The sequence below is a fragment of the Tachypleus tridentatus genome, chromosome 13, assembly GCF_004210375.1.
Source record: "Tachypleus tridentatus isolate NWPU-2018 chromosome 13, ASM421037v1, whole genome shotgun sequence".
In the NCBI taxonomy this organism is placed as follows: domain Eukaryota; kingdom Metazoa; phylum Arthropoda; class Merostomata; order Xiphosura; family Limulidae; genus Tachypleus; species Tachypleus tridentatus.
The window spans coordinates 144847515-144991693 of NC_134837.1; the positions used below are offsets into that span (position 1 = coordinate 144847515).

A 144179-nucleotide genomic window follows, 5' to 3' on the forward strand; every position below is an offset into this window, starting at 1 on the left:
ATAATTCGAGCACGCTAGACACTTGGCCACGCCCAGTCTAATAATACCATGCCAGCATTAGACACATTTACCAAACACTATATATTAACGATTTGATGATGCGGCGTATATAAAGATTTCGTACTTTAAAGACTTTCCTAAAATAACTAATTAATTAATATCTAATATTTATGTATTATAATGGTATATTATAATGTAAAGTCAGGATGCCTTAAATTAAGTACAATTTCTATATAGCGTTTGTTTTGCTTCAGAAAACCATATAAATATATTTTAAGGTTTCATGAATATCGATAAGGTAATAACTTTAAAATATGTTTTCTGCATGTATGAGAGAGCTTCAAATGAGTTGTACGAAATTGTACACTATTTTACTAACTTTATTATTCGTGCAATTTTGTTTACAAAGTAAAAAAATGTTTGTCCTTTCTTAAGGAAATTGCAATAGGTTTTACTACAGGGTATATTTCTGTGGCAGACCCAGCTATTTTAAGTATATCCGAGGACTGCGTTAAGAAAACTAAATGTATATATCTAAGAAAGTGGATTGTCTGGTGTATAGCATAGCATGTGTGAATTTGTCTTCTCGCTGGCTCGTAGAGAGAAAAGCAGTAATCACCGAGTTGAATTAAGTGTATCTGCTATATTTTTTGGGATCCCAAAGTTTGATACTGGTTTCGTAGTTTGAAAACACACACAACTGTCACCGTATTTTATGACTCATCAAGAGAGCCTTTTAGCCTCAAGCTGCAACCACTCCTGATGCACGGGTTGTCTTTGAGGCGTGACGTCATCTTGAAATATTGCTGCACCACTTTTCCTTTGCTTTAGTTTGTCTAACCGATGCCATTTCTATTATCTCACCCATCAAATAAATAACCTTTGAGATACACAGAGACTTTGTATCAGGCGCCGCAACCATTAACTGATTAACCCGTACGTATTTTACCTATGATATAGTACAGAAAAACGAGTTACCGAGATCTCTCAAATAAAAACGCTGCTGATTAATTTCACATATGATCATAGACAGAGAGAAATTAATTTTTATCTACTGTTTTATAGAAGAAACACGTATATATCAATTATAGAAAGTGGTATCTCACTAACATAAAGGTGAAAATTATTCTACAGATTGTGTATCAGTGTATCGGTATTTAAAGTTGTGGTTTCTTTGCAATTTTTCACAAATATACATTTTTATGTAATATTGTTTTCTATGTATGTGTATTCAGCTTCAAGCAAATACCGTTAGTCGTACTGTATTATAGTGAATAGCTATCTTATTTTATTAGCTTCTCACGTGTACAATTTGGATTCAAAGCTTGCATCTCTACCACTATATTATTGACACTCTACACTCTACCAGTATATTATTGACACTTTTGTTTCTTGGCTAACATCCCATGTGTACCAGTATATAATATAAGTATATTAAATTAAAATATATAGATACATATATATCCTAAATAATTAAATATATAAATTATGCTCTTAGAAATAAAAGTAGATATTTAATCTATAGAGTACTTCACAAGTGGCACCTTCAGGGTGTAAAAACTTACCTGCCAGTCCTTACTCTTTAACCTTTTAGAGCATATATTAGAATTATTAGTGTAGAAATTGGAATTAGAATATATTACCAAGAGAGAAGCCATTCTACATTAAAAGGTCACATGTTTGTTTTAACCTTTACCCGTCGGCAGTAAATCAAGTGATAAATTACTTTCACTAAGTTTAGGCCTTAATTTACATTGCTCTCGAATAGAAAGAATCTTAAATGATTACGAGTTTGTTACCATATCATAGTCTCGGATAGCGTGATATTTTACATCAAACTTATTCATAAGAAAGATATTTTCATGCTCCTGTACACGTGTTTTGAACCATCTGGTGGCAGACCGAATACACCTGGAACTGCATCTAGTGTATTAAAATTCGTAAACAATATTAGATGTTATTTAAAGATGACATGAAAATAAATTTTAAATCTACATTTAGATGTAAAAATCACTCTCTACCAGTGGTTAAGCTTCACGAAAGAGCTTGCATTATTGTTTCTTAGCTTACATCCCATATCTACCAGTATATTATTGAAACTGTTATTTCTTGACTAACATACCATGTCTACCAGTATATTTTTGACGCTGTTTCTTGGCTAACGTTCTATATGTACCAGTATATTATTAACATTGTTATTTCTTGACTAACATCCTATATGTACTAGTATATTATTGACACTTTTGTTTCTTGGCTAACATCTCGTGTCTACCAGTATATTACTGACACTTTTGTTTCTTGGCTAACATCCCGTGTCTGCCAGTATATTATTGACACTTTTGTTCCTTGGCTAACATCCCGTGTCTACCAGTATATTATTGACACTTTTGTTTCTTGGCTAACATCCCGTGTCTACCAGTATATTATTGACACTTTTGTTTCTTAGCTAACATCCCGTGTCTACCAGTATATTATTGACACTTTTGTTTCTTGGCTAACATCCCATGTGTACCAGTATATTATTGACACTTTTGTTTCTTGGCTAACATCCCATGTGTACCAGTATATTATTGACACTTTTATTTCTTGGCTAACATTCCATGTGTACCAGTATATTATTGACACTTTTGTTTCTTGGCTAACATCCCGTGTCTACCAGTATATTATTGACACTTTTGTTTCTTAGCTAACATCCCGTGTCTACCAGTATATTATTGACACTTTTGTTTCTTGGCTAACATCCCATGTGTACCAGTATATTATTGACACTTTTGTTTCTTGGCTAACATCCGTGTCTACCAGTATATTATTGACACTTTTGTTTCTTGGCTAACATTCCGTGTCTACCAGTATATTATTGACACTTTTGTTTCTTGGCTAACATCCCGTGTCTACCAGTATATTATTGACACTTTTGTTTCTTGGCTAACATCCCGTGTCTACCAGTATATTATTGATACTTTTGTTTCTTAGCTAACATCCCGTGTATACCAGTATATTATTGACACTTTTGTTTCTTGGCTAACATCCCATGTGTACCAGTATATTATTGACACTTTTGTTTCTTGGCTAACATCCCATGTGTACCAGTATATTATTGACACTTTTGTTTCTTGGCTAACATCCCGTGTCTGCCAGTATATTATTGACACTTTTGTTCCTTGGCTAACATCCCGTGTCTACCAGTATATTATTGACACTTTTGTTTCTTGGCTAACATCCCGTGTCTACCAGTATATTATTGACACTTTTGTTTCTTAGCTAACATCCCGTGTCTACCAGTATATTATTGACACTTTTGTTTCTTGGCTAACATCCCATGTGTACCAGTATATTATTGACACTTTTGTTTCTTGGCTAACATCCCATGTGTACCAGTATATTATTGACACTTTTATTTCTTGGCTAACATTCCATGTGTACCAGTATATTATTGACACTTTTGTTTCTTGGCTAACATCCCGTGTCTACCAGTATATTATTGACACTTTTGTTTCTTAGCTAACATCCCGTGTCTACCAGTATATTATTGACACTTTTGTTTCTTGGCTAACATCCCATGTGTACCAGTATATTATTGACACTTTTGTTTCTTGGCTAACATCCCGTGTCTACCAGTATATTATTGACACTTTTGTTTCTTGGCTAACATTCCGTGTCTACCAGTATATTATTGACACTTTTGTTTCTTGGCTAACATCCCGTGTCTACCAGTATATTATTGACACTTTTGTTTCTTGGCTAACATCCCGTGTCTACCAGTATATTATTGATACTTTTGTTTCTTAGCTAACATCCCGTGTCTACCAGTATATTATTGACACTTTTGTTTCTTGGCTAACATCCCATGTGTACCAGTATATTATTGACACTTTTGTTTCTTGGCTAACATCCCATGTGTACCAGTATATTATTGACACTTTTGTTTCTTGGCTAACATCCTGTGTCTACCAGTATATTATTGACACTTTTGTTTCTTGGCTAACATCCTGTGTCTACCAGTATATTATTGACACTTTTGTTTCTTGGCTAACATCCCGTGTCTACCAGTATATTATTGACACTTTTGTTTCTTGGCTAACATTCCATGTGTACCAGTATATTATTGACACTTTTGTTTCTTGGCTAACATCCCATGTGTACCAGTATATTATTAACACTTTTGTTTCTTGGCTAACATCCCGTGTCTACCAGTATATTATTGACACTTTTGTTTCTTGGCTAACATCCCATGTGTACCAGTATATTATTGACACTTTTGTTTCTTGGCTAACATCCCGTGTCTACCAGTATATTATTGACACTTTTGTTTCTTGGCTAACATCCCATGTGTACCAGTATATTATTAACACTTTTGTTTCTTGGCTAACATCCCGTGTCTACCAGTATATTATTGACACTTTTGTTTCTTGGCTAACATCCAATGTGTACCAGTATATTATTGACACTTTTGTTTCTTGGCTAACATCCCGTGTCTACCAGTATATTATTGACACTTTTGTTTCTTGGCTAACATCCCATGTGTACCAGTATATTATTGATACTTTTGTTTCTTGGCTAACATCCCGTGTCTACCAGTATATTATTGACACTTTTGTTTCTTGGCTAACATCCCATGTGTACCAGTATATTATTAACACTTTTGTTTCTTGGCTAACATCCCGTGTCTACCAGTATATTATTAACACTTTTGTTTCTTGGCTAACATCCCGTGTCTACCAGTATATTATTGACACATTTGTTTTTTTGGCATGTTTTTCATAAATTGTTTGGTGCCTTCAACTTACTTTTTCCGTGTGATATTGTTAACCGGTGTTCATGGGAACACCATTTTTCTTTAGAAATGTTTATGGTGTTAAATAGGACGTTACAGGATTCAGATAATACTCGTACATGTTTTTATAACCAAGAAGGTAGTGTTTATTTTTTTCTTTCTAAAGTACAAATTTACTTTTGAAAATTTCCACACATTTCTATTTGCTATAATTTTTTTCTCATAGCGTCATCTCAACATCATTTAGTTTCGTTACCCTTAACCAGAGGGCGGCTATCCTCTGTTATTCTAGGATATTCATTTATGATTTTTTTATAATTGCTTGTGACATGTAGTAAGGTTTGGATTTGGGATAAGTTGTTCTTGTTACCTTCACATGTATCTTACCTACTACTTTATTTTAACAACTCTCTTAATAAAGTTATTCTTCAAATATGAAAATTGTAATTTAAAGAAGAGGTATAATTTATTTCTTGTTGATTCGTCGTGAGCTTAATAATGAATGTAATATTTTATGGTTTACTAAAATTGAGTGTTTAACGATCACATGTTTTTTAGATATATTTTAATTTTTATCTCGTTAATTAATTCACTCGTTTCGTAAGTTACCATTATTCTTAAAAGACTGAATACTCACGGACTTGTTCAAATTAGTTATTTATAGCTGTTTCATATTTTACATACTAGTTTTACGTTATATCGATTTTCACTTTCAAAACACTTCTGGAACAAAAGGAGCTCTTTAAGAAACATATATTCATGACACAAAGATTTTGGTATTCGAAGTTTTATTTCGCTGTATACGCTTCTTTATATAAATGGGTTTGTTTTTCGTTTTAAAAAACTGATAAATAAATTAAATTAAAAGAAGCCTTCTCGCAGGTTGTATTTAATGGTTTATTTAGTGTAAGTTTTCAACGCTAGTGCTGGAAACTTCATTAGGCGCAATTTAGTAAGTGTAGGCTTAACTAGAATGTTGTCAGTCTAGACCAAGTTTAAAAGTTTGCATTAAATAAATTCTTAAACAGCTTAACAAAAAGTTTGTGCCTTTTATTTTATTTATAATCTCACTTCGTTACCAGTTGTAAAACATAATATGAAATATATCTTTCTACAATTTCCGGGACGGATCTAGGAATTTAAAAAGGAGGGGGGATCCAGATGCCACTAGCTTGCTTTACAGGCTTATCAGAAATCAGTAAGTTTTTCCCATTATTTCTACTATAATTTGAATTTAAACGTTATCATGAGGTACGAAAATTCTCCACTGTTTGCTCTGTTGCATGCAAAACGGGTACAACAAATGTGATACTTATATTCAACAAAAAGTTGAGAATTGCATATATGTGTAAAATGCACAAGAAATGCGTATGATCTTGCTCAAATATTCGTTGTCATCCATTTTTCTCAAGACAACATGTTGTTAGGACCTGCTGAGTCTTGCATCTGAAAAACAACGCTCAGACCTATATCACATGACTAAAAATATCCCAAGAAAATATGCACTATTAGCTGAAGTTTAGTAATTATAAATATTGATCACAAAAACAATGTTTTGTTTTAAATTCTTATTTGGTATTACTGATAATTTACACACCTCTCAATAGGGTCATCTACTTGAATAAACAGGAGTGATATATAAGCTGATCATACAGTATAGAACCACAGAACATCCCTCGGTCATGTTTCTGAACGAATTTTTGACAGATCTATATCAATATTGAAGTTTTAGTGACGAGTTTACTGTCATGTATCTATTTTAATATTAATGTTTCAAGTTAAATTTGTATTTAGAAATGTACGTCTAATTAGTTGATTGTTACGAATTGAGCACAAAGCTATGCAACGGGCTATCTGTATTTTGCCCACCATGGGTAAAAAGTGTACATAATTTATACTGTTAATTAAATCTGTATTGCAAAATTCCAGCCTATTCACTAAGTTATAGAATATGCTCGCGTGTAAGAATCAACAACGTACGTAAACACAAGTGTATCATCTATATTGTTGTGTAAGCTGAAATTTCTAGAAACGCTACTCATACCTCTAAATATAACCAACGCGACGCTCCAAGGGACAGTGCGTGGAACAGTATTTGTAATAACCGAACGGCCCGGCATGGCCAAGCTTGTTAAGGCGTGCGACTCGTAATCCGAGGGTCGCGGGTTCGCATCCCCGTCGCGCCAAACATGCTCGCTCTTTCAGCCGTGGCGGCGTTATAATGTGACGGTCAATCCCACTATTCGTTGGTAAAAGAGTAGCCCAAGAGATGGCGGTGGGTGGTGAGGACTAGCTGCCTTCTCTCTAGTCTTACACTGCTAAATTAGGGACGGCTAGCGCAGATAGCCCTCGAGTAGCTTTGCGCGAAATTCAAAAAACCAAACCAAACCAATAACTGTTATTATATATGTTTGTATCAAAAAATAAAACTGTGTATCAATCTTATGCCAAGTATCATAATCTGGATACATGTCAACATTTAATTAACTTCTAAATCTAATTACAATTTAACTCAGTTTAAGGCTATTCGAAATTGTAATACATAACACGGTGCATCAACATCAAGCTAGTGAGTTACTCCTCTGATATTGTAACTCACATGTTTGCTTTTCCGAGTCCACTAAAGGATATTTTTCCTTCACAGCTTCCAATTCGTTGAGTGTCTCTTATTCTAAACAGGGTTGCGATATTAGGAAATTGATCCTCATTTGTCAGTTTAAGACAGATAAGCAGACTTGTTGGCAACTGGTCAGCATTCTGACTCTGAAGATAGTGTTATACATGTTCATACTTGCGTTCTATGACTGAAGATAATCAAAGTTATCTATAGAAGTGACAATAGCTGGAATATGTTTTTAAACGAGACTCTAAACACTAGCGTTTCGTGTAGTAGATTATTATTCTTCAGGAAACGCTCGAGTGTTTTGAGTCTCATTTGAAAATATTACAATTTTTGTTGGCAATCCTGTATGATAACATCATAACCATAGCTAGTAAAGATATTTTAGTCACTATAAACAGCAGTGACACAAACTAGTGTTTTTTAAAATTCTTAACGTAATTTAACTACCTCTAAGCCATCTCAAAAGTATTCACATACAAAATAGACAATATGTTAAGTGTTACATGGGAAAGAAGAAAATTCTTTGTCTTTGCCTACACAATATATTTGATTAATAAAACCTGCTCTTGGAAAGCACGATGAACGACTTATTGGAGTCCCTGAGTCCTTAACATGACCATGACCAATCTTCTATCTGATCAATATTATTCCCTTAGACTGCTTCCTTCTGTACATCTCCGGGAATGAGGAGGTATCAAACATTCAACCCATGATGAGATCCATATATGAGTACAGTTCTTGAATGGTATGAATGCCTTTCGCCTCATATTGCCTTACGTAGTCCTTTAAAGCTAGAATATACGCCTTGAGTCGGAGTTCTTCTTATCCAAAACTGTCTCCAGCTTTCTTTATCTTTTTGGCGAAAGGTCAAAGAACAAAACGTTTCGTTCAGTAGACCGACTTTGTTACGGATAGTAGCAGCCTTGTAATGTTGAGATTTAATACGTGACTGTAACAATGCGTGTATAATACTGGTGGAACAATGCTTTTGATTCTGCCTGAGCCCCTGCCTTTTCCAATGACATGACGCTTGTTCTACAGTATCCCAGAAAACAGAAAACAAGAAGAGAAATCAAATAAATGTTCACTGGTTTGTTTATCTAGATTCTAGAACGTGCAAATGGTGAGACCGTAATGTATGTTATAAATTATTTTCAATTTATTATTTTTATTTATTTGTAGACATTGTTTAATATATAAAGATCAGAACTACACGATCTAAGCAAAGAAAATGGAGAAACTATGATATAATTCAGGGAATTTTGGATCTGTTACTGATGGACGTCGTGTATGTAATAAATCAAAGTATTACTTCATTAAAGTTTTATTAAAAATTCTTAAAATATTCAATAGATGTCAGCCTAAACTGCGTCTATTAGTTGAATAATTTGTTGTTTCTCCAGCGCAAAGCTGCACAACGGACTATTAGTATACTGCCCACTACGAAGAAATTGAACCCCGATTTTAGCACTAAGTCTATGAACTTACATCTGCTTCACCGGGCGATAGCTGTTTAGGAAGATAAAATATATATTTTTTCTCTATGTGTGGCAATAAAACAATCTGAATTATTGTTCTTTATTATGATTTTCAGTAGTGAGTCTCATTAAATTAAGCTAAATTAATTAGTTATGTTAATTTACTGCTTTAACTGCTATCAAACGTAATATTATATCTTATTACTAAGTTAATCGGTTTATTAGACAAGCTATTAAAGCCGTTATGTTGCTATTATGACTTTCATTAACAGGCATTTGTTTCATAAAAAAAAACTTTTATACATTAGGCTAAACATAGACCACTAAGAAAGAAGGAGAAACTATGAACGAACGCTTGAGAAACTTAAGTTGGTTCATAAATCAACATTTAATGGTTTTCTATGAGAATGTTGCAAGAAATCACAAGGACGTAAATGATTTCACTGAAGGCGAAGGCAAAATAAATCGAACTTGCATGTTAATATCCTTGAACATGAAACATAAAATGAGAAGCGTAAACTTTGCAGCCTCCTGCAAGTTGAGAGCGTTGCTTAATGAATACAGCTGGAGCCACTAATGAAGAGCTATCAGAGTGTTTCAGAACTCCAACCGACTAATTAATTTTTATGTAATTCTGTCACGACAATGTTTCTAAGTAGACATTAATTGTAAGAAGCTATCTCGCATGAGTAGAAAGAAAACACTAAAGTTTTGATGTATAGCAGTCTACAGTTAAAAATGGTAAGTGCTATTGTTCTGTAAAATTGATTCTCTGGACCTACTGCATTATTTAATATATATCGTAACGTATCAAGGAGAGTTTTATTTTTATCAGTTACAAATGAATTATTTAGTTACTTAAATTACGTGTCGGATTGATAACCTACATCGAATACAAAATATATTTGTTTGTGGCGTCACGTTTTTCAGGCAACGGAAATAAAATGCTTCGTTATATGAATAACACGAATTATCAGAAATGACATTTATAATTGGAATAATGTAATTGAATCATAATTTGGTTGAAGCTCAGCTACATGATCATTTGGAGATGACATTATTTTCAGGTTGAAACGTTTGTACTGAAGTTCTGTCTGGCTCAAATAAAGTAACTTTCCATTAAGAACTGACCCGCATGGCTAGTTGGTTAAGGCAATCGACTTGTAATCCGAGGGTGGCGGGTTCAAACCCGACCCCCATCAAACCCAACATGTACGTCCATTCAGCAGTGGGTGCGTTACAGTGTCACGGTCAATCCCACTATTCGTTGGTAAAAGAGTAGCCCAAGAGTTGGCGGTGGGTGGTGATGACTAGCTGTCTTTCCTCTAGCCTTACACTGCTATATTAGGGACGGCTAACGCAGATAACTCTTGCGTAGCTTTGCGCGGAATTCAGAACAAATCAAACCATCAAGAACTTTCATGTAAAAGTATTAGTTTAATACATGAACAGTTTTACGCATCAGTGCAATGATGGCCTATTAACGTTTATAAAAGAAAAAAAAGACTAATATATAAAGGTTTTGAAAGTAAATTGAGTAAGTTGATTCCTGTTTTCTCATTTATATATCATGCGTTTATTCTTAATATTTATTGATGTTCCTAAATGGTCTAGTGAAGAACATCTCATTAAAGCAAGTTTTATCTGAACAACATAAAAGCGACTCTACTTTTCTCTGTAACTTCTTCAAAGTGATTTGGTTTGAATTTCGCGCAAAGCAACTCCAGGGCTATCTGCGCTAGCCGTCCCTAATTTCGCAGTGTAAGACTAGAGAGAGTAGTGGAATTGACCGTACCATTATAACGCCCACACGGCTGAAAGGGGGAGCATGTTTGATGTGACGGGGACTCGAACCCGCGACCCTGAGGTTACGAGTCGAGCGCCCTAATTATCTGGTCATACCGAGCCACTTCAAAAGGTTCCAGGTTACCGTTTTCCAGGGTTTCATACAGTTCTTAATAGCTTACTGCTATTTTATTGTTACATATTATAATTTATTTCGGTGTGATTTTCTTATAGCAAATCCACAGCGGGCTATGTGCTGAGCCCACCGATGGGAATCGAACCCCTGATTTTGGCGTTGTAAATCTGTAGACTTACCACTGTACTAGCGTGGGACATCCATTTCGGACAAGTCTCCGATTTATTATGTTACATATTACCATATAAAATACTCGGAGGCTTAATTTTGTGTTATTTGGCACCAAGATTGATACACATAATTTTCTTTTTTTAACACGAATATATTTTAGTATGCAACCAAAAATCAATAACATTTATATTAACAGTTATTACTAATAATTATTACAAATGATGGTTTTTTTACAAGAGTTTCATAAAATACATTGATTCTTATATCCGGTCTATAACTGAATATTTTGTCGACGATCCAGGTCCACGCCTAGCGAATTAATTCTGACTAGATATTGTCATACCTTGCTTACGCTAGCTAGCTTGGTTGGCGTCACACTACTGTCTTTTCCCAGAGATGATATTTAATATCCTCGTAGCAGTACTAACGTCCCAAATAATTCACTGAAGTTGAATGGTTTGTAATGCTTGAAATCTCTAACGTTCCTGGTTCAATTCTGTAGTTTTTCGATTAATAGGCGTTAATCACAATTATAGCTTCCTAGGCCTATAGAACACAGTCCTAGGACTGTAGCTGTCCAATACTATTCTTCTCTTCCGTCTCTCGGCTAGCCGCTTGTTATAGGAATCATGCGAATTTGTAGAAATTTCGACATTGTTCTAGCGTGCTTTCGTCAATCAAGTATTGTTGATTTTTACATTCAAGAACATTCTACAAATTTCGAGAACAGACAGGACTAGCGCAATACAGTAAAGAATATACGTCACACGAAAAAATAATATAAAAATTACATAAACAAGCGCAGGTACTAACAATAAACGCATAAGGGTAAATCTTATAACAACTAGTAATCAGAATATGCAAAAAATTGTTTTAATGATAATCTTCATTTCATCCATGGAGTCCTTTTTTTTTCATTTATGTAACGAATGACGAGTCTTTATCATGATAGAGTTTCATTAATAAGTAACACTGACAATGTAAAAACCTGAACTTCCTCCAAGAAGGTTTACTTTCAGTTTTGATTAAAGTGGCACTAGGAGGAGATTTTAACTGTTCGGTCCGGCATGACCAGATGGTTAAGGCACTCGACTCGTAATCCGAGGATCGTGGGTTCGAATCCCCGTCACACCAAACATGCTCATCCTTTCAGCCGTGGGGCGTTATAAGGTGACGGTCAATCCCACTATTCGTTGGTAAAAGAGTAGTTCAAGAGTTGGCGGTGAGTTGTGATGACTAGCTGCCTTTCCTCTAGTCTTGTACTGTTAAATTAGGAATGGGTAGTGCAGATAGCTCTCGTGTAGCGATGCGCAAAGATCAAAACAAACACTCTTAGCTGTTATTTGAAGCAACTCTGTTTATGTGTAATTACCAAGGTAACTTAGTTTGAGATCAATCTTAAAGTTCATCAATAGAAATATTGATCTTCGAATAACAAATGAATACAAAAATGTTAACAGTTTTTTTATAATATTGTTAGAGAAAATAGTACAAAACAATAATTCGGTCGCAGTAACACTTAACTTTCACTCCTTTTCAAACAAATAATATCCATGGGGATTGTTACCTTTAGTCGATCTAATTGGTGCCATGTAAGAATAACTTTTCTAATATTCCTGTACCTATTTTTTATTCCATTTTTCGAGTTGAATTCGTTAGAGAACGATTCGTGTCTATAAATGTTGTATTAGAACATTTATTGTTGGTAGTCTGTTGAAAGCAGCTTACTACACAACATATTTACATGAATTACACTTGAGAATATGTTAGTACTAACGGCCTGTGACTTGTTGTGTTGACGGCTTTGCTGTGCTAAGTTTTGATAAATAATATTAAAAAAAAATACTTTGTAAACGAATCATGTTTCACGAGAGAATTCTTAATCGAATAGTATATGAAGTTTTGATATTTAAGTAAGATAAATTATATTAACACTTTGAATACGAATTTAGCGCCGTAACTCTCACGCCCCCTCTCTGTGGATAGAACAGATGGTAATGGTATATCATATATTTGATCAACAGTCTATTAAATCAGTAGCATAGAAAAATAATATAACCGAGGTTATCTGAAATGAACTAAGTCCAATAATTCAAATGAAGGATTTTCGTATAAAGTATTTGATTCTTTCATGAATAGTTTTATACAGTTTGAAAATATTAAATTACCTTTCATTACATCAGTTATTCAATGTATTTTATTCCATACAAGATCGTTTCGCATATTATCATTTAAAACCAGTTGTTGCAGCCAGGTATCTTAACTTTCGTTGTTTTGACAGCCGGATATATTAACATAATACATTATTGGTTACGCTGGTGTCTTATGGCACATTCTGATTAAAGAGAAAGGGCAGTACGTGAGATTCAGCAAATAAATCTTAGCAACCAGAACATATACGCAGGTAATTTTCTGCTTCACAGATTTTACAGCTTTTGCTCTTCCCATCACTAGAGTGAAATGAAGTATTTAGGCTTAGCTACGTTTGAATATATATAGTTTGTTTGGCAAGAGATCCATATTTTCAATAATCAACAGAAAAAACAAAATGTAACGGTAAGACACTAAAATATTCGAGAATACCTAAAAATAATGATTAAATGTATCAAAGATGTGAATCAAAACGTGGACTTGAGAATTTTAAAAGTTATAGAAAAGTTGGCTTCACTTATTACCCCTTTTTGAAACTAATTTCTTCTGGGGGCACGTTTTGTTTACATTACTTTATATTTACAGGCTACCTTTTTTACTTCTGATATTTGTTGTCTGAAGGTGCTCTGTACGTGTACTTTACTATATATACACACACACAGTGTGAATACTTTGTTCATCTTCCTTAGTTTATAGATTCATAATACCTTCCTCGTATTCATTGTCCAGGCATAGTTGAGAATGAAGGTGGATGGCTGTCATCAGGGCTTGCAACCCGGGCGTAAAAACTTTGCAAAATAAATATGGAGAAGAACCACGTGTTATGCCTTAGCGGGTTTGAGGGAACACATGGGGTGAAGGAGAGGATTGCAATAAGAAACATGGAAGGTGAGAGATTGCTATAAATATTAAAGAGTAAGGATTTGTTCCTGATAAACAGAATCCACGTAGGTTGGAAGAAATAGACGGAAGTAGCCACAGTAGTTATCTGCGACAATAGGTTACCAAGGGCATTGGTAACAAAAATTAATAAAACCGTGATTACATCGATGCCGAGATCTGGACTCTGAAGGAGACTTGCTGATAAGAACAGAAATGATGATGCTGAGATGGCTGTTTGGGAGCGTCGCTGAAAGAGAAAAGAATGAACAGGGAAATTTAGAAGATGGTGGAAGTCTGTAAAACAGACAAGAGGAACAAGGCTGAGGTAGGCGACGTCAGGAGAAGAATAACAAGCAATTAGGAGAGCACTAAATCTTCCTCTAACCAGCAAGAGAAGAAAGACAAGAAAGGTCAGTGAAGGATTGAAAGAAATTGTAAAATTGTAGAAGACTTAGCAATGAATAAAGACGATTGAAGGAGGACAACATATGTGAAGGAAATACCTAGTATGTTTTGAATACTTGATACACTGAATATACCTAGTATTTTTTCAGTAGATTACATACTGTAAATACCTTGTATGTCTGAATACTTTATATAATGGGAATATCTAACATCTTATAATTACTTTATATATTGGGATATCTTTAGAGATGGGCATAGCACAGAGAGACCCTTGTGTAGTTTTGTGTTTAACTTCAAACAAATACATGTATTGGCAATACCTACAATGTTTTAATATATAATGGGAATACCCAACATGTTTTAATTACTTGATATGCTGGAAATACCTGGTATGTTTTCAATACTTCATATATTAGGATAACTAACGTGTTTTTTGTACGATTAAAATATTGTAAGAATGTTTTATTTTTTTCTTCATTGGGATTTTCCAACGAGCATAAATATCACGAGGCCGCAGGTGCGTTATAAGAGTGAAAATAAAATTCTTCTATTCGATCGAACGAGAGAGTTGTTGGTTAATGTTGCCTTTCTTTTAGTTTAGTATATGAAATAAGTGTAAATAGCCTTTGAGTAGTTTTGCGTGTAAGTCTGAAAAAAAAGCAAAAAGAAACACGAACATTGCGTTTTTGTTCTATTTTGTAACACATAATCTGTTATTTACAGAAAAATAAACAAAACGGAAACCTCTATAAAAAGAAGTGTACTCTTTATTATTTTTTGGAATGTAGAACTGTAAAAGGTAATATATCTAAACACAAGTCACTGTCGTAGCCTTGGTAACAGCTGAAACATACAGACAATAGTTTAAGCACAGCCTCATCGAGAAGGAAACTATCCAGGCCTTTCTTGACTTGTGTTAAAACACAACTCATAGATACAATTTTCCATGTTAGGCATTTGTGAGGAAAACAAAAAAACACGATATGATAAGAATGATATAATGACTTAGTTTTAATATTTCGTGTGATGTTTCTCTATCTCTCTCTTTTTTGTATATCACACGTTTATGTTTAAGATATTCTTTCGTATTAAGCCTTACGTTATTCTACTATTTGTCTGTCGAAAAGAATTTCTGGATAGCTGTGTGTGTTTTGCAACAACATGGAAAGGTAGTCACAGTTGAACCATTCAATCATGCTTGAGCAAACTTTTTACGATTTGCCATAAGTCGACAATTATTAGCACTGTTATGGGCGAGGAAATGTTTTAACGCTTGCTTTCAAAGTTGGTTGAGATAAACAGCAATTAAATGGGCTTTATTCGTATCTAAACGTTTCAGATTGTTGTGTCAAAATCGTAGCAACATGAAGAACACACAAAAATAACATAAAACGTTCTGTTTGCAGTCAGGCAATAACGTGTTCTTTACGAGAAAGCGTAAAAGTTTATTACTTTAAACAGTCTAACATTTGAGCAAAGTATGAAACCAATGCATATACAACGATTTTTTTTACTTGTTTTTCTATACACAACTTGTGCTTGTCCGGTTTACTTGATATAGCACTTCAACACTGTGTATTACTAAACTCCACAATATAATACACATTTAATTATTTTTATCTCATCATGTTGCCTTGAAGTTTTACTTCAAAAATTAACAGGAAAACAAGTCCTTTTGAAATTTTAGAAAAGATTACAAATGCTTTAGACGTTTACGGGTTATTTTTACATGGTATATTTACAAAACTATAGTATCGATTCTTCTACTTTTACCCACACAACTACAAACACCGTGTTGTCTTCATAAAATAACTTGTCTTTCTGCACCTTACTTCACTTAAAAATTTCTCAGGAGAGAAAACTTTTTTTCACATTTTTTTTTTAATAATTAGCGTAAAAAGAATTTTTCACGAAACTGTAAAGAATGTCCAGTATTCCCTTACACACTTATAGAAATTTCTAGGGTAAGTCCAATGTTTACTACATATCTTTAGAAATTTCTAGGGTAAGTCCAGTATTTCGTAACAAATCTTTAGAAACAAGTTACAATTATAACACTTCGAGTTCAAAAGTGACATCCACAACTCTAGACTTCAAGTTCCTTGCTGGATGTGCAGTGTGTCATTAAGCAATTAAAATCACATTACGCACAGTTTATGGGCAATATAATGCATTACTTATGCTTTATGTTGTCTTATTGTATATTACTCTAACACTTGACAGAACGAATTGTAGTTTTCAAATAACTTCCACAGTCTCAAAAAAATGTTGGGATCCGAAAAAAAAAAATCTTATCACTGAAAAATAAGTATTATAGGATTATTCTTAAAAATATTAGAAGGGCAAAATGTCCAATCGCACCACAAGTAGATCACTGACATTGAATGCGTGAGATTAGGCTTAGCAATGTGAACAAGGTTTGATAACAAGTTGCTATCTAGCGGTTTACTTATAAACGAAAAGCTATCGTATGATAATTGTTCTATTATCGATTATTTACGTTATCGTTAAGCCTGAATGACGAAATACCATGAATACCATTCACCAGGCAGAAAGCCAATGAAACTTTACATGGTTTACACGGCCTTAATGGCTGAATTAGCTCGCACTTTTCCTTTTCGAGTGGTTCCCGTACCCGCCGATCCACTTTTCAATATCTTGAGACAGTCCTGCTCACATAAGACGTTGCCGTTGACCATGTTATACCGGTCACCAGGGTTCAACTGATTATGACACTTGACACAAGCAAAACATTTCAGGTGGTAGACATTTCCTTGTGTCCTCATGACGAACTCATTGGCTGGAATAATTTGACCACAGGCACTGCAAGCTCCACTGCTTCCAAACATTCTAGAACAAATACAGACACATAGGATTAATACGCAGTTTTCAAGTATGTGTTACTTATTATGTAGGAGATAATATATTTTTCTTTTAAACTATTACAAACCCGTGTTCATTTGCCACCTTTACTCACAAAGGTATTACCTTATTTCAAACACATTATTCTATTACCTGTAATACAGTTAAAGACAAACTCTGACTTGAAGTAAGATGCTAAATAAAAAAAGGAAATATAATAACATAACTCTGCAATGGATATTTTCAAACCCTATCACGTAACCTATGATGTACGTTTTTAAACCAAGTAGTCGCAGATGCTAATCAACTACATTTGATAACACTGCACAACAATATTTTTTTAAAAAGTTTTGCTTCCTGAAAAGTTTTTGCTGATTGTGACAGGTACCTGGTGGGTATGCACAAATATAGTTTTGGTTTTGCTTCATCACGTAGGAACTCTGAGAAATAGACAATTAACTGTTTACCGGCAATAACGTATTTAATTGCGTTTATGTTTCTAATACGCTATTAAGTTCAACATAATTAAAAGTGTTTTGCTCCTGATTTTCGTTTGTATTCAATGTCCGGTGCATCACGTTGCAGTGTCCAACAGTAGTCAGCAAGCATTCCCTTTGCCCTGACATCGTTTTTCCATTGTAACAATGTCCTGGTGAAACTGAAGATTTCGATGAAACGGTACGTGATGGGCAAATTTGGATGTGATTTTCGTGATCAGCAGCCAAAAATCTATAAGGAACACCCAACAGTGTTCAAGAAGCAAAAACTTTGTTGTGCAGTGTAATTAGTATATTAACCTTAAATTGAACAATAATGAAATATAAATGTGTTTTACTGGTTTTTTACTAATAATGTTTTAGACAAATTACTTAAGTGTTCTAATATATTCACTGAAGCTGTTAAATAATTAACAGTACTCTTTGTTTATTATCTATATTGTTTACTATCTGCGCTAGCTGTCTCTGATTTAGGAGTGTAAGATTAGAGGGAAGGCAGCTAGTCATCACCACCCATCGCCAACTCTTGGGCTACTCTTTTACCAACGAATAGTGGAATCGACTGTTACATTGTAACGCCCCAGGGCTGAAAGTGCGAGTATGTTTGGTGTTACAGGGATTAGAACTCGCGACCCACAGATTACGAGTCGATTGCCTTAACCACCTTAACCATGGCGGACTTTGACAGTACCGAGTTAAGCGCGTTTAGAATCCTCAACACCATTTTATTTAGGCACATCCGTCAGCCAATTAAATTCCTTGTCACTATAACTTAATTCTTAGTTTTATTGTAACAAAGCTTGGATGCTGTATTAAAATACGTAATCTATCCAAGACACTGCCGTATTCCATACTAACGTCCACCGTGCTAAAACAGTCGTCGCACCCACCAAGGAAGAGAGGATTTAATAGAGAAGTACGACCAAACGCGTTTGATAAGTGAAGATAATGATTTCCGTTTTTAATATGTATATAAAAATCACTCACACATATATACATTAACTTGTTATAACTGAAAAATCAAGCCGAAATAAAAATAAATTAAACAAACAACGCTGCACTAATTGAAAAAATCCCAGGGTACAAACTGTAATGTGGAATTATAAAATGTACCCTAGGTTTAGAAGGTGATTGCGGAATAGGACCCACATTGCGGTGGGGATACATCGTCTATCAGTCTTAATCTCCGTTATAAGCATTATAACTTCTCAATTATTCAGATATTGTAAAATGTGTAATAAATTACAAAATTTAATCAGTAATGTTGAAACAATGATAAAAATTAATAGTTAATAGAATTAATAAAAAACTTTAAATAAAATTAGTAAACTATTCTGTAACAAATACAAGAATGTATTAAATAAATATAAAGATATAAAAATTAGAGAAATTAAAATTTCTAATAACAATTTTTGGTTATGAATAAGGTCATTTAACAACTTGGCACTACTTTATACGGATGTACACCTTGCTGCACATAAAGGTCTGTTTAGAGCATGGTAGTCACAGTAGACGTAATAAATGGCCCCGCATGGCCAGGTGGTTAAGGCACTTGACAGGTAATCCGAGGGTCGCGGGTTCGAATCCCCTTCACACAATACATGTTCGTCCTTTCAGCCGTGAGGACGTGATAATGTGACGGTCAATCCCACAATTCGTTTATAAAAGAGTAGACCTAGTGTTGGCGGTGAGTGGTGATGACTAGCTGCTTTCTCTCTAGCTTACAATGTTAAATTAGGGACAGCTATCTCTGATAGCCCTCGTGTAGCTATGTGCGAAAATAAAAAAAAACAAAGAAACTTAGGAAATGGGTGTTGGTTGGGAGCTATACTAGTTTGTTTAGATAACTGGATGGAACGTTTCATACAAGTATAATTCGTATTCTGTGGTATCAAGTAGTTCTTTTCTACCATATTGGAGGCTGGAATGCTAACTTCAAGAGGCAGGTTTTCAACTTAACTCAGCTCCAAGTGGTAGCACCTTATTTTCTTATTCTTATTTAGATTAATTTTTCTTCTTTACTTGGAGAGCAGTCATCTTCCACAACTGTGTGCAGGCAGTGAAGGGTGATATAGATGTGGAATGTTGTGGGCTTGAGCACCCTCATTTCGCTCTCATAGTTTTTATATGTATTGCTGCTCTTATTTCTTATACGAGACTGGTGAATGCAGGTTAAGACTGATAGACAGTGCATTCCCACCGCAATGTGGGTGCTACTTCCTCAGTCACCTCCAAAACCTAGGGTAGATTTTATAATCCTACCTTGTACTTTGTACTCTGGGATATATTCAATTAGTGCAGCGTTTCTTGTTTATTTTTGTTTCGGCTTGTTTTCTAAGTTATAACAAACTAATATAATTAGTTAGATGTTTGGATATTATGTTTTTAACGTAGTCTTTCCTCGTGATTTTGTTTACTTAACATTTTCAAAATGTATTAATTTTCATTAATATATATATATATATTTATTTAAATTTCAAACTTCTAAGGTATGCGAAGCTAATGCAATTATTTTGGAGTAGTAAAGTTCATCCAATTACTTCACATATTTACTTGAAGTTGCATGAACATGTTTTACGTGTAAGTGGTAATTTTTTTACAGAAATTGTTGATTTTGGGATGGGTAACATCGGACTTTTAGTTTGATTATTGTAAGTTTTATACACTGTAACCTCTATACCTAGTACCGGCTAACTGATGTGAAGTACTACCCAAGGAAAATGTATAGGCTATAGATTTATATATATATATACACACACACATTATATATAGTTCTATCACTTATATGTTTGTAATAAGTGATTAATATCACTTCATTCCTGCATCAAAACACTGTTGGGTCAAACGAAATCCTAGCTTCTCCTTTTCTAGTTTTTCTTTCATCTAACTGAAGTAATTTACATTTAGAAAAGAAGAAGGCATTTCACAACGACTATAACTGGTCCTCTTCATGTAAACATGTTCGCCCATCTGACTTAAATAACTTGGAACAAAATAACAACAAAACACACTCAAAAACTACTTCATGTAGAAGAGGTTACAGAGAGCAGATAATATCAACAGTGTCAGTCGCAGTGTTTATTATGTCAACTGTTTAGCTTTCTCTATGTTTGTTTATATTTTGTAACTTGAATAAACCTTGTTTCAGATCGTGTAAATAGTGCACGATAGTGTCCATTTATTATATTAATATCCACTTACGATATTACTGAGAAGTGAAACATCCTTGTCTTACTTAAGGGTTATTGTCGTTTCGTTGTTCTCCAAGTTCCATACAGGGTTATATAAGCCCACCGCAGATATCGAAACCCGATTTTCAACCGACTTACCGTTAAGCCATCTAGAGACAACTTGAAAAACATATGTACAAAGATGAATGATATTACAGTTATACTCACTTATAATTTTTTTTCAAAACAATCCGCGTTTCGTTTGAATTTCCTAAGTGAATTCAATGGATGCCCATATTTTGGCATTCATTCTACGTGTATATTTGTTATACGTATAATAAGTGTTTGTTTGTTAAGAATTTCGCGCAAAACTACACGAGGGCTATCTGCGCTAGCTGTCTGATTTAGAAGTGTAAGATTAGAGGGTAGGCAGCTTGTCATGACTACCCATACGCTAATTCTGGGGCTACTCTTTTACCAACGAACAGTGGGATTGACCGTATATTATAACGCCCCCACGGCTGAAAGGGCGAGCATGTTTGGTGCGACGGGGATTCGAACCCGCGACCCTCGGATTATGAGGGTCCCAGCGCCCTAATCACCTTGGCCATGGCAGGCCACTTATAATAACTGAAGAATCACATGTGGTTGTTATAAAGAGAACGATTATATTTCTTTTTTTTTTTTACAGTAAGACTGTGTAATGTGTAACTGGTTGCTCTAGGATTAACCTTGTATATGACTACTACGAAGACAGACAATTCTATATTTTGTTGCCCTATCCACACACAAGGTTTTGATAACGATGTCGACTTAATAGATATTCTTTATGAAGAATCTGAGATATTCAGAGGACTGCGGCTTACTCTCTTTCTTTCAGTTATTCTAGGATCGCATTTATCTCGCAGCAAGATGTCCTAACCAAATTGAAAACAAATTTGCCGCTGATGGTAACGAGAACGTACGTTCTGCATGGAAATGCGGGCATCACGTAGCGCTCAGTGACGAACGTGCGAAATTCATAGAACAAACTCAAAAGAATCAGACATCGTTCTCATGAGATTTGCCTAGAGAAGATGAACACGTTTAAACTTACAATGTACACGCCTATCAATTGTGATCTATATGCTACGTGTATATAGTTGGCCGTGGAAGCAAATGGTCCCTTGCCGAAATTCTGCTAGCTTATCGCGGCTTGCAGCGTGCTGAGACTTGGTACGAATCTGTTTTCATAAACGTCAATTACGCAATACAGCAGGAAGGTCGGACTGGGATCGAATACACGCCACACGCTGCTGAACCAATTGAAATAACGGCTTCACAACAGTCTCCTCTCGCTTCAAAAGTGCGGGTTCAGTCAATTCAATTTCTGCAGTTGATGCGAGAGAGAAGTGGATTATTTGCCAAGGAGTGCTTACTAGCTTACTAAGTTAGTGCAACATTGACCGGAGTTACTTATCGGATCCAGAAACATAGAGGATTCTGGTAAAAGAAGATACTAGCCAGATACTTGATCCTTAATACAGATTTCCAAACTCGAAAAGACAAGTCTTGCTTCTCTGTATTTCATTGTGTCAAAAGACTCGATATTTTTTGTAATGCTGGTGAAGCAAAAGGTGGGAAGCAGTTATATTCTAAGTTGTACATTATTTAATGTGGTATGAAAGCATGTATAAATGTTACAACTACCCCATGGTTTCTTTTCATAGAAGTTAGTTAATACCCACTGTAAACTTGACATTCAAGTACACGAACATAAGTTGTTTGTTTGTTTATTTTTGAATTTCGCGCAAAGCTACACGAGTTCTAATTCGGCAGTGTAAGACTACAGGAAAGGCAGCTAGTCACCACCACCTACCACCAACTCTTGGGCTACTCTTTTACCAACGAATAGTAAGATTGACTGTCACATTATAACGCCACCACAGCTGAAAGGGCGAGCATGTTTGGTGTGACGGGGATTCGGGATTGTGAGTCCAGCGCCATAGCCACCTGCCCATGTCTGGCTGACATAAATTTTGTTTGTTTCTAGCCAGAATCACCGATCCTTTCCGTTAACCTCCCGGTTCTGGGATATGCTTACTTGGTTGACGTGTAGAATAAATAGAATGAGAGACAGATACCTTGAGATTCCAAAGACCAAGCAAGCCTGCGAACCCCACCTCACAGAAAGACACACAAACACGCATGGCCTATTATGTAACTTTCTGCTAAGAACAACATATATACTTTATAAATGAAGAAAAATGCGCGATCGCACGTATGTAACGCAATACGGAGTTTTAAACATTGTTGAAACTTTCCCTCAGAATCAGACGTTTGTTCTTAATGCTAACAGACGTAAATAACTGTAGTGTGTGCTATAGTCGTTACCATACGCAACCTCTTGTTGATTTTACTTCTGGATCTTAAATGAACTGTTTATGCCAGTGTTTCTATACACAAAAACTAACGTGCTAGTTAACTATAAAATGTTCTACTCTCTTATTTTAACACTCCTACGAAAAGTGGGGCCTAATAGGCCCCAGAGCAACTTGAAAGGTTATTAATATTAGGCTAATAATTTTGTATTTAAATGAAATTGCCATTTAAATCCATTAATGAATGGATTAACGAGATTCCCACTGTCCCTATCTACTATCTAGCGAAACCACAGCCAGGGGAACGGGCTTGGAGAAATCAGGACTAGAAACGTCTTTTCGTAGGAGTGTTAAAAACCTAGGTTTAGTGATTTTTTAATTGGTTTCTATTCATTGAAGCATTGAAAAATAATTAAGCCTAATATAGAACAATATCGTGTAGTCTAAAGCTGTATCCCAATACCCTCGAAACAGCAACAATAGCAACATCTAAAATTTAAGAGATTCTGCATAAACTGAAAGCCTGATGTAAAAAATAAATAAAGGTGAACTTCTATTAACCCACAGAAAACACACGTAGTCTACCTTTCTAGGTCCGGATCATCTGAACCAAAACTTTACACCTATGTTATTGTTTTCCCAGTCGCCAGATCTAACTATGAACTTGGAAAAAAAACTAGAAATAATAAAATGAAACATAGAAGAGCGTTATTGGTTTGTTTCTGATATTCGCACTAGGCTATACAAGGGCTGTCTGCAGTTACTGTCGGTAAATTTGATTTTTAGCTACTGTAATTGACTAGTGATATTTTACCATCGTTTTTCCAATGCAGCCGTGGCGTGAAAATGCGAGTAGCATTTTCTATTTTGCAACAACGGGACGAGAACTTTGAATCATAGAGTTTATAATATGGCACGCAAAGAACTAACTATGCCACAACCAGTCTGTAAGAGAGTTCATTATGTACGATGTTTCACTAGCAGATTACAAAAGAGGAATTACGCTATGAACATTGATTAAAGTCTGTTAAACATTTGCCACCGATGCTACCTGTAACTCGTTCTTCTATTACCAATACCTAAATATATATCAAATCACTTAATTCATAAACATAAGAGTTCCCCAAGATAGGCTTCTTGGATCTTTAATTAATAATTTCAGAAAATATATAAAGTAACTTTATTTAAAGACCTAAATTACATACTTTATTATCGATGCTATTTATGTTTATTATCTCTCTTAAATAGCTGTCATCCATTTTTATAAATATCGTAAGTAATATGAGGGTTACAATGGAAAACCTTTACATGACCCTTATGTTTTGACGGGACTTTCATGTCGAATGATCATAATGTTAATAAAGACATCTGCTTATTTTCTTTCCGCATGTTTCATCCATGAATTTCAGCTGAAAAAGGCAGTTCAATTAGATTCGTTACTAGTTAAGCCTAGGTTCATTGAACTTCTTAAGTATCAACAGTATGGATGGATTTCAGCCAGAAAGAAGCCCAATTTATTTACTTAAGGAAGTTTGAAGAGGTTAACTGCTGATCTGACCAACTTTGTAATTTGTTCCACAGCTTCAACCTAATTGATCAGACTTGTGCTAGAAGTAACGTGGTGAATAATCAAAACCAAGCATCTGGAACGACAGATCTAGACTCTTAAATAGAGATAGAAACAAAACACTGTAACAACTAAAATGAGATGTCTAAAAAACAGTGACTAGAACGTACTGGTTAAAAAATCAAGATATCAGAGAACTGGGAGCAGCCCTCATTCACCATCAGATCTATGTACAACAGATGAGATGGTTTAGACGTTTAACGAAAGCACTCTTCCAATAATAACATCACAGACGTAAAATTTTACGATCAATGAGGTGATGGTTTAGACATCTAATGAGACAGCCAGCGGAAACACCACACACAGATAGTACAGCCATCAAGATCAACGAAAGAAACTAAACAATCGAATTGGTGTCATTAAAGACATCAACAGACCAATCAACTGTACCGAGCCACTAAGCGACCAAGAAAAAGTATTCACAGATGTATAAAAAAAAAGCATCACAAAAACAAAGAATATTCCATATTCGCAGGCCTTATTGACTTGATTCGTCTTCTACTGTTTATCACCTACACCTTTTGTTACGTGTCTATTCATTTTGCTTTGCCAATAGAAACATGTGCTCATTAGCCTTAAAACGTGCTTTCGCTTTAGTACATCCTGGATATGAGGCTGTTATTTTCAAAGCGAAGAGCACATACAACAAGAGCTTAAAGTACTTAGAATAGAAATATATGACTGATTTAGTTTACAATCCAATTCTAGCAATGTACCTTAAATGTGAGTTTATACAATTTCAAACACATTAAAAAAAACAGCTAGTTATTCCACAAGTTGGGCAGTAACAACGATGCAACACAAAATACCATAAAACATAATGTTTGTTTTTTTTAATTTCGCATAAAGCTATACGAGCGCTATCTGCGCTAGCCGTCCCTAATTTAGTAGTGTAAGACTAGAGGAAAGGCAACTAGTCATCACCAACCACCGCCAACTCTTGGGCTACTCTTTTGTTAACAAATAGTGGATTGACTGTCACATTATAACATCCTCATGGCTGAAAAGGCGAGTATGTTTGGTGTGACGGGGATTCGAAACCGCAACCCTCAAATTACGAGTCGAGTGCCTTAACTACCTGGCCATGCCGAGCCCATAATATGTTACACATATGATTTAACTGAAATGAAACGTGGTGAGTGTGGTTCATAGTACATTTTATTAGCTTACAATTAAAATTTAATTGTAAATAAGTGGTGAGTATTTGAAGTATGTGTGTGTGTATTATTTTCTTATATCAAAGCCACATCAGGCTATCTTTTGTGTCCACGAAAGGGAAACGAACCCATCCGAAGACTTACTGCTGTCTCAGCGGGGGACGACAGTATTTAGAATTCACAAAACATTGTAATAAAAGATGTTTATTTTGGGGGGAAGCGAAGTTGGAGAGGTAAATATAATTATTTTCGAGAACTTTGATATTTAGAAAATTTTTTTTTATTATATACATGCTGTATTATTTTAAGTTTGTGTGGAATTAACCACAAAGCTACACAATGGGTTATCTATGCTCTGCCCACCACGAGTATCGAAACCCGGTTTTTAGCGGTGTGGTCCGCAGACATACTGCTGTGCCACCGGGGTGCTGCTGTATTATAATGGACGTTGTTAAGATATACCGGAATCCTAGACGATTCGTTGAACGAAGGGTACAAGAACATATAAAAACACTCCGAAAATATAATTTTTTTGCATGTTTTTCAATATGTAGAGGTTATAGACCTTAACCTCTAACTTGGTGAACGCGGAATCCCTTTCATAACACCAAGAACAGGCAAAACATCCCGTGTACTGTGATCTCGCCGTTCCAGTGATATTAAGGAACGTTCTGATTCTTCAGTTTCATTGACCTTAAAGAATGCTTTAATTCTTTAGTTTCAGTGCCATTAAGAGGTGCTTTGATTGTTCGGTTTCAATGACCTTAGGGAACGTTTTGATTCTTCAGTATAAAATCTAAACATCGCAGTGTAATGATTTTGTTCTTGTTGTTAAGCGTAAAACTATGCTTTTTAACTAGTACAAGGATATAACTTTTGAATTTAAACATTATAATGGGACAGTCCCAATCGATGGGACAGTGAACAGATAGTTCTTAAATCAAATAATTATTACATTTTTGTGTTGGTAAGAAGTATTCAACAGAGGTCGCCAAACTTGTTTCTCGCCTACAAGCACCAAAGTTTGTGTTTTCCTTATAGCAAAGCCAAAACGGGCTATCTGCTGAGCCCACTGAGGGGCATCGAACCTCTAATTCTACCGTTGTTAATCCGTAGACTTACCGCTGTACCAGCGGAGGACTAGCACTAAAGAGCAGCTAAGAATATAAGAAAATAATGCCTTACATTCTAATAAGCAAATCTTCATCGAGCGACATCAGAGCGAGTTTCAGTTGTTTCAACAAGACACGGAGAGTCAGGAACAAGCACGCAACTCTCCGATGAGACTATTTTAGTAAATGTGTGTGTGTGTTTTATTATAATAAAGCCACATTGAGCTATCTGCCCAGTCCACCGAGGGGAATCGAACCCCTGATTTTAGCGTTTTAAATCCGTAGATTTACGGCTGTACCAGCGGAGGACTTTTAGTAAATCGTCATAACATAATAATAATATGTATACAACTAAAACTGGGGATTTCAACCAGTGGGATAGCACTATATACAAAGGTGGAGCAAATGAGCATATCAGGGACTTTAAGGCTTGGATAAAACTGTCAGTACTTTTCAACATTTGATCAAACGGAAGATGGTCAGTTGGGAACACCCGCCACAACAAGGTCGTTTAGCTCTTTCAACAGAACAACTGGACTTACTGCCACTTTTATAAAACAGCTCACAGCTTAAAAAGGTCAGATTCAATGACATGGCAATTCAAGCTCTGCGCCTTTCGCTCCACAGCCCGACACACTAACTGATAGGCCACGTCCAACCAAATGTTAAAAAAATGAATTACGTAAAAAAAAATTAAAATCATGCTGCTTGTAATACATTTTAATGCGATGTTCCTTTGAGTTGGTAATTCATGTTTTCTCTACGACTTAACTGAAGTCTGTACGCTTTTCATTTACTTGCTTCATAAAAAACAAAACAAATTGTCTTCTGAGTTTTATGTTAAGAGAGTAGAACAAGGTGAGAACATAAAAACGTAATGAGTTTTAATCACTGAAACAACGTTGCCACAAGTTTCTAGATAAACATGCTTATTACACAAACACATATATTTATACTTAGGTATACATTATAACATCTGCTTCGATGTCTATCATACCAAAAGAGCTTACATGTTAATAATGTACATACACTTCAGTGGGTGAACCAGCTGTCAGACTGAACGTATTTTCCCTATCAGTCCTTTTCCCTAGGAATTATGACGCCCATCGTAATTAATATTTGATGCCTGCTAACATTCACGGAATAAGAATTTCCTTTTTAATTACTTGTGCTCTGCTTCTACCCCGTATTTTTCATAAATGACTCATTTTATTAGCTTTCAATTTGTTTTACGCACTAAGCAAGAACGTGGGTTCACATATATAGCCCCGGGCTTGCCGCCTTATGAAATACTTCAACTCTCTTTTCTTCTTCTGTTGTTTTTTTTAACACTTTCCACAGCTGTCGGTTTATACGCTTGAAGTCCATGTTTAATTTAGAATTGTTGTAAGTCATTGAAGTGTACAAGCGAAGCACATTGTTGGAACATTTAAAGAAATAACAAAACTGTTACGTGTAACATAAACTGTTTCCTCTCAAACTGTATCTTAGCAGTTACCAAGCAAATTGGGCGACTAATCGCATTGTTAAACTGGATTTAAAATTTTCTTTTTCAACAGCCTGGCTTGGCGTTCCACTTTGTCTTTTACAAAAGTTACACATATCGTACAATTTGATGAACCTCATGTTTGAATATAATGCTTGGGACTCAAAAGAAGCTAAAATACTGCAGTAGATATCGAGCATCAAAATTTAAATACGTTCACTGTTGGTATCAATCATATCTTTTGATCTACCATCAAGTGCATCTCACACGAGGGGAAGGACGAATAAAAATGTTTTCAATTACAGCGATTAAAGCTGCATTTCAAAACACAAAAGATGTGCTACATTACTCTAGATAATTTGTGTGTTTAGAATGCATTAAACTCCAACTACAAGAAGAGGGGAATTACACAAAATTTTCAGTCGGAAATAAAACAAGTTCGTCAACACAAATAATGTGGAAAGTAGATAATCATGGTAAACAGGAGCTTCCTTTCCTGTATGGTTGAGAAACATTCAACCAGAACAAGATATGACGATCAAAGACCTATCTTCACTTGATTCTGTATAAATAACAATTTCTCAGAACCTTACATCACCGAACTGGTCTCATTAACACAAAGGAGAGGCCCGGCATGGCCAGGTGGTAAAGGAACTCGACTCGTAATCCGAGAGTCACGGGTTCGAGTCCCCGTCACACCAAACATGCTCGCCCTTTCAGCCGTGGGGACGTTATAAGGTGACAGTCAATTCCATTATTCATTGGTAAAAGAGTAGCTCAAGAGTTTAGTGGGTGGTGATGACTAGCTGCCTTCCCTCTAGTCTTACACTGCTAAATTACGGACGGATAGCGCAGATAGCCCTCGAGTAGCTTTGCGCGAAATTAAAACAAACCAAACCACAAAGGAGAAACTGGTGTCCTCAATAAATTTATCTTCATTCACACATGTACAACCCGCCTGAGGCAAATGGTAGTTTAATGTTCATTTGTTTTATTTTAATTGTTTGTTGGTGTTTCACGAATTCATTGGGTCAACATTTGGTTCACAGTTTAATGTTAAGTTGTAAGGCATAGTCTGCCCTAGTACAATGAGGTCAAAATCAACTTTTCAGTACCTCTGTGTTATTTATCTTAAATCAGATTCAACGTTTTCAACATAGTTGTATTATATCTATTATCACAATTGTATATATAGTACATAGTAAGTGTACAGAAATAGTTTCGGAACTAAAACTAATTAGTACCCTAAAACTATGAGCAGAATTCAGTAGTACGTCCTTACACGATTTTTTGCAAATGCACTTAACATATTACCCCAGAATTACCAATAGGGTTCGGTCCGGACTCCATTTGTATTTTAAATAATTTTTTTCTCAATTATTTAGGCACGAACTCGTTTGTGGGTCCAAATCCGTTGGTTACAATTTACAAGATATCTAACAATGTACGAGAACCACAAAAAATTTGAAGAACAGTTAATTCATTAATATTTCAGTTAGTTCCACTAACTGCAGAGAAAAATCAACTCTTTCGACCAACTGTTTTTGGTAAGCTTTTTTTTTTTTTTTTTTTTTTATAAAAATAGAGCGTTATAAAAGTCAAAAACACTGAGTTAGTTGTTTATGATACACTAGCTGATTACCCGTGATGCCAGTGAATTAGATCCGCGTGTGACGTATTCATGATGTGAAATCTGCACCCTAAGAATGGAGACAAATATAGTTCTCCGTAACAAGAAACAGAAGAGAAACTGGAAATTCGTGACCCCAATTGCCAATCAACATTCACACAGGACAAAACTTTCACGAAGCTGGGGGTTGCACATCGCGTAATAAAAAAGTTTTTTCCAGTATCATATAAGCAAAAGTTCGATTATAGTATGATTATTAAGTCAGTGGTTTCCAAACTCTAAGTCTGAGGCTCTCTTGATTTGAATAAAAACATTGAAGCTTCTAGAACCGATAACTTTGGCATTGTGATTGAAAAACAGTCTTAGTAAAAAACAATAGGATCTCCTTTCGAAATACTGTATAATTTAACAAATTCAACATAACCGTTCTCGGCTTATTGTTTATTTAGAATTAAAATTAATTCAGTATCTTTGTTTAAGACCCGTTTGTTTGCGTCACGACCCACAGTTTGAGAAAAAATTCCATTAGACGACCCTCACTGGTATTGAACAAGTAAAGAATCAATGCCAGTAACGTGACTGTTAAAACTTACCTTCTGGGTCTCACTTCAAAGAGTGGTTGTTACTCTGATATAATGTTGTTGTTTTTTTTCAGTTTTCAGTTCTTGATAGTTACTAGAGCAAAACCTTGATTAATAAATAAAAACGTTGAAAGGAAGAAATATCTAACAAATAGCTTTCAGTTTTAATAGTAGTAGGTAGAAAGTTACAACAGTGGTTTTCAACTGTTGGTCTGCATGGATGTTTAAAAATATAGCTGCTAGTATATTGTTTTATAATGTAATATAAAAGTCATCTAAAAAGTCAAAATTGCGAGAAGAGGCCCTGCGAGATTTTTGAATAGTAATTATCTCGTCCCGAGTTGAAAACAAGCTCAGAACCACTGACTTATAACGCTGTGTTTCTCGATTTCAAAATTCAATTGTCTTGCTTTCTTTGCACATTCTGAAAATCCTGCATCATCTGACCTCACATAGCAATGTTCGCACTACACATATGAAAACGGAAATGTTATTTTCTTCGCTGATGTAAGAGCTAGAAAACAGTTGGAGGTCGTCCGTCATTATCATTACAGCTGAAAAACTTGCTGTAAACCAGGTAACTTATACATCAGCAATACTACAATCAACCATTAAACCTAATTTTCAAAAGGTGACTGATTCTGCACAAAAACGGTTCGTTAGCATTAATTATGAAGAGAATAACAGAAGGCGTATTGTTACAAAAAGCAGAGGTGTATAACTTCTCTGGGTGTATTATTGTAGTTTTATTTATTGCTGTTGTAACTGTCACTTTAATGTATTTGTTTTGTTCATATCAAAACTATTAGGGCTCTTTGAGTCTATCTCAAATTTTAAAATGCCGGCCAGAAGAAAGGTCAGCAACACCTAGCAACAACTCTTGGTTTATTCTTCACCAATGAATAGTGGGATTGACCATAACTTTATAACGCTTCCCCAGTTGGAAAAGCGAAAATGCTGGCTGAGGGATTTCAATTCCTTGAACGAGTCAAGAGCTCAAGTCACAAGTGCTATAGACAAATTTTAGTTTTCTAACTAAATGAACATCGCATGCAGAAACGTTCTAGCACATGTGTGTTTGTAGCTACATGTGCTATAACGTAAACTTAAGAGATAGCCAAAGTAAACGTCATAACAATTTTCATATTCTAGAGAACGACCAGTATATGCTGACGCATCTTGTAACAGTCATTTTGTCTTTGTTTTGTTCATTTCATTTTGAATTTTAAAATGCCGACCAGAAGAAAGACACCAACTCTTGATTTATTATTTACCAACGAATTGTGGGATTGACCGTCAATTTATAACGTCTGCACGGCTGAAAGGGCGAGCATGTTTGGTGTGACGGGGATTCAAACCCGAGACCCTCAGATTGCGAGTCGAACGCCATAACCACTTGGCCATGCCGGGCCTGGATAAGGTGGAAGGCTAATTGTATTTAGAGTTTTCATGAATAACCACATAACGACGACCTGAGCATAGCTGTCTGTAATTTTGATCTTACAGACTAGAAGAAAAATAGTTACATAGCATCACCCGCCCTCAACTCTCGGGATATTCCTATCTGACCGTCACCCGGTGACACAGCGGTATTTCTACGAACTTACAAATCGTTAGAAATCGAGTTTCGACACCAGTGGTGGAAAAAGTACAGATAGTCCACTGTGCTTAATTATAAATGAAAAACAAACCTATCTGACCGAATTAGTCTTCACTTTTATGGCCCATTCACAGCACCGTAGTACAGAAATGGGACGTGAACAATGAGCTCACGTGTTTACAATCTGGTCACACCAACTAAGAAGACATGCACGCAAAATCAAATTGTGTTTTTTTCACACTTTTTGTTTGGCTGCGGTTGGTTTGTGTTTATTTGAACTTCTCAATTATCGTAACTCAGTCCAAGTGACAAAAGTTCTTCAAAGCCCTATAAATTTAGTACAAAGTTAAAACGAGTACGTGTAAAAACAATGTATTTTATAAATGTAAAAAAGTGCAGATGCCCCCACCGTTTGAATATCCCATCAGAGATATTTGATTTAGACAAACTGGTGGTGGTTTGGGGGAGTAGATTTATTTTACGAGGTTGTAGTTGATGTGCGAGAAAGTGAGAGACTGATAAGAGGTCTAGAGGTCGTGCCCGGAAGACGAGTGAAGAGGCAAGCCAGCTAGAGTCCGACGAGAAGAACATCAACAAAGACAAGACATTTCTAGAAAATGAGCCCGAACTGGGCTGTATTAACACCCGTACATGTGCCCAGATGAAGTGCAGACTTATGTTGAGATGTTAATACTTGAAAGATGCTAGCAAAAACAACAGACGTATATGGTAAGACATATAAGTTACTATTTGTTAGTAATAGTGCACGCAGTTGTCTTCGTGTGTGGAATTATATGTCGAAATATATTTTCTCCAGGTGTATGTATGTGTGTAAATCTGAATGTTGTTCGACATACTGTGGAGGTGTGTGCTGTAAAAGACAGTATACTAGACTAGACATACAATTTTGGAGTTTTTGTAATTTAGTGGACTAGAATTCCTTCATGCTATAACTGATCATAGAACTGTAGTCCATTATCAGTCCAATAAAAGTTTCGTAAACATGAAGTATAGCTTGCGACTTGCAACCAAGTATAGGATATCTTACGTTTTTTGAGACGAGCTACTCTTGCTTGAAGATTTCTGTAAATTTCTTTGTGTGTGAATGCCCTATGACTTTGTGGCAAAGTACCATGGCTAGGAACTTGACTGAGAGAGACAGAGTGACATGGAGTGGTATATTTTTAATTTTGCATTCTTAATTTTTTGAATTTTTAGTTGAGGCCTCTATGGAATATTATCACTTGAGTCTTGTTTGAGTTTAGGTTGATTCTCCATTTGTTGCACCGGGTTGCCAATTCTACTAGTTAACTTGTGAAGTTTGGAAGCTGCCTGTATAGGATCAATGGAAGTGCTCTACGTAACAATGTCGTTCGCGTGTGTGAGTAGTGCAACAGGTTGCAAGACATCGTTAACAAAGAATGCGTACAAAAGAGGAACGAGGACTGAACCTTGCGGAACACCGACGTTGATGGCTATTGTAACTTAGAATTTGTTAAAACCATTTAAGGTTGTTTCTCTTAACCTCAGTAAGTGATCTGAGGTTTGTCTGTTCTTTCTACCAGCATTCTGAATCTGAGAGAGGGTGTTGTTTGATGCTAATAACCAGAGTAATCCCGTTGTTACGATTTTTTAAAATTAGTTTTGATATCATACTATAATGGTACTCTTGCTTATATGAAATTGGTATGGAAGCTCATTAGGTCCATGCAGAAATACACACAAATTTTCAATTTTACATGTTGCTGTTTCTATGAGTGATTTTGCGGGTTTTTTCTTACAACTATTCCCCTATTGATGGATCTTCACCAAATTTGGCATGAAGGTTTGTGGGTTCACGAGGAGATACATGCAAATTTACGGTTTCACATTATGTGGTTTGCTGTTTTTAAGGGCTTTTTGGTTGGCTTGTTTTTTGTTTTGTTTTTTTTAAATTACATATAAAGGAAACAACTTTTCATATCCTAAGATAACCAGTCATTAATCACGAATTTACATAACTTCCGTGCAGGCTACAGATACCTCAGCTAGAACAGTTAAAGAGACTAACTGGGCGAAAGTCATTAAGGAACTTGGATTTTTTGTCCTTTCTCAGAGATTAGGGTGATAATTGCAGATTTATATGCTTTAACGAGGTCACCTGAGATTAGCGATAGGTTGTAAATATATTTTTAATGTTCTAAGAGTTCAGGGAAGGCAGCCCGGCATGGACAGGTGGTTAAGACACTCGACTCGTAATCCGAGGGTCGCGAGTTCGAATCCCCGACACACTAAACATGCTCGCCCTTTCAGCCGTGGGAGCGTTATAATGGGACGGTCGATCCCACTATTTGTTGGTAAAAGAGTAGCCCAAGCATTGGTGGTGGGTGATGATGACTAGCTATCTTCTCTCTAGTCCTACACTGCTAAATTAGGGACGGCTAGCACAGATAGCCCTCGTGTAGCTTTGTGCGAAATCCAAAAACCAACAAACAAACAATCAGGGAAGACACGTTTTAGTATAACACTGAGGATTTTGTCTTAAACCTGGTACGCACTTATTTCCATTTTCTAAGGTGTATTTTAATTTCTTTTGTGGTAATAGGTGTATAAATGTCGTTCGGGGATGGTCGTATGGAAACGTAAGAAAAACATTATGATTGTTTGGGACGATACTGTTGATTTTACTGTAGGAGATTTGGTCAAATTTGTCGTCGTTAGGGGTCATGAAGGTTTCCTAAAAATATCCAGAAAAACTGTGCTTTTTGTGCGTCCGTGGAATCAAAAATATTTTCATAACTGAATGAACCAAAGCCGTTGCTTTCTTTCATATGTTTTTGAATGTTTTCCAGGAAACAGATAGATTAGTTTTACGCTCGAGTAATATCTTGTAAAATGTTCCGTTTTTCGTATCATTGTTGTCTGGTGATTTTTTCCATGTTGTTTTTTGTTTTATCGATTAGAGTTTTAAGAGGTAATTCCTTGGTTGCTATGAATTGTGTAAGGAGTCTGCATCTAATTAGAATTACGTTATTTATTTCGAGAGTTAACGCCCAGTAATTGAGTGATAGAGTACGTGTTTTTGTTGGTACAATGTTGTGAGTCGGTTTGGTTGAGACTGATGTCAAGTAAATTTGGCGCCGGCATGATCAGTCAGGTGGTTAGGGTGCTCGACGCGTAATCTAAGGGTCGCTGGTTCGAATTCCCCGTCACACCAAGCATGCTCGCCATTTCAGCCTTAGGGGCGTTATAATGTGAGGGTCATCCCTACTATTCGTTGATAATAGAGTAGCCCAAGAGTTGATGGTGGATGGTGATGACTAACTCCCTTCCCTCTAGTCTTACATTGCTAAATTACGGATGGCTAGCGCAGACAGCCCTTGAGTAGCTCTGCGCTAAATTAAAAAAAACAAATAAAATCTATCTGACATTTTTTTTCTAAATAGAGCAGTGTGCTATTTTATATATTGTTGTGTGATATAGCCATCTTCACTTTGTCCATACTTACATCACTAAAATCCGAGATTTGATCCCCAGTAGTGGACAGAGTGCAGGTAGTCTACTGCATATCTTTGTACACAGCAACAACAGAATTGCAGAGATGCCAACTATTTCAAATGACTGAGCGTAATGATTGTATACAAAGCCCTTTATCATTTGCGGCTACTAGGCCTGACCAATGTCTCTAAGCTGTTTATTATTATATTATTATTATAACTGTTATTATTTATTACTGCTATAGATTGCTCATTTATCACTGTGTTTTGTGTATGTAATAAATAAATTTAAAAATATTCTTTTGAAATTCTTTTTCATATTCTGAATTCTTACTCATAAATGTCGTTATCTGCATCGTTTTTGTCTTCGCCTCAGCCTTTTGTTGGTGAGATGCCAATTTTGTATGTCTGGAACAATCGTTTACCCGCCATGCGCCACAGAAAAATCGATGTGACAAACTGTACAAAACGCATTAGTCACTGACTTTTGATGCAATGACCGGATAATTTGCACTATACTCTTTCCTAAGTTTTTGATTCACAGTTTTAGATTTGCCAGAAACAAGACAATCTGGTGAACGAGGCCTCTTTTTTGTCCATCTTGTGAACGAGGCCTCTTTTTTTCCATCTTGTGAACGAGGCCTCTTTTTTTTCCATCTTGTGAACGATCGCATTGGTGTTTCTATGATATTTTGTCAGAGCAAATAAAATGATGAGTACATGTGGTGGTTCCCTGAGACGAGCTTTAAACACATTCGAGTGAACGATGCTATAAGCTCTTGAGTGCAATGTTTATCAGAGTGCCTTATTCTAATCATGTGTCTTCATTGAAAACAGCTTGTAGGATCTATGATAATAATAAGTTAAGTTAAAATAAATACAGAAAGTCAACATAAACATATATAAATAATATGCTAAAGTGATAAGAGGTTAAACACATTTCTTACTGAATTAAATATACAGTTTACAACATATATACCCCCCCCACATATACACACATGTATTCAGAAGTCAATTGATTGGCAGATCAGAAACGTATCAAAAGATAATTGTTAATGGTACGTTTTCTTGTGTATGATAAACGAGCTTCAAGAATGAAAAATAAGCTTCATGTAAAATTAAACATTTCTTCAATGACTTTATGTAGATTTCTTGCATGGGCGTGGCCCAGTGGTTATCTTGATGGTTTGTGAATCCAATAGTTCACATTCTGAGTCTCGTTGCTGTAATAAAATAGCGTTTCGAACAGTTTAGGGACATAGGTGCGTTACAAAAGTAACAGCTTAACCCCATTATTCAATTACAATACCCGAGGACCCCATAATTTGTGTATAATTGAGTCACTTATGAAACATGCCTAAATTTCAAAACTAACAAGTGTGCACTATAAATACTTATGCCTAATATGTAAAGGTTCATTTTGATCATTATTCGTTAAGTGTTTATAAATTTAGTCAAATTCTTCTGTTTCATTTACGTAATAATATTCTTTATCCCGTTTCATAGTTTCACATTTTTTTTTCAAAAATATATAATCAATTGGCAATCCTTTAATTGTACACCAAACGTCACGTAGACTGGTTAACAGGTCCAATATTTATTAAACACTATTGCTAAGAAACAGTATGGATATCAAAGTATGGTGTTCAAATTATTAAAAAAAAAAACGAAAGAAAAAGTCATTGTGTATCCTGAAAGTTATTCCCTAAATGCTCGCCCTTTCAGTCGTGGGGGCGTTATAATGTGACGGCCAATCCCACTATTCTTTGGTAAAAGAGTAGCCCAAGTGTTGGCGGTGGGTGGTGATGACTAGCTGCCTTCCCTCTAGTATTACACTGCTAAATTAGGGACGGCTAGTGTAGATAGCCTTTGAGTAGTTTTGCGCGAAATTCAAAACAAACCAAACCTAAAAGCTGACTCTTCCCACTCTACCCATCTAGTAATTGCCCCTTTCCCTCATGTTTAACGAGTATAACATTCAACTCATCACATTTATCATTTTCCTGAACTGGTTATTTATTTTAAGCTCACAGAACAGTACTTTTCAACGTGCTTCTACGCCTACGTAATTATTATGTAACTAAAAATACAGATTCTTATAGAAAAACATTTTCAAACGTCGTGATAACCAATTGTCTCTATATCCTTCAGAGAAAGACCCTAGCCCGTAAAAGACCCTTAAGTGACAGCCATACCATTCTTACCGCAACCAAACAAACTACCTTATCTCCTAGACGGGTCCTTTGAGTTATGGCCAGCTGTTGTTATAACTACCAGAAGAAAGACATTATTCCTATCAGTTCCTTGAACTACATCCAAGAGTTATTACAGCACAACAACCAGTCGAATTACCTTAAATCTAGAAGTCCTTTGAGTTATAGCCAGCTGTTTGTTACAACTACCAGAAGAATAATGTTATTTCTACCAGTCCCTTGAACTAGTTCCAACAGTTATTACAGCACAGCAACCAGTCACATTTCCTTATATCTAGAAGCATCTTGAGTGACATCCAGTGGTTTCTACGTCCACTAGACAAGAGACTTTATCTCCACGAGTCCTTTGATTAATGGCCATACCGTTTTTTGTTTTGTTTTTACAGAAACCAGACGAATTATCTTATAATATCTACAAGTCCCTTGAGTCATATCCAATGGTTCTTATAGCAACTAGACTATCGACCTTCTCTCTACGAGTATCTTGAGCAATAGCCAATGGGTCTTACAGCAACTAGATGAAGGACCTTATCTCTACGTGTCCCTTGAGTGATAGCCATACAACTCTTATAAAAACTAAACGAATGACCGTCTCTACCAATCTCTTGATACATAAATCATGTATATAGTCCTTAAACAGATATCAGTAAAAATTCTGTAAACATAGAGTTTTGAATTATGTGGCCAGTTGTGCTTCAAGGAGACGCTACCTATTAACGACAATATGTATTACAAATGAAACTGTTCAGGCACTCCAGTTCTGTAACATCTCAAACTAGTGTCACTAATGTGGTACGTAGCTTGTTTGTTTTTTATAATTCTTTACCTAAAATTCTATTGGACATGCTGCAGTGAGTCGTCTAGTGTGTGGTTCAGTAGAGAACTGTTCTCGAAATACATACCTTATGAAGTCATAAGTACATTTTGAAATTGACAAAGTCTCCAACTGAAACACTGAAATGTCCTTTCTTTACTTTCTAAAGAGGAATGTGGAACCTCAATCTTTACCTCCGGACCTCTGTTAGAAAACTCACGCACCATAGAGTGTGCGCACAACAAGTTGACAACCACGGGAATAGAGTACGTGATATCCTAAAAGCTTTTACTGCAGTAAAAGTAACTTCACTGAAAAGTAAGTCGATGGTGCTGTTTCACACGTTGCTAGCAAAACTGTTGAAATAACATAATGTTTTGAGCAGTGAGCCATGAATTTCAATATCTGCTTACTTTATAAGACATAATAAATTTGTTTTTAGCTATTGTGTAAAGCATGCACTATTTTAGTTTAATGATGCACAAAGAGTACTGATCTCAAATACTGTGAGATCAGAACAGAAACTTCTTTTAGGAAGGGGAAAACACTGGTATTTTTACTTATGAATGAAAAATTAAAATAATTAACAAAGCACTGAAAAATTTAATATCTCAGTACTTCCAAAATTAACTTCAAACGTGGACACACCCACACCCACATATATTACGATCTAACAAAACTTAATTCCTGCAACAAATGCAGTACAAGTGCGATATAATGCAGTATTTAATTATCTTACTTGTTGCCATATTTGCCAGGTGGATTTGCTTAATCTTTCAAACATGCGATAAAAAGATAATTAGATATTCAACACTACATAACAACCTAATTATCAAAAAGTTGGCATGACCATTTATATTTCTTCGTGTTTTTTGTCGTTCTTTTAATGTTTCGCCTAAAAATACACAAACCTAAATCCAACTCATGTCTAGACGATCCGAGATGCGGTACTGAACTTCATTTTCAATGATGCCAGTGGATGAGAATGGTGACAAGGTGTCTATCAAGGTTAGCTCCCCACATGGTACCCTTTATACATCAGGGTAGAACAATTAGGGTAAAGTGTCTTGCTCAAAGACAGGTCTCGAACAATTTTCTAGCTCGCACTCTTCCAACTAAGCAGTAACAACTGGGCCTCGCTGTCCCCTATTTCCCCATAGCCGTTCTGCTTTTATGTTACAATGGGAAGTAAACTAGGGATGTGCGAATTAACAGTTCAGGCACGATAACCACTAGGATACACCTGACCTTGACATGTACCTAACTTTTATTCTTCACACACGAAGTAGGTCGGCTTGGTTTGTTTGTTTTGAATTTCGCGCAAAGCTACACGAGAGCTATCTGCGCTAGCCGTCCCTAATTTAGCAGTGTAAGACTAGAGGGAAGGAAGCTAGTCATCACCACCCACCGCTAACTCTTGGGCTACTCTTTTACCAATGAATAGTGGGATTGGTCGTCACATTTTATCGCTCCCACGGCTGAAAGGGCGAGCATGTTTGATGTGAAGGGGATTTGAACCCGCAACCCTCGGATTACGAGTCGAGTGCCTTAACCACCTAGCTATGCCAGGCCCAAGAAGGTCGGTCTATAGTTCATTTGTCAATTAGTTTACTACATTCGAGTGGTCTTAAATGTTGATAACAGACCAGAGGTTTTAATCGTATCGTTTACTTTTGCTCAGTTTTGTGTGATAGTTTCACACAGCAAGAAAGTAAAATATAGTTTGTTAAAATTACTACCAACTACAGGCTTGCTTTCCGTGGTTTCAAATTACTCAAAATGTTACTCTACACCTATCTCAACGACTACGCGTAAACTACAACCAGCTCTGGCCCCTCCCCCTCAATTTCTATGATACCCTTTGGCATGCTGGTGAAAGCTCTTGTAGATTATAATCGTATTTCTTATGATAAGGTAAAATTTTTTCTGAAAGAACCACAAAACTTACGCACGACACTGTGAGTATTTTCTTTCTAGGAGGGACAGAAAATCTACTTTATTAGGAATATTTTCATACAGTGTATTAAAGTGACAGAAGAACTAGTGCTGTTCGTTTGCAGCAACATGATCTTTCTTAAAATGGTGGGTAGTCCATCAGCATTAACAGTCAGTATGTATCGAGACTATTTTACTCGTATGGGCTTTTCATACAAAAAGGTATAAGCGACAACAGATAAAAGCAAATAAAGTATTCTGATTAACCTTAAAACTACCGACTTTTTAAACACTTTTTTTCTCTGAATTACTTACGCACCAAATTACTTGTCGGCCCTCGACGGTTACAAGGTTTCCGGTAACATACGTATTACACAAAATATTTAAACATAAAACATCATCAACATTGCAATTAGTCCTACTAATTCGTGATTGAATACCTTTTATATTGTCTGTTGTTGTTTTTTAATAATAATTTCTGCGAGAGTCCATAAAATAAAATTACTTAATATTCTACAACATATAATAGCCAGCAGCTAGTGTAGCAATGAAGAGTATAAGGGTGAAGTTCATACCTCTAGTTTTTGATATTTTAATTCTTATTTACGTAAAAGACAAGGCCTTAGTTGAGAAAATAGTACAAAGAGACCTGGAAGTTGAAGCCATTGTAACCATGGTGTTCTCGAATATATATTTTCTCGAAAGTGTTTTGCATTAATTACTATGTGTTCTACCACCTCTCATCACCACAGACTTCCGACTCTAGCTTTTCTACTAGGCCTATCGGGGGTTCTGCCGTTGACCTATGGTTAGCTCTTTTTTGTTGTTATTTCTTTTAAAGGGAGGTCAATAGACCTACGTCTGCACCCGTAGCAAATCGTATATCGCGGTTAAAGAAATACTTAAAACTCTTCAGTTAGACCTACTGGACGGCCTAGTTTGCACATAATTTATTAATTAGAGCAAGGTGTGTGTGTGTGTGGGGAGGAATTACCTACTAGTGGCACTAATACTTCTGCGGTCCAAACTACTGGTATTAAGCCTGAATCGCTACCCACAGGAGCAGAGTATGTCCAATGACGTGTAACTTTAGGCTTAAGATATTCTTCCCATTTCATATGAAAGTTAATTCAACCATATGACAACAACAATGCAGTTTCAGATGATTATTATGTTCACAGACGACTTAAGCACCTGCACACTTTTCTGAGAATTTTGAGAATTTCTGTATTTTGCTGAAGCTTCGATTTTCTTTTCAGAACACAAATTTTATGTAGTCGCTTCCACCGATATTTTGATTTGGTATTTTCAATTTAATCGTTGTAAGATATATGTATTCAACATACTTAATTTGAAAATGAAAATATTTGAAAAAATTCTCTGCAATACTAAAGCCTCGTCGAATGGAAATTTAACATGATGCAGACAAGTGAGGTGAAGTCTTTAGTTTATGGAAAAACTCGGAACGGTGTATGCGTCTATCTCTAAAGCGAACTTCATTGGTAAGTATGTGGACTCCACTTGTAGAGGACGATATAAAAACGATGACTTGAGACTTAATAACTTGTGAAGAAGGATGATCATCATAGTTGAAACAAAACCTAGTGATGTTTTGTTTATTTCATAAGTTGTTGGAATGAAAAAAAAATGAGAAATTATTTTTCAGTAAAAAGCTATTTAATGGTGATTCAGTCCTAACTTCATAAATAAACGTACAGCGATCGTATAATAAAATATGCATGTACATCATAAACACAAACGGACTCTATGGTATAGAGGTGTCAAATTTCCCAGCAGAAACTCTTCAAAATGTTATGAATCAAGAGCGACGTCATCACCGAGCAGAAAAGTGCATTCCCTCGAGTTCGTGGAATGTACAGTAGAGGCCACACTTTCAAATCCTAAATATATCAAGTCTCGCAGCATCGAAAGAAAAAACCCCAAATGTTAATTCTGTTTACATTACATGCATGTTTTCGTGGACATGAAGTGTGAAATATTAAGAGACTTTTTTCAACCTGAAATTTTTTTAAAGAAACCCTCTCATAAAGAAGTTACTGACACCAACTTGAATACGAACTCTACCAAAAGGTGCTTTAGTATTTCATTTTTAAAGATAGTATTAATTTTTAAACTTCCCAATTTGCTTGTTTGAAATTTGGAATCAAAACACCATTATGTTTGATTTTCATATTCAGCAAAACATCAAACATAATACACAATGGTCACTTGAACCTAGGTGTTGTCCAGTTTCCACCCTCTCAACCATTTCTAATTAGAAGTAAATCTAAAATAGCATCATTTCTAATGAGTTCCTTGACTAGTTGGTGAAGACATCCAACTTGAACATTTTCTAAAAATTTTCCTCCCTCATGATCTAACTCTAGCATTTCCCAATCAATATGTCTGAAACAAAAATCATCCATAATTATGACTTTAGTAACAGCTAAAATCTTAATCTCACTCTAAGTAAAGTCCCTAATTAATTTCGTCCGTTTAACCTGGTGGCCTGTAACAAATTTCTGCCAAGAGTTTTTTTTTTTCCCCCTTGAATATGCACTAACAGAAACCCAAGTGGATTCAAATTCATTTTTATTATCCTTAATATTCTCAAGTTAAACAGGATGTAACTCACACTTTACATATAGAGTCATTCCTCCCTCTCTCTTTACTACTATGTCACTGTTAAATAACCTATAACCATATATTTCAAAAATTTCTGTCGCCAAAATTATATACATTTAGTCATGTTTCAGTTATTCCTAATATATCAAAATCTCCTATTTCTACCAGTGAACTAACGACATCTATTTTATTTCTTATACTTCTAGCATTACAACAGCAACAATTAACCCTATTCTTATAATTACGTTTGTGCTGATTTTCTATGCTAAACCTCCCTCTATATCTCACTTTTTTCTTTTAGTTTATCAAACATGCCGGACCCTTTTCTACTTAAGTGTATACCATCCATTCCAAAACGTTTTCCTCTCACACTGAACTGAATCCACAAGTCCAAGCAGCTAACCTGCTCATCCTTACACATTAGTTTCAGCCTAGCATTTAGCCCTATTGACCTACCCAAAACTTCATCTTCATAATTAATTCTTGACAGTATCCCTGACAGAATTCATTTATGACCTTTATCTTCAAATCCTTTTACCAACCTTTTGTAGTTAATAATTAGCTCCTTGACTTACTTTTCCTTATACTGTCAGCCACTATGTGCACAACAAAAACTGCACCATTGCCAGTTCCCTTCATTATATTGTTTACTCTATCAGTTATGTTTTGCACCTGTGCCCCAAGGTAGCATAATGTAACTCTTTTCTCCCTATTTACTACATAGGATATTCCATCCACATATCGTGTCAAGGAATCACTTATAACTATAACCTCTTTAAGTTCACAACCCATATCCTCCTCTATTTCTTCTGCTTTCCCTCCCTCCAGTAATTCTTCGTCTGAATAAATCAAAGGCTGAAATCTGTTGCTCGATAGAATAGGGTCTTTTGAATAAATTCACTACTTTTAACCCTAATACTACCCTTTCTAACTTCTGAATGTCATCATTAATCTTAGCTGATGCCTTCCTTGCTTGTTGAAGGTTAATCTGTTCTTGAGGTCGTGCTCTCATTTCGCACAGTTTATATTTCTCTTTATATATCTCCTCAACTTTATTTAGGACAGCCTCCAACTTTTCCTTCAACCTGCAAACTCTACCTATGAATTTATCATCCTTATTACTAGTTTCCTTTAAAGTTCATAGTAGTCCAAAATTCCCAGGTGAAATCCATTTGTTGCACCTACTGCATGTAACAAATTAAGAATGCTTCATCCCCGAATTAGTCTTAATCATTGTATTACATGTAGAATTAAAATAAGCACACGGTACCATTATTAAATACCAGTAGCCTGACGTTACCACTGTTAGTTTGACAATTAACAAGTTTTTAAACTGTATTTATTAAATCAAACAATGTATTTCATTTGTCTTACAATCTCGCTACAATTTGAATTATTACTAAGCCTAAACTAATGTTATACTTTACGTTACGTTCAAAGCCGGATTAAGGGTTTTATTGGTCCTAGGCTTTTCAACTTATGGAGGCCCCCTCGAGACAGGACTTCTTCGTACAATAGTCATAGTTTGAGGTCCACTAATTAGTAGGGGGTCCTGGGCTTCAGCACGGTAAGCCCAATGCTTTAATCCGGGGTTGGTTACGCCACTACTAAAGATAAAACAATAAAATCAAATATCATTCAAAAATCCACAATATTATGAAAACTTAGCTTTCTGACGTTTTCTTTGTCAAACAGCGCCATCTATTCCTGAGTAACTTGCGATCAACCATCAGATAGTCTTGCTATTGGTTCAATACCTGTTCGCTGCAGACGTTATCACGTTATTTATTAGTACGTATTTGGTGCGTAACATAATTTAAACATAATAAAGAGGAAGTTTAAACCTCATTTATTTTGCTTTAGGTTATGTGCTTCAGCGACTGTATTTATGAGAATTAGAAGGACCCTTTACCCTTACCCTGGTCTATAATACGCACTGACTTAGCACCCGGTAATATGACTTTATATTTTGTTCTTTCGAGGGCAGTCACTGTGGCAAACACTTTCAGGCAAGTTGTTTCCTTAAAGCAATTCCATTAATTTGTATTTATCACTACCCAACCAAGAATGTGTCCAAACTAGTATGATGAAGCTGACACAGGAATTACGTGTCGTTAACAAAAAACAAATGAAGAAAACTGACATCTTGTTACTTCTACCGTTCGTGTGCATTTGCTGATTACGATCTGATAAGGTTAGCCTAACTAAATTAAATTTCGTGTCTTTGTTCATATCCATAGTATGTAAATAACAATCCATAATACTGAATAACATTATATAAACTTACACACCACCACACGTATTGTTGCTACCCCCATATTAAATCTTTTAAAATATTTTGAAGCAACTGTAATTGTTTAGGTTTCTGTCAACGATAATATAAAATTTAACGTAAGAAATCAAATAATTATTCTGTAAAAAATCAGCTAACAAACATAACAAATTGTGCAACTGTAACAGAAACGGAACTAACTGAAATTATTTTCTTAAAGGATAATGGTTTTTTCTGTCCTCAAAAAGAGACTATTTTTCTCTTCTTAGTTAATATCTGACAGCAGTTAGTGTATACATTTCCACTACGAGGTTTCACAATTCTGAATTAACACACTACCCAAGTTGGAGTTATGTAACTGTGCAACTTAAGTAGTTTACAACAATGCCACTTTTTCATTAACACAATTCTTTCGTTCTCACATTAACACTAAATATTTTATCTTTATTATTATTAGTATAAGATACCATTAGTTCAGATTTCAAGCCGATCACGACATGAAATAGTTTTTCAGATTTCTTTGTAAATAGAAACTTTATGTTCGATTCTACATCTATCTGCTGTTCGATTTGATTCAACATATAAAGCAAATTTCAACAACTGTGGTAGAAATATAGGATTTGTTACTTGGATACTCAACAGACGATGAAAACCATAAGGAGAGTTTAGTTTGGGACGACTTCAATATTGAATAAACCATATGTCTGGTATAATATGTCTGGAATTTGGTACAAATAAAAAATATATAATAATAATCCTTTCTAGTTTTAGATCTAAACGCGAAGAACTAAATTGTTTTAATAAAATAAAATAATTTGAAATATTGCGAAAATATGGTTTACTGAGAGGTAAAGTGTCATGCTTGGTGTACATTTACGAGTAACTTTCATATTCACGAAACAGACACTGATCAAGTAATAAATTTATAATTGTTTTCTCAGTGGTTAAGGGAAAAAACAGTCTAATTTTACACGTGCAATATTGTGAAGCATTTTTAGACTCAATGTTCATTTCTAGAGTTTTAGACGTTTTGAACTTTCATCAGCATTTGTTTGTTTAAAAGTTCAGCATAAAACAAAAACACATAGCTATATAATGGGCTATCAGTGCTCTGTCATTCTAGGTTTGTAAGTCCACAGATATACCGCTGGGCCAGTAGGGAAGTTTGGAGCGTGCATTTGTTTTGTTTTAAAGTGCAAAGCACAGCGGGCTAACAAACTCTTCAAGTAAAGTATCGAACCCACATTTTTAGCATTATAAGGTCCAAGGCTAATCACAGACCTACTGAAGAGTATCTCATATGCCCAAAGAATTGAAATAGCCTATAGGATATTATTTTAAAATATTTTTGAAATATCACTGTTAAAGATTATTCGTTTGAAAAGATCAAAACGTTTGCCTCATAGTGAATGTTTATCCTCTTCATAAAAGATATATACAATCAAAGAAACAAATGTTCATTATCGTTTCCTCCCGGTACGTCTGCAGACTTGTAACTCTAGCAACTGGGTTTCATTACTCGTGGTGGACAGAGCACAGATAGCCCATTATATAGCTATGTGTTTTTGTTTTTTTAATTTCGCGCAAAGCTACTCGAGGGCTATCTGTGCTAGCCGTCCTTCATATATTGTAGTGCAAGACAAAAGGGACGGCAGCTATTCATCACTAGCGCCAACTCTTGAGCTACTCTATTTCCTATGAATAGTGGGATTGACCGTATCATTATAACGCCCTCACAGCTGAAAGAGCGAGCAGGTTTGGTGCGACGGGGATTCGAACCCGCGACCATCAGATTACGAGTCGAACGCCTTCACCCACCTGGCCATGCCGGACCTGGTAGCTTTGTACATAACTTTAAACACAGAAACGAAATCATTCTTGTTAAAAGTTGAAAATTATAAGAAGAAATAAAACTTCCTGCTAGGAAATATTACGAGGTGAAAACTTACATTTAAAAAATTACTTGTTATTACTTCTTAAAGTACATGCTATAAACCCTTGCAATCACATACCTTAAGTTCATATAAAAAAACAAGATCTTACAAGAGTTGTAAATTCCTACCATGATAAACTCAAATTTTTGATAAAATAGCATTCACTACCTGTGTACTGAAATGGAAAGTAAAACTTCGATAAACTAATTAATAGTATATGTCTAAATACCCTCGTCTAATAACTTTTCATAGTACATCTAATTATCATATATTTCTCATAATGAATCAATGGTAAGTGAACTTCATTTACATAACACCGTTAATAAGTAATATTCAAAACTTACACTCCGGAAACCATTGCGTTCGTCCAGCTGTCAACATGAAACGCGATGCAAGAGTGATACGCAGAAAAGCTTTAAACCACTTCTCTCATAATTTGTTCATTGCGCTTGATCGGACTTGTTTTCACATATAAGTATTACATGTACTTTGTGATTATTTCACGAGTGACCAATCAGACAAGCAGTATAGCACGGAAATTCTTAACCTAATGGTCGTGGAACACACATTGAGCCAGCCCTGCTGTGAGAATCAGAATTCTGAAGTGTGAATTGAGACTGAGCGGAATTCGAACTCAGAATTTTGCTAACACTAACCGTTTTTCGAAGTTAGTGATTTTCTTAGAGAAGTCAGAACAGTAGGAAATCTTTAAGATTTCCCGGTTTTTATGCAAGACTTATAAATGCATGCGTCAAAGAATTAAACACAGAGTGGCTATAAATATATACGAAACAGAACGCTCTACATTTGTACTAGCCCTCAAAATACATCCAGCAAATTACCGAAAATGGAAATGAAAGTACTTATTACGTACTTATATTACCTGTTTTTATATAAACAGGAGTTAAATTTTCTTCATTAAAATATTTATGTAATTTATAATTACTCAATTAATGCGATACGTATAATCTGCAAACGTTTACTTTCTATCTACTATCTGTATGCGGAATAATTAAGACTTGGCTTGGCATGACCAGGCGGTTAAGGAACCCAAGTCCCAATCCGAGGGTCGCACCAAACATGCTCGCCCTTTCAATAATCTTGAGGGCATTATAAAGTTGTGGTTTATCCCACTATTCATTGGTAAAAGAGTAGCCCAAGAATTGGCGGTGGGTGGTGACGACTAGCTGCCTTCCCTCTAGTCTTACATTGCAAAATTAGGGACGGTTAGCGCAGATAGCACTCGTGTAACTTTGTGCAAAATTTAAAAAACAAACAATGTACTATGCCAAGGAATTTTAAGATATTGCAGATGAAACTTCTTATTTTATTGATCATCCAAATCCAACATTTTATTTTTATTAATGCTAAAAGATATAGTCTGGATGTTAAAAGACCGAAACTTTGCTATTTCATATATAATTCCTGGGCTCGCCATGGCCAAGCGTGTTAAGGCGTTCGACTCGCAATCCGAGGGTTGCGGGTTCGAATCCCGGTCGCACCAAACATGCTCGCCCTCCCAGCCGTGGGGGCGTTATAATGTGACGGTAAATCCCACTATTCGTTGATAAAAGAGTAGCCCAAGAGTTGGCGATGGGTGGTGATGACTAGCTGCCTTCCCTCTAGTCTTACACTACTAAATTAGGGACGGCTAGCGCAGATAGCCCTCGAGTAGCTTTGCGCGAAATTCAGAAACAAACATATCATTCCTTTTTCTACACATAACGGCACACCAGACCAATAAATATAGTTCCCAAAATAAAATTTCTCCGCTGGTACGGATATTAAGGAAAATAATTACTCTTAGAAAAGTCACGTAAAACTGGTTAGACGCAAATAGTCTTGTTAATACGTCAAAACATTCTGAGTGGAAGTTAGATAATCTCAGGAATGTTGGATAGGCAAAACATTAGCCATGTGTAGCCATACCATACCGTGAAAAGTCTGCTATTTTAGGTCAGTTTGTTTGTTAAGGCACTCAACTCCTAATCCGAGACTATCTATCTGTGCTGTTTCGAACACATTGTAATTCGATTATAAGCCCCTGAGACCTCCCGCTGAGCCACTGGTAGGCGTTGAAAGAATGTGTAAAGTTCTGCGAATTCTAGTAACTTATATTATAAATGCCTAATTATAATAAAAAAAAACACCTTAGTTGCTTATAATAGGTCAGATCCTCAATAGTTGGGCCCTCGTATAATTAGTGAATGGCAAAAATTAGCTACCCTTAAATATGTAAAAACAATAAACGTAAAAAAAAACACATTAAAAATATAAACTAAAGGAAATTATATATTTGTGGAAGTCCGAATTAAGAAACGTTTGTCAAATGGAAAAAAATGTGGGTAATTGTTTAAGCATCTAACATTAACTAAGTTTAAAAATATGTTATGGAAAAATGTGGGTAATTGTTTAAGCATCTAACATTAACTAAGTTTAAAAATATGTTATGGAAAAAATGTGGGTAATTGTTTAAGCATCTAACATTAACTAAGTTTAAAAATATGTTATGGAAAAATGTGGGTAATTGTTTAAGCATCTAACATTAACTAAGTTTAAAAATATGTTATGGAAAAAATGTGGGTAATTGTTTAAGCATCTAACATTAACTAAGTTTAAAAATATGTTATGGAAAAAAATTTGATCCAAAACGTCCCTTTGAAATAACGATTCAGAAAGAAGAGTTACTTGAAAAAAAAATACAGTAAAAATAAGTCGTATTTGATCACGAAAACCTCTGATATCCGTAGGTCAAGACTTTCAGCAACTAATGATAACACGTGACCGGCATACTACTTTCTTACAACGTAAGTCTTTCTGTTGCTTTCTTAAGTGCACGGCTGAAGATAAAATTTACGATATTACGACAAAAAATATTTTATTAAGCTTTACAGGGAGTTAGTATTTAAGCGCAAAGCTACACAATGGTCTATCTATCTGTGCTGTTTCGAACACATTGTAATTCGATTATAAGCCCCTGAGACCTCCCGCTGAGCCATTGGAAGGCGTTGATAGAATGTGTAAAGTTCTGCGAATTCTAGTAACTTATATATATATGTTTCCTATAAAAGAAACTTTCAATGACTCATTAGTATATCTCAGAAAGAAACATTCAACAGTTGTTGAAACTATTCCTTAATTTCACATTCTGTTTCTATTATATAGTACAATTTGAGCCACATCTGTACCAACTATCTTTCAGTTATACTCGTTGTCGTTGATTATAGACCATACGATGTGTTATTTGGACTGTTATAACGAAGTTCCGATCAATAGAATCGTTATCTGAACATGTCGTGTGGTCTTAGAGAAAGTAATTTATCTACGTATTTTCTCGATCCATCTCCACTTTTCTAAAAAAAAACAAAACAACAACAAACTTTTCCTATATCAATAAAATTACGGTAATTAGAAAGAAAATGTCAATAGTCACTACTTTAGAGAAGTGCAGAACTGGTACGAAACACCAAAAGCTACACCAATTCAATCACGTGCAGGTGCATGCATTTTGTGGGTGTGGCTAACTTAATGAAACTCTTAGCACTAGGGTCGCGTGCGTGAAGGCTGCTTGGTGGCAGTTGAACAAAAAAGGTTATTACAAAAATTAATCAGAATGAAATTAAATCTTTAAACACGTAATGGCTTTTTGATTTAGCACCTGCACGAGACTCGATTCACACGAAAAATAAACAGAATGAAATTAGATAAATTTAAACACAGAAAGCTGTCGACGTTTTTCCCGTAACTGAGTTGATTCAATGTTATTGCTTTTCATATTTTTTTTATCCCGTGAAATTCAACCATATTTTGTTGTTCATTTCCAACATCTCGCAGTGTTACTAGAGTTTTATGCTAGAATCAGTATAGATCACGCCCACATTATTTTGAAATGAAACTATACTCCAATAAACCAATATACCTTGTATGGAAAATAACATGTCGCGAAGGGGGTTCGACCAAAAAAACACAAACAAATTTAAAATCCTCTCTTATCAATTATCACGGTTTTTTGTTATTTTTCACAAGATTATGCAACAGTAGCAGATGATTTGCAATAATATTAACACAACTTTTTAAACGTGTAATAATGGAAGTAAACTCAAACATATAAACATAAACATGCTCTTTCGTTTCGAAATTGAATACATTCGTTCTTTTGTGTACCTGTTCTTTACATAACTGAAAATGCTTTTTAATAGCAAATACACATATGGGTATAAAATTTAGCGTTAAAAAACGCACGAAACTGTATTAGTATACATTTGTAAGAGAAACTGTTTCACCTGTATAGCTGTATTTGCTTATATTCATGTTGCTTCTGATAAGTTTCGTTTGGCTTTTAGACGATATTTCTTACACTGACTGAGTAAGTATGGGATTCAAAACATTCAACTCAAAGTCTAGAGCAGCGGCAGAAGAAATATCTAATTCCAACATTATACCTGGTATCTAAAACCAGAAGGCACGTCGAAGCATTGTCCCAAAACTAAAAAAAATGGGCCAGAGAAGTTCTTAAGAAATAATGGCACCTTTATAAGCCACAGCGTGATGAGTGTTTCGAAATAATGACACCTTTATAAGCCACAGCGTGATGAGTGTTTCGAAATGACACCTTTATAAGCCACAGCGTGATGAGTGTTTCGAAATAATGACACCTTTATAAGCTACAGCGTGATGAGTGTTTCGAAATAATGACACCTTTATAAGCTACAGCGTGATGAGTGTTTCAAAATAATGGCACCTTTACCACAGCGTGATGAGTGTTTCGAAATAATGACACCTTTATAAGCGTGATGAGTGTTTCGAAATAATGACACCTTTATAAGCCACAGCGTGATGAGTGTTTCGAAATAATGACACCTTTATAAGCCACAGCGTGATGAGTGTTTCGAAATAATGACACCTTTATAAGCCACAGCGTGATGAGTGTTTCGAAATAATGACACCTTTATAAGCCACAGCGTGATGAGTGTTTCGAAATAATGACACCTTTATAAGCCACAGCGTGATGAGTGTTTCGAAATAATGACACCTTTATAAGCCACAGCGTGATGAGTGTTTCGAAATAATGACACCTTTATAAGCCACAGCGTGATGAGTGTTTCGAAATAATGACACCTTTATAAGCCACAGCGTGATGAGTGTTTCGAAATAATGACACCTTTATAAGCCACAGCGTGATGAGTGTTTCGAAATAATGACACCTTTATAAGCCACAGCGTGATGAGTGTTTCGAAATAATGACACCTTTATAAGCCACAGCGTGATGAGTGTTTCGAAATAATGACACCTTTATAAGCCACAGCGTGATGAGTGTTTCGAAATAATGACACCTTTATAAGCCACAGCGTGATGAGTGTTTCGAAATAATGACACCTTTATAAGCCACAGCGTGATGAGTGTTTCGAAATAATGACACCTTTATAAGCCACAGCGTGATGAGTGTTTCGAAATAATGACACCTTTATAAGCCACAGCGTGATGAGTGTTTCGAAATAATGACACCTTTATAAGCCACAGCGTGATGAGTGTTTCGAAATAATGACACCTTTATAAGCCACAGCGTGATGAGTGTTTCGAAATAATGACACCTTTATAAGCCACAGCGTGATGAGTGTTTCGAAATAATGACACCTTTATAAGCCACAGCGTGATGAGTGTTTCGAAATAATGACACCTTTATAAGCCACAGCGTGATGAGTGTTTCGAAATAATGACACCTTTATAAGCCACAGCGTGATGAGTGTTTCGAAATAATGACACCTTTATAAGCCACAGCGTGATGAGTGTTTCGAAATAATGACACCTTTATAAGCCACAGCGTGATGAGTGTTTCGAAATAATGACACCTTTATAAGCCACAGCGTGATGAGTGTTTCGAAATAATGACACCTTTATAAGCCACAGCGTGATGAGTGTTTCGAAATAATGACACCTTTATAAGCCACAGCGTGATGAGTGTTTCGAAATAATGACACCTTTATAAGCCACAGCGTGATGAGTGTTTCGAAATAATGACACCTTTATAAGCCACAGCGTGATGAGTGTTTCGAAATAATGACACCTTTATAAGCCACAGCGTGATGAGTGTTTCGAAATAATGACACCTTTATAAGCCACAGCGTGATGAGTGTTTCGAAATAATGACACCTTTATAAGCCACAGCGTGATGAGTGTTTCGAAATAATGACACCTTTATAAGCCACAGCGTGATGAGTGTTTCGAAATAATGACACCTTTATAAGCCACAGCGTGATGAGTGTTTCGAAATAATGACACCTTTATAAGCCACAGCGTGATGAGTGTTTCGAAATAATGACACCTTTATAAGCCACAGCGTGATGAGTGTTTCGAAATAATGACACCTTTATAAGCCACAGCGTGATGAGTGTTTCGAAATAATGACACCTTTATAAGCCACAGCGTGATGAGTGTTTCGAAATAATGACACCTTTATAAGCTACAGCGTGATGAGTGTTTCGAAATAATGACACCTTTATAAGCCACAGCGTGATGAGTGTTTCGAAATAATGACACCTTTATAAGCCACAGCGTGATGAGTGTTTCGAAATAATGACACCTTTATAAGCTACAGCGTGATGAGTGTTTCGAAATAATGACACCTTTATAAGCTACAGCGTGATGAGTGTTTCGAAATAATGACACCTTTATAAGCCACAGCGTGATGAGTGTTTCGAAATAATGACACCTTTATAAGCCACAGCGTGATGAGTGTTTCGAAATGACACCTTTATAAGCCACAGCGTGATGAGTGTTTCGAAATAATGACACCTTTATAAGCCACAGCGTGATGAGTGTTTCGAAATAATGACACCTTTATAAGCCACAGCGTGATGAGTGTTTCGAAATAATGACACCTTTATAAGCCACAGCGTGATGAGTGTTTCGAAATAATGACACCTTTATAAGCCACAGCGTGATGAGTGTTTCGAAATAATGACACCTTTATAAGCCACAGCGTGATGAGTGTTTCGAAATAATGACACCTTTATAAGCCACAGCGTGATGAGTGTTTCGAAATAATGACACCTTTATAAGCCACAGCGTGATGAGTGTTTCGAAATAATGACACCTTTATAAGCCACAGCGTGATGAGTGTTTCGAAATAATGACACCTTTATAAGCCACAGCGTGATGAGTGTTTCGAAATAATGACACCTTTATAAGCTACAGCGTGATGAGTGTTTCGAAATAATGACACATTTATAAGCCACAGCGTGATGAGTGTTTCGAAATAATGACACCTTTATAAGCCACAGCGTGATGAGTGTTTCGAAATAATGACACCTTTATAAGCCACAGCGTGATGAGTGTTTCGAAATAATGACACCTTTATAAGCCACAGCGTGATGAGTGTTTCGAAATAATGACACCTTTATAAGCCACAGCGTGATGAGTGTTTCGAAATAATGACACCTTTATAAGCCACAGCGTGATGAGTGTTTCGAAATAATGACACCTTTATAAGCCACAGCGTGATGAGTGTTTCGAAATAATGACACCTTTATAAGCCACAGCGTGATGAGTGTTTCGAAATAATGACACCTTTATAAGCTACAGCGTGATGAGTGTTTCGAAATAATGACACATTTATAAGCTACAGCGTGATGAGTGTTTCGAAATAATGACACCTTTATAAGCCACAGCGTGATGAGTGTTTCGAAATAATGACACCTTTATAAGCTACAGCGTGATGAGTGTTTCGAAATAATGACACATTTATAAGCTACAGCGTGATGAGTGTTTCGAAATAATGACACCTTTATAAGCCACAGCGTGATGAGTGTTTCGAAATAATGACACCTTTATAAGCTACAGCGTGATGAGTGTTTCGAAATAATGACACATTTATAAGCTACAGCGTGATGAGTGTTTCGAAATAATGACACCTTTATAAGCCACAGCGTGATGAGTGTTTCGAAATAATGACACCTTTATAAGCTACAGCGTGATGAGTGTTTCGAAATAATGACACATTTATAAGCTACAGCGTGATGAGTGTTTCGAAATAATGACACCTTTATAAGCCACAGCATGATGAGTGTTTCGAAATAATGACACCTTTATAAGCCACAGCGTGATGAGTGTTTCGAAATAATGACACCTTTATAAGCTACAGCGTGATGAGTGTTTCGAAATAATGGCACCTTTATAAGCTGTGGTGTGATCAGTGCTTCGAAATAATGGCACCTTTATAAGCTACAGCGTGATGAGTGTTTCGAAATAATAGCACCTTTTAAAAGCTGTGGTGTAATTAGCGTTTCGAAATAATGGCACCTTTATCATCTTTATATGCTCTGGTATAATTAGTGCTTTAAAATAATGGCATCTTTATTAAATATGGCATTATTAGCGCTTAGAAACTGGAAACTCTGGAAAAGCTATGGTATGATTAGTGCTCCTTATATGCCGACATTTCAGATTATATGCTTCTAGTAATTAAATAAATTTATTTTAAAATAAAACATGTTTAAGTTTTGTGAAAATAAGACTGTATTTGGAATGTTCCAGCGAAAAAGCTTGTATCTGAAGGCTGCTAGACCTTGAAAATACTCATAAATGATAACAAGCCCAAATAGTCAATCCATTATTTAATATAACTTTGAAAGTGAATGCAATTTGAAATTAAACTAATAACAACTGTATATATATATACATCAATAACCTTATAACTTTCAATGAATCAATACATCATAGATATAAAAACCTACTCTAAAGGTTGAATTTATTTTTATTATTTTTCCGTTAACGGTAAACTATCATTTTATTAATGCAATTCATGTGGCTTTCAGAGCTCTAAGTGGATATACTTTAAATTTGTATAGATTTTTGATTAATTTCATCTGACTGTTGAATTAATATCTTTAGTTAATTCATTTAACTCAAAATGATGCTGACAAAGTAGCAGTAGTTTTCACCAATGAACTTCCTCTGTTTTGAATTTCGCGCAAAACTACACGAAGGACATCTTCGCTAGCCGTCCCTAATTTAGTAGTAAAAGACTAGAAAGAAGATAACTAGTTATCATCACTTACCGCCAACTCTTGGGCTACTCTTTTACCAACGAATAGTAGGAATGATATTCATACAATAATGCCCCAATGGCTAAAAGGACGAGTATTTTTGGTTGGACGGAGATTCGAATCACTGACTCTCAGATTGCAGTCAACCATCGTAACTGCCAAGCCATGTCGGGCCTCTAAATTTTCTCTAGTTCTAAGTTTATGTAGTGAAATTCAAAACCGTTATTAATACCTAAGTTATCATTATTGACCTTTGTTGTAAGGTTGGAGCTTCTAAGGATAGCTGGTTAGATGGTTTAGAATTTTTTCGCAAAACTACGTACCACTATCGGGACGTAACCACCCCTAATTTTGAATTGTTAGTTAGGGGATGCATACCTCATCTTAGCAGTCGATTTTGATACATATCTAGACACTGATAAATCGATACGATATGCACCGGTATGGTGCAAAGTTTGACAATCTTGTCCGTAATGTATCAGCGATATTACCGACTTTGTCTTATTTAATAACTTCACACTTTACAGTGATAGTTTTTCAACTTCTTAGGTTTGATCCACTAAATGGCAGCTGCGAATGAAATAAAATTTAAAAAGTTAATATCAGTTTTGTTACTGTTAAAATGCTGACTGCAAAATATTTCAGCTGCTACGGCAACTCCGAACTAAGTTTAAAATACAACTCTAATGCTTCTTCATTTTATAACCTTTTTCGTGACGCCATTTTGGATCGAAAGTGAAACAGTATGTAAGTAGGTCAAATACGTGTATGGTGCTGACATCTAGCGTTGAGGTTAGATATTACTGAGAAAGAATTAACTCGTTCGTGGCACTGTGCTACCAATCGGCTTGGACGAGTTATCTCGTCTACGGCACTGAGCAGGTTAATTTGTTATGTTACTTTGGATGTAATGTTTTTGATAAAAGACATGACGACAACATGTAATACTCAATAAGCATCAACCTTTATTAAATCATTCATTTTTAGCAAAATACTTTATTAGAAATTCTGATTTTTTTCTGTATAAAAGACTTATAATGTTTATTGAACGCTTGCCAAATTGTGTTTGCTTTTTGTTTAATTTTGCGCAAAGCTACACGAGAGCTATCTGCGCTAACCGTCCATAATTTAGCAGTGTAAGACTAGAGAGAAGGCAGCTAGTCATCACCACCCACCGCCAACACTTAGGCTACTCTTTTATCAACGAATAGTGGTATTGATCGTCACATTATAACGCCCCCACGGCTGAAAGGGTGTGACGGAGATTCGAACCCGCGACCTTCGGATTACGAGTCGAACGCCGTAACCACCTGGCCATACCGGGGCCTGCCAAATTTGGTAAAGAAATCATATCGTTGCTACACATTTACTAGGAGAGAACCATTGTTCTTTCTTTTCTAACCTGAAAGTAGGATTTGAGCGTCTCTCTCTTATAACGTATCCAATGTCCATAAATGCGAAACGCAGCTTTCGTTTTATGTAATAACAAAACTTGAACAATGGAACCTGAAATCCACATTTTGGCACGCTAACCACTAGGTCACGCTCGGTCCAATATTTCAAAAGATAACTAACAGTATAAAAGTATGAATTACATGGGGTGTATGTCCTTACTGATAAAATAAAAAGTTCTGTCACTGTAAAATTGTAAGTATTACATCAAGTAGTCTTCTGCACCTACTTTATGTAATAACGTAATAGCTGAGAAGCGTTACCTAACGTTGGTGGCTACTAGTTTTCAAGTATTCTACCGTTACAGGTGTACGTCCAATATGAGACTCGTGTATCTAATATTTAATTGCTTGTTCACTGAAAGATGACAACCAATCGCAACCTGATACCGAAACCTGCAAGCAGTATAGGAAGACAGCACAGCACTATGCGGAATTTGTCACAATGTAGTGAACGTATTATATATACAGAGGAATAACAACCTACGCATATAAAAAAAAGTTGCAATCTCGGATACGGTTGGACATAACAATGGCTAAAGTAATTTGATATTATTCCATTTAGACGCAGACGGGAAATTTCACGCGCATTTACCGAGTGAAAACATGCTAGGACGAAAAACTGAACCAAATCCTCTTTGCCTATTTATTCCTGTCTCTCTTTCGCTGTCTTTCCTGCACTGAAATGTAACATATAACGTTATTTCGGGTGATCTCAGTTCATTATATTCATACATATATCTATATAAACACATACTTATTTCACAAAATATCCTCGTATATTACTTTTTTCGTATCGACGTTCACTAACATTGAAACTTTAACAGTTACATTTCATGCGAGACTTTGCCTCTTATTACACCAAATGTAATAAACTTCACAGAATGAGCTACGAGGTTTATATATATTTGAGAACCAGTTATTAGTTGCTATAAAGGCTGAATGATCCCACCACAAATCACGGACCAAAAATGGATCACAGACTAAGATATGATAAAAAAAAATCCAATCCCAACGAATCAAATGTTGTGAATGTTTCTTGTTGTTTTTTTTTAATTTCGCGCAAAGCTACACAAAGGCTATCTGTGCTAGCCGTCCCTATTTTTGCAGTGTAAGACTAGAGCAGCTAGTCATCATCATCCACCGTTAACTATTGGGCTACAGTTTTACCAACGAATAGTTGGATTGGTCGTAAAACCATAACGCCCCCACGGCTGAAAGGGCGAGCATGTTTGGTGCGACGGGGATTCAAACCCGCGACCTTCGGGTTGTGAAAACAAATAATATCTCAAAGATATGCTTTTAAAAAACAGTTTCATACAGAATGTTCACAAACTTTTGATTTATTATAAATACTCGTGGTTTTCAAAGAAAAACACTTAAAGATTCGTGGTTAAGCTTATAATGTTATAGATAGTTTCCACCTTTTCTGAAGCACCGTGAAAGGTATTCGATAATGGTTAGTGCTGTTAGCAGTAAAACAGCGTTGACAACAATACTCAATGAAATAGGTGTTCGTTACGCATTGTTGTAAACATTCCGTTACTCACACTAAACATACTTTCTCAATCTAAATATTTAATTTCATAACACACATTATTTAAGAACTGGAAAGAGCGCATATTATTTTGAAATTTACTGCATAGCCATTTTGATGTTTGTTTAAAGTTAAAGGCGTTTGCAACTCGACAGACGTTATTTTACAAATAATATGATTAATAAACGACAAAGAAAAAACAGCTCAGACGTGACCTATTAGTGAGCGTGCACGGTCTTCGAATCAAAACAATCATTGTTTACCACCCTTTGATATAAAAACTCTCCCCACACTATGGGACCGTAGGAGAGATACAAATGACAATTTAACCACATTTCTCGGTCAGACAAAAGTAATTCAAGAGTTGGCGGAGAAGACTATTGACTAGCTTCCTTCCCTCTTGTTTTATCTCTCTAACAAAGGAGCGTCTACGCACAGACAGATATTGTTAATAGCTTTTCACGAAATTGGTTTGATTTTCCATTTAACCGTGACAGCTGAGGAAATTACTATTATGTTTTGCAGCGACCCCACCATCAATTATTAGTACCCGTTAATAACAGATTTATAGACATTTCTGTGCACTGTTAGGCGTAAAGATAACGGATTACATTATATTGCATATAAAAACAAGAATAATACGTATCTCTATATCGTCTTTGCGTAGACTCGCGTTAATAACCGAAAGTTTTTGTTTGTTTGAATTTCGCGGAAAGCTACTCGAGGGCTATCTGCGCTAGCTGTCCCTAATTTTGTAGTGTAGGACTAGAAGGAAGACAACTAGTCATCACAACCCACCGCCAACTCTTGGGTTACTCTTTTACCAACGAATAATGGGATTGACCGTCACATTATTACATCCCCACGGCTGTAAGAGCGTGCATGTTTGGTGTGACGGGGATTCGAACCCGCGACCCTCGAATTACGAGTCGAACGCCTTAACCCACCTGGCCATGCCGGGCCTCAATAATAACCGGAAGAAACAATTTCAAATATGACCGTACTATTATTACTCTCTATACCTTCTGTCCTCGGAACACAAATGGTGTGAACCTCGGTGTTTTAACCATATAAGCTTTGTAGGATATTCGACCAAATTCATACACATATATACTCATATTTTCAAAACGCAAATTAACCTAATTCAATCGCAACCATTGTAATGAAAATTTTAGCCTTGTAAAGTTAATTTTGTTTGGCAAAGTGCCAGCTATGCGTATTCGTTTCTCTATGTATTTCCTACTTCACACAAGAACAGTAAAACCACTATAAGTAATCTGGGATTTTAAAAGAGCAGAATGAGCACAAGTGAAGAGTAAAAACTGTATATATATTTTTGGAACTTGAAAATACGGAAGAAAAATAGCCCCCACCCCAAAACAGAAACGTTCTGGAGTCGAACAAAGAGATATTTATATTATTTTACGAAAGCAGCGATTATCGAGAAGGGGAATAAAAATACGGGGTGTTAGGGCACACACACACCACCAAATTCCTCCGTATTTAACGCTCCAAGAACAACTCCTCAATAGAGTTAATGAGGTTTTTAATTAAGATGGGAATGCAATTAGGATTGTACGTGCTGTACCATATCGTCCTAGGTAATTAAAGTCGTCAGTTACCGACATTGAAGTTCTCTCATTCGACCCAATTAGTCTGAAGGCAGCTATTTGACACGCAATCCACAAGACTCCAAACATGTACAGTGAACTACTGCAGACCTCTCCCTAAAGAAATATTGTTATATGAAAAATATCTATCTAATCAGCTTCAACAAAAAATAAATATTTTTTACTTAAAAATAGATTGGACTGAGAGTTTGTAAGTAAGCTTTTTAATAAAAATAGTAATGTTTGAAGGCTGCTTGAATGTCTAATGAACGCAATTTTATTACAAGTTCAACACAGTAACAAAGTTTGGACTTGGTTTTATCATCATCTGGTACTTCACATCTGTGTAAATAATGTTACTATTATCGCATTAATTATGCCTTCTTGCTAGTTATTTGAGCAGTTGTAACAGTAATGGGTTGCTCAGAGTTGCTTTATATAAAGACACACTTTTCAGCCGCGGCATAGTGGCTCATAGAATGACTCTGAATGTCACAAGTACAACCTTTTAGCTCACTGCTCCGTCCATCTCTTGACCAATTTGAGATTTAATTACAGAAGGTCTAACCCATTTGATTGATGTATATGATCATGCTCAAGGTATTGTAGCTTAATTTACTTTAATCCTGTTTAAATTAATTTAAATATAAGGGTGGGCTGGTACAAATCCTGATGAGTAATAAAACTAAAACAGGTATATAAGCGCCCCACGCTTGGTATTGCTGGTGCATAAAAATATAGTTAATAAAAAAACAAAACAAAAGGTTTCATAGATTAATTTCCTTTAATCATGTCTTAAAAAATTCAAGTACAGTTTCTATAATACGCCACTCTTTGTGACAAAAGGAACGTTATCAAAAAGTATGATAACTTTCTTACAGTGCTTCATGTTATCAATATACGAGGTTAATTACAATTACACGCAAAAAAAAACTGGTTATACTTGACAATTTAACCAACAAATGTTTACTATAATAGTAATGCAAAAGTAAAAAATTTCAATTACAATTCATGAAAATGTGCAATGTGAAGTTTCATAAAAATCCAGTGGCACAGCGGTATGTCTGCGGACTCCCACCGTTAGAAACCTGGTTTCGATACCTATAGTGGGCAAAGCACGGATAGCTCATTGTGTAGCTTTGTGCTTAATTACAAACGAACAAAAACATTCCAAAAACAGTGACTGTATTAAATATAAATACGAAACTACACGGCCCTGAACACAGATTTTAGTCTTCACAAGACACAAAAAAAAAAACGTATTTAAATATTAAAAATTAAAAACAACAACGAGAAACATTGAGGTGGCATCTCAGAAAATTCGCTGTTTGTAGCTTGTAGGATCTTGGTATTATGTCGATTTAGTTTGTTTTGTTTTGAATTTCGCGCAAAGCTACACGAGGGCTATCTTCGCTAGCCGTCCCTAATTTAGCAGTGTAGGACTAGAGGGAAGATAGTTAGTCATCACCACTCACCGACAACGCTTGGGCTACTCTTTTACCAACGACTAGTGGGATTGACCGAAAGGCGAGCATGTTTGTTGTGACAGGGATTTGAACCCGCAACCCTCGGATTACGAGTCGATTATTATGTACGAGAAAATAGTAAATGATTCACGTGACAAATCGTGTGATCTACGTACTGCTGAGTGAAGGTTTTGTTCATTTTAGCATAACAGCTCATGCTGACAAGAGTTTCCGTGAGAAAGAGGACACATAAGAAGCCACATTGTAAACATACGGTTGCGATCTCGTTGTACGAATAAAGCTCAGGTTCTCTATTACTCAAACACTTATGTGTAAAATAGAAGCTATATATCTTAACAGTTGGTTTTTCTTTTGATCAAGTTTAGTAGGCTTTCAATCGATATTAATGGGTTATAACAACACAGATAATTTTCCGGCTCTGGTAGTAATGTAACTAACTACAAGTGCATTCACTTACGTGTTAAACAGTACACCCGTAATTGTTGCTTCCTTTTAAACACGCATGGCGGAAAAACACTAAAGTTCGGTATATGAATATAATATAAATACATAAACTTTAAAATTTAGAAATAGATTTACATACAAAACATACACCAACCGCTCTCAACACTGAGAAAATATCGAAGAAACTTTACGACCATTGCATAATTCAATATTATCTTTATGGCTCAAATCATTTCAAATACAATTACATTATAAAAACTAAACGGCCCAGCACGGCCAGGTGGTTAAGGCACTCGACTCAGTAATCTGAGAGTCGCCAGTTCGAATCGCCATAACACCAAACATGTTCGCTCTTTCAGCCGTGGGGACGTTGAAAAGTAACAATCAATCCCAATATCCATTAGTAAAAGGGTAGCCCAAGAGTTGGCGTTGGGTGGTGATGACTAGCTGTCTTCCCCTCAGTATTACACTGCAAAATTTGAACGGCTAGCACAGATAGCCCTCGTGTAGCTTTGCGCAAAATTTAAAAACAAACAAATAAACAGTAAAAACAAAGAATTATAAATACAGGTGAGAAACAGATGAAAAGTTAAACATTTTGAAAAGCTTTAAAAAGTTGTATTTTTTATTGATCACGTCTGATTTGTTAGCTATTTTAAATGCAAAGGTAAATTATGTATGCATATCGTGTTAAAATTAGGTACATTACACGTGTCATTGCTTTTACTTTCCTTCTGCGAACAGTTTTCAGGTGTATGGTGTGACGTCTTATTCACATCTTAAAATTCGTATATCATAGTGTTCGTACAAACAACGTTTCACCTTTAACCTCCTGTTTCACTTGTCTTAACAGATGATGATTTTGTACAAATAACATTGGTGATTTTCCTACACCACATAGTGAACCAAAAATATGTTGCCTTATAAGACACAGTTACTGCACTAAACCAAACGTTTTACGTCCTTCATAAACACTAAAATAACAAGTCCAACTAAATTAAAACTCGTTTCTTCAATATGCACTTTTTATCATCTCCCAATATATATGTATACACATTACAGCGAAGAAAAAAATTAAACTTTAGTTTTAAAAGTTGGAGATATATATCTATTCATTTTACTATTGGTCTTTCTTTTCTAGACGTCTTATAAAAGAAATAACAATAAAATTTTAAAGTAAAATCTTATGAACACAAACAAACGCAATAAAAGGTGGAATTGTAAACACAAAGAATACATCTAATACTTTAGGCGGATAGTATTTTTCGAGTTCATAACATGAAACTACTTTTACAATAATTACTTAAAGCCATACTGCTATACATGTCCACGTAAGTACTACTTAATGAAAATGGAAATATTCTAACGTATATAAATGTATAGTATCCATATATATATATTGCTAAATGGATGTATTAGGTAGCTCTGTAACGCTGGCAAACCTCTCAACCAAGATGGATGTTTTACATTAAAATGTCAATTTATTTCTAGAAACCTCTCCCTTCCAGAGTTAAATGTATTGGTTTCCACACTTTAAAGTAGGAGAATATATATATGTACTATAATGTACGTTCAGTGTATAATATGCTACGTACTCAACCAATTAGAGCCGAAATGCATCGATAGCATATAAGCTTTTGACTTTCCGATCAATAGAATGCATTACTAGGGCTTTTAACCGAGTTTATTAATGTAATGGGGTTTACTGAAAGTTTATTTTTTCATTTCAGTGAACTGATGTCACGTGCAATTATGAAATAGAAGGAAAGAATATAAATACACATGTAACACATGCACACTCTCTCTCACTCTATTTAAGATACCTATAGCTCCAGTTTTATAGGAATACAAGACTCTAGCACGGCAACATGGACCATAAAATTCTATTTCATTATGCCCAGCATCGAACTCCAAGATACTGAGATTCAAAGAGACCTTTTTTTTTTTTTACTTTACATATGCTACACTACACATGTTATATCATTTCGTCAAACAACTAGGTACAAGAATAATGCGCACACATAAATATATATTCTTCTCAGACGTTTTCCTGATCCATGTTCTAGAAACTTTAACAGCATCATTAAGCCGGATCGCAGCGCACCACGAGGAATATACCTCATTTCTCTCCTTGTTTGGGCTATAAAGGTAAACATAATTATATACGTTCTATCTTCAAACATAAATAATAAAAAAAGAAAACGCGAACAGAACACAACACAAAGCACATATTGGGTCGGATTAAGATAATTGCCTGTATAATACAACTAATATTATTAAAAACCCGCTATATTCGTTTATAAACAAAATAGTATATAGTCGTCATAAACTCTTCATTATCTCGCTTCGCACGAAAAAAGATAATAATCACATATATATAAAATATTACATAAATTAAGTAGCCATAATTCCTACATCAATCTAGTAATCACATGCATATAATACAATGTAATATAATAGTAAGCTACTTAAGGCTGAATCAGGCGTGGCTGAGCTAGTGGTTAGCGTGCCGGATTGTGAATTTGAGAGTTTACGGTTCGCCTCTCGTTGCCTCAAAAATGCGTTCCGCGATTTGGGACCAAGAGAAACGATTATTTTACAATGTTCGATTGTTTTCAATTAAGCACGAAGCTACACCATGGACTGTATGTGAGTACATCATGAGTATCGAAACCCGGTTTTTAGCAGTGTGAGTCTGCAGACATGCCGCTGTGCCACTGGAGAGGGGGAGGGTTTACTGTTCGATTAGAATAGTTCCAGAGCTGTTGGTCGTTTTTGTTTACCAGCTGCTTTCCTTCTTGTCTATCATTTTAGACAGACCCTATGCAGTTTATAAATAAAATAAAAGTAAGTATCCAACGCTTGCGATTTTAAAAAGTGTACTCGAGCAGTTAAGGGCGACTGTACTGAGAAGAAAATGACCTACAGGGATTGGCTGTTTGGATGTTTAAACTAGCCAATTTGGTGTAACAAAAGCGTAAGTATAAGAGTATAAGCAATTAAGAGATAACACATACTATCCAGGAATAAAATTTGTGTTACATTGTGTTATCAAAATGTTGTAACAAGCATGGAGTAAAGAACTGAATTGTTTTTATTGAAACAGTGAACGTTTGGAAAGAAACATAAGGAAAGGTAGAATGTCCTTGACTTATTTAATGACTACAAATTAACATTAAGTGTCTTAAGATTCGTAAACGTCACAGTACTCTAAAATTTACTTTTACTAAAATATCTGAAAAAAAGTATATCGCGAAAGGAGCTGATGTTTTCGCGCATTTTTGGGATATCTTCAGTTTTTAACTGGTGCCTGATGGTCATGACATCTCGATTTCATAAATAATCCTCTGAAACTAAGTTAGAAAGTCATGTTTGGAGTTTTTAATAAAAGAACTTGAAAAGTGTTTCTCAATCTTCGAAGGAAAAATTCCTCAAGAAAAATGGAGTTGATGGAATACAACAAGCCTGACTGATGCAATGGACAAGTAATGGAATTACAAAAATAAGAACTGAAGATTTTTGAAGAACTGCGAAAGAGTCCTCAAGTTCCCCTCAATACAACCCATAAAAACATTAAAAACTAACTTTGCTGTTAAAATCTCATTTCGAAAATAATAATGTTAAAGACATTAAACAGACACGTTTATTCAACTACTGCGCGAATGAACATAGTAATGTGAACAAAGAGACATAATTAACTGTAGAGCTCCTTATATTATAATCTTTACACACAAGCACAGCTTGAGATTCTGAGATAACAGATAATTATCAAATTGCACAGCCAATGTCCAGTTATTACTGAACAGTATGACTGAATATCATTCATCACTATAACAATTTGTTTAGCAGAAAATTGAGAGTCACTGTAAAGAGCTCGATTTGCGAATTGAAGAATCGGATGCTCCTTTGAGCCTTCCACTACAGAATGTGCCCAACATTAACTACCTTTTTTTTCCTTCTCTGGACATTATTATGCTTGACTTGTTATTACACTATTGCAGAGTTCTACAGATTCATGGGCACGGCTTAAACAAGATTACAGTTCTATAGATTCATGGGCAGGACTCGACAAGACAAAAGTTTTAAAGATTCATGAGCACAACTCAGCAAAACTTAAATTCTAAAGATTCATAGGCACGACTCAACAAGACTTAAGTTCTAAAGATTCATAGGCACGACTCAATAAGACTAAAGTTCTAAAGATTCATAGGCACGACTCAACAAGACTAAAGTTCTAAAGATTCATGGGCACGACTTAAACAAGACTAAAGTTCTAAAGATTCATAGGCACGACTCAACAAGACTACAGTTCTAAAGATTCATGAGCACGACTTAAACAAGATTAAAGTTCTAAAGATTCGTGGGCACGACTTAAACAAGATTAAAGTTCTAAAGATTCATGGGCACGACTCAACAAGATTATATTCTTACTAACTCAATGGCTTTAAAATGAGTTGATTAATCGATTGATCAATTGTTTTGGAATTAAGCACAAAAGTATACAATGGGCTATCTGTGTATCGGTATGAGTCCGCATACACACCGCTCTGCCATTGGGAAGGGGGGGCTTTAAAATAAGTTCTGTCTATAATGTATTGTTAGTTATGTATTCCCTAACAATATTTAATTTGCCTTAAAAGTTTACCATCAGAGCAGACTCAACATAATATCTAGTAGATTTTGAAATATCAAAGACTCAAACACTGAATAAACATTCTTCAAAGCCAAGGAACATCTGATATAGATTAACAAGGAGCAAGAGTACGGCAAACTGTTGTACTGGATGTGTCATATTAAAAATATGACAATCGATCTGTTGTCACCAGCAAGTCAATTGTCAGAAGCCACACGTATCAGGCATTTTAATCAGTACATCTTCAGACGAATTGTCCCAGTACTCTCAGAGAGTGACCTGCTAAAGCCATGAATGTTCTTCACATTCATTTCAGAATGTATTGTTCGGAACGGGCGATTGGTAAATGCTAACGTACAGGAAATGCTCTGTGGCATGTTAAACATCCTGCTAGGACTGTGCTGGAAAAACAGGTAGCTTGTTTGTTTGTTTTGGAATTTTGCGCAAAGCTACACTAGTGCTATCTACGCTAGCTGTCCCTAATTTAGCAGCGTAAGACTAGAGGGAAGGCACCTAGTCATCATCACCCACAACTAACTCTTGGGCTACTCTTTCACCAAAGAATAGTGGGATTAACCGTCACATTAAAATGCCCCCACGAGTGAAAGAGCGAACATGTTTGGTGGGCCGGGATTCGAACCCGCGGCACTCAGATTACGAGTCAAGTGTCTTAACCACCTGGCCATGCCGGGCTATATTTATACACAGGAAATCAATTTTAAAATTATAGCAATACAAAACTTTAAACATTTTTGTTTGTTTTGTTTTTTGAATTATGCACAAAACTACTCGAGGGCTATCTGTGCTAGCCATCCCTACTTTAGCAGTGTAAGACTAGAGGGAAGGCAGCTAGTCATCACCACCCACTGCCAACTCTTGGGCTACTCTTTTGCCAACGAATAGTGAGATTGACCGTCACATTATAACGTTACTACGGGTGAAACGGCAAGCATGTTTGGTGTGACAGGAATTCGAACCCGCGACCCTCGGATTACGAGTAGAGTGCCTCAACCAGCTGGCTATGCCGGGCCTTGCCGTTTTGAAGACTATAAACTCTATTATTCGAGGGAGGTCCATGCTAATATGTTTAATGGAAACGTTGTTAAAGTAAGATACTCATCCTACCCAGAAAGTCAAAATCGGGATGAAGAATAATGTAAAATCATCTCATGCAACTTTGTTCCAATCAAAAAGAGATACGATATTGATATCATGGCGCGGGACTGATTTAGGTGATTTGAACTAAGTACACAATTACACATTAGGGGAGTAACAAATGTTCTGCCTCACTGCGGCATTCTAGGGGGCGCTCTACTTCTTGTGTTGTAGTAAATATACGAAAGAACCTTTTTCAATATAGTAATTCACTACATCCCAGTACTTGTTATATTCACTAACAATATGATGCAATTAACTTCGGATTTGGCTCTCACTCCTAAACCTGATTATCCTTGGATATAATTTATGACATAAATTACAGTATATCCCATCAAATAAGCACCAACCGCAAGTGTGAATAACAGAATCTAAACTGTAATTAACGCTGATGGTGGGTTCACACCTTGTTAAAATCTTGTGTATTACACACTTTATTCAATGAAAACACAGACTTCCTAATTATACATAATTATGTGCATTATACAAAGTAGTGTTAACCATATACGATAAAAATGCGAGAATGAGTGCCTTGGTCTTACAGCACCTTTAATCATTGATTATGTTTTATGTGACAGCTGGACTTACAGCACCTTTAATCATCGCTGATGTTCATTCTACGTAATGGCCTTTGTTATGCTTATGCCCATTATTCATTGCAGGATTTTTTTTGCTCAGTAAGTGTAGTCAATATTCTTCAGTCTTTTTCACACGTTTTCTAATGTCTTTCAAACATATAGGGACGATGATGACATCCAAAGCCCTGTTCGAGTAACCCCAAAACACAGATAGTTGTAACCTAAACCTCTATGCATCCTTTGGAAAGACGTTTTTGACATGATTTGCTTCATATTGCACCAAAATGATGAAAAGAAAATGTCTAGTAGTTTGTAGACACTTAACCAAATATATGTTTCGTCCAATAAGACGACATCTATTTGAAATAGTTATTATTCTTTCTGGTCATGTGGCTTGGCAAAAACTTTGAAACCATTTCTTATGTTGATTTTGTCGACCTAAATCCATAATAATTAACTGCAGTGGATCGTTGTGTCCTTGGGTTACTCCCAAGGCGACAAGTTGTTTAAATTAATTCAGCTAACCAGTCGTGTGGTAACATGGTTTTTGGTTTTTGTTTTTTTCTTAGATCACGCATTCTCTGGATTTATTGGCACGACTGTTTACCACATACACATATTATTTCCTTTTAGTTTCGTAGATGCTTTTATAACCTAACCCTCAGGGAGGATGTAAATTATAGGTGTTAATTGCACATGTAAATCACACCCTTGACAACAGAACTGCAATGATAGGGTCACAGTATTTAACTTGTTTTGTCAAAGGGCACGTGATGGTGATGGTGCAGATGGTAAGGTGATTGAATATGCAAATGGTTACTATAGGTCATGTACAGTGTTCTGTATCCATGGTTATTGATATTTAATACAGACTTATTGTAAGATAAGTTACAACACAATTATTTATATATTTTGAATCGATCAATAATTGACAGATATAACGCTATTATACGTGTAGAAATGTTTATAAATTTGATCGTCTAGCTAGTTTAAAATTTAAAATCTTGTAAAACCATCGATCAAGTTAAATGCTACACTGGTTATAGCAGACACCTTTCTTTCAATATATGCTGTTGTAGTTTTGATAATATAGTATGGCTCATATATATGTACATTACACACCTTATTCAATAATTATAAATGAATTTGATGACATAACTTATAACGAATTAAGCTGCGTTTGAATAAAAAATATTAACATACATTTTATATTAACATTTTCCCTTATCTTACTTTTTGTTAATGTAACATTATGCTTAGTGTTCTTACTTATTACTTACTCAATGGTACGATATAATGTCACTGTCAAGTTCAACATGGCCGCTTTACCAACCTAATTTATGTTTAATTCCACCTTAAAATGCAACAATGAAATATAAAAGTCTTAACAATAGAAACGCTACTAAACACCCTTAATAAAACAACTATTTTACCAATCAGTTATGTTTTAGGGTTCTTGCTTGTTTGTTTGTTTGTTTTTTCATTTCGCGCAAAACTACACGAGGGCTATCTGCGCTTGCCGTCCCTAATTTAGCAGTGTAAGACTAGAGGGAAAGCAGCTAGTCATCACCACCTACCGTCAACGCTTGAGCCACTTCTTTACCAACGAATAGTGGGATTGATCGTAACATGTTAACGCCCTTCAGCTGAAAGGACAAGCATGTTTGATGTGACAGAGATTCGAACTCCTCGCCCCTCAGATTACGAGCCGAGGGCCTTAATCACCTGACCACGCCGGGCCGGGTTTCTTGCAACAACGAACTATTAACAGTATTGTAAAAGTACTAATTGGATCACAAGACATATTAAATGTGGAAGTTTGAACAAGTAATCTGTTTCCACAGAAGAATGGTCCCTTGGTGTATCCGTGGTATGTTTGAAGGCTTTCAATGCTAAAAATCTGGCTTCGATACCCACAGGTGGAAGAGTAAAAAAAAACTATTGTATAACTCTATGCTTAACAATGAAAAACAAGAAAGTCAACTAATAAACTCTTCTTAAGAATTAAATAAACCAAATAACCCTAGCTATTCGAAACAACTACTGCGTTTTCTTGTGAACCTTCGAGTCTTCTGATCATCATGATTCGTAATCAAACTCTACAATTAAATATAATTCTTCGCTATGAACACTTTTTACCTATCGTTAACTGAAGTTAACGATAATAGAATTTTCTTTGAGTCTTCGATAATTACTATTTCCTTAATTCTAAAACACTAATTAGTTAAGACACACTCTGTTTAAAACGGTCTCTTCTGGCGTAGTTGATACTAATAAATTTAAGTAGTATATCAGTAACTCTTAAAACAGTTACATACATTATACACACTCATATATAAAGAAGATTTCTGTAAGTAAAACTTTGTAATTGTACATTCTTCTGTTACAAAAGACTTTAGACTTAAAACAATGATTACAATAGTATTCAATTTCCTACAGCAACATAGAAAACAAACCTTTCTTCCGCCATACTGATACTTGAAGTACATCTGATAAGTGATGAAACTCGTAATTTCATTGACAAAAACCCTTGGAGTAAGACAGCTAATGTTACAGATGTCGCACAGGTAAGACTTGTGACAGTCACACACCACTTTTTCTTATTATAATACGTACCTTGTTATCACTAATGAAATATTTATATTTCACCTTAACCCTAATTATTACTTATCAAATGTATTTCTTCTGAAGGTGGCTGAGCTACGTCTGTAATACAAATGTTTCATAATTTTATTAAAATAATCTGTCAAATATGAGTTCTAAGAATAACTGACTTTGATAACACAAAGAGTATTATGTATTTCTGTTAGCTGAGTTTGAAAATTGAAACATAACCTGCATATATATCAACACTTTCTCCAGTAGAAGTGATAAATGTCATTAGTATATCAATACTTTATTCGCGAGAGATATTTTATGGTTTCATTTTGTAAACTTTTACTTACCTGATATAATCATTTCTACAGAGTATCATTCCGGCTTTGGTAAAACAAGAGCTACCAATATCTGCCAGTGTCGCTTGACAACAAGAGCATTTCAAACAGCCGGTATGCCAGTACCTGTCCAGAGCGTGCAAGAGGAAACGGTCCAAAATTTTACCACCACATCCACCACAACTGCGTCCTCCAGTGGTCCCTGATGTCGGTAGTGGGTGATGGTGGTGAGGACCTCCATGATGAGGAGGAAGAGGTTGTGACTGCATGCGAGACATTGTTCCTCCACCTGCACCGTGGGGATTATGTGGATTCATCATGTTCATCATTGGAGCTCCAGGATCCCCATTTTGTCCTCCAGGATTCATAGTTAGATTCCTCAAGCACTCGTTTAGCTGCTAAACTTCTAAGAACAGAATCGTAATTTCGCAGTTTTAGAACGTTCGATTTGTAAAGACAACTTTTTTTATAGAGGAAAGTGTAATTCAGAAATCAGCGACACTTTGTTCATTGTATGATTCATAACTGTCGTGTATAATAAGAGACTTCGACACAGGTAGTTCTTCTGCCTAAAAGAGGGGAAAAACAATACTAAAGAGTCTAATACAATTCACAAGAAAAGTGCTTTAACATAACAATAAAAATCATGTATCATTTTTGACTTACCGTTCCAAGTTATACACTTGTAAGTGAACATATACGGACATGATTTTTTGATAACTGAACAAAATACTAAATCTATTAAAACGTTTGTATAAAAGTCAGCAAGACCTTAGTTTACTATTTTATATACATCATTTACTTATATCTAAAAATACATTTATAAACATTCATAAGTTAATTTTTAAAGAATAGAGTGAATTTAACTAAATTTTTCAGACACTCTTTCGTTTACAAACATGCTCGCCCTTTCAGGCGTGGGGGCGTTATAATGTATCGTTCAATCCCACTATTTGTTGATAAAAGAGTAGCCCTAGGGTTGGCGGTGGATGGTTATGACGAGCTGCCTAGTCTTATACTGCAAAATTAGGGACAGCTAGCGCATATAGATAGCCCTCGTGTAACTTTGCGCGAAATTCAAAACAAACCAAATACAGCATGATCGGACGTTTCAACAAGAACTGTTTTGACGTGGAAAAGCTCCCAAATCGTTTCATGTTCAACCTCTGCATTAAAACTAATCTTTAGAGGCATAAACTCTTCTGCTACTAGCACCTTCACAAAAGTCACAAAAAATCATTTAGCGTAAGCTTACTTAACTGATACGGTTTTAAACAATATCACCCATGAAGAATATTCGAATGTTTACAACAATAAGATGGAATTCTCAATAGCCGAGATAGCTGAAATTCCTTTAGCCAGGATTAGAGCAAATTAATCTATGAGACGTTGGGCGTGGTCAAATAAGTATTTGACAGTTTGAATCCAAAACTGTAATTAAATCTAAAATCGGCCAAGAAATGATAGATCTATAAGATATAAGTTTCTACTGAAAAACAACAACATTCTCTGAGCCGCTATGCCGAGGCTAAAACAAAAATAACTTCACACAACTGGTTATGCATAGTATTGAAAATTTTAAAAAATATATATCTACTACGAAATCTATAGGCATTCCTATTAGTTTGGGTTAGAATACGTAATACCAGAACTCTGAACCTATAAGTAATTGTTCAGTGATTTATGTCACTGTCACTTCCTCTCCCAGATGAACTAAAGAGAGCGACCGTTGTTATTCCAATTTTCTAATATTTTTCTTACAGTACCATTCAATACAATATCGCTGTTAATTCTTGAGAAATCTACCACGCCAAAATTAAACAGCTCCAATTAACTATAGAAGTTAGGCGAAACCTTTTTAGTAACCTTTGGTGAGGGACACTTAAGCTTCCAAAACTAAATCCAAGAAACTGTAGGTTGTTCCATATCATTTATGATTTGGACTATTAATAATTTTAATTTATATAAGAGCATATAAATACTTAGAGTTACTTATATGAGTTAAAAGGCCACACTAGAAAGTTAGAAATATATATAATTATCATTTATTTGAAAACTTTATTTAACATATGTTTCTCTATGAAGTATTATCAGCATAATTTATGTGTGGTTTAGAGTTGTTTCCACTGAGAGAAGTTAATTACAAGGCGTCAAAATATTAGTTCACAAGAGCATATGTTAAGCAATAAAAACCTGGAATTAACCAAAAAATGTTGGATTGCAATCCATCGATAGTAAAGCCAGTTAGTTTTGTTATTTCACACTCGGTAATATTGATATTAAAACAAACTAAGCTATAGTCCACATTCAGTAAAACTGACCTTAAAACTAACTAAACTGCAGGCCTTCTTCAACAGGATGATGTTAAAACAAACTAAGCTACAAGTCACATTCAGTAATATTAATATTAAAAGAAATGAAAACTGCAGGCCACACTCAATACTGTGATGTTATATCAAATTAAAGTTACATTCCACACTCAATAATATTAAAAGAAACTAAGCCGCAGATTACAGTATCCATGAATAGTTATTTTAATTATTGTCAATTTGAAATTCATGTAATACTTTTAAACACTGTACATTGATGTTTAGAAGTCAGAATTATTTGTTTGATTTCCAGATAACTCGAGCCATGATGGCCTACTCTTTTACCAATGAATAGGGGGATTGACCGTCACATTATAACGCCCCTACGGCTGAAAGGGGCGAGCATGTTTGGTGCGACCGGGATTCGAACCCGCGACTCTCAGGTTACGAGTTGCACGCCTTAACCAACCTGGCCATGCCAGGCCCGTCTATAAAGTGCTCTTATATATGTGATTAAATTACAGGATGACTACAGGTGGTTTCTCTTTACTTTACTTTTAAATATTCTATTACGAATTTCAAATTAAAGGTATGTGCAAATAACATTTTAGTTCTTCTTTGGCATACATCACAGCTCAAATAGCTTTTGTTTAATCCCAGAAATTATCAGCTACGTTAGATCAATGGGAGCATAATTATATCAAAAATATTTGTGTGTGTGTGTGTGCGTGCGGTATGGGAAATCTGTAGAACACCTAATCCAACGAATTTGTCAGAATTTTTAGGCCTAACAAAAGTAATTAAAAACACTTTTAACCGCAATCAATGCATAAATATTAAATATCTTTTTTATTACGCTCTTTTTATTTGAAATACATAATGAACTAATTAAGAAAAACTTCTGAACACCAAAAAAATATAATAATCGAGAACATAATTTTTTTATTGTTATTAATTATCTAAAGAGTCTGAAGGAAGTTTTGTTAACGTGATGTCTCGCTCACTGTCCCTAAACATTGGTTAAGTGGGATGAGGTAATGTTACTGTCAAACTTAACATCGTCGCCTGTAACAACCCAATATATGTGACATTAGAATGATTAATTTTTAGTTTTTTTCAGATGTGTGTATATCATTGTCACCCGTCGCAAACAGCACAACTGAAGTGTGATAACATCTTTCATTTATATTTTAATCTCAGTCATGAACATTCTTGAAAAAACAACAACAACAAAGAATTATGCAACTGAAACAAAATTAAATGCTTCAATGCCTTATACTTGTGGTAAAAGTAAAAGCATTGTATCTTAAAATGGTTGTACAATGTTATTTAATATTTAGACTTGGAAATAGTGATTAATAGTATTAACGTGACGTGGGTTGTACACAGGACAGCCATATAGAATAAATATGAATAACATTTTTGTGAGTTTCGAATATTCTTCACTTTGCTCAGAATACGATTCATAAGATATTTAGATATTGCACGAAAAACTCGTTTCTCAAACTTTTGAAATTAATTTTGGGCTATTTTCTGACTGTACTATATTAAACGTACCTGGCAAACTATATCCTATTTCAGGTGTACGTTTTCACGCCTGCTATATTTTTCATAGCCTAAGTTTGTCAAGCTTCACTATAATTGTATTCCTCTAAACTGGTTCAAACCATCAAAAATAACGAATGTTATAACATATTATACGTAGAACATTTGTTTTCGATCATCTTAAGTTCATAGAATCAATACGTTTTGTTACAGGAATTTTATGAGAATTTCTGAGATAATTTTGTACGTTGTTGGAAGTTGACTTACACAGGAATGTACTTCATTAGCTAATATGATTTATTTGATGCTAATGTAATTTGTTATCTTCTACCTTTTACATGTTTTTTTATCTTCAATTATCTCGCTTTTCTAGGATATTCTATGAAAAACTCACGAGTTATATTTGGTATACATAAGTTTTAATTGTATCATGATATTTATGGCACACAGACATAGTAAATAAACAACACGTATTACCTGATGTCCCACTAGGTGGGCTATCAACCTGATGCGAATGAATAAATGTAATTAAAGCCTACGTACAACTGCATTAGTAGGTGATTTAACATACATAAAACTGTCAAAGTACTGCTTGAAGAGGTGTGTTACTTCTTGAAGTAAGGTTCATGAAATATACTACTTCATAATGTTAAAGAGCGTGTTTGAAGTTTGGATTTAAGCTCGTTTAAATGCAAAACATACAATTCAAACTTGGAATTAACTTTAAGAGATATCTCTTGTACTCAGTTCTTGGAAGTTTATTGCAAGTAGAAAATTCAAGGTGTTGTTGTTTGTGACAATAAGATTGTTGGAAGGTGTTAGTGGTAGATATCCTTAAAAGCGTTAAAAGGTATTGTTAGATATGAATTCATACGTTGGTACTGGTAAGCGTGGTTAACAGTGAGTTATTGTTGGAAGACGCTATTAATAGATATCTTTACGAGGTCTGTTCAAAAAATACGCGGACTGACGTCATAAAACAAAATGTACTTTATTTAGAAGTTACAGGTCTGGGACCCCTTCAAAGTACTCTCCTCCCCAACGCACACACTTATCCCAACGGTGTTTCCACTTGTTGAAACAGTCCTGGTACGCTTCTTTTGTAATGTCCTCCAGCTCCTTCGTCGCATTTGCCTTAATCTCGGGAATCGTCTCAAATCTTCTTCTTTTCAAGGATCTTTTGAGTTTGGGGAACAAGAAAAAATCGCAAGGAGCAAGGTCAGGTGAGTAGGGGTGGGGAAGAACAGTGATCGAGTGTTTGGCCAAAAACTCACGAGTTCTGAGGGCTGAATTTCGCAGCAACGCGGTGCATCTTCAATTTTTCGGTCAAAATCTCGTAACAAGATCTAACTGATATCCCACACTTTTCAGCAAGCTCCCTGACAGTCATACGTCGATTTGCCCGCACCAGGGTTTGATTGTGTCGACGTGTGGGTCGTCAGTTGACGTGGAAGGACGTCCAGGACGCTCATCATCTTCAATGGACTGTCGACCATCCTTAAAACGTTCATGCCACTTGAAACATGCCGTACTCTTTATAGCAACATCACCGTAAACCGTGTTAAGCATAGCAAAAGTTTCAGTCGCAGATTTTCCAAGTTTAACACGAAATTTCACAGCAAGTCGTTGCTCCTTCAGGTCATTCATTCTGAAATCCGCCAAACGAAAAAATCGCACTTCACTTAAAACCGCGTAGCTAATACACAAATGAAGATATCTGCAATCGGGAAATGACGTCGTAATCAGCTGATCTGTGCGAACCTAGCGACACCAATCGGATTTCCCTGGAGCCGCGCAATTCAAACAGTCCGCGTATTTTTTTAACAGCCCTCGTATAAGTGCTGTTAGAAATAACTATGTATGTTGGTGGGCACTAGTGTAGTCAGATATCGTGAATATATAAACTAGTATTGTATGAAATTGCCATTGATAGATATAAGAAATGTTTATAAATATTGGTATTGGTAAGTCGTGAGTAAACGCACGTATATATCGAGATGAGTATAGGAATAAAATAATAATTGTTATACATAGTTGGAAGTCACTGTAGGTAAATAATTGAATGATGTAAGTAGATATTCTTGAAAGTAGACATTGAGAGAAATGTTTAGAACTAATTAAAGGTGATTATTCGAAATAAATATAGGTAGTTGTCAATCAAATAGAAGGCAGCTATTTAATTGATCAGAGTCTCTTAATCAAATCGATTAATCAAAATTATAATTAATTAGTTCATTTCACAAAAATAATCAAATAATCGATAGTAGTGATTGATGATTTTAGGGGTTCAATTGCCAGTGCTACTAAGCTTGCTTACGTGGCATGTTATTACAAGTCACTAAAGCTATTTTCCACTGTGTTTCGTGCAGAGCTACACGATGGTTATCTGCCTTAGCCATCTCTAAGTTAGTAGTGTAAGACTATAGAATAGGCAGCGAGTCATCACCACCCTCCGCCAACTCTTGGATTACTCTTTTACCAATGAATAATGGGATTGACAGTCATATTATAACACCCCCACGGCTGAAAGGGCGAGCATGTTTGGTGCGACGAGGATTGGAACCAGCGACCCTCAAATTACGAGTCGAACGCCTTAACCCACCTGGCCATGCCGGGCCCGGGCAATTAGTTACCATAAACACTTTTTGAGGTTTATTTCAATCAACAGAGCTGGAGTACGTCTCAATCCAGTTACAATCTCAGCAAGTAAATAGTTACCTGTAAGCTAATACGACACTACAAATATCAATTAACGTTGCGATGGTAACTTTTTTTTTGTGGCTTGCCTTTTCTCAAGACATTACAATCAACCATCCCTCTAAATCTTTCAATCCATATTTTTGGATCGATCATATTGGATCATTAGGCCGCTTTATGATGCTACCAGCTGGTTCTTTGAGCTTTAGGCCTATCGACGAGACTCTTTACCATTACTGAGGATGCGTGTTGCTGGAATAATGAAATGCGCGGCACTTGATTGGTTGTTTGGATTCCAGGATGTTTATTTATTTTCATCAAAGTTAGTATTGTTTAGTGCACCTGCAGCTCATATAACAGACATGTTACAGAATCGACTTTTCATTGTTTAGAAATTATTTTTTTCTCAATGCTTTTTTTTCGTATTAACGATGTTTAAAGTAACTGAAAATGCAAGTGATGTGACTGTAAAAATAGCGACTCATATTTGGTTACACTGTTACCCAACTATCTTTCAAAATGTCGACTGGTATCATACCGACATTGTAGAAATGCAATTGTTGCAGCTGGTTTGTAGAAATTAAACGTTTTTACTACTTGTTAATACAATATTAATGTATAATCTCAATAACTTTCAATTTTTATTTTTATTCCCTAATGGTTGTCTGGCATGACCAGGTGGTTAGGGCGCTCAACTCGTGATTTGAAAGTCGTGGGTTCGAATCCGGGTCGCACCAAACATACTCGCCCTTTTAGCCGTTGAGGCATTTTGATCTGAGGATCAATCCCACTATACGTTGGAAAAAGAGTAGCACAAGAGTTGGCGGTGGGTGGTGATAACCAGCAGCCTTTACCTCTAGTCTTAAACGGCTAAATTAGGGACCGCTAGCGCAGATAGACCTCGTGTAGCTTTGGGTGAAATTCAAAACAAATTATTCCTTAATGGTTATAACACTTTTCAAAACTATGTATAACTATAAAGTTGTATTCCATAAAATAACTTAATATTATTTAATTTTTATGTTGTTTGATATTGAATTACGCTATTTTATGAATATAAAAACTAGACTTTTAGTTTGGCTAAGTAAATGGTTTCCAAATTTTGAAAGATAGCTAGCTATAACTAAAAAGAATGTTATTTCACACACAAAAAAAAATCTATGTTGCTTAATTTTTATGTTGTCTAGCATCAAATTTAAACTACTTGAATAATATTGAAATATGTTAGTTTCTCTGTTTCTTTGTTTTGAGTTGTAATCCGAGGGTCGCGGGTTCGAATCTCGGTCGCACCAAACATGCTCGCCCTTTCAGTCGTGGGGGTGTTATAATGTGACGGTCAATCCCATTATTCGTTGGTAAAAGAGTAATCGAAGAGTTAGCGGTGGGTGGTGATGACTAGCTCCCTTCCCTCTAGTCTTACACTGCTAAATTAGGGACGGCAAGCACAGATAGCCCTTGAGTAGCTTTGCGCGAAATTAAAAAAAACAAAACAAACTTGGTTGTTGTTTTTTTACTTTATATAACAACTCTCTTGACCAATAACTAAAATGTATCATTATTTATTTCCCTTTGTTGTTTTCCAAACGTTTGATTAGCTCCGAAGTTATATAGGGTGATCCAAAATTATCTTTACTATTTTAAAATTTAACAATTTTATAACTAAAGAAATTCAGCTATGCAGTTTTCAACCTCTTATAGCCCAGCTCACAGTTTTTGTTGAAATGTTTTTGTTGTTTTTCACAACCGTGTGAGAAAATTCACTAAATGGCTTTCAGAATAGGCTATTTCTGTGGCCTCCGCGTTCGCCAGACATCATTTCACTAGACTCCTTTCTTTGGGGGTATGTAAAGGATATGGTGTATCGCACATCACCTATAAACCAGGATAACTCATGTTATCGCTAGTGTAACTGTTGTAACGAACTTGAACTGAAATCGAATATCAGTTATACGCGTTTAGAGCTACTAATGGTACACATGTAGAAATCTATTGATATACCAATAAATACTGTCTGAGTGGGGCTACAAGATGTTGAGAACTGCATGGTTGAATTTTCTTAGTTATTTAATTATTAAAATTTAAAGTATGGAAGGTGACTTTGAAATCAGTTTTATAAGACATCTCTAACTATAATTTAGCAATTTTCATACAGAAATATTTCCTTTGTTTTATGCTGTGAACCAATTATGCGCCCTCTAGTAGCTGAGCCATAAGATCAAAAGATCACAATAGAAACAAGCAGAAAAATAGAAACTAGATTCAAAGAACAGAAAATTAATCTTTCACACGTTTTTGAACACTGCAAATCAAATAAATACAACATAACCATAGAAAACACCCAGAAACTAAGTAGGGAAACAAACATAAACAAACGCAAAATCAAAGACGCCCTACTTATACAACAACTCAAACCAATATAAAGGAACACCTTTATACCTATACTAATTAATGACCTAACATCTAACTGCAACGCCACCTAAATCTCGAACCCGTTTTAACTCTTGTCCCTAAAACATGCCCCCGGCAATGGTCAGTTGAAAACTCTCTCTTTGCTAACCCGAAGATGATCTGAGAAGGTCGAAACGTTGTTCTCTACTTTATTTTAATAAAAGCTTTAATACCCACATCAGTCGTTTTGAGATACATTTTTACTTCAAGAGGGTTTCTCGTCATCACGGACTCTCGCACTTATAACTTACACTCAACATATCATGCTGTTAAAACTATTACTTTAATACCCATATCAGTCGTTTTGAGATACATTTTTACTTCAAGAGGGTTTCTCGTCATCACGGACTCTCGCACTTATAACTTACACTCAACATATCATGCTGTTAAAACTATTACTTTAATACCCACATCAGTCGTTTTGAGATACATTTTTACTTCAAGAGGGTTTCTCGTCATCACGGACTCTCGCACTTATAACTTACACTCAACATATCATGCTGTTAAAACTATTACTTTAATACCCACATCAGTCGTTTTGAGATACATTTTTACTTCAAGAGGGTTTCTCGTCATCACGGACTCTCGCACTTATAACTTACACTCAACATATCATGCTGTTAAAACTATTACTTTAATACCCACATCAGTCGTTTTGAGATACATTTTTACTTCAAGAGGGTTTCTCGTCATCACGGACTCTCGCACTTATAACTTACACTCAACATATCATGCTGTTAAAACTATTACTTTAATACCCACATCAGTCGTTTTGAGATACATTTTTACTTCAAGAGGGTTTCTCGTCATCACGGACTCTCGCACTTATAACTTACACTCAACATATCATGCTGTTAAAACTATTACTAAAGCCTGTAATTAGCCCAATTAATTGCTAAAGTTGTTCGAGGCTCGCTGGAAAATTATTTCTGTTTTCATTTTTACAGACAGCATTTTGAACAAAAGCCTCATTATCGATTTATCTATTTACAGTTGTAATCAGCTTAAATGGTGGAATTATTACAAATATTGCAAAAGAAAAAAGCCACAAAAATTCAAATCGATTCATGAAGTTATAAGTAATAAAACATATTGTAAATGTAAAATGATGTAGGAGAGTTGGTAGAGCGAAAAAATACAAACAAGAATTTACGGATGATACAGTTATACACAGGTCATCACTCCATGTCTTTCAATATTAAAAGTTAATATTATAATATGGATACGAAGTCAGTCAATTCAATCGACCTTGTAACGAGAGTCTGTAATAGTTTCTAATAATCACGACATGTTTTACTCAACTTGATTTTCTTTGTACGTAAGCCCTAGGCTCCTAGTTACATTATGTTGATGTTTACCCTGACATCACCATGATATTATGATAAACAAACTACATACCGAATATAGTAATATTAAAGCCAAGCATGCATCTTACAGAGTAACATTACATTTTGATATTGAAAGTCACCTAGGGATTCTCTACGTAAAACTGTACCATTCCTATATTCATTATTTAATTTCTGTAGTGCATACTAGTGTATAGAAGATATATTAATACTAGAAATAAACGACCTTAAAACAAAACTGTTGTTTTTATAATCAGATACTCAACGTTTTCGCTTTACAGCTTTTACAAGAAACTACTGAAGCACAAACTGAAAGTACAAAGCTTCAAATGGTTTAAAAACAACTTTGGGTGCTAAGGTCGTTTGTTTCTAGTATTAATATTCCTGTATTATTTTTGCATTCTTACATCATTTTAAGTTAAAAAAATTGTGTAGAATTATACACAGAATTTTATCTACGTTAAAATGCTTTTATTTGAGAGCTATTGGCTTTCCTAACGGAGCCTTGATCGGGCTACAATACACTGAGAAATAGAGTCGTTAAACTGTGGAGCAGCGCTAGGCAACAGTTCTAATAATAACTGACATCTGGTATTAAAATTATGTATAATTCTATATGTTTAATAACGTTAATACCAGATGTCAGCTAATATTACGACTGTCGCCTAGATACCTATTTTAAAGCACTTTTCCACAGTTTTACAAATTCTTATCGCTCAGCTCAGTGTTGCCAGATGAAGGCTCAGAGAGCTTGAAAATAAATGTATTTTAATGCAGATAAAAGCCAGTGTATATATTAATTTACCTTATGAACTTTAAACAACAAGATGTTTTTATTACTTGGTTTGTGATATATTGTCCTTTGAATGAAATTTAGTTTACTCCATGAATGTGCGCAATAAAATTTAAGGCCCCCCGCTAGTACAACGGTATGTCTCCGGATTTACAACGCTAAAATCAGGGGTTCGATTCCACTCGGTGGGCTGAGCAGATAGCCCTATGTGGCTTTGCTTTTAGAAAAACACACACAAACACACAATAAAATTTAATATTATGTGTACTGATTTTTTTCCCATTCATATATGCTATAGGTGTTGGCTCCCTAAATATATCAATTGTACAGTTACAAAGCACTGAACATATATATGTCACAGTTATCTAATGTGTATCTGTTATTGGATGAAAATTCCTATTTTTACGTAATATTCTTAAAAGGAATAATTCTTTGTAAGGAAGCTAACTACAAGGAGCAGTTATAATATCGTTTACACTTGAATTATGATGTTTTTTATCACTACTAAGTATAACGACTAAGCGTATATACCAAGCACTGCCCAGAAATATATAAATTGGATTTAGGCTTAAAACAGATGTTAATGATAAAGTAGCTGTAGAATTATTTCGACTGAAACAAGAAGAAGAAAGATGAACAATTTGGTAGGTTTCTCGTTTGGTGTATTAGTGATGGTTTCTTGACTTGTTTGGTAGAAAAACAACAGGAAATTATTGAAAATCATCTTTTAAAGTAAAATTCTTTGTCATTGTTGATTTTTTAATGTAACTATTTGTATTGTGCCTATTTAGTACCTTGGCCATCCCTACACATAAAGTCTACAGACTCTACGTTACTTTCAAATTTATGTGTGTATGTTACGCCACTACAAGAGTGAAAATTCGAACGCCTAAGGCAGCTCATGTGCTCATGTATTATCTACATTACAAACATGATTATACGTTTGTCTAACAAACGAATAAGGTGGAATTATAGTTTACTGATGAAATTAATGAGTCAGGCACAGCAGATATAGACAAACCGTTTAAAGAAAATTTAAGTTTTACTTTTGAATCCTTAGTTGTTGCAATGACTTAACTTACATTTCATTTCATTTGAAATACACCAATTTAGAAATGATATACTGATTCAAAATGAACAACTTTACGAATAGTAAGCAATAGGTCGATGAACGTGAATCTGTCAAGTCAGTATTTTGGTTCGGATTTGAAAAAGTTTTCACATGAGTTTAAACTGCATGTAGTAAAGTATGGGTACTCCACATATCAACTATGTATTACGCGTACTTTGAGAAATGTACCACGTATTAATGTTAGTACCATACCATATATATTTATATAGAATCACACACACATATATATATATATAAATAAAAAAAATTGCATCCTTATCTTGAACCCTTAAGGAACCTCGACAGTTTTCATCATTTACATTACAAGTGAGCAATTCTTACAATTATTATTACTTTTTATTTATCAAATACCTTACTTAAAATATCATATCCACAGAATACGAAAACGAGGCTAGTTGTATAAAAACAAAATTCAAGAAGGATTAAGTTAAACATGACGAGAATGAGTCTTCCTCTTCAGTCCCCCCCCTCCTTCTTCACTAGCCTATTCAAAATTCGAAACCAGTTTGCATTATGATACGCACTGCGCACTGTTTTGGTGTGACAAACAATCCCTGGTAGCAGAGTTCGTGGTAGCATAGCAGCCAGAGGGTAAAAACAAACAAAAATAAATAAATAAAATAACAGAATTTGAATTTCTTTTGTTTTAAAATTAGCCATTGATTCGTGATTTATGTAATAATAACTCATACAAGTCAGAAGCAAAATGCTTTACGAAACATAACAAACGTTTGATATGATATATTTAAAAAGCAAACATTATTCAAGGTTACAAATGAAAATATTTACCTGTCAAAAAAGAGAGACGGTATTAAAACATCTTCTCCATTTGGAATGCTACAGTTATCAATAATATACCGTTGTACGATACATGAAACAGTTAAAGCTAGTAAAAGCAACATTGAATACTTATATACAGAGTTTTCAAGTTAAAAATACCAAGGATATCACTACAATCCATTTACGAAAACATTTCAAGCAATATCTTGCCATTCACATTAAAACGTTGTCCTTTTGATCTTATCAAATAGAACCAATATCTCCTTCTAGCTGGGTTGTTGCACTACCAAACGATGCCAGTTTGTTAGATAAAAATGTCGCAAACCCTAAGTCCAAAGCAGCTAATAGAACACCGGAAATATAGTTCTAAATGTAATATTTCAGTAGTGTTGACATTTACACTAACTGCTTTCTGCGAATGAATACATCTCAGAAAAGTCGTGCAAACCAGTTTCATTAACAGTTCTGGATATATATAAAGGAATGAATAACCAACCACATCGTGATAAGCGTATTTCACAGACAATCCTATACAGATAACATGCATAGTCGTTTGTGATTTCAATTATCTTTTTATTCGTTCAAAGAGTGGGATTTTTTGTTAAAATATATTTCTCACGAAAGAAAGGCGAGTTTTTATTGTTTGCATTACATTAGCAACTTAACAATACGCTCGTACGTAGTCTTGATAGCGCGAAGTAATATTTTTTAGAGGTCGATTCTTTTCATTATTACTCAGTATTCGATGATATAATTGAGAGATAAAATACTAGTAAATTTATTTGAGGAGAAAGGTCATAAGAACAGCTGGACTGGCTGGAAAAAAAAATGGTTGAGCACAAAGATCACAAAAACGAAAAGTTTTTATAGCTATTGGGTTGAGGAATAATTCGTGAGCATTTTTTCAAGTTAAAAAATATATTCATAAATGAAACGCTTTCGCAAAATATTTCATGTCATTTGGTAGATAATTTTTTGCTCTAATAGATGGTGTGTTTGATTTTCATATGTCTTTAATTTTTGCTTTCATTTTCAGCTCATTAAATGGAATGTCAAGTGGACAAAATCGAGCATTTTCGACACCATCTGCTTTTCGCATTTAATTTCTTGCAATTTCGTTTAAAACAATGCATACTATATACCTAGGTATTACATGAAATAAAGTATCATAATAAATGTTTTGGGTGTAATGTGTTTATTCATTGAAGTATTGTATAGTCTTGCATGTAATGCTTCAATGAAATTATTTAAAAACGCTCACGAATTATTCCTCAACCTAATAGAATTTATCCAAAAAAAAAAAAAAAGAGAACTTGTTTGGTTAGTAATAAATGCGATTGTAGCCAGCTTTATTCTTAACTAATGAAGCATGCATACATATATCTACAACTACTTACAGGTAAGTAAACTTTAAAAAGCAGAATACATTACACAACTTTAGTAACAAATAATAGAACACAACTGCTTATTTCACTGACCCATGGAGGACCAAGTAAGACCAAAATTAAGAACTCACCTGACTAAAATACAATACACTTCTACACGTGCATAATCCTTCTCATTTGCACAAGTTGCAAATTACAAACTGGATATTATTTTGTATATCCAATGAACTACAAGTCAAATGTTCATTACTACATTGTATATCCAATCAACTATAGGTCAAATGTTGATTACTACATTGTATATTAAATCAACTATAGGTCAAATGTTGATTACTACATTGTATATTAAATCACCTACAAGTCAAATGTTCATTACTACATTGTATATTAAATCATCTGCAAATCAAATGTTCATTACTACATTGTATATTAAATCATCTACAAATCAAATGTTCATTACTACATTGTATATTAAATCATCTGCAAATCAAATGTTCATTACTACATTGTATATTAAATCATCTGCAAATCAAATGTTCATTACTACATTGTATATTAAATCATCTACAAGTCAAATGTTCATTACTGCATTGTATATTAAATCACCTGCAAGTCAAATGTTCAATACTACATTGTATATCCAATCAACTACAAGTCAAATGTTCATTACTACTTTGTATATCCATCTATAGTGATGTCATATGAACGACCAGAAGAAATCAAATTTCTAATTACTAAGCCTCAGTTGACTAATTAGAACACAAAGACATGTTAAAAAAAGGTCTAAAACTACAAAGCAAATCAACAGTCGGCTTCCAAGGAGTAATAAATATTGGAAAATAGCCGAATTCAAATAATTTGGAATTAATGTTAGTAGAAATATAGGTTTGGTATTTGGTATCAGTTTTTCCCTCCTTTCCTTCAAATATTCTGGGTGACATTAAAGCTATACTGGACGAATCGGGACGTTAAAATATGCGAAATTAGAAAAACACATAAAAAACTGCAACATAAATAACAACAATACGTTGACATTTCTTATAGCGTCATTATACAATACAACAAATGAAATACAATATTACCAGACAAGTAACTAACACAAGTCAGATTAACAGAAATAAATGCATGACAACATAATAGAAGTTTGTAACTAAAAAATACAAATTATATATTCGTAGTGAAAAACAAATTAAAATAATAACCAGTGACTGTACCTATGTCTATATAAAAGATATTAAAATTCCTAGAAATTCACAATTATCACTTGGATAATCACAGTTAATACTGAATAAAATAAGATGATATACAGTATATAACATAAAAGAAGCACACAGTTGACCTAAATTATGAACAAAACTAACACGTAAAGTAAAATAAAGAGCGCATAATGGTAAGTAAAGAAAGAATTAAACGTAAGTATAAGTTTCAGATAATACCAGTGAAATAAAGAAAAAAAATATTTCCAGAAAGTAGGATTTCTAAAATAAGTGCCATTGAAAGAAAAACAATTTCTAATGTGTACAAGAGCTCTAGGTTTAAAGTTGAAGTTGTCTGTCCTAGGAAGACCAGATGAGAGTGGCCAGGTGAGTTAAGGCGTTCGACTCGTAATCTGAAGGTCGCAGGTTCGAATCCACATGACACCAAACATGCTCGCCCTTTCAGCCGTGAGAACGTTATACTTCTACGCTCAATCCCACTATTCGTGGGTAAAAGAGTAGTCCGAGAGTTGGCGGTTGGTGATGATGACTAGCTGCCATCCCTCTAGTCTTACACCGCGAAAATTCACAAATAAACAAAAAACCATCAACTTATTGAAGGACCTGGAAGCCTTAGAATGATTGTCTCAAGTGATTTGCAGACATGAAACGGCCTGGAATATCTGCTACCAGGACCTTCGGATCTTTACCACAGTGTCTAAATTGAATGCAAAATGGAGAAAACATCATTTCCATTGTTAAAATAAGTATCGATTTTGACCCCTTATTAATAAAATAATACAGTGAGTAAAACTTTATCAACTTAACCTCAATAGAGGCGAATGTGTATTGCTACAGTCCTTCTGACTGTCCACGTAAAAAATATCCATCAACCATTAGTAAAGCTGGTTTTTAGTACGCTATGAAAGTTTGTTCTCCTAAAACTTATTGTGAAATCTTACCTAGAAATAATTAGCAAATTATCAATGGATTAATTATATTCATGGTATATTTAAAGTCCGTATGTGTTCTCTTATTATTGGCAAACCGCTAAAATGACCCTCAAAGAACCTTAGGACCAAATGGAAAATGACACACAGGAGTAAATTTTCGGATCTGACGTTTTTCCCATCCGTTGAAAGGGTACGTAAACCAGTTTACATAAGTAGTAGCACCATTATAGTGCACACTACTTTCATTGCACTTACGGAGTTCCCCGCATTAAGTAATTACAATCTTAGTACTGCTTCATGGCCCAGGTTTCCACACAGTAGCCACTCTTGGCCTGAAAATGATGATACCAGGTCTAACCTCCTAAAAGTTGAGGTTCATTGAGATATTCTGTAGAACTAACTTCAGCAGTTCATTGATAAATTACACCTAGCAAGTGGAGTCTGATGCAGTGTTTACAATAGTGATGATGATGCATATCAAGGATTCCGACAAGTTTGGTTTTTGAACAAGAGTAAGGCCCCTAATGGCAGCGGAGTTACACTGTTAGAAACTGGGTTTCGATACCTGTGAAACAACAACAACATGGCTGTCATGACTCTATGCTAAGCTATGTGGATCATAGCATTAACATAATTCATTGTCTTATGTCTTCAACTGATCATGTACATGAAGGAAGTAATTCTTTAGCCATACTTAATGATGGTGTTTGCTGTTCTGTGTTCCAACAAACAGTACCAGTCAAGATTTGAATCTTACAATGACTTGCATAGGAGCTACACTTACGTTCCATGGGATTACATATGTTTTATAATTTTCACTGTATCAAACAACATCTGCTTTCACTGCAGCTTGTTATACTTCATAACAGCTGGGAACAGGTGCAGATGAATGCTTTCTGCTGACCTTTTTGACATCAAAGCCAGATATTGGTACAACAAAGTTAATGAAGCCGTGTTGATATGAACGTTTTACTTGATACATCTTCACCAGAATATCTTCATAACTTTTAGCTGTGTTCAGGTGCTATGACACACAGTTGTGAGCGCCATGAAGTGTGGTATATGTATTGGAGCTGTGGAAGGCCAAAGTGGCTTCATTTATTTGATATCCAATAAAACTGGTGAACCAAAGATGGTCCACAGCTGTTTTTCACCATAACCTAATTGAACTCCTGATCCATCATCAGTGCTAACTAAAGGCAAGTTCATGGTTTCTCACTTTCCCAGATTATTCTGGTTCCACGGATCATTTGAGACACTGTGATTTCTTTAAAGCTTAGCATTTTATAAAGTTGACTTTAAAATATTACAATATATTTCCAAAACTTTCATTGTTGTTAGAACTTCATTATTAATTGCTTCAAACTTTATACAGAAAATATTACAATTGTAACGTTTTATTTAGCATCAGATGTCATAATACGTTCATATCAAGTATATTATTGTACGAAGAAATAAAATATTTTTAGCAGACTTATGGTTATTGTTTTCAACAGACCAATGCTCCAGTGGAACAGCGATAAGTCTGAAAAATCATAACAGTAAAAACCGGATTTCGATACTGTGGTGGATACAGTAAAGATAGCCTATTGTGTAGCTTTGTGCTTAACTATAAACAAACAAATCTGCAGATTATGCTACAGACATGTTCAAATATATCTGACCTGGCATGGCCAGATGGTTAAGGCACTAAACTCGTAATCTGAGGGTCGCGAGTTCAAATCCCTGTCACGCTAAAATTGCTCGCCCTTTCAGCCGTGTGGGCAATATAATGTCACGGTCAATCCCACTATTTGTTGGTAAAAGAGTAACCCAAGAGTTCGCGGTGGGTTGTGATGACATTTCAAAATTAAGGACAGCTAGCGTGTAGCTTTGCGCGAAATTCAAAACAAACCAAATATGTCTGATGTTGTAAATCCGAGCCATGGACCAATTTAAGTGACTGTATTACTATTTCCTATATTTACAGCACTAACATTCATAAACCTAAGGATAGACTCAAAATTTAGTCCAATTCAACATATTGAAATGCCATATATATGTATATCGTGCGGTTATTTCATGTCGCTAAATTTCAGCCCAAGAGTTGGCGGTGGGAGGTTATGATTAGTTGTCTTCCCTCTAGTCTTACACTGCAAAATTAGGGACGGCTTGCACAGATATCCTTCGAGTAGCTTTGTGCGAAATTAAAAAAAACAAACAAAAACAGAGGCTTATTATGCAAATAGAAATAATAAGAAATACAGCATAAAACAGAAACAAAAGACATATTTCACATATAGAGACTGGTCTGGACCAATAAACTTATTTATATTTTACCTTTTCTACCACTATTCTGAAATTTATATATATTTAGTTTACATTTTTACAGAAGTATAGTAAAATCACGATAAGTGGAAAGTTAAACAAAACGCGATCTTAAATTCTTCAAAACACTGTGGTTTTAGTATGTTATTAAAAAATCAAATCATTTCAAATATTTTTCTTTACAATCATTTAAAATAGGACAATTCAATTAAAATAAGCGAAGCTGTCACCAGATTAAGTCTAGACGTGTTTGTTTCTCGCTTATCTTCGGGTTTTCTACGAACGTAAGCAACGTTTAAAAGAAGGTCAAACGCTGATTTGAAAAAGCACGCAACACAAACTTACACAGTTAATACTTCGACCCGACATTCCACATAGAACAGAGACAGTTTAGCGAACTACACAGATAAATAAAGCGATATGTATGACATAAATATGGAACATAGCTAACTGAAAATACAAAGGTTAACCTATGCGAAAAAGAACAAACTTTTTTAAGTAATTAGTGTTGTTATCACACATTGGCGAACTTCCATAACGTAAGTACAACAGTGAAGCAAGAAAAATACTCTTGAATCAGAATAACATGTGGTCTGTTGTAGTCCCCAAACAATGGCTTTTTAAGTTTATTTTTTAATCAGCTGCAAATGACCTTAAAAAAATTTAAAAAACAATAACACTAGCTTTCTACAAGCTGTTCCCCTTTTTGCACTTCATAACATTAGGTTCTCTGCACACAAAATAATTCGAGGAAAATATTCTTATTTTCCTTCAAAAAAGACTACAGATTAGTAAAACTTAGAAAACTGAGAAAGCCTGTCTTATTCTGAGCAATTCTCACACCAAACATGCTTGCCCTTTCAGCCGTGGAAGTGTTATAATGTTACAATCAATTCCACTGTTCTTTGGTAAAAGAGTAGTCTAAGAGTTGGTGGTGAGTGGTGATGACTAGCTGCCTTCCCTCTAGTTTTACAGCACTTAATTAGGGACCGTTAGTGCAATTAGCCCTCGTCTAGCTTTGTGCGAAATTCAAACCAAACCTGAGGAATTCAGACGATTACAAACAGAAAAACTTTATTTAAAGTTACTTTTAAATAACATACATAAGTTTTTCACTACCTCAGTATTTTGAGTTGTTTACAGTAAATAACATACATAAGTTTTTCACCACCTCAGTATTTTGAGCTGTTTACAGTAAATAACATACATAAGTTTTTCACCACCTCACTATTTTTAGTTGTTAACAGTAAATAACATACATAAGTTTTTCACCACCTCACTATTTTGAGTTGTTTACAGTAAATAACATACACAAGTTTTTTACCACCTCACTATTTTGAGTTATTTACAGTAAATAACATACATAAGTTTTTCACCACCTCAGTATTTTGAGCTGTTTACAGTAAATAACATACATAAGTTTTTCACCACCTCAGTATTTTGAGCTGTTTACAGTAAATAACATACATAAGTTTTTCACCACCTCAGTATTTTGAGCTGTTTACAGTAAATAACATACATAATTTTTTCACCACCTCACTATTTTGAGTTGTTTACAGTAAATAACATACATAAGTTTTTCACCACCTCAGTATATTGAGCTGTTTACAGTAAAGTATCATGCAAGAAATATTACTTTATTGAGTCGTCCAGTTTTGAGAATATGAATCTAAAAATTTAATCTGTATTCAAGTACGATTTTAAAAAGATCACTTTATTAAGTTTTCCACGGTCTTGACAAGTTCTTTCTGGTTTAATATAGACTGAAGTATCATGTAAAAAAAAAAAAAAAGATTAATATGTTGTACAGTGAAAAGTTCATTCTGATTTAGCTCAGATTGAGTATTATGCAAGAAAGATCACTTCAATATGTTGTCCAGTCGTTGACAGTTTCATTATAGAGTATGATAAGCTAATTGATAGTTTGCTGGGTTTTTTTATCTGGTTTGTTTCTTAATGGTAAGTTCGTGAGTCTATAACACTAAAATATCGGATTTCGATACCCGTGGTGGATACAGCTTAGACAACTTATTATTCATCTTTACTTACAAGTGACATAAAACACATAAAATTATAAGATTTAACACTTTAACCGTTTAAAATATCTGTTAATAATAAAAAAAATAAACTACATTTTGGTGAAGCGTGAAACTTACCATGTTTTGAATTTAAACTTCGTTTATGGCAGTAAATAAGAACTTCGAAGATTTGGTTTAACCCTCACATTGAATTTTGTTTATGAGAATTAACAGTACAGTTAGAGATTTGTTTAACATGCACATTAAGTTTTGTTTACAACTGTTAGCATTAAGTGTTGGAGACTTGATTTAACCTTCACATTTCTAATTTATTTAGATAGGTCTTTACACTGAGGTCGCAGAAAGAAAAATATAAAACTATTCCCTGTGATGCAGTCTTCATTGGGATTAGCTGTAACATTATAACGCCCCCACAGCTAAAAGGGCGAGCATGTTTGGTGTGACGGAGATTGGAACCAGCGACCCTCAGATTGCGTGTCGAGTGCGTACATGCCGGGGCCCAAAGAGTTAGTCATACCGAAAACAAAACCATAAAATCTGCATTACATTTATTTAGCCAATATCTTAATTTGATTAGGTAAATAAGTATGACAGAGAAAACGAGGAACCCTGGATTTTTTTTATTAATAACATACATACTTTTTATTAATAAAAAAAATCCCCGCAAGTTTTCAGGCCCATCTCTGCTTCATCATACACATAGATATAGCTCATACATATATTTATTACATTTAATTTCTTTAAAAATATATTTGCACTGTAGCTGAAACAGCATTACAGTTTAATTTTTGTCACAATTTACTGACAGTTTCATACTGTTGACGGAATATTTTGTTTTCCAAAATTGTTAAGTATACGAAATCGTATTATTTTGATTTTTTTCTGATCTAATCATACTATGGCTTGGTGGGTCGGCGATCGACTCGCAATATGATGGTCGCAGGTTTGAATCCCCGTCACTGAACATGTTCGCCCTTTCAGGTGTCAGGACGTTATAAATTTACTATCAGTCCCACTATTTGTCAGTAAAAGAGTATCCCAAAAGCTGATGGCGGGTGACGTTGACTAGCTGCCTTTCCTCTAGTCTATTACTACTAAAATAGGGACGGCTAGCGCTGATAAAACTTCTTTGAGCGAAAGTCGAAACAAACACCATAATACTGTCTGACAGTATTTCAACTCTAACTAAACATATGCGGAAGTCGAAACAAACACCATAATACTGTCTGACAGTGTTTCAACTATAACTAAACATATGCGGAAGTTGAAACAAACACCATAATACTGTCTGACAGTGTTTCAACTCTAACTAAACTGTCTGACAGTGTTTCAACTCTAACTAAACATATGCGGAAGTCGAAACAAACACCATAATACTGTCTGACAGTATTTCAACTCTAACTAAACATATGCGGGAGTCGAAACAAACACCATAATACTGTCTGACAGTATTTCAACTATAACTAAACATATGCGGAAGTCGAAACAAACACCATAATACTGTCTGACAGTATTTCAACTATAACTAAACATATGCGGTTTTAAATCTGACAGTGTTTCAACTCTAACTAAACATATGCGGTTTTAAAATACATTTTTATAGCAAGCAAATTTAAGTCAAAATTAATCTCAATAACTAGAGTAAATCCATCAACATATTGTTTGTGGGGAATGATAAAACAATGGGGAAGAGAAACGTTTTATCCGCTTTCAATTCGAAGTATGCAAATGGGTAATTGGGGAGTACGCATCAGATACATCCTACTTAAAAAAAATTGTGACAATACAAGGCGGAAGAACACTGAAAACAAAGAAACAGTTCTTGAAGTTGACAGTCCTGATGAGCTAACTACAATAAACAGGACTCAATATTTATGTTACACGTTGACCACTAGGAGTACAAAACAAACTAAATTCACCCCAATATCTTCTAGAAATAAAGCGCAGCTAGGTTTAATACGTCTAAATTGCCTTATTAGCTTTACTACAAAAGAAAGTTTTAGCTACTTATAATTACTTAGCATGTGGTTACTAATCGAAACGCAGATAGTCCTCGTGTAGCTTTGCGCGATATTCAAAACAAAACAATATTAACCGAAACAAGTTATTTAATGATCATTAGTTTACTACTAATCGTATGAAATCACTGATAAACGTCATTGTTAACAAATCGGTAATTTATTAAATGTTAATTCAGGCTTGCATAATATTCAACAATCTTGGCCACTAATTATGTGTGCTTCATTATGATGAGTAAAGCCACTGATAATGTTCGGTACATTAGCTATTCCTGATAAGTATCAGTATTTATATACTACCATATAAAACACGTATCTGTTGTACGTCAGTATTAATACTACGTGTTTTATTAAAAAAAAACCACAAAAAACAACTTACCTGGTAACAGTTACTATAGTGACTTATGTTCCATACCACAGGCTTACCTGTCAACTATCACTCTTAATGTTCTGTGTACCATTTCATAGACATACATGGTCGTTGTCGTTATTGTTTGTTTGTTTAGAATTAAGCACAAAACTAAACAATGGGGTATCCATGCTCTGTCTTCCACGGGTATCGAAACCCGATTTTTAGGGATATGAGTCCTCAGACATGCCGCTGTGCCAGTGGAGGGCGTTGTTGTTATTAGTATTTTGTACTCCATAACGCAGGTTTATCGGGCAACCGTTACCATTGGTGTTTTGTATTCCATAACGCAGGTTTATCGGGCAACCGTTACCATTGGTGTTTTGTATTCCATAACGCAGGTTTATCTGGTAATCGCCACTACTGGTGTTTTGTATTCCATGACGCAGGTTTACCTGGTAAACTTCACTATCGGTGTTCTGTATTCCATACCGAAGGTTGTCCTGGTAACTGCCACTATTATTGTCACGTGCTTCTTCTTTGTTCTTTGTTCCTTACCAATGATTTACTTTGTAGCTATCACTATTAATGTTTGGAGTAGAAAGTAGAACCGGCACATCTCCTTAGATATTCTAAACATCACAAATAATCGGCCCGGCATGACCAGGTGATTAAGGCACTCAACTCGTAAACTGAGGGTCGCGGGTTCGAATCCCCGTCGCACGAAACATGCTCGCCCTTTCAGCCGTGGGGGCGTTATAATGTGACGGTTAATCCTACTATTCATTGGTAAAAGAGTAGCCCAAGAGTTGGCGGTGGGTGGTGATAACTAGCTGCCTTCCCTCTTGTCTTACACTGCAAAATTAGGAACGGCTAGCGTAGACAGCTCTCGTGTAGCTTTGCACGAAATTCAAAAGAAACCAATCACAAAAAATAATCAGTTGTTCTACTTCCGGTCATTCCTGTACTTGATATATACCCAAGTACAAAAATGTATATAATATTGGCATGTTCCAAGAACTGTTCTTCAGCAACAACCATTATTTCCGACAGGCCTTTCGTACGATTTTCTCAGTCCTTGAGCGAAATCAAACTTCGGATAAATGGTAACAAAAAATAATACAATGCGTCTAAATAAAAACTTTATTATGTTTCATTCTGTGCGACGTTTCGGGTAGACGCCCTTTGTCAGGCAGTATATAAAATGTTGCCATTGTTTAAATCCTTAATATCCCGTAGACTACAGGGGTTATGCAAGTCAGGTTTCAACAATAGTATCGTATTTAATACAAAGGTAGACTGTTTAATTCGGATTTAAACAATGGCAACTTTGTTACTTTCATTTCCATCACATTTTGTGTAGGTTGATTTTTTGTTCCTAAGTTATTTTATTTTAAGGATACAATACGGAATACTTACTAGAAAAAAAAAAAACTGTTGGTCTCTTTCATTGCCAGTATATAGGCAGAGGAATAACAGTAATATAAAGAACCACCAAAAATTGGAGTGTTATATTTAATTCGAAGATTACTAATAGTTAGAGCATATAAAAAAAGTAATTTAATAAACTCGTACGTACTCGTTGACACATCGCAAAAACCAGGACTACGTCAGTAAAAAACACGAGTCGGCTAGAAGTCAGTTGTTTGGATATGGATATTTGAGATTACATCTGTACAGGAAATACAAACAGGCACAGATAGATACAAGAATACAGGTGTACATGTCATGTACAGAGATGAGTTCTCCATTAAATGTGACGTGCCTGAACGCTCAAGTCCCGTGTTCTACTTCTGCACGTGCCACACAATCTAGGAGAGTGGTTGCCTTGGTTTCCGTTATGAACGCTAAAATAGTAAATTAGTTGTGGCAAGGCTGCCTGGACGTTACAGTTTTATGGCGATATTCTATTGAAACAACAGTTGGACCAGCTTGGATATTTACAAGTGTATATGTTATGCGTTGTAGTATCTAATTTGTACTCACACAACTGTTTCTGTAGACATTTCTGGATGTTACTCACCCAGATGTGCTATTTGCAAAATAAAATTTCGTAGGAAAATTATTTTCTCTGTCCTTTCTCAAACTATTAGACAAACAAGAAGACAACTAAAGAACAGTAGATGGAATTATAAGAAGTACACATAAAGATAACTAAAACTTAAGCACTTTCACTTATTCAAAAGTGACAAAAACTAGTAACCCAACGGACAACTTGCAACAGTTAGGGTAACTGTTTTACTTAGTGTACGTAAAATAATATTTCTGAAACAATTTACGGATGCTTGAATGTGCTAATGCTATAGAAACTTTCAATTACAGAAACGGTGGAGATGTTTAAAATCTAAATGTTTAATGTAAAGCCACTTTCTGCCACCTAAAGTTTACAAACCACGATATCATAGAAAACACACTGCTTATACTGACAATACTCTCATACTACTGAGTAGTAAAACGTTTATTCAAATTACTGCCTCGAAGAGAAACTTTATGACACTAATTATGTGTTTTACTTGTAACATTATAAAATAAAACTGGAACCTAATCCTTTTATTACTTATGGGTTCCATCGGCTTTCTAAAGTTTTCTAAAGTATTCATGCTTCCCCCCATCTCCTGGAGCTGCTTGTGATATTTTCACTGAGTTGTTATTGGACCATTAATTCTAAAATTATGGATGGGATCCATCGTTTTTTATAAGTTTTCTGAACTAATCATGCTCCCCTCCTACGGTGTTGTTTGTGATATTTTGATTGTGTTGTTATTGGGTCCCTAATAACGTATAATCAGACAAAAAATAAGAAAATCACCAGTGTTGCAATTAATCTCACAAATTACTATTGGGATTAACTATGTCATTTTGATATTCGCACAAAGCTATGTATAGAAGGGCAATATGCACATAAATGTCCCTAAGTTTGACTAATAGACTAGAGAAAAAGTTGCTTGTCCACAGTACCCACGACCAATTCTTAGGCTACTCTGGTCTGATTGAACAGTGGGTTTGACCGGGATTTTTTTAGATCATATCTGGTTATAGTTTGAAGCGCGATTCTTTCCTCTATGGAACGAGAACCATTGCATTATGCTATGTTAATTGCGTTATTTTTGTTTAAAAAATGTTTGGAATAGTGACTTACTTTCTACATACGGTTTTCTACAGTTGCACGGTTGTGTTTTACCAAATGGTTTTAGGCATCGCATCATAAACAAGCACTGACTAGCGTAGACCACAAAGGTATGATGACCAAAAAAATCTGGAAATTATAATTTTATCAATTCGACTCTTGTAAAAATTCCGACGAAACAGCATAATGAAACAACATAATGAAATATACCAGGTAATTACCTTTTTTTCAAACTGAAGTTCAAAATTGATTTTTTTCTTAAAAATTAATTCAACCGGTCACGACTTACCATGAATACCACTAAATTCTAAACAGATAACAGTGCGATAACATCTCTGAAATTTTAAGCCTAAATTACAAAATCCGGTTTTTCGCGACAGCCGTAGCGAAATAATGGGCGTTTAACGAGTAACAAGAAAAAAACAACATATAAGTGCTATTTACCTATTTTCGTTTCTTATAGCTTTAGAACGGGAAATTCGTTTGATTGCGTGAAGAGTGCTGTTAACAACCAGCACTGTTCATTACTTAGCACATGTAACTGCCTCAGTAGCACCAATTTATCTTTCGTCCTCAGAACTGAAAATGTCAGTTTGTCTGAATCTATCGCTTACTCTTAGATTTATCTTTGTTATAACCTCATACGAGTAATAGGCCTACTGGAACACACTCTTCGATAGGAAGAGAGTTTACCGAAAAAGATTTATACACGGTGATTCGGTTGCAACGGGCATAGAAGTTCAATCTTTCCTTTCACGAGAACAAACTACACTTAGTAGTTACTAAGACAACTACATCAGTAGAAACTGCAGTGTTGGATGGACTAAACACGTATTCTGGTCGTTATCCAGAGAGCCAAGTTCTGACTACTGTTAAGACACAATTGACATTTACTAATTTCGAACATCAGTATCTTTTCCTTCCGCACATGTACAATCGGTTACCACGCGAATGTACAAATTAAGTTAGGCCTACACAAGGAGAAGATAAAAAAGTATATTTTTGTCTTATCCTTCACTGAAGAGCGTTACGGTAATGGTGAATGGAATTATTTTTAAAAAAAGTGGAAGCTAAATGATTTGGTTCGAATTTCGCGCAAAACTACACGAGGGCTATCTGCGCTAGCTGTCTCTAATGTAGTAGTGTAAGACTAGAGGGAAAGCAACTAGTCATCACCACCCACCGCCAACTCTTGGGTTACTCTTTTACCAACGAATAGCGGGATTGACCGTCACATTATAACGTCCCATGACTGAAAGGGCGAGCATGTTTGGTGCGAGGGGGATTCGACCCTGCGACCCTCATATTACGAGTCGAAGGCCTTAACCCACGTAGCTAAAAGATGAATGGAGATTGGAAGCTACTATCAGTGAAACAGTTTAGTTAGTTTAATTGTTTTGGAATTTTGCGCAAAGCTACTCGAGGGTGCGCTAGTCGTCCCTAATTTAGCAGTGTAAAACTAGAGGGAGCACAACTAGGCATCATCACCTATCGTCAAGTTTTAAATTACTCATTTACCAACGAAATGTGGGATCGCCTGTCACATTCTAACGCCTACCACACGGCTGAAAGGACTAGCATGTTTGATGGATCGGAAAATCGAATCCTCAGTCCACAGATTCTGACTCAAGAGCCCTAACCACTGGAACGAAACATTTTAGTATGTTGGATCAGAAATGTCATCACAGTAGTAATGTTCAGAGTCACGGATTCGCTAAAACAATCACGTAAGTTTCACAAGTAAAACTAATTTAATTTTCATAAACAGGATTCGAATTTTGTTTTTAATTGCTGAATAATAAGGAACACAGAATAGACCTGTGAATATGAAACTTTGGATACTAGAGTTATCACAAACCTACTGTTGTGCTGAAAGTTACTGAGAACTTGCAAAAATGGTCAGTGTGCAACATGCAATTATAGTCCTGAAAAATAGTTTATCAAGTTACACTGAACTCCTGATGTGATGGCAGAGGATGGCTATTCATGTTGGAATCGCAGAAACTGTGACGTACACAGGCTCATGTCCGTGCCTAACCTGCCCTTATGACCCCAAAGTGCCCTTTTTTTCTGTCTTAAAAATTGGCAACAGCTACGAAAAGACAGACCTGATTCCACATGTTGCTTACTATGACTTGGCGGGAAAGAAAAAAAGGGATTTCAGATTTTAAAATTAATGGAACTCAGGGTCTTGTATGACTAAAGAAAGACAGTAATAACTGTAATACACTATTAAGTATTAATACGCAAACATACACTGAACAATTAAATACAAATAAAACAGGACTTCTTTACTTAGAAAGAATGTTTACCCCATGTGTACCAGAAAACAGTATTTTTGTTAATGGCTGTTGTCCTTTTAATATCCTTTACATATTAATACAAAAAAAAAACACATGGTCTGAAATATACAATACTACTTGTTATGTATTTAGGTTTTAAAGACAAGAGGACTTAGGTCTTGAAGAAAAAAACAGGGCGGTTTACTTAATTAATGGAGCAATTGCGTGAAAGAGAAAAGAAAGCAGTTAAAGATATATTTTAACATATTAAAGATAATCAGTTAATAACTGTTGCACAGAGTGGTACGATTAACCTGGATTATCAACAAAAAAATAGGTTGCCACCTATAATGAATGTGTCGCCAAGCTTCACAGCAAGATATAATGACACCACTTATAAATTATTTAAAAACATTTTTCTTTATTTGATTTTTACTTAAAACGTTATCGTGCAAGTCTAATGTAGCAACAATCTGATAATTTGAAGTTATTAAATTATTTGTAATGAAAAACTCGAGACACTGCGGATCGGTTTGTATGTGTTATTCTGGAGAACCAGTAAAAAGGATATAATCATTTCAGTAATCAGTAGTGGAAGTGTGTGCATGGTATAACCACCCGTATTAAAATAGATTTAAAAAAAAACATTTTTCTAAGCTATTTAAACACCAAACTGCTTGTGAGTCAATGATTTAGGTCCCTAATAACACATACATACAAAATAATAATAATAAAACGTCAATTCTGTTGTTAGTCTCACTGGTTACAGCTGGAGTTACCTATATATTTACCTTTACAAAAATGGTTGTTTCATTAAGTTGTACTGGCGAGCTCTTTATAATGACTTGTGTAACAGTTAAAAACAAAACTACATAATATGATACAAAATATGGACACCAGAGGTAGTGAACAGTATATGAAAAAGGCCGGTAATGTTAGGGTTAAACTTTCTATTGATAAAATTTCATTCACCAGGTCTAACCAAATATGGCAGTTTTTCTCAAAGTTTTGTCAGCGAAGGTCCTCCAGGTGGTTTGGGAGGGGAGGGTCCATAATGTCCAGCAGTAGAGTATGCCTGCCCAGCATGGTTAAATGTCAGTAAAGTATACACAGAAAAGTTACAAACAATCAAAAACTCAACAATTAATAAAACACACAGAGTTCCTAGATACACAAACACAATCTTCCTACACAATTGCGGGCTCGGCATGGCCAGATGGTTAAGGCACTCGTCTCGTAATCCGAGGGCTGTAGATTCGAATCCTCCACACACCAAACATGTCCGCCCTTTCAGCTGTGGGGGCGTTATAATGTGACGGTCAATCCCACTATACGCTGGTAAAAGAGTAGCCCAAGAGTTGGCGGTGGGTGGCGATGACTGGCTGCCTTTCCTATAGTCTTACACTACTAAATTAGGGACGGCTAGCGCAGATAGCCCTCGTGTAGCTTTGTGCGAAATTCAAAACTAACCAAACCTACACAATTGTGCAAATTATGTTCTCAGACAGACTTCAAAATAGATCGATAGATCACTTCCACAAAAATCTTAACAAAAATGCATCAATAAGAATGTTGAAAACTATATCATACGTAGCGAAAGTAGGCGTAATTACCTCTCATCACTAAATATAGTAAACATCTTACGTAATCTATGGTCCTCCTCTGGTACAGCAGTTAAGTCTACGGATTTGCAACACTCAGAGGTTCGATTCCCCTCGGTGGACTCAGAAGATAGCCCGATTTGAGTTTGCTATGAGAAAACACACAACCCTATGTACATCTACCTACTAATGGGCAAACTGGTAGGTAGATATTGTGTTATTTTTAAATGTTTTATTATGTGTACAAATAACATTGATGTTGTATGTTTTACATCGGTATCTATGGCACTGTCTATGTGAACAAAACTTTACGTTGACAAGTCAATGACAACAAAAACAAAAGAGAAGTATATACCAGAAAACAAAACCGAAAACCTGAGTTTGTGCGAATGAAATATTGTAACGCGCATGCATGATGTAATACGATGTTTTTCCTAGTTACCAGGCCGAATTTTACCAAGTATTAATGTGGGCTTTATCCACGAGCTCATGAAACAAATTAACAGCTAGAAGTCCAAAGAAAGAGCGATCGATGAAACGATTATATTATAACTCTAAGACCATACGAGAGAACAGAACAGGTGGGGTAGGGAACGGTAAGTGATTCGCTGAAGTGGTTCGAAATGAGTAAGTTTAAGAACTACTGAAATTTTGGCCACAAAAGGATAATGAGCTCCATAATATAGGCCGTAATTGGTTGGTTAGTTGGTTTGGTGTTTTATGGCACAAAGCAAGGCCGTAATAAATAGACTTAACTAATGTTAGGCCTAAGACAAGTAGACTTAAATTTCGATGTGTCTGAATAGAAGTTTTGTGTTATTCTAGAAATCCTGTATTTAAAGAGGTCCTGTTTCAAAAAAAAATGCTAAGCTTCTATTGGGTCTCTGCTAATTATTAATGATAGCTATTTGCTGCCTATTTTAGTTGCATAACTGATATCACTATTGATGTTTTTGCAGGTGCCTGACGGTTGGTTGTTTGGTATTTTATGGCGCAAAGCAGCTAGGCTAGCAGCACCAACTTAAAATTTTACACTGTACATTTTACATGTTTCCGAACTCTAAAGCTAGCACTAGCATACAGCAGATGCGTGTGTAAGTCAGAACGTACAGTTAAATAAAGAACCAATAAATGTTAAATAAAGCTGGAATTTACAACGCTAAAGTCCGGGGTTCGATTCCCCTCGGTGGGCACAGCAGATAGCCCGATATGGCTTTGTTATAAGAAAAACACACTAACACATACACTAATTAATATATCGAGTGTAATTACTTTTATCTAAATTCGTCGTTCATTATTATATTTTAAAAACTGATTTTAATTTTTAGGTTAGGAATTTTAGTCAGAATCTTAAGTTTTCTCGTAAGATATTATTGGGTTTACGGCCAAAAACACACCGTTAATAGTGAGGGTTCTCAGTTAACGAAATAATACATCCTCATTTCTGTAAGTAGATACATAAGAAGACTATATTTAAATGGTTATACTGATGAATTCCATCTTTACCTTTATTCTACATACATAATTTACTCTAATAGGAAAGCATTATTATTTGGCAAGGAAAAATACATCCGTTAGAAATAAAACAAAGAGTTTCTTTGTGATATCGAAGTCAATGTTAATCTTACTTTTGAACTCCTACATGCTTACATTCTATAACCGGCACATTATCCATGATTTAGGTTTACTTGTAATCTCAGCTGAGACGTCCTTCTTCAACAAACTGTTTGTGTTTATTTGATGTTAAGCGCAAAGCTACACAATCGATTAACTGCCTTCTCTTTACAGCGGGTATGGAAATCCGAATTTGAGTGTCATAAGCTTTCAGCCCTACTGTTGAGCCACCGAGAGGGAATTCATAGACTGAATGTGTACAATTGATATGATTTCAAATTAACTGCGCATTTAATGAGAAATATTTGAATTAAAGTAGATCACCGATTGTATACACCACCAATACATTCATCTTCTAAGAACCGTTTCTGGCTAGCACACCTTTAATGAAACAGTTATATTCTCCAAAGGTTCCATTTTAATAGGAAATAAGTATTCTCTTGGTTGTTAATTAAAGCACAGATTTTGTAATTAATATTTATCAATAACTGACCAATAAACATCGGTTGAAACAAATCGTCAGGTCTCTTGCAAAACAAGGCCTGGCATGGCCAGGTGATTGAGGCACTCGACTCGTAATCCGAGGGTCACGGGTTCGAATCCCTGTCACAACAAACATGCTCGCCCTTTCAGCCGTGGGGGCGTTATAATGTGACAGTCAATCCCACTATTCATTGGTAAAAGATTAGCCCAAGAGTTGGCGGTCGGTGGTGGTAACTAGCTGCCTTCCCTCTAGTGTTACACTACTAAATTAGGAACGGCTAGCGCAGATAGCTCTTGTGTAGCTTTGCGCGAAATTCAAAACTAACCAAACCAAGCTCTTCAAAACGACTAAGTGTTGTCCTTCCTTAAAGTTGGGTTTCAAAACTCTCAGAGAGGTTTCACTGGAATCAATTCTGGGTTATTAGCCAACCCAGGCGGTTTCTTGATGTTATTTATCTCAAGCATATGACTCAGTATGTTTCTTATCTCATGATTTGCATCTATATCAATCCTATCTCATTCTGTGGACTAAGGGATTCACTTGTAAATTCGGAGAGGGTCAGTACTAGCGATATCCTAAAATGTGTATTTTAATGAAGTACATTAAAACTACTTTTAATGAAGTAGTTGCTATTCAAACATATAATTATGATCTGTGTTAGTTTTAGAGTTGATATAATATATTGACCAACAATGATTATTGAGAATAGAATTACGAAATGAGAAATGTTCAGTAAAAGTGGAAATTCGCGACTTGACAAATAGTGGATTGTTGTAGATTAATATCATTGGTTAGCTTCGAACAATATACTAATAATAAGCAGCGGTAACCATTTAGTTTTCTTCACCTGTGCTGGAAAGAAACATTGGTTAAATACTTTTGTGTTTCACTATAAAATAATAAAGTTAAATAACACTATTAAATAATACAGTTACGTGATGTTAAATGATTTTTATTTTAATTTGTGTACTTTTTTATTTTAACATCAAGTTAAGCACAAAGATACACAATGGGCTGTCTCCGCTTGTATCAAACCCTGATTTTTGGTGTTATAAGTTTTCAACTGCTGATTCATTGTAGAGCATTGTTTAAAAACACATAAAAGGTGTATTGCAGGCTCTGTTTTTGTTTTAGAAAACAAAACCTGTAAATAAGCAAACAATGTAGACCGTTCAAACTATTTATTAACAAATATCATATAGTTTTCGATATATATATATATAATGTACATTGTATATTTATATTTTTCTATCACGTATGACCTGAAATGCTCAGAGGTTTCATTGTACTCGAATACTGAAATTTTGTGAGAATTATGTTTTGTACTATAGGCTTACATTGTTGGAAACAGAATTATATATATATATATGTATATATATATAGCATAATGTAAAAAAACCAGCAAGTTTACTTTACAAAAGCGACGAACAACAATTATGAAATATATGTATTTCTAATTCTACTTGAAATAACGCTCAATTTCACACACAAAAGATCATTTGTACATCTCCCACTGTCACTCTCGGGCTAACCTTCTCTGATCTAAGAGTGAGATTTTACTGTCACTCTTATAATACATGCATGGCCCCAAAGTAGGAAGGACATTTTTATACGTCAATACATGAAATCGTGGATTAACAATCTGTACATATTTGGCAATTAGGTCATGCTTACCCCAAACTATAAACAATAATCAGTAATATTATGTTAGGAGTGATCTTAGGTTTTTGGTACAATTCACAATTTTAAATTATAGTAAGTGGTTGAATGAATTTGATTTTAGTTTAAGATTAACTAGCAAAGCTTAATTAGAATAAAATTCATAAATATGTGCACTTTACATGCAAAAAATAATGTTTATCCGAAAAACTTTACAAAGACAAAAGCTGAATGTAAAACATAATGCTACAAACATGTAAAACGATTGAATATGTGGAGGTTCAACGCTAATAAAAATAGACATTTTCTAGTACGTGTTTACATATATCCGAAAGAAGTACGAATTATTACGTGTTTGCTCAGTACTTACGTGTCTTTGATTAACGTAGCAGCCTGCTAGGTTAAAACTATAGCATTTATACACGACCCAACAATGAACCGTCTGCACTTGTGGAACTAAGCCTAAGTAGGCAGTCTACGAAAAGGACCATGCGTTGAGACTGTTGTCACTCCAGTTTAATCTTCTTCAGTTTGACCGTGATTAGCCACTAGGTGGAACAAGATTTATCTGGTGACGCCTGAAACTTAAAGGCATCTGCTTAGCAATGGTGCGTTAGTAGCTTTCATCTTCGACAATCATCGACAGAGTACGAGAGCGAGAAGTTAAAGAAAGCCTACGAAACATTCAATGGCAACGTAATAAACCCGTCACATACGAAACGAACCTTTCATACCGAAGAATGCGTCGCGCTCGCTAAAGGGAACACGCGCACACAGGAAATTAAATGAACGACAGCCGGAAATTCTACCCTCGTAATTCTTGTTTGTAAAACGCCATCTATTGGAAGAAAATAATTTTTCTTGTCATTTTGGCGTGTACATTCACGGTTAATATTGATATGCATGCCAAGACAATTCCATTAGAATGTAATACAGATAATATGACCTCGTGAGATGCCTATTTCATATCCCTCTGTGTTCGTTATTAGCTATAAAATATGTTTTTCAGCGCTGATGTGTTTTATCTTTTAATTTTTTTTCATCTAGATAGCTGTCAGTCGTCAAAAAACAGCTTCGTCTGACTGGTAAACATCAAATATTTGATGTTAACAATAGTATTAAAATTTCCAAATGTTTTGACTGCACTTTTGCAAGTTGACGTTTCTTCTTATTTGGTCGTATAGAAGGTGTTGTATGGTGATGAATGGATTACATCTCTGAGAACAGATTTCTATATAGTAAATAGTTTACTTGACGCCACTAAGCACAGGTGGCCTTACCTACTGGGCAATTGCTCAGAGCCCCACAAAAGGAAGGGCCCCTCTTCTATACCTTTTAATCTTTTTTTGAGTTTTCTTATTATCATGGAGCCTCATCTACTGAATTCTGTCAGGGGCTCTGAAATGACTAAAACCGCCCATGACACTAAATACAATTAAATTACTTTTTTTACGAATCTTGAAACTCTTGTATATTATAATATTAAACAGAAACAAAGAGACATCCATAGCCTTAATACACACAAAACATTTGTGAACTAAAGTAATAAGAGTAATAAATTGAAAGACAACTGAAATAAAGAGAAACATGGAATCAGATCCCACATAATTTGATAAATCTGCGGCGAAAATTTCTATTCTGTGAACTCACACTAACGAGTTACATACGCTGCAAGGTGGGCAACTTAAGATTCTTCCAAGAGAGTTAATTTAAAAAAATAGTACCTAATTACACCAGTTCACTTCTTTACTTACCAGTGAGGAACTCATTTAAACTATTAATTGTACTGATTATTTCGTATACGATGCAGCTACTTTGTCTACTGTTCAGTGCTTTGTCATAATCGCTAACCAAAAGCTGTCTTGAGTTTTGCAACTCTCTCTTTTTTTTTTTTTACATGAACAATATTTTTGAAGATATTTGTATTTATGTTCATACATCTATCAACTAATATAATTTATTATAGCAGCAGCAAGTGGCTCAGTGATAAATCTACAAGCTTACGACACTACACTTTGGATTTGGATAGTCGTGGTGGACAAAGCACAGACAGCGCGTTTAGTGGTGATGTATTTCATCAAAACTGAACCTCGTTTTGTTTAATGACATGCACCATCACTTACTGCGCAATAATAACTGCCATAATCTGATAAAGATTTAATGAAAATTTACATCAAAGAATTCAGAGTGTGAAACTTTTGAAAACTTTTTATTATATATCTATTTTATATTCCAAAGCACTGATCATTTTATACGCAAATTTAGTGTGCAAATACAGCAGTCATAATTGGGTTAATACAAACTAAGTAATTATAGTTGAGAAGAAGTCACTGCTAAGCAACAGTAGCGAATCAGTACGACTGCTATACAAAGAATAATAGCGTATGTGGGTTTATAGGGTTAAAACCCGAGGAATCGTAGTGCCGGTAACGCTGTTGACCACTTTGACCTTCATTTATGATACACTGGTTGTTGTGTCCATAGAATCGATTAAGAAACTGGGGCAGGAAAATGGAGTTAGTAAAAGTAGGTCACTAGACAGAATATTGATAATTTCGTACAGCAAGGTGTGAGTATAGGGAAAGATAATAAGTTACACCTGATGCAATACAAGAACAGAAAATACTCAAAATCGATTTGCATTTTGTGAGTAGTATATAAATGACAAGGAAACCGGTTTAACTTGGAGATAGAAATGAACTGGAAATGAATGTTAATTTTTTTTACCCACATTTTCAGATAAAATCCAATGTCTGCTTCATATGAAATGTAAGGACTAAATTATTTGTTAACTGCTAATCATGTGTATTTTAGGCTTCTTAAATAAAACTGCATCATGTTATCGTTGTATAATGTACTTAGCTTTAAGCTCTTTTTTACTTCAAGATATCTTATTACATCCTGTTTAATGCGAATGTAAATACGCTATTTGCTATTGTTTCTTCGTTACAGTAGAATAAAGTACATTTTCCATCAGGTATGATGCTCTATTTGACAGAAAAGGAAGATAATAAAATCCCTCATAAATAGCCTTTTATTTTACATTATTTGAACGAAATATAACTTTTAATTTACAAGTAATAAGAATACTTGAAGGCATCTCACTGCGCGATAAAGTTAGCTTAAACTCGGTTATATTATTAAATTGAGAACTTAAAACATTCGTAATTACAGCTCAATACGGTGGCTACTGGATGTAACTGTATTTTTGATGTTGGTATCCTTCTAATAATTAAGTACTAGAACTTTGATACATCAACATTTTACTTATTTATTTACATTTGATTAGAATTATCTCGTCCTGTTGTACGTGTTTAGTTATGAGCGATAAGATGCAATACAGGCTGTTTATTTTGAACCTTTTGCAACGATTGAATACGGAACGTCACAAGTCATCTGAGCCACCGGTAGGCTCCTGTTATGCATTAGTATATTTTGAAAGATAACCTGTGATAGTATAAAGCTATATATTATTTCATAGCACATTTTTACGTGTGCTTCATAAGATCTGTATAAAGCTATATATTATTTCATAGCACATTTTTACGTGTGCTTCATAAGATCTGTATAAAGCTATATATTATTTCATAGCACATTTTTACGTGTGCTTCATAAGATCTGTATAAAGCTATATATTATTTTATAGCACATTCGTGTGCTTCATAAGATCTGTATAAAGCTATATATTATTTCATAGCACATTTTACGTGTGCTTCATAAGATCTGTATAAAGCTATATATTATTTTATAGCACATTTTACGTGTGCTTCATAAGATCTGTATAAAGCTATATATTATTTCATAGCACATTTTTACTGTGCTTCATAAGATCTGTATAAAGCTATATATTATTTTATAGCACATTTTTACGTGTGCTTCATAAGATCTGTATAAAGCTATATATTATTTCATAGCACATTTTTACGTGTGCTTCATAAGATCTGTATAAAGCTATATATTATTTTATAGCACATTTTTACGTGTGCTTCATAAGATCTGTATAAAGCTATATATTATTTCATAGCACATTTTTACGTGTGCTTCATAAGATCTGTATAAAGCTATATATTATTTTATAGCACATTTTACGTGTGCTTCATAAGATCTGTATAAAGCTATATATTATTTCATAGCACATTTTACGTGTGCTTCATAAGATCTGTATAAAGCTATATATTATTTCATAGCACATTTTTACGTGCGCTTCATAAGATCTGTATAAAGCTATATATTATTTCATAGCACATTTTTACGTGTGCTTCATAAGATCTGTATAAAGCTATATATTATTTCATAGCACATTTTTACGTGCGCTTCATAAGATCTTTTATGATTGGTTTTTTCAAGTACTCATTCTTGAATTAGTGTCATTATTTAAAGTGTGGTTTCAGTTTTGTAGTTTTTCAAATGACTGCTAAGTTATGAACAAGAAATTAAACATTGCAAGATAGAGAAATTAGAATTTTTGTGTTTCTTTGTTGTTAAGTGCAAAGATGCACCATGAGATATCTGTATTGTGACTACCGCAGGAATCTAACCGTTAATTTTACTAGTAAGCCTTGTTGTGGGACAATTAATGATAAAAGTAGAGATTCATCTCTAACTCTCATGGAGAAAGTGAAATATTCCAACTTAACTACTACGTATGTATGATAAAAAATTATAGGTGTATAAGGCCTAAAGATATAACAGTAGATTCTACTATTAGACACAATAGTAAAAAAAATAAATACTTATTTTATCAACAGTCTAATAGGCGTATTTTGTGTAATATTATTAGCTCAAAAATAACGTTAAATAACATAAAATTAACTCATAACCTTGTTAATTACAAACTTAAACCAAGGCTTCTAAGTTGAGTGGTCTGTTAAGCTGATAAATATTAATCAAATATTTGATGTGATAAAATACGATACGTATATGTAATTTAAATTATTCTTGGTTTCCCCTAGTGGAAAACAAAAAGAATGGCAAATCAACAAACGGTAATATTTTAAAAATTAAATATAACACAACCGTACTCTGTTTGTTTGTTTTGGAATTTCGCACAAAGCTACTCGACGGCTATCTGTGCTAGCCGTCCTTAATTTAGCAGTATAGAGGGAAGGCAGCTATTACTCACCACCCACCGCCAACTCATGGGCTATTTTTTAACCAACAAATAATGGGATTGCCCGCACGTTATAACGCCCACACGGCTGAGAGGAAGAGAGTGTTTGGTGCGAAGAGGATTCGAACCAGCGACCCTCAGATTACCTAGAGTACCTTAACCACCTGGTCATGCCAGGTTTGGCTTGAATGACTGTCGCATCTTTTCATTCGATCCTGCTACGAAGTGGGTTTTCATTTGTGTTTAATGTGTGTCATGACCAATTCAACTTTCTGTAATCGATGGTGACATTTGTGTTTAATGTGTGTCATGACCAATTCAACTTTCTGTAATCGATGGTGAATTGTCAAGCATTTGTCCAATTTACCGACTGATCCAAGCAGAACTGTACAGCATTGACATGACATATTAATTAGCTATAAATATCTAACAGTGTAATGACAACGGCAGATATTAACAATTTACTTATTATTATTTTATCAATCGATAAATGACATTGCTTGGACAATCCAACCTGAGCGATAAGTCTGGGCCTCAATCAAGCAAGCTGGGCTTCTTACCCATTTATAGTTTGTGATTAAACCGAAGTCGTTTCAGCTCAAAGGCCTCTAACCATTCGCTTTACCGAGTGATTCTGATATTGTCGAACACCAGTTATCCTGTGGGAAATTTCATAATCACATTTCGCTTTCTTTCACCAGCTGCCCTACAATACATTCAGATGTGATTTTTTACTAGGCTTCTCAGTGGCGTTTTATCAGAATATTTAAGTTCGCCAAGTCCACGATATTTCCATCTTCCAGATAACAAACAATATCCTACAATAAAGTCAACAAATTAATAAGGCAAGATTTCATTCTCTTGCTGAATCAATGGTTGTCCTTTCTTTCGTAGTAAACTTCTCTTAACAGATAGATTCTCTAGAACTCTACTAATTAAAGAGGTAAGACTAAGTGCTTTGTGAGTAAAGGGGCAAGATTAATTTCTCTAAACTTCTTAAGGAAACCCTTTTCACCTTTTTTGGATAGGATGTTTGTGGAAGTCAAAACAGTTGGGACCTTTTGAACTTTTGACAGAATTCCAAAGTTTCCAAAGTTCTTTTTCAAAACATGCGATTATCTTTCTCTTAGTCGCACCTTCACGTATATAGTACGACTATTTCATAAAATTAGTCTTCTGGTAGATCAGCGGTAAGTTTACAATCCTACAACTCTAAAAATATGATGTTCGATTCCTGGGTTAAGTAGATATAAATAGCCCATTATATAGTTTTGGCCTAAAATATTAACAGTAGCTGCATAAAATTACCATATATTCAACGGATGAACAAATCTGGAGACAAAAAAGTTACTACACCAAGTGGGCAAATCATGTGATTTGATTACCATGAACAGTAAATAACTTTCCATAAATGAAGACATAGACGTTTGCAACATATAACATCTCAAACTCGAATGTTGATGACGTTTACACATACATTCGTTGACGTCCCTTTTTGAGTAGTAATGACTCGATTTATTTGTTTTTGAATTTCGCGCAAAGCTACACGCGACCTCGAGACCCATAGATTAGAAGTCGAGCGCCTTAACCACCTGGCCATAAAGAACCGTAATGTTTCAAAGGAGTTAAATATAGTAGTGACATTAGCAACTTTCTAATCCTCAGGACCTTTATCTTTTTGACCTTCTACCTTTAAGATTGTAAAGTTCACCATGTCCTTGATGGCTTATTCCTGACCTTCTGGATTTACAACATTAAAACTGGGGTTAGTGGTAACCCATGGTGTAGCTTTGGGTTAAAACAAAACAAGCTCAGAACAATCATTGTAAAGTACTTCGTTTAAGAATATGAAGTTGATACACAACTTTAAGACTATATCTTCGTCGGTCTCCACGTTTAAGAGTATAAATTTACTTCTGCCAAGCTATACGCTTAATAATATAAATGTCACAGTAGTGAGCCTGTAGGTGTACAAGAGTAAATATCACTTTTGTCGAGTTTTTAGTATCTAAGTATCACTGTTGAGAAAACTTATAGACTATAAAAAAAAGAAATGCAGCCACTAAAAGTTATACTTCCCCTGGTCCCTTCCCCTGATCCAAGCCTGTTTATGTAACATTAAGAAATAGTTAATGTGTGTGTGTGTTTTCTTATAACATCGGGCTAACTGCTGAGTCCATCGAGGGAAATCGAGCACCTGATTTTAGCGTTGTAAATCCGGGGGACAGGAAGAGTTAATAATTTCTGAAAAAAAAATGTTAAGAAGGTTTGAACTCCCTAGACGCCCTTTCCTTATAAAACATCAAAGAATACGGCTACATTTATCAATTAGAAACACAACAGAAATTTAAAATATATATTTTAAACTTTATTTAGCACTTAAGTAGTTAGAGAGTTGGCAGCTGGTGCTACCAGTCAGTGGCATACAGCATTAGTAGCTTCACAATAATAAAAATATGCTGAGCAAGTTAAGTGACAATAGTAATGATAGTTTAACAAAGACTCTCAAATCAACGTTTAACAAGAAACATAATGACAATATTACGACTACTTAGATAGTTGAAATAATCGAAAATAGTAAGTACTCAGAAACGTCAACTTTGATTAGTTGGTTATTTTCAATTAATCGATTAATTTAGAAGAGTATTCATTGTAATTTATTTATTCGCGCTGTTCATGTTTCGATGAAGAATCTTTTTGGGTTTAGAAGAAACGTTACGACATCTGAACTACTTTATTATGAAGATAACAAAACAGTATTATCCAGGCTTGTTTTCAGGAAACTGTTTAAATTTGTTACAAAGGGCGCGGCCCGGCATGGCTAGGTGGTTTAAGGCGCTCGACTCGTACTTCAATGGTCGCGGGTTCGAATCCCCGTCGCATCAAACATGCTTGCCCTTTCAGCCGTGGGGCATTATAATGTGACGGCCAATCCCACTATTCGTTGGTAAAAGAGTAGCCCAAAAGTTGGCGGTGGGTAGTGATAACTGGCTGCCTTCCCTCCAGCCTTACACTGTTAAATTAGGAACGGCTAGCGCAGATAGCCCTTGTGTAGGTTTGCGCGAAATTCAAAACAAACAATTAACCATCAAAGTTCAGAAGCATATGAATTTGTATTAAAGGTTGCTGTTCTGTATCGTCATCAGCCAACACCACTTAGACAGACTCTAAGTTTACAATCTGGATTTTGTAATCCAGCTTTTATTACGACAGAAAAAGTTGATTCAGTAAATCAAATATATATAAAAATATTGTGTACTTTTAATGAAATGACTACCAAAGCATCACTCTCATATGATACTGGTAAAGTTTTGTTATTATGATGTCTATGGTCGTGATAAACATTTTTGAAACGATGCGTTAGTGTTACGACTCATTGATTGTACTCATTTTGAAATGATGCGTTAGTGTTACGACTCATTGATTGTACTCATTTTGAAATGATGCGCTAGTGTTACGACTCATTGATTGTACTCATTTTGAAACGATGCGTTAGTGTTATGACTCATTGATTGTACTCATTTTGAAATGATGCGTTAGTGTTACGACTCATTGATTGTACTCATTTTGAAATGATGCGTTAGTGTTACGACTCATTGATTGTACTCAAAATGAGAGATTGGTTTTACTCGTATTTATCATTCAAACAAATATTGCTGGTATTTCAAAAAATAAATCAAATGAAAGATTAATGAGCTTCAGGCTTTTGTAATCAACATTCTCAAAGCCCATAATCAAGGGCATAAAATAATAAATTGAATGTTAAAGTAACTTAACACCCCACTTACATATTATGATTGTTTGTTTTTAATGGAGTACAAAGCTACACAATGGGATAGCTGTGCTCTGTTCACCACCACTATGGAAACCTGATTTCTAACGTTGTAAGTACGCAGTCATACAACTGTTCCACTAGTAGTTTACGTTTTATGACAAACTACTTTTTGTTCTGAAATCAAACTTCAAAAAATTGTTTGCGTGTGTATATGTATATTCAAGAAAATCATATTTTTGCACTATAAAATCATTGTGAGACATTCCTGAAGGAAATTTCATTACCTTGTGATGTGACTGTAACAATTTTATTTCTAATAAAGGTTTCATTTTGTACACTTTATAATACTTTGATCCAGGCTGTATTATCTCAATTTTGTTAAAGGTATACAGTTTTAATCTTGGTCTGCGAACACTATGTAAATTAAATGCAACCCATGGAAACCACGCTAATTGATTTGAGTTTTCATTATAACAAGAAGAACTAATCCCTATTGTCATTTCAATACTGTTAAAGAAAAATACCACTAAATGATCCAATATCCTTTTAGTTAACCAACTAAAAGTTAAATTAAAAATTTTAGAATAAAAAACATATACGAATGTATTCTTGAAACCTTAAAATAAAACCCCACAGTGGCTCAGCGGCATGTCTGCAGACTTCTAACGCTAAAAACTGGGTTTCGATACCCGTGGTGGGCAGAGCACAGATAGTCCATTGTGTAGCTTTGTGCTTAATTCAAAGCAACAATTTATAATAAAGGTTTGCTGTTTTCTAACGACGATCATATGAACTAATACAATATATTTTGTTGGTTTATAACATGAAAATGATTATTGCCAGTAACAGGTTTCTTTTACTAGGCTATTGGTATTTATGTGGTTTCATACCATTAAACATTGATACTTCACTTTACATTTTTTATCAATAATCCAAATTCTAAGTTACGTACGCATATTTAGTTTGTCCGTATATTCGCAAGTAATTTTATAGGACTCAGTGTTTGTTTTTTGAATTTCGAGCAAAGCTCCACGAGGGCTATCTCCGCTAGCCGTCCCTAATTTAGCAATGTAAGATTAGAGGGAAGGCAGCTAGTCATTACTACCTACCGCCAACTCATGAGCTACTCTTTTACCATCGAATAGTGGAATTGACTGGACATTATAACGCCCCCACGCTGAAAGGACGAGTGCGTTTAGAGCGACGGGGATTAGAACCCTCGACCCTCAGATTACGAGTTGAGCGCCTTAACCGTCTGGCCATGCCGGGCCCCAGAACTCAGTGACTAGGTCACTTTGAGTTAAGTTTTTTTTTTCAAGCTCCAATTATGAAAATCTCAGAATGTGCGAAACCATTGCCGAAATCTATTGTTGTATTTAAATTACCAGACATCTTTCACGTGCTCTCTCACGTGATGTTTTTGAATATTTACAGTAACAACCTGTAATCAGCATTAAATATATATATTACACAATCAAATATGTTCTACCGATTTGAGTCCATAAAGGTCACTAAGTTAAACTTAGTATATAACATCATATGGTTTCAGACTAGGTTTCGCATTTCGCCAAATTTTGAAATAGTTGCCAACGATTTGTTTTTGCTTTTTTCTACATTTTTAATCTCTCTTTGATTATAATTAGACTCGTACTAAATTATTAAAAGTAATGGTTCTTTAATTACCCAAAACGTTTCTTGTAGCAAGCTCGCTGTTAACAAATTATTCATGTCAACTATTAACTTTAACTGTGGAGCAAAACCTCATAAAGAGCAAAACAATTAGTTTACATACAAGAATCAGGTACATTTGTAATAGAAATATCTCGTACTAATTAATAACGTTTCTATCTTTTAGTTTTCCTAAAATTTTGGGATAGTATAAAAAAATTGGTAAAAACACGTTACTTTTAAACAAGGGGCGATAGATACCGACGAAGAACTCTCCAGTTTATTATGAGATAGAACTCTATATTATCAATTATAAGGTTTAACTACCCCATCTGGCTACACGTAGTCTGTGATCGATGCAATACTGTGTTGCTATTGATAAGGTTAATAGAACTGTGTGTCTTGTTTCTACACATATTGATTACAAATCGACAGAGGTAATTATCTATTTATGCAAATCACTGGTTTAAGTATCGCTTGGAATACTGTTTACCGATTTTTTCTTGTTATTGGAAGCATTTCGGAGGTGGAAAGTCTATATTTTGGGGAGACAAGTTAGAGCTCTTATCTTATTTTAGGTTAAGAAGTGATCTTATTGGAGTTTACAATATTATTCGAGTCATAGGATGAAGGCTTCTGATTTTATTTTGCTGTATGTAGGAAGACAATGGGATGAAAATAGAAAGTTTACGAACTGAAAAAGGCATTCTAGTCTTCTTGTTTGTTTTGGAATTTCGCACAAAGCTACTCGAGGGCTATCTGTGCTAGCCGTCCCTAATTTAGTAGTGTAAGACCAGAGAGAAGGCAGCTAGTCATCACCACCCACCGCCAACTCTTGGCTATTCTTTTACCAACGAATAGTGGGATTGACCGTCACATTATAACGCCCCCACGGCTGGGAGGTCGAGCATGTTTGGCGCGATGCGGATGCGAACCCGCGACCCTCAGATTACGAGTCGCACGCCTTAACGCGCTTGGCCATGCCAGGCCCATTCTAGTCTTCAGATAAGACAGTTTTATTTTTCTGATACGAATTTAAAAGTCCACTAATCAATCCGTGAAAAAGGATACGTTTAAAACATTTAGTTTTATTGTTCTGTCCTCGAGGATAGACATACAAGGACAGCCTTGAAGGAGCTAGTGAACATTTGTTCTAACGTATTATTATGCTGTAGTCTGAAACGGATAACATGGCAACAGTGAGCTTTATATCCATACTTAGGGCTTAATAACAGTGAATTTAATGTCCTTAGAGATATAATCTTGTAAATATGATATGTGTAAACTCGAATATGGAATTTAATAAATCTTTTGCGTGTCTCTACAAAACGTTTATATGTATATATTCATGTGATATTTATAAAATAAGTGAATTTTGGCTATCGTGTAACTAAAGATTGGACGGTATCCATACACATATCGTGGAAAATACAGTCTGGTTTTCAATTGTAATACCCAGAATTATGTCAGCAAATAATCTACTGAAAAGGAAAAGAATCATTTAGATACTGTAAATAACAGCTCGAAAGCCAGTTATAAAATAAGCGTTTTCACTATCTCAACATTCAAACACTGCGTCATTAATACGACTCACAGAGATGGCAACGTTGAAAATTTCACAAACTGATTATATTTGAAACGATGTGCCCCCCAGTGGCACAGTGGTATGTCTGTGGACTTACACACTAAACACCGGGTTTCGATCCTCGTGGTGGGCAGAGCACAGATAGCCCATTGTGTAGCTTTGTGCTTAATCCTAAACAAACAAACAAATTCGAACGATATATTTCTCCTCAAACTGCTCGAGGTATATTTGCGCTGACTATTCACAATTTTAAAGTGATATATAAGAGAGAGTACAGCTGGTAAATACCACCAACCGCCAATACTTGGGCTATTCTTTTTTAAAGAACAATACAATGCTCCCAAGACTGAAAGGAGAAAGGATACGAGTCCACGGTCCTCAGATTGAATGTCGAGTACCTTAAACATTAGGCCATGACGGGCGTCTTTTGAAACAAAGCTCAAATGTTACAATACTGAACATTTCTCGTATCGGTTGCATACATTACGCATTATAGTAAATGCACTATCACATTAAATGTTTTAAAGAAGAACACGTCCTAGTACTTAAAAAGCGAAGACTGGTTGGCGAATTCCGCATCTCTGCCACAAAATTCTAACATGACTAATTTTGATACCATAAAAATGGTGAAAAACACAAAGAAATTGAAAACTGTGTATAATACTACAAGAAGGTGCATATGTACCGAATACAATGTAATTTGGTTAACATATACGTGAATAGTTCACTAAAACTCAAAACTATGTTCCACTTGCTGAAATATGTGTGTGTGTTTTCATATACCAAAGCCACATCGGCCTATCTGCTAAGTCCACCAAGGGAAATCAAATCCCTGATTTTAGCGTTGTAAATCCATAGACTTACCGCTCTACCAGCGGGTGACCCTTGCTGAAACATTGAGCAAAAAACAAACAAACCCAAAATTGTATATATCTCTGTTTAAGACTTGCCATGAGTGTCTTTGTACTAAAGCTTACCTACATGAATCAAAATATTGCTAAATAATTGACCAAAACCCCTAAAATTATTGGTTTTTGACTCCTCATTCTAAAATTACCACAAATTATCATGCCGCACGTTCTTGTAAGTATCTGTGTGTGATTTGTAAACAAATGTTATTCTGTCAAATCCCATGTAAATTAACCGAAATACGAGGAGTTGAATAAAAAAAAAACCTAAAGTATTGCGTTCTAAAAATGACCATGTTTTGTTTGTTAATGTATGGAACCAGTAGAAAAGTACTTTTTTTAAACAAATTTCACATGAATTCATCAAAATATAGACAAGTAATTGAATAAACACCCAAAATTATACTTTTTTTGTGAACTCTTATCTCCTTTAAAAAGACGAAAATAGATAAGTTAACTTTTTCTTTGGGCCCGGAATGGCCAAGCGTGTTAAGGCGCTCGACTCGTACTTCAATGGTCGCGGGTTCGAATCCCCGTCGCATCAAACATGCTTGCCCTTTCAGCCGTGGGGCATTATAATGTGACGGCCAATCCCACTATTCGTTGGTAAAAGAGTAGCCCAAGAGTTGGCGGTGGGTAGTGATAACTGGCTGCCTTCCCTCTAGTCTTACACTGCTAAATTAGGGACGGCTAGCACAGATAGCCCTCGAGTAGCTTTGTGCGAAATTTAAAACAAACAAACTTTTTCTTTGTCAATGTGTTGGACGCTGGTAAATTTGATTGCTGTAAATACAGCTGCATAGGAGAGCAAAATATAACTTTTTATATAGGTGATGTTTGTCCCCACAGAAATCGATAAAAAGGCTTAAATTAAAAAAAAATATATTTCTAGGCGTAATGGACCAAACTACAACCCTACGAAATTCCATGTCAATCTGCCGAGAAATGAAAAATGGCGAATGATTTAATAGTGCTCAGCAAAAAAAAAAAGAAACAATAGAAAACAGTATGTCTCACTGCGAGATATAATCATATTTTCAATACCAGAGCATAATTTAATTTTTCACATGGCCCTCGGTGGCACAGCGGCATGTCCCTCGACTCATACCACAAGAAACCGGGTTTCCATATATGTGGTGAGCAGAACACAGATAGCCCATTTCGTAGCTTTGTGCTTAATTTCCAACAAACAAACATTTTTTCACATGACCCTTGTCACTAATACTTAAATTATAAGCCAACTATTGTTAGCTCATGGCGTAGCTTTGTGCTTAATTTCAAACAAACAAACATTTTTTCGCATGATCCTCGTTACTAGTACTTAAATTATGAGCCAACTATTGTTAGCCCATTGCGTAGCTTTGTGCTTAATTTCCAACAAACAAACAAACATTTTTTCGCATGATCCTCGTCACTAATACTTAAATTATAAGCCAACTATTGTTAGCTCATTGCGTAGCTTTGTGCTTAATTTCAAACAAACAAACATTTTTTCGCATGATCCTCGTCACTAATACTTAAATTATAAGCCAAATATTGTTAGCTCATTGCGTAGCTTTGTGCTTAATTTCAAACAAACAAACATTTTTCACATGATCCTCGTCACTAATACTTAAATTATAAGCCAACTGTTGTTACTTTCTACATTGTTTTAAATTTTGTTTTTAATTTTAGTTAAGGTTAGCTACAATAATTTGACTGAGTTTAATTGTACCTGTTTCTATCAATGATTTCACCTAATTTTATTTTGTATGATTCTTCGTTGTTTCTCAAACCTTTTTCCCTTGAATATTTCACATTTTCTTAATCGATCGTTCTGGATAACACACACGTTCTCCACTAAGCCTTCTTCAGAGGCATGTTAATAAAACAAATAACATCCCTATTACCCCAGACTGTTCCTCATAAACGCAGTAATAGAAATAACATTATTTGTTATCGCAAACTGTTCTTCATAGACATGTTACGCCCGGCGTGGTCAGGTGGTTAGAGCGCTTAACTCGAAATCTGATCACGGGTTCGAATTCCTGTCACTCAAAACCATGCTCGCCCTTTCAACCGTGGGGGTGTTATAATGTGACGGTCAATCCTACTATTCGTTAGAAAAAGAGTAGCCCAAGAGTTGGCGGTGGGTGGTGATGACTAACTGCTTTCCTTCTAGTCTTACACTGCTAAATTAGGTACAGCTTGCGCAGATAGCCCTCGTGTAGTTTTGCGCGAAATTCAAACCAAACCAAACCATAGACATGTTAATAAAAATAACATTACTTATTACCCCAGACCGTTCTTCATAGACATACTAATAAAAATAACATTATTTATTCTCGCAGACCGTTCTTCACAGACATGGTAATAAAAATAACATTATCATTATCATAAACAATTCTTCACAAACATTTTAAGAAAAAATAACATCCTTATTATCTTTAAATGTGACAAAGTTTTAATAGGTGGAGAAACTGAACCAACAACGTTTCTGAACGTTGATCCTTTCGTGTCACTGGCTAAAATGTACATTTTTTATTATTAAAGCCATTTCACTGATGAAAGAAAACGGTAATTTCGCAAAAGTAACAAATTGCATTTAGAAACCTGATAGTGTCTACCGTAGCCTCGCGGTTAGCGTGATAAACTGTGGAGTTGAAGTCCCATGGTTTGTACTGTATCACTCTTTCCTTCCGAAAAATATGTTTGTTTTAAGTTGTGGGTATCTTAAAACAGTTAAATTTTTCTATTTTGTCTGTCAAGACCATCCTAAGATATGGCGGTGGATGTCGTTGAATAAGTGTTTACCTTCTAGATTATGACCGTTTTATATATTGAAAGGGTGTGTTTTCTTATAGTAAAGGGACATCGGGCTATCTGCTGAGTCCTCTGAGGGAAATCGAGCCTCTAATTTTAGCGTTGTAAATCCATAGACTTACCGCTGTACCAGCGGGGGACTCATTGAAAGGTAAACTATACTAAAACTAAGATATAAAATAGGTAAAAATCAGTTTACATCCAGTAGCACTTCTAGTTTAAATTACATTTAGCATTCGAGTTTTATTCCAAGAAAACTCCACAAACTATAGGAATATAATATATAATAAAATTTAATGCATTTGATAAATGTTTGAATGGTCACTTATTTTCATGTGTTGAAAAGATTTATTTTAATTAATTAAATGGTTTTACAAATGGCTATAGAACACGTGGAAGTCGAGACGTTTTTACGATATTTCGTATAACTTCTGTGGTAAATTTCTAAAGTCATTATGTTTTGACTGTTTTCACTGAAAGAGTTACAAAACTCATCCTGCTACGAAATAACATAACTACAGTGAATTGACTGTTTTCACTGAAAGAGTTACAAAACTTATCCTGCTACGAAATAACATAACTACAGTGAATTGACTGTTTTCACTGAAAGAATTACAAAACTTATCCTGCTACGAAATAACATAACTACAGTGAATTGACTGTTTTCACTGAAAGAGTTACAAAACTTATCCTGCTACGAAATAACATAACTACAGTGAATTGACTGTTTTCACTGAAAGAATTACAAAACTTATCCTTCCACAAAATAAAAGAACTAGAGTATCTGACTATTTTCAACGCAGGAAGAACAAAGTTCACCCTACCATAAAATAAGATAACTAAAGTGACCTGACTGTTTTCACTGAAAGAGTTACAAAATCCATCCTGCCATAACATAACTACAGTTTAATACACTAATAATTCATTCATTTTTTACTTATTTTACCAAACGGTTTTAAATTCAGATACGTATAATAAGAATTGAACAAAAGCCATGGTTGGCCATTCCAGTCTCGTTATTGAGGTTATTGTTAAACATTTATGGAAAGTTCGCCTTATGAGTTTTCTATTTAGGCTAATAAAGAATTACTATTTATCCATTACTTGAAATGTAGTTGTTGGAACTAAATTATATATATGGTGTTAAACCGAATAGCATATATGTGTTTATGGATAACGAAATTATTTTAAAGATTGGATCCGTAAATAAACTATTTGATTATGAAAAGTTGCGAAAACTATACTACGAAGTGAAGGTAAGATAAAATGTCTACATGTCCATATGGCAAATAAATAAGGAATTACAGATAGGGAATTACCATTTGTCGTGCAAAAATGTAATTCTTCATAAATGTATATGAAATGGAAGATGACTACTTCAAACCTTCTTTTAGAAATAAACAAATTGAGAAAAAAGAAATGTATATTATGAAGGTCCATAACTGTGCTTAAGATGTGGAAAAGTATCTTTGTAAATTAGCACTTTATTCTTTTCTTAGGGATTGGATCTATAAATTCGTTCTGACAACCATGCATGTTTTTTAAAGTAGAAAGAAAATCTAAACCTAATGATTTAGATGATGGAAAAAGAAAGAAGGAAGATATATCGTAATGTCTAATATCATGCCTAAGGTATGGAACATCTACTAATAATTTATCACGTCTGGCCTTCTGTCCATGGATTAGTGTTTATGCTGTTCAAAACTGCAGTTTGAACTTGTACCCTTCATACCACATAAACTTCTGTTGTATTGCATTTCTGCACAATCATAAAATTATGTTGATCATGCTGAGCTTATGTGTCACATATTATTTCAATTATGTTTAACAAATTATATATTTTTAACTCAACTATATATACATATACACAAAATGTAACTTATCCGATTTAAAATACACTAAAATATGTCGCTATTACTTCTGAACAAAATTTACAGCACACTAAAATTATAACATAATATAATGTAGTCCGTCAATTTACAGCACACTAAAATTATAACATAATATAATGTAATCCGTAAATTTACAGCACACTAAAATTATAACATAATATAATGTAGTCCGTCAATTTACAGCACACTAAAATTATAACATAATATAATGTAGTCCGTCAATTTACACCACACTAAAATTATAACATAATATAATGTAGTCCGTCAATTTACACCACACTAAAATTATAACATAATATAATGTAGTCCGTCAATTTACACCACACTAAAATTATAACATAATATAATGTAGTCCGTCAATTTACAGCACACTAAAATTATAACATAATATAATGTAGCCCGTCAATTTACACCACACTAAAATTATAACATAATATAATGTAGTCCGTCAATTTACAGCACAGTAAAATTATAACATAATATAATGTAGTCCGTCAATTTACACCACACTAAAATTATAACATAATATAATGTAGTCCGTAATTTACAGCACACTAAAATTATAACATAATATAATGTAGTCCGTCAAATATGACACGGTAAGTATTACCGCCCCCCCCCCCATTTGATGGCTAACTAAAATAAATAAATTTTGCGAAATCAAGTTTGATTAACAAAGTGAAAGTAAAGTGCATTCGAGGCAGTCGAACGTCAATTTCTCTCGTGAATCAATCAGAATTAATACCATTCATGAAATGAATTCGTGGCTTATTCAAAAAAATTATTGGTAAAAAGTCAGATTAACAAGTTCTACTATATAAAAAAGTCAGTGCGTTTCGATAACTCTATGTTACAACAATGAATTTTATGTTATGTTGCTTTAGCAACAAAAGTGTAACATAATGTTGTTGATAGCCTATTGAAAATATAAAATGATATGTATAGATAACAAAACTGGAAAACTATTTGTTGGTTTCTTAGCTTAGAGTTTCCGTTGATTAAAGAAGTTTGGCTTTTGTTAAAAACGTTGGTGATGTAACAGAAATTATCTTAATTCAGAAACGATACAAGTTTAAAATTGAATCTATTTTTTTAATCTTATGATAAGTTTTATGCACTTGACTCCAGGTTAGGTGATCTCACACTAGGACTTTAGGTTTATTTTACCAACACTCACTACGGTTTCAAGGCACCCTCCTCACACGCCTCACTTGCACACTTATCATTAAAATCGTAATGCATTTTGGCTTTTATAATTCTTATTTTGAGATATCAAGCGTGACGTGACACACACTAGCTTTTTATACAGTTTAGATATAATTTTACCAACGACGATAACTGTGTAATAGATGTTTTACTGTGTATGCAACAGTACAGGCAAGAGTCTTTTGGAAGACGATTATGGAGCAGCTATTCAGAGGTAGCGCTTGTGTAGCTTTACATGAAAAAAAGGCAAAACAAAAAATCCGCAGTAACAATGATACCAGTACATGTGAATTTATGCATAAATAGGGCTATTTAATTTAGTACGAAACAATCAGATTTCTCTAACCTGAAATACAAATAATCTTTTTTTTAAAAAAAAGTAGTAAATTTTAATACAAAATAGTCCATTTTTTATATTCTAATATCAGTAAAAGAGAATTCTATATCATTGAATTCAGATAAAAAACTATAGGTATTTTTACGAAAAAAAATCTAGAATTTCTAAACCTTATAGAAAAATATGCTATTTTTGTTTTTTAAACTCAGTAAAAGAGAATTCTATATCATTGAATTTAAATGGAATATATTTTTGTGGAAAAAATAAATTTCGAATTTCTTCTAAACTTTAGGAGTGGGATGAAGAATCTGAACCAATAAAACGGGCAGAAATTTGTTTGGTCAAGCAGCGAAACCATATTGAACCAAAACATTTGTAAATAGACTTTTTTCTGGCGACCACCGGTCAAACATTGTGAGCACTGATGAAACTGATATTATTTCCTGTGGTTGAGAAAAGCTAAAATGTTCTAAAATGGGATTCGAAGAAAAGTTGGGACATACCACACAAGATGAAACTTCCTAAGTTGTTAGAGTATCTCTGCCTATATATATATATCGTATAGAATGTTTGGAACGAATAATAAAACATCTTTACTTTACGCCTTTCTTCACTTGTAGGATTCTTTAATAATGCTTTGCTGTTATGAATAGTAGCAACACCTCAGGTGATTATAGTTATAAGTTCTGGAGATCTACTAAAACATCTTAGCTGTCATCAATCCAGTAGGAGATAATTCACGATCTCATAACCAATGGAAATACCCATTACTAATATATCTTCACGAATTTTCATTCCTTTCTCAAGCTACTACGTGTACAGATAAAAACAGGATACACATACTTCCACGTGTATTACATGTCGGTTTCAAGAGAAGATAACAGTATTTTTAATAGAGTCATAAGAATTATTTCTTACCTTAAAAGTAATTTTCTTTAGTTATTTCTCTTCTTCCTTCTTCTACTCTTTTCTTTCTTCTCTTTTTGTTTAATTATTCTTTTTAAAAGGGGTAATAAAAGATTATAACATCATTTCATCATTGAAACAACTACGTATATTAAAAACAAAACAACTTAATATTGCATATCTGCGACAGCATAAATTAAACGATTTAATAAATTGGAGCTACTGTTCGTATCTTTAAATGTGTATTAAGCTGACCACGTGGAAGTCTTCAATATCTTTTCTGCTTTACAAATAATGTAAACAACGTTTTCCTTATGTTTAAAGGATTATTCTGAGATATTGTTAATTTGTTATTTTCCTTTCATTCTTTTCTTTTTCTAGTTTTTTTCTTTTCCTCTGTTATTTTTATTTAAGGTTCTTTCCTGGCACACGTAATAAATAGAGCTTTATTCTACCATTGTGACAGCAGTGTATAGTTACAAAAAAATTATTGAAGATAACAACATTTGCTACAGCATAAATCCAAAGATTTAATATACTAGATTAAGTACTTTTATATACAGGGTGTCTCAAATAAAATGGTTTGTTTTGAATTTCGTGCAAAACTACACGAGGGCTATCTGCACTAGCCGTCCCTAATTTTGCAGTGTGAGACTAGAGGGAAGGCAACTAGTCATCACCATCCATCGCCAACTCTTGGGCTACTCTCTTACCAACGAACAGTGGAATTGACCGTCACAATATAACGCTCCCACTGCTGAAAGGGCGGGCATGTTTGGAGTTATGGAGATTCGAGCCTGCGACCCTCAAATAAAATGTATACGCACGTTAAGGAACATTAATTCATATTTGTTTCTTGTTTTTCAGAGAAAAAAAAAGCATTAATGTAAGTATGTAGGATGTACGCCTGACGTTCGATCAATGCACATTGGTTATTGAAGTGGTACTAAAAACTTGAGAATGTGAGTGAAAAGCAACGGCAATGAAGACGTAAATTTGTGACAGAACTTCCAACGCAACAAGTAATTTTACGCATTTGGTACTGTACAAGATGTGCACAAGCAACGATCTGGAAGACTCCGCAGATCTACGAGTTCTGCCGCTTCTGCTATGGTGTTACAACAATTCCCACGATCTGTAAAACAATGTGCTCGTGAGACAAAAATCAGCAAGGCAAGCGTACCACTGGATTCTAAAGTGTGCAAGACGTACATGTTGAACTCTAACTCTGTTACATGCCATGAAAGAAGATGTTCCTGATCGCAGAGCTCTCCAGTGGCTCAGTGGTAAGTCCGCGGACTTACAACGCTGAAAACCGGGTTTCGATACCCCTGGAAGGCAGAGCACAGCAAGCCCACTGTGTAGCTTTGTGCTAATTCAAAACAACAACAACAACTAATCGCAGGATTGCATTTTGCAAATGGCTTCGGACAAAGGCAGCCGAAGATGTACAGTTTGTCAACAAAATTGTTTGGTCTGATGATGCTACATTCAAGCTAAATGTCACAGTCAATAGTCACAGTTGCTCATACTGGTTTTGTGATAATCCACACATTCATGTGTAAAGGGATGTGAATTTACCAGGACTTATGGTCTGGTTTGGCATCCAGAGTTTTGGTTGGACCATTCTTTTTTGATGGGACAGTTACTGATCCTGTGTACCTCTACATTTTTGAGGCATCAATGGTGTCCACAATTTAACAGCTGTATGGAAATGAGAACATTTACTTTCAACAAGATGGGGCACCCCCACATTTCCATCGTGAGGTCAGGAGTTACCTTGTTGAAACGTTTCCAAACCTAGAAATAAGATGAAGAGGAAGCGTTGATTACCATCACCACCCGAGTTCACCAGACTTAACTCCACTTGACTTAGACGAGGTGAAGTAAATGAAGAGATGTGTGCAAACACACTGGTGGACATTTGTTAACGATGTCAACATTACAGGGACACTAACGATGAACAGTTTGAACTCTATTAGCTAATCGATCATAAGTCACAAACTGTTGATTCCGTGTACACCAAATATATGCCTGAATTATGATATTATAATAAAGTAATTGCCACCTGAATTGTTTGTTTGTTTGTTTTGAATTTTGCGCAAAGCTACTCGAGGGCTATCTGCGCTAGCCGTCTCTAATTTAGCAGTGTAAGACTAGACGGAAGGCAGCTAGTCATTACAACCCACCGCCAATACTTGGGTTACTCTTTTACCAACGAATAGTGGGATTGAACGTAACATTATAACGCCTTCACGGCTGAAAGGGAGAGCATGTTTGATGCGACGGGGATTCGAACCCGTAACCCTCAGATTACGAGTCGAGCGCCCTAACAACCTGGCCATGCCGGAAGTGATCGCCCGATGGGTCAGCGGTAACTCTTCCGATTTACAACGCTAAAATTGGGAGTTCGATTCCCGTCAGTAAATACAGGAGATAGCGTTATATGGCTTTGCCATACTGAAACTCACCCCATCCACCCTTATTAAATGTGTTGTTTTACAGAATATTTTCTTCCACCAGTTATTGTTTCCGCCAATTCAAGTGAAGGAAATGAACTGATTAATCTATCCTTTATAGTTCGAAACTCAACACTAGGTTTCGATAAATTAATTAAATTTCATAAACTCGACAACAGAAATTAAATCTATTCAGGATGTTAAACCCATTAAATAGTGTTTGTAACGCTATGACATTTTTCCTGAATTTGTTTTTTGTCAGTTGAGTGCGCCTATTAGATAAGTTACACAAGTTCAAAAGAAACCATGTATTTCTTAATGAAATTTGTCGTTACTATATAGTCAGCGGCATGTATATGTAAACCTATGTATTAAAGTTCAACACGATTCTTTTACTCGTTTCATATATCTTCATGTTGGAAAATTTCAAAATAAATAAGAATAACCGTCCACCTGTTTGTCACTCACAGTTATGTATCTTTTTGTACATGAAATGGAAAATATATTATTTTCCTTTTTCTTCAATTTTTCTCTTTGCTTACCTTTCTGTTTATAATGGTTGTTATAAACTCAGTGCTACATTGTGTTTTAATGTGCAACTTGCTCGAAGTACTTTACAAAAGATTGAAACACTAAGTAATGTTTAAATTTATGAAAAAAATATTCCATTAGGTTTTAAAATGGATTTTAGACGTTATTTCACATAAAAATTGTTCCATAATTTTTCATCAAAGTATCATATTATATACGTATTAAAATCTAATAAACAGACCGAAAAAAACAACAAAGTATACATTACGAAATGCTTAAGTTGAATGTTTTAAATGTTAATCGTATGATTTTTTGAAGGTTTTGGAAAAAAAAACCGATTTACACTGGGGTATGTGTGTGTGGAGGTAGATGAATGTTTGTGTGTGGAGGGGTATAGGATGTTTGTGTGTGGAGGGGTATAGGATGTTTGTGTGTGGAGGTGGATGAATGTTTGTGTGTGGAGGTGGATGAATGTTTGTGTGTGGAGGGGTATAGGATGTTTGTGTGTGGAGGTGGATGAATGTTTGTGTGTGGAGGTGGATGAATGTTTGTGTGTGGAGGTGGATGAATGTTTGTGTGTGGAGGGGTATAGGATGTTTGTGTGTGGAGGGGTATAGGATGTCAGTATTTCAGTATTATAAAGGTACTTTAACTCTTGTTCTTTTAACTGAGTTGGAGCTTATTATAGCATTAATTCCCCATGAAAATAAAACTAATGTATTTATGCCATATAAATATTCTATTAGGTAACAGTTTTGTTTTGGTTTTGGAATTTCGCGCAAGGGTACACGAGGGCTATCTTGGCTAGCCGTCCCTAATTTAGCAGTGAAAGACTAGAGGGAAGGCAGCTAGTGATCACCACCCACCGCCAACTCTTGGGCTACTCTTTTACCACCGAATAGTGGAATTGATCGTCATATTATATTGCCCCCATGGCTGAAAGGGCGAGTATGTTTGGGGATTCGAACCCGCGACCCTAAGATTGTGAGTCGAACTCCTTAACCCATCTGGCCATGCCGGACCATAAATAACAACATCATAATATCAGTGAAAGTAAGATATTTAAGAACAAAAAATAAAAACCACAAAACTCTGTCTACTATAATTATTTAGTTGCTCTGTATGGTTAAAAAGTATTTTTCAAAATATTAATGAACATAATATCACTTAGTAAAGTACAGTCATCTTTCTTAATATCACTCAGAATGGCTATATTGCGTTTTAAAGCATTGTTTCCACAGAGCCAAACCCACTAACTTTAAAAGATATCTACACAAATATTTAATTTTTGGGTGTGTATAACAAAAGCTAATATAGCTAATCACAGAGGGTAGCTTATTTGTTTGTTTGTAATTAAGCCCCAAGCTTCATGCACCTCACTTGCACAACGGAATATCTACGAACTTACATCGCTAGAAATTGGGTATTGATACGAGTGATGGGCATAGTATAAATAGCCCATTGTTTGTAGTCTTATGCTTAAATAAAAACAATAATAATAACAACCAAAGCTGTACAATGAGCTATATGTGCTATGCCCCCTACGAGTATCGCAACCAGATATTTAGAGTTTTAAGTCCACAGACATATCTCAGACATTCACACCAAAATGTTCTGTTTCTATCGAGATTTGTTTGTCGCAATTTGCTGAAAAGTAGTTGCATTGGTGAAAGGGGTCGCTGATTAGTCGTTCTTTTTCTGGTTAGTAGTCTTGAATTAGTTACGATTACATCTGAACCTCGGAACCTTTATCATCGCCGTTTATCCTATTTGCCACAAGAAATGACAATCAGTTTCATAACACCAGAAACTATACGACTAGTAAGAGATTATAAAATAATAATAATAATAAATAATATATAAATATGAGACATGTTGAAGCAGTTTGAACTGGATATTTTCAACTTTGTCCATGAAACAGCAATTTTTAAAGATATTCACTCTGTATTACACTATCGTAACACCACAAACGCCAAAAAATAATGTGAAATCCAAGGAACCTAAAATTAGTTTGTGCTTGAAACAATTATCGTAATTAGTTGATTTTATAAGTAGTAAGGTTTTACAGCTTTTGTAAACTACAATTTTATTATATTTTATAATCAGGCACAATTGTCGTGGTTCATAAAATGGATCACACAGGAAGTTGCTCAAAACTTTATTAGAACATTCGGACAAAACACGTTAAAAAGCAGACTTATTCTTGAATCAATATTCAAAACGTTCCTTTTAAATAACTAAGACCATTTATAATAAGCAAAATAAATGATTTCACGATTGTAGATTCTATCAATAATTTCTCTATTTTTTCATATTGTTATTGTTTCACAAGTTTACATTAAACTCGGCTGTGTATTCATACAAAACCCAATGTAGATATTCTATACGAAGTGCTGCAAAGTTTATTATTTTCCAAAGAAAATTGATTTACGTGGTAATAAATACGAAACAGATGCGATGTTGTTCTGACGGCTTGCTTTTGTTTGTTTTATTGAATTTCTAGCAAAGCTACACGAGGGCGATCTGCACTAGCCGTCCCTAATTTAGCAGTGAAAGACTAGAGGGAAGGCAACTAGTCATCACCACCCACTGCCAACTATATTTCAGCTAGTTTTAACAGTGGACAATTACTATTGTATATTTTCCTACTCATACAACAGTGTTGATTCTTTCTAGTTTGTTTTTTGATACTTAGCTGGCTTCTCTGTCGCACAACGATATGTCTGTGGAGTTATAATGCTGGAAACCGAGTTTCGATACCCGTGGTGGTCAGAGTACAGACAGACCATTGTGTAGCTTTGTGCTTAACTTTAAGCAAATATACTTAGCTGAAATCGTGTGTAAGTAGTCAGTATTTATTACCACTGCATATAGCTGTTGCTATCTTTAAATACTTAGTGTTAAGGTAGTGCTTTTAAATGTCAGTAATTGGCGACATACTCTAAGTGTGTCGCTGTTGTATATTTTCCATGAATTCTTTGAATCGTCTTACACTAGTAAACATTAGTAGACAGTAGGCTGTTGTACGCATCATGTTGACCTGATAAAAACGCATGTTTTTCTGTTGACCTTATAAAATACGCGTTATTTGTTTATATTGCGTTAATTCTGATGAGATTCCTGCTCGTCGTTTGTTACATTAATCTGTGACATTAAGAAAATTGGTCTCGAAATCTGTGACTATACAAGCTTTCCTTTAGTTGCATAACAGTACACATGTTTGTTCTTTGTTGTACATTTTTTTTATTTACTTTAGATACTCTACCTTGGATGGAAGAAAACCAGTACAGTAGCAAACTGTTGTAAAACATGTAACATTCAACTGAACGAACGCATATGCACGTGTATAACTTAAAATCTATTCTCCATAAATGAAGATAAAATAATTTAAGAAATAATATTAGGAAAATTTGTTAATCTAGAAAGAAGGAATAGAGATTGTCAAAAATAAAAAGTACAACAACGATTTGAATTAAAATGCACGGGTTATATTTAGAGACTGAAACTATGAACTCTTTAAAAAAACAAAGAAACAAAATTGGAAATACTGTCTACATTTTCTCAAACTACAAATCCCTGTTTTCAATTCAATGACATTTATAAGTACTGAAGACGTAGAGTAAAAATAGGGATATGTAGCTTCATAAAATGAGGTAGACACTACTCTTAGTTAGGCCCGGCATGGCCAGGTGGTTAAGGCACTCGACTCAGAATCCGTAGGTTCGAATCTCCGTCACACAAAAGGCGCTAGCCCTTTCAGTCGGGGGTGCATTATAATGTTTGGTCAATCCTACTATTCGTTCGTAAAAGAGTAGACCAGAGTTGGCGGTGGATAGTGATGACTAGCTACCTACTTTCTTGTCTTACACTGCTAAATTAGGGACGGCTAACGCAGGTAGCCCTCAAGTAGCTTTGCACGATATTCAAAAGAAATCAAACTTTTAGTTTTGTTTATTTACGTTTTAGAATCCCTAAAACTTGAACATATAATTTTTGCATTTTAATTGAACGTTTTTCTGTATTTTTTGACGATTTATATTCCCCCCTTTTTAAATGAACAACCTTCACTAATATTATAGTAACAACATTTATAATTGTTTCTGTAGTACGTTTTCATATATTGATAAACGATAATAGTTAGGTACGTGGGCGCTCACGGAAATATTTCCCAGGATGGGCAAGCCATGTACGTAAGGAATCAGCTTTCACAGTGTATGTTAACAGATTAAAAGGAAATGTGTCACGTGTGCTTAAATGCCAACATAAATTTACAGTTTTAATAAAACGTATCAAAAATATTTAATTAACTACAATGTTAAGTTTAGATCATAATACATGCAGTTTCGGTGAAATTATAAAGCGGGAGAAAATGGCGTCTCTTGTCCCTTCCTGCGGCCGTCCATTGATAGGTAATAATAGAAACGCACTCTGATCATCTTAGATAATTTTTTATTAAAGTGTATTACATTTAATTAGTACATTCCTTCAATGTAACTTGAAATATGGTATAGTTTGAGCCCTAGGGTAGTTTTAGATTAAGGAGCCGGCGAGACAGTTTAGAATACGTGCAAGATATTCACTTCACTGTAAACCCTGTGCGTGTTATAAGAGTAATAGTCAACTCATTAGGTGAATGGTTGATAGTAATATACTGTCTTTCCTTTAGTCAGTTGCTTAGTAGAGTAGTGGCACATACCTTTTGTAGTTTTGCCATAAATGTAAATGCGAAGCTGGAAATTGTGTTTTGTTGTTTTTTTGTTTTTTTAACTTTCGCCTAAAGCTACACAAGGGCTATCTGCGCTTGCCGTCCCTAATTTAGCAGTGTAAGACTAGAGGGAAGGCAGCTAGTTATTACCATTCACCGCCAATCCTTGGGCTACTCTTATACCAACGAATAGTGGGATTGACCGTAATATTATAATGCTTCCACGATTTAATGGCGATCATGTTTGGTGTGACGGGGATTCGAATCTACAGCCCTCGGATTACGAGTGGAGTGCCTTAACCACCTCGCGATGCCGGGCCTTGAGTTTTGGAAACATTAGTATTGTAGCTAAAATTGTGAGCATATCATATAATGTGCTTTAAAATATGTATATCATATACATATTGTGTATATGAGAAATTAGTTTTGCAATCGCAATACAGCTAAACCTGTAAGTAATTTCAGGAGAGTTGTGAGTGGTGTTAAAACAATGTGAAGAACCAATGGGAAAATTGAGACATCGATATCTAGATATGTTACAGATATGTTTAGTTTATTGAGAGAAAATTTGCACTGATTTATGGCATAAAGATTATAATAAGTATATTGGGATAATAAGACAGACAGTTTTCAAATAAAGGTTGCGGGAAAGAATGTCCACGTCAGTAACTGACGCTTTAAATTTTCTTGTTCAACACTAATTGGTTTCGTAATATAATTATTTCTCATTTGTAGTTATTCAACTTTAATTGAAAACAGTCCTTTACAGAGGCGAAAATTTAACAGGTCACATGTTACTGCTAATCGAAAAGTTAATGTTTGTAATTAAGCCCAAAGCTGCATAAGGGGCTATTTGTATTCTGTTCGTCACGGGTATCGAAATCCGTTTTCTAGCATTTTAAGTCCGCACCATAAAGCTGTGCCACTGGAAAGCTGGAAAAGTTTATTAAAAACATTTTTCATGGGTCATTAATTCAATATTTTGTTTGTTTGTTTGTATTTGAATTTCGCGAAAAGTGGTGAGGGCGCTCGAGTCGTAATTTGAGGGTCGTGACCTCAAATCCCGTCACACCAAACATACTTGCCCTTGCAGCCTTGGGGGCGTTAGAATTTTACGGTCAAGCCCAATATTCGTTGGTAAAACAGTAACCCAAGAATAAACGGTGAGTGGTGATGACTAGCTGCCTTCCTTCTAGTCTTACGCTGCTAAATTAGGGATGTGTTTGCAAATAGCCTGCGTGTAGCTTTGTGCGAAAATTCAAACAAACAAGTTAACTGTTTTCTGAATTCGAGTTTCAAAGAAAGCAGACAAAGACTAAGATAAAAAAAAATAGACCATCATATGCATGTTTTTGAAACTCTTTACTGTGTTGTTAAACATTCATTCAATTAATTAGAAAATATTCGATGTTATACATTATTATATATCAGAATTATAATGTTCCTTCTATCAATAATTTAATTAGAAACGTAACAAGATCCAAAAATAGGTGGTATAAAGTATTTTAATTTATAAACTTCATGTAAAGAAGAAATTATATAAACCGTTCCAAAAACTTTATAATGATCATGTTTATAATCTAACATTATTTAAAATATAATTATTTAATAAAGCCTAGCTGCATTTTTCATCAATGCATTATAACGTAATCAGTTTTACTAAGTTCTCCAAAGTAACAATACATCTGTTAGACACGAATGTCTGAAGTCTACCAATACTATAGTTATTTATCTGTGATTATATTATGTATGTTAGAAATACTTTGCTTTTCAATTCATTAATGTCAAATATTCCTATATGGAAAATATCACATCAAAGAATTACAAAAAATCAGTGATAAGGTAGCAACTTATAGACCTTTCACAAATAGTTTTAACTTATTTGAAACCATTTTAATTTCTCCGTAGTGCATTACCATGGAAACAACGTGTACCCATATTAAACTTGTGAACAGAAAAAAAAAACTGATAGATTTTCTTTGTTTTTTGCTAAGCACAAAGCTGCACAACGAGCTGTCTTTCCTATGCCCATCACGGATATCAAAAAACTACTTTTGGGATGTTATACAAATAAGTTACTGAGAGTGGTAAAATTATTGCTTGTGGCAAACAACAACATATATAACCATCACGTAAAAAACACACACTCTACAATTAGTATTATATCTCAATGTCTAATGTTTCTGGCAGTTATTTTGCTAAACAATGATTTTATAAGTGAGCTATAAGTTGTAAAAGTCTTTTTGTTTTCTACTTAGGAACTAACTATAAATTTATACTAGAATTTCAGACAAATATGTTAACTTGAAGTAAGTAACTGACTTCAGCAGATTCTTAACTACCAATAAGACCTCTACAGATCGAATTTTAAAAACTGTTGAAGACGTTAGATTTCTCATTGTCGGTATGTTTGTTTATTTATTGCACTATAACAACTTTTACATAATAACAAACTGTTTGGTATGGTTTGTTTTAAATTTCACAAAAAGTTGCTCGAAAGCTATCTGCGCTAGCGGTTCTTAATTTAGCAGTGTAAGACTAGAGGGAAGGCAGCTAGGTCATCACCACCCACCGACAACTCTTGTGCTACTCTTTTACTACCGAATAGTGGGATTGATTGCACATAATAACGCCCCCCATAGTTGAGAGGGCAAGCATAGGCGAGAGAGCAGAGCACAGATAGCCCATTGTCTAGCTTTGTGCTTAATTCTAAATAAATATTCCACTATAACGTTAACAATACTTTTACAAATAACAGAAACAGAACTTGGAATCAAAAGATGTTATCACAACTGAAATATAAAAAGTTACTTCCAGGTTCGTTAAGGTGGCGGGTGGAGAGATAAAAAGAGTAACAGCCGTTACTGGCGATCTTAGGAGGAATATTCTTACGACTTTTATATGAGTTTCTTTTTTAGTGAAAAATGCGAACACAGATTGAAAAACATGCCCGTAAAGGCTGTTTACGTTATTGGTAAAAAACTTAAACTGAACTTTTGTAAATCGAGAGATATTTATACCTCTTTCAGGATATGATACAGAATTTATGTATGAACTGAAAAATACTTAAATAGTGCACTTTTCCCTCTTTTCAGCACCTGTTCACCAAGTGTGTTCCAATACTTAGCGTGTCTGATTCGTAAATTCAATGATACATGGTTCATGTTCCGTTGCCGATAGTATTCTTTGCACTGTGGGGTCGTTAGACGTAACATTAACAGAATATTTCTTTGCCGAAAAGCTTATCATGTAACTCGATATGAAACTTTGAGGACTTAAACTTCCCCAGTTGTCGTACAACTTATTAGATGTTTGAAATATTTACCGACGACAGTACATAAAGAATAGCGCTTCCTTTGCATAGTTTAATCTATGGAAGTATATTTAACATTAATTGTTTAAAGATGAAAACAACGGGATATTTGCCCATCACCAGTACCAAAACCACGTTCCTAGCGCTGTAAGTGTGCAGACATACTGGTTTGCCACTGGAGGCTTGTTTGTTTGTTTGAATTTCGCGCGAAGCAGCACGAGGGCTATCTGCTCTAGTCGTCACTGATTCAGCAGTGAAAGACTGAAAGGAAGGCAGTTAGTCGTCATCACCCAAAGCCAACTCTTGGGCTACTCTTTTTACCAACGAATAGTGGGGTTTACCGCACATTATAACGCCCCCATAGCTGAAAGGGCGAGCATGTTGGGTGTGACTGGGATTCGAACCCGCGACACTCGGATTACGAATCGAGTGCCTTAACCGCGTGGCCGTGTCGTGCTAACTGGGTGCTTACCATTAAAAGAAAATATAACAATTTAATTTTTTTACAAGTACAGTATAAAAATGGTCTGATTTCAAAATTGTTTAATCTTGAAAGTTGAACATTGAAGTAAGATTGTTATAACGTTTGTTAACAATATAACACAATCCTCTCGACAACAGCTAGGTGCGTTTTCAGAACTCCCACTTTACATCCATCGTTGTCGATAGAAAATATCAAGATAAAATAATTTTACATTTTTGTCTGTTTCATTGACCCAGACATTTGATTTTTGATGTTGGTGTACTAGGCTTTTAACCACAGTAATTGGTTTTTGGTCAAAAAAGTAACGGATCTCCGGTAATGAGGAGTTTGAGCCTCGGTAAATTGGTTTAATAATAGCGCATACGAGTGAAAAATCCCTGAGGTACTCTCGCTGCTTTACCCGATAGAATTACTGTAAATGTTAGGTAGGTGATAGAGCTGTGTTCGTGCGTGAAATTGGAACAGTTCACTTTAGAGAAAGACCAACAGATGGCAAGGAAATATAATTTTAAGATGAAATCAAGCAGTTACTTCTATAAATAAATTTCTTTGTTAGAAAGCTATCACTTAAAAAAAAAAACGTTTTTTAAATTAAAACCTTACATTCCGCTGATACAAGTATAACGAATAATTAACATATATTATAAAGAACTACAAGGTTTTGTTGTACTATAATGTATCTGTAAAACACATATTGCAAATAGAAATCGCAAATTAATTATATGTTTTTTATAAAACGTTTCCACTCATTCATACTTTCCAAATACGGCTTAAAACTATTATGTATCCATATAGTTGTGAACATTTATACACATAATATAATATAATACCGCGTTTGTGATATTTTTATTTGTTTTAAATCTTCTCTTGGTACTTGTTGATATATTAAACTGCCTCATCATCATGTATGATTTTTACTAAATTTGAAATAATTGAATCTTTAAGGATAATTCCCAGATATTTTAAATATTTTCTATTTAGATATATAGTTACTGAGGTCTAATCATACTTTTGAAGAACAAAATTTCGCTTTGCAATGACCTGACCTTACAAGTAATTTCTCCATCGTCGTTCGCTCGGTATGGCCAGGTGGTTAGGGTGCTTGACTAGTAATTTAAAGGTCGCTGGTTCGAATCCCTAGTCTCACTAAACATGCTCGACTTTTCAGTCGTAGCAGCGTTATAAATTACGGGTCAATCCCACTATTCCTTGGTAAAACAGTATCCCAAGAGTTGGCGGTGGGTGGTGATGACTGGTTGCCTTCCCTCTATTCTTACATTGCTAAATGAGGGACGGCTAGCGCAGATATCCTTGTGTAGCTTTGCGTGAAATTCAAAAACAAACAAATAAATCGTCGTTCACTCTTAGTTCCATAGCGATGAATACCCAATATTTATTACCCGTCCATTATAAGCAGCTTTTGCAAAGGAAAGCACAATCAATTTTATACCACACGATGTAACAATCTTTCCATAGACCCCTCCACCCTTAAGTTTAAATAGACCAGAAGGTGTACTTTGTTTTTTGATCGGAGAAAACTCTTTTTTAACCAAAGTTTCCAATTTGCAAATGTGTGTGTGCGTTCTTATAGCAAAGCCACATCGGACTGTCTGCTGAGTCCACCTAAGGAAATCAAACCCTTGATTTTAGCGTTCTAAATCCATGGACTTACCGGTGTACCAAGGGGGGACACATTTTGTAAATAATAGCATTGCTACTGGTTGACTTGATAGTGGTATTCTCTGTGCTTTGATTGCTTTTGTTTTGAACAGCAACATTGAAAGTTTGTTTTGCTTGTTTTTGGAATTTCGCGAAAATCTGTTCCGGAGTTATCTGTTCTAGGCGTCCCTAGTTTACCAGTCAAAAACAAGAGTGAGGACCGGTCGGTCAACACCACTCGCAGCTAATTCTGGGGCTACTCTTTTACCAACGTAAAAAGGGATTGACTGAAACGTTATAATGCTGTCATAGCTAAACGGTCGAATAGGCATGTTATATATAGATGGATTCAAACTCATGACTTGCAGATTGCAACATAGCAACCAACCTCGTCCTTGACATGTTGTGACCTTTGCATCTGTTTGATTTGACACTCTGGTTGCAAGAGATATTTTCTTCTGTGACACATTCCTCTTACCACATGCCAGGTGAATGAGGTGTTTCTTGAACCAAACGCATAGATACTAAGCACGTTCCCTGTCACACCAAACATGCTCGCCTTTTCAGCCGTGGGGGCGTTATAAAATAACCGACAATCCCACTATTCGTTGGTAAAAGAGTAGCCCAAGAGTTGGGGGTGGGTGGTGATGACTAGCTGCCTTCACTTTAGTCTTACACTGCTAAATTAGGGACGGCTAGTGCAGATACCTCTCGTGTAGCTGTCAGAAATTCAAAAACAAACAAACTAAAGAAGTTGTCTGAGACGCGACAACTGGAACTTTTATTGACAAGCCACCATATTAACATATTCAAATCGTTTTTTTAAAGTATTATTAAATCTATTTTGACAACATATATTTGTATCTTCTTTTCACTATTGTTAAAATGATGAAACATAAACAACCCTGTTGTACTTTATTTATTATTTAAATAACAGCTACTGTTCTGGCATTATAAAATGCCACTGCCTTCAAACTTTCACAAAATGTCCATAAAATTATGGAAAAAATAGTATTTGCTGTTCTATGTTGTTATATTTAGATACAAGAATTATTTTTCAAATGATGGTTGAGCTGTACCTTCAATCACAATTGACTTTAATTTATATTAGTTTGTATAATAACCTTCCACTGTACTGTATGACCGTGCTACTATTATCCATTCCTACTGTCTTGTTTGCATTGGTTTTGAAGGAGATCTGTCAGCCATCCCTACATTTACTTCCTTTTTGAAAGTTTTTTATTTCTTTACCTGTTCGCTTGTATTCTTTTCAATGCAGTTTCACAATAGACATGGAAAGTTGGCTTGTATATATAACCATGCTCTAAAAACAATAAAATTCCGACTGTAATATTTATTATTTATTTACTATTGGCTGGAAATTCCCGCTTCATTCAGTACATGAGCTTGTGAAGGAACATTAAATTTATATCAGATAGTGAACTTCAAGTGATGACATTTTTAGACTAGAATCGCAGTTTTTACAATTTTTTCTAGTTATTAGTAATGCTAATAAAAGCAGATACTACGTTTGAAACTATGTCTCATCAGTGAATTTGTTTGATACCATTGTTTTGGTTCTTAAGTTATCATATTATATATAAAAAAGTATTATAACAAGAAATTCATAGTTTTTACCATGATATTTACAAAAATTTCTAGAACTTGTTATTCAGTTATTACAAATATATTGTTATAAAATAAAACATTGTATAGCATTGTAAGGTTCTCACGACCTATTGAGAAGATATTTAAAACACTATTTCGATGAAAACTCCGAGCCATACCAACACAGGCAGTGCTCCCGTCTGCTTGATCATTGGTAAATTTGCGTTATTGTTCACTTACAATAAAACTCACAAGATGGTAGCACTATCAAGCAAGTTCCTAACTAAAATTCTATTTTTACACATTTTGCCTCCAATTTTTTAAAATTTCTGATTAAGGCATTTATTTAATTTAAAAAAAATATTTTAAACAGTCTAAGTATAACATCCTGACATTTCTTTTATTGTTATTTTTTGTCATTTGTTTTTCAAATTAACTATATATATGCTACATTTTTTTTTAAATTATACCACCCACAGACGTCTGCTTTCTACTGAGATCACAAGTTGAATATTATACTAAGTTTTGAAAAATGTTTAAATTCATTATATTTAAAAATTATATACTATCAGTATTGTTACTTATAATGGTTCATAAACAACTACGTTTGACTACTTTTACTTATTTACTTCTGTTTTCATATTACAATACTTTTTTACTTTTGAATATTATAATTAATTAATTCTGTTTCTTGGTTTTGATTTTATTCCGTACTATCCCTCATAAAATATATTCTAATGTTATTACGCCCCTCCGAATAGAAAAGACGAACACAAAACATTTTAAGACTGTATTGCGGGTAGTATTTTTATTGTTTAATGAACTTTTGACGTGTTTTGCTACATTGTGGTGCATTGAAATGAATATCTTTCATGTAATTTTGAAACTACAATAAATATTTCTCTCTTAAACTTATATATTTTGTCCTTCTACAGCTTCTGGTCACAGCTGTGAAGGGTGAAAAATATTTAACTACAACGCTGCCATCTATGTATTATGTTTTAAATTATAATTAAAGTAAATTTGTTCTAAGGACTTCAGTAGCAGAGATAAGTATTCGTTATATAAACATTTTACATCGCTCTACAGTACGTACACATTAGTGATAGTAATAAGAGTGAGAAAATATTTAACTATAACACTACCACATATGTATTACTTTTAAAATTACAATCAGATTAAATTTGTTCTAAAGACTTGAGTAGCAGTTAAGTATCCTTTATATAAACATTTTACATCGCTGTGTAGTATGTACAGATTAGTGGTAGTAATATGGTCTTCACGAGTAGTCTTAAAAGTATTGATGATAGGCCGGTTGGAAATTAAAAGTCTGTTCATGAATAAAGCTGCTGAAGATTAAACATTTCTAGTATTCCTTTCACTGGAATTATTGTTTTGACAGTTTATACCACAAATTGGATTAATATAAAAATTCTGTTACGGATAATATGATTATTTATTTCAGTGTGATCGAATTATTTGATTTATGAAAACAGAAGTTAATTGCGAGACCACTCATTTCAGTTCACAAACCTCGTCACTCTATTTCTAGTTTAAAGAGGTTCTGACACAAGGCAGAGAGAGTGAAGCCCCCACGATGATAATGGTATTTAAGATGCAGACTAAACAATTTTTATGGTTTTAAGTTATGAGTTAAATGCTTTTTAATTTCGAAAACGACACATCTATCGTGAAGGTTTGTGTATACCTGTAGTATCTATTAAGCAGCGAATGCTTCCTGAATATTGTGTTTTACTTAGAAATATATATTTATAAAAGGGGTTGTTTTTTCCTTAATCCAAAGCCCCAAAATGAGTTATCTGCATTCTTTCTACTGCCGAGAATCTAACCCTGAATTTTAGTATTACAAAGTCCTTTTGTTTGTTTGTTTTAATTTCGGACAAAGCTCCACGAGAGACATTTGCATTAGCGGTCACTATATTAACAGCATAAGACTGGAATTAATACAGATAGTAACCACCACCCACCGCCGACTGCTAGCCTACTTTTTTTTCGAACGAATAGTGGGATTGGCCGTAACATAACGCACCCATCGCTGAAAGGGCGAGCGTGTTTGACGTAACGGAGATTCTATCTCGCGACTTTCAGACTGCTATGCTAGTCAAGCGTTGTAACCACCTGACTATGCCGAGCCTATTTGAAATCCGTAAACATACCACTGACCTACCAAAGAGGCATAACAAAGCCCGAACAAGTCCGTTTGAAATTTTCTTAAAGCGTTTGAAAAAAAGGTTTTCATTTAATCTGCAATTATCTATAAATTAAGATCCTAGATTTGTGATTTGCAGCTTTAGTTTATAGGAAAAAGAACTAAGATTTTTTACAGTTAATCCTGTAAAGCGAATAAAACGCTTATGGATGATTCTGTTGTTTTTTTTAACTGCGCAACTTATGCGACATTAGACTTAATAATTTCACTTTCATTCAGATTCCGTTTACACAGCACTTCAGCGAATATTGGGAAAACGTCGTTAGATTTTATTAAAACCTTACCCTAACGCTTTTTTCTCTACTGTTC

General features: G+C 34.9%; 1 protein-coding gene across 1 annotated transcript; it reads right to left on the reverse strand.

Moving 5' to 3' along the window:
• Positions 1-15154: 15154 nt before the first annotated feature.
• Positions 15155-107473, reverse strand: LOC143237755 (LIM domain transcription factor LMO4-like). The gene is made up of 3 exons (XM_076477316.1): positions 107063-107473; positions 72641-73197; positions 15155-17255 (listed from the first exon to the last, which is right to left on the reverse strand). The coding sequence occupies exons 2-3, from the start codon at positions 72994-72996 to the stop codon at positions 16982-16984; spliced, it is 630 nt and encodes a 209-aa protein (XP_076333431.1). The 5' UTR covers positions 72997-73197; positions 107063-107473; the 3' UTR covers positions 15155-16981.
• Between the last annotated feature and the right edge of the window lie 36706 nt (positions 107474-144179).

Bases quoted from the DNA above. Each gene is read 5' to 3' on its own strand.
- LOC143237755 (XM_076477316.1), bottom strand. From the start codon at position 72,996: ATGAATCCTGGAGGACAAAATGGGGATCCTGGAGCTCCAATGATGAAC. The intron at 17,256-72,640 runs GTAAGTAAAAGT...TATTTGTTCTAG, and splicing joins TGTAGAAATGATTATATCAG to AATGTTTGGAAGCAGTGGAG.